The sequence below is a fragment of the Mus caroli genome, unplaced genomic scaffold (assembly GCF_978045245.1).
Source record: "Mus caroli unplaced genomic scaffold, Mus_caroli_1 scaffold_12, whole genome shotgun sequence".
NCBI lineage: Eukaryota > Metazoa > Chordata > Mammalia > Rodentia > Muridae > Mus > Mus caroli.
The window spans coordinates 101851734-101995912 of NW_028227267.1; the positions used below are offsets into that span (position 1 = coordinate 101851734).

Sequence of the window (144179 nt, forward strand, 5' to 3'; positions counted from 1 at the left end):
TGATAGTGGTCCCTCCCTCCTTCCACTGCACAGAGCTTGTTGTTACCAGTCAGCAGCCAATCAACAGTCAGTTGCACCCCGCCCCCCCAAGCTTTTCTTCCTTAGTCTTTGTTAATCAGTCTGTACCACCTCATCACTTCGTTTTCCTTAGACCTTTTTTCAAAGATAGAAATTTGACTACTGCAGTCAACAGTACAACTTGGAGAAGGCTAACTACTGCCAGCACAACCATTTAAGTATTTGGCATGTTTTAACCTTACATTTTCCAACATATGTTGGTCTTTCTTTTTTGGTGGGTGAGGGAACTCACTCTGTAGACCAGGCTGGTCTCGAACTCAGAAATCTGCCTGCCTCTGCCTCCCAGGTACTGGGATTAAAGGCGTGGGCCACCAATGCCCGGCATATGTTGATTTTTCAAGACCCTGTTTGTCTTTAGTGTTCCTCCGTTTGCACAGAGTAACATTCCCGATTGCTCACATTCCATTTCCTTGCTGACAGCCTAGACAATGGCTTTACTAGTCTTTCGGTTTCTAAACGTAGAATAGATGTTCAATTTTTCTTTTAGTTTTCTAATCTTCCTTACCTCCAAATATGCTGGGTAAATTCATTCCCTTTTATGATTCTCGACTTAGCATAATATCTGAAACAATGAAAAAAAAATGTTAAAGGCTATTTGTTCCCCTTTCAGTAGGAAAGAAGCCTAAGGAAGAGAAACTGTTTCAGCTGGCAGTGATAATGATACATTTCTACAAACTTGTATCTTTTTGTGCCTTCTAGTCTTGCATTTCGCAGTCTTTCCATTGCGCTGTCTTTCCATTGCCCTGCCCCGGGGGAGCATTCTCCCTGGTGTGCTTTAACTATTGCTCTTTCAGCTCTCTCTCTTAGTTGATGAATCTAGTCTTGCTATTCTCAGGAGTGGTTTCAGAGCAATCAGCCTCCTTTTATCTCCAGCTGCTGAATTAGTTTTCCTCCAGCCTGCCCCTCAGAAGCCTATCATTTCCACGGTGTGAGATATTATTACCATACGTTATATTCCCATTTATACATAATCGGGTTATGACCTCCATTTCAGTGGGCCTGTTTGTCTATGACTACACCAGTACCGTGTTGATGTATGTACTGTTGTGTTAATACCTCTTCTCAATGTTGCCTTTTCAAATTAAACCTGGCTAAATGAGAACCTTTGACCCTCCAAACATTTAGCCACCAGGCTTTATGAAGCACAATAGAGTGTAGACCATTACAGCAATGCAGGCTCAAGCATGGCTTCTTTAAGGACATAATTATTTTAGATGATTAGGAAAAGTGAATAGTTACAAAAATTAGCCATGTGAAACAAAGTACACACTGGAACATTTTAGGCTTGTAGGATAGCTTGCAGAATGTTCCTGATTCAGATAAAAGGCAAGACCTTTAAAAAGGTGTGGGAAGTGGGAAAGTGTGACATTGGGTGGAGGAGGAGAATGGCTATGGTCAGTTTTGAGGTTTGAAAGGGTAACTTAAGTTTTCCTTGGACTAGGATATGGAGCGAAACTATTGAAGGATTTTTAGTACTGCAAGGTAAATTACAGTCATAAGGATAATCTGTGCCCACTGCTCAGTGCTTGCATCTGAGAATTTCAAATTAAACCAGAAGACAGGCAAACTGTTCTTTGGCATAAGAATACTAGATTTTTGTATAATATCTAGGGTACATTAATAAAGAATATATTTTTCTTTTTCCTTTCATTTTAATTTTGATACTATAATTTGACACATTTCCCTTCCCTTTCATCTCTCTATACCTCTTATAACCCAATACTGCCTTCTTCAAATCCATGGCCGATTATTTTTACTAATTGCCATTGAGTGTGTGTGTGTGTGTGAGTGTGTGTGTGTGTGTGTGTGTGTGTGTGTACTTACAGAAATATATTTTCTTAACCAGACTAAGGGCTACTTGCAAAGACAAACAGTGTTTCCTGTGGCAAGCATAAGTAACACAGAAGAAAGTACTTCACCACTTAGTGATGAGGTAAATTGGGATCAGAACACAAACTACCATTTCCCCCTCGAAGCTATGATCTGCCTGGCTTGGGTACTGAGAACCTAACTCGGGCCCTCTGAAAAGCAGAGAGCACTCTTAACCATTGAGCCATCTCTCCAGCACTCCACTGTATATCTTAAATACTTCAGTCCAGAATGGTGGGTGGTTCATGCCTACAACTCCAGCACATGGGAGGCCTTGATTGTGAAAGTAGTTCCAAGCTACACAGTGAGCCTGTTTTTAGAAAAAAAGGAAAAAGAAAAAAAAATCTCTCAAAAAAGACAAAAGGCTTTAATTCCAAAATCAAAACCAAACACAAACTTCTGCCTTGGGGATGCCATGACAAGCAGCTATTTGCAGACTGGCCCAAATCCCTGTCTAGGGAGTCTCTGTCACTTCCTTTCCTTCCTCTCTGTCAATGAGTAACTATGGTGCAGTGTTTCCATGCTCTAAGCCAAAAATAGTCTAAATAAGTGACTAAATAAGTAAATAAATAGATAAGTTCATCTTTTACCCTGCGCTCCCTTTCCCTTCCTTCCATCCTAACTCGAATAGGGGGAATAATTAAATATTCTTTTGAAGTCAGTTCACCTCCACAGGCTATTCGTGGTTTTCATTAACCTTAGGACAGAACTGTCTGCTACAGAGGTAATGATGTAGAACCTAAATTAAGGCTTTTGAAATTCAAGGCCATCATTTTGAAGACCAGAATCTGAAGAAGAGAAAACAACAGCAGCGAGACATTGGCTTAATCCAATCCCCTCATGCAACAGCATCCATTCAGTTTGAAGGATGCGCGGTCTTCTATCATAGCTATCAACAATGTATGGCCACTGAGCGCTTGTAATGTGGTGACATAGTATCAACTGTGGTAAACATTAATTTTAAAATACACTGTGCTCACTAAAGTTCTTCGGGTAAACATAGTATGGATTAACAGGAAAGCAACATTCATGTGTGTATGCACAGGCATCCCACAAAACAAACTTACAGTACAATCAGATGATTAAAGCTTACATAGCATCCTGAATTGCAAGAAAGAAATGGAGTTCTGGGGCTACTGGTGGTAGCAGCAGCAGAAGTTAATAACAGCAACCAAAAGAAAATTATAGAGAGTTAGAATAAAAGGTGTCTTGTTAGACAGGTGAAAGGTCACTCAGGTCAGAAAAAATTCCTCCTCACTGACCTTTGGAAGAATAAGTGACTACGCACATGTAGGACCAGCCTCTAATCCAGGTTCCCAACCTGTGAGTAGAGACCCCCCCCCCCGGGAGTGTTGAAGGACTCTTTCCCAGGTACCCCATCTCAGATCTCCTGCACATCTTATATTCACATTATGATTCATAACAGTAGCAAAATTACCATTAAGAAGTAGCAACAAAAACAACTCTATGATTGGGGGCGTAACCACAACATGAGGTGGGCCTTCTGTGACTCAAGTTAGTTTTCACCAGCAGGTGAGATTTCTGATAGGAGGCTCCACTCCACTTTGTGTTCCCTTTGAAAGAGCCTCTTTAAGCACATAAGGGAAGCTCACAGATGGCTTCTGCCTGCAGCTATTGTTCCCAAAGATGTCTCAATTCCAAGTGCCATCTTTAAATTTATTCTCTGGTAATTTCATGCATGGATACAATGAAACATGATCATGTTTGTCGTAGTCTTGTTCAGTTGCTGTGAAAAGACACCATGACAGAGACAGCTCTTATAAGAGGAAGTGTTTAGTTGAAATTGCTTAAGGTTTCAGAGAGTTAGTCCAGGAATTGAGGGTGACAGGCAAGCCAGCAGATATAGACAAGGAAAGCCTAGTAAGGGGCTAAGGTAGCCCGAGATCAGTCACAGTTGGGCTCTGGACGTGCATATTCCAACCTCTAGACAATCTTTGAATCTTTTTTAACTTTATTCTTCTCTCATACCTTACATTCCCATCACAGTTTCTCCTCCTCTCCTCCCCAACCCCCAGCCTCAGCCTTCCACCACTCCACTCCTTCCACACTCACTTCCCTCCCCTTAGAAAAAAAGCAGATCTCCCAGGGACATCCACCAAACATCACAGTAACACTAGGCACATACTATCACATCAAGGCTGGACCAGGCAACTCAGGAGAAGGAAAAGGGACCCACAAGTAGGCAATAGAGTCAGACTTAATCCAGCAACTGATGAGACCAGATACAGAAGGAAGACTTTTCAATGAATCTGTTTTACACATATACTGGAGAACCATGCAATGCTGCCTACATTGGATGCAATCCTGGGCCACAAGTCTGCACACCAGACCTGTGATAGCAGAACCTTTCATCTCACCTCTATTGTTTACTATGACCCCTGACTTGTCTTCAAAATAAAGAAGCAGCCCATCTGATCCTCAATATAACTTTCTTTTCTCTGTGTAGCCCTGACTGCTCTGGAACTCACTCTGTAGACCAGGTTGGCCTCAAAGGCCTGTGCCACCACCACGAGCTTGGTTTGACTTTCTTACCTGTGGCTATCACCATGTTGCCCACTCAGCATCAGGAAGTCTGCTCAGCCATGCTTTGATTCTGGGAGACCCTGGGAAATCTGGAATTTTGCTCCAGAGGATCCACCACATCTTCATTTCTACGTCTTGAGTACCTGGAGTCACAAAGGAAGTGAGTACAAGGGACTCTGGGATATGAACTGGAGGACCACCCATTCCAATCTTCGAAGTTCTCATCAGTTAATCATCCTTACAGAAGGTTCAACGTCAGGCACAAATTCTCTCCAGAAAGTTTCATTCGCAATACTCAGAGTCCCAGGAGCCATTGCTTAACTCTACAAACATTTTATATTCCCCTTTGCTCCTGTATATGAGATGTCATATTACAGAATGCCATTATTATTGATGATCTCAGTCAATGAATCATCAATATAGGGATACAGCATATAGGCTTTCTGTTTCCTGAAATTTGAAAGTCACAATAAATTTAAAAACTAAAAAAAAAAAACAAAACAAAACAAAAAAAAAACCTCTCATATATATTGTATACATGTGGAGAAATTTTCTATTAAAAATATGTAAGGGATACTACTTTGGGGGGATATCAAATCACTCAATCATAATTAAAACTTCAACATTTAGAGTGAAATGTTAATGTTTGTATAGTTGTAGAACAGTGTAACATGAGGCATAAAATCGTTCTTTTACATTAGCAGAGTGAATTCATGGCATGAACCATGTTCCTGTCTGTACACACACACACACACACACACACACACACACACACAAATGTACATTTCGTTATGCTACTATAGATCCAGTAGAGGGAGCCCACATATTTTTGTTAAGTTAGTAAAGAAAATTTCCTGCTTTAAAAGCTACTGAACTTAGAATGACATTATTATTGATACAATAAAAATACAGTAGTAAGGGGCTGGTGAGATGGCTCAGTGGGTAAGAGCACCCGACTGCTCTTCCAAAGGTCCAGAGTTCAAATCCCAGCAACCACATGGTGGCTCACAACCATCCGTAACGAGATCTGACTCTCTCTTCTGGTGTGTCTGAAGACAGCTACAGTGTACTTACATATAATCAATAAATAAATCTTTAAAAAGAAAAAAAAATACAGTAGTAAACAAAAAATTGTACTGTTGGTCATAGTGAAAATTGTTGAAGTGCAAAAAATATGTTAATATTCTTTATTTTTATTTAGAAGTTATTTTAAAATTACATGCTTTCAATTTATTTTCCATATATACATACACACATATTTACATACATAATATATATGTATATCTATATACATATATATTTTTTACATATGCTGAGACTACTAGATTTACAGAGTGGTTAAAAAGAAATTTCCAGCTATAAGCATAAAACATGCTAGATAATATGTGTTAAATAAGTCAACTTAAATTTGAATCTTATACATAAAATTAATCACATTCATTTAAATATTTCTTGCTGACTTCACAACTTTGCCCTTTCCAAGATGAATATAGTGCTTATAGCGCTAAGTATAATATTGGTCTCTTTATACTAGTTTCTCTCACTGAGCAGTATGCATTTAAGGGTCAAGAGTATAAATGAAGTTCTTTGTAAACGTAGCTTTTATTCTGCTGTGGTAATTGTCTGGGAGGCGCTTACAGCCTCCATCTTCTATCCTAGGCCTACTCCTGGAAGTTCTAGCTTCCACACAATCTTATTTAGGTCTAGTGAGTTTTCAGCCTCTGAGACTTACTGCTGAATAAACTCACGCTTTCTAGCTCTTTCTGAACTCTGGCTGGCTGGTTCAACTCAGCTGCTCTGTCCCAAAGTCCTCTCCAAGCTGAATGACTCAATCTGGCTTCTCTCAGCTTCCCTGAATTGTTCTGCTTGGCCTCAAACCAACTTTAGCAATCTTATCTAATCTTCTGGCTCTTTCTTATTCTCTTGTTCATTCTGTCTTTGCCTCTGTCTCCTCTCTTCAATATGTTTCAGTAAAACTCTCCCAGTAAAACTGCCTCCCTCTCGTTCTGTGCTGCTCCACTCTACCTCTCTTTGTTTAGTTCTTTTTGTTTCTACTTAGTTGATTTCAGCCCTGCATTTGATTATTTCCTCCCGCCTAATCCTCTTGGGTGTATTTGCTTCTTTTTATTCTAGAGCTTTCAGGTGTGCTGTTAAGCTGGTAGTGTGTGCTCTCTCCAGTTTCTTTTTGGAGGCACTCGGAACTATGAGTTTTCCTCTTAGCACTGCTTTCATTGTGTCCCATAAATTTGGGTATAATGTGCATTCATTTTCATTAAATTCTACAGTCTTTAATTTCTTTCTTTATTTCTTCCTTAACCAAGCTATCATTGAGTAGGGTGTTGTTCAGCTTTCATGTGTATGTTTCTGTTGCCTTTGTTGCTATTGAAGACCAGCCTTAGTTCGTGATGATCTGATAGGATGCATTGGATTATTTCAATCTTCTTGTATCTGTTGAAGCCTCTTCTGTGACTAATTATATGGTCAATTTTGGAGAAGGTACCATGAGGTGCTAAGAAGAAGGTATATTCTTTTGTTTTAGGATGAAATGTCCTATAGATATCGTTAAATCCATTTGGTTCATAACTTCTGTTAGTTTCACTGTGTCTCTGTGTAGTTTGTGTTTCCATGATCTGTCCATTGATGAGAGTAGAGTGTTGAAGTCTCCTAGTATTATTGTGTTGGGTACAATGTGTGCTTTGAGCTTTAGTAAAGTTTCTTTTATGAATGTGGGTGCCCTTGCATTTGGAGCATAGATGTTCAGAATTGAGAATTCTTGGTAAATTTTTCCTTCGATGAGTATGCAGTGTCCTTCCTTACCTTTTTTGATAACTTTTGGTTGAAAGCCGATTTTATTCAATATTAGAATAGCTACTCCAGCTTGTTTCTTGAACCACTTGCTTTGAAAATTGTTTTCCAACCTTTTACTCTGAGGTAGTGTCTGTCTTTGTCACTGAGGTGCGGTATTTGGGTTTGGAGCACTGTGGAACAGGATCAGCTCTGGGTGCAGACAGAAACTTCACTCTTTCTCTCAACTCTACTGTCCTGCTCTCCATGAACTCTGCTGATCTCTGTCTCTCCCTTAAATAGCTTCTCTTCCTTCCCTTCTTGTAAGTGTTGGGCATATCCTATTCTGTACAATCTTTCTCTGATTCATCACTTTTCTGCCACCAATTAGACATCACTTTCAAACATGGGTGCTTACTTCCACAAACTAACTTTACCTTCATTGTTTGGGATTAAAGGAGAGTACTAGGGGCATGTCTGTATTCCAGCCAGGAAAATTAAAGATGTATGCTAAGGGCTAAGCCACACCTGAACTGGAAACAGGTTCAAATAACCTGTAACAGTTGTTGCCTGTCATTCAGCTGTGTCTTATGCCCACCACCAACAAAAACAAAACAAAACAAAACAAAATGTGGCATCAAAGCCCCTCTGTATCTTTTCAATACTCCATAGATCATTTCTTTATAACTTACTCCTCATCTCTTACTATTATTTTCCTTCAAGAGTTGAGTGCGGTATTACTTACTTGTCTCTAGCAATGATAAAACACCAGGACTAAGACCACTCATAGAAGAATAGGTTCATTTCAGTTCACTGGTCCAGAGCGTTAGAGTCCATAATGGCAGAACAGAGGTAGCAGGTAAGCATGGAGCCTGGAGCAGAATGCTGAAACACACATCTTATATGGCAAACACCATGAGGAGTGAGAGACAGACAGAGAGAAACAAAGAGACAGACCTAGAGAAGAGGTGGGGAGATGGAAGAGGAAGTGAGGAGGAAGAGAGAAAGAGAAAGAGAGAGAGAGAGAGAGAGAGAGAGAGAGAGAGAGAGAGAGAAGGCTGAGAATGGCACCAGGTTTTTGAAACCTCAGCATCCACCCCCAGAGTCAAATTTCCTCAGATAAAAATCACACCTCCTAGCTTTCCCCAAACACTACCTCCAAGTGGGGACCAAGTGTTCAAATACAGAAGACTACAGGGGCCTTTCTCATTCCCATCATTGCAACTTCTATGCAGGTTTCGATTGCTCTCTAGTTAATTCAGGTAGCTATTGTTGTTCTTTTAATCCTGAGTGTATCAATGGTGCAGAGATCTGTATTGAGTGAACCAGAATTGGAGGCATAAAGTTCCAAGCAGTAGATTGATAATGGCCTAAAATGGAGCATCATAGTAACAATAAAATGAAGGCACAAAGCTGACAGTTCCTGTACACTCACATTAGTCAAGCCTTGTGAGTCTGAAGTACTGCAGTTGACCCATCCAACATGTGTGGGGAAGGAGAGAGAGGATTTGAGGTAGTTGAAGCCCACAGTGTTGGTTGCTCTTCACACAAAGTTCAAAAACGAGACACAAATGAAGAGGACTTGCGCGATTTTGTTTGTTTGTCATGCATGTTACCATCTAAGCAAACCTATCCTTACCCGCTTTGCTCTCTGTAATACATCCATACAAACATAAATCCAGATATCTTCAGTGCCTGTTGCTGTGATAAATGATCCAAGCAAAAGCATCGTGCAGGACAAAGGGTTTATTTGGCTCACAACTCCAGATCACAGTTCATCATGGCAATGATGTCACAGCTGCAGGAGCTGGAGAGAACTGGCAACATTACTGCAATTGTTGAGAAAAGAGTTCACCTCTTAATGCACGTTTGCTAGTGCTTGGCTTGCTTCCTCTACTTTTTCAAAAATATTATTTATTTTTCCATCATTTCCTATACATATATAACGTATTTCAATTATATGTGTGCACCACTACCTTCATCCAAGTTTCCCTAGTGACTCATGCTCCATCTTTCACCCAATTCACTGTTCTTTTTTGTTGCTATTAACAACCCTGATTCCGGTTAGTGTTGCCCATTTGCACAAGGGTTGGTGCCATCTACTGGAGCATGTGAATCTGATTCCCTCCTTCATCTATCACCTGACTGTAGCTCCTCCTGTAAGCATGAGGCCTTAGGGTGCATTCCAGGCTGAGATTTGGGCTGGCTTGATACTGTACAGCTAACTATAGATGCCATAAGTCTCTGTGTGCAACAGCCACGACAAGTCCAGGAGTCACTTAAGCACGTATAGTTACTTAGGCTTGACATTTTGACGAATGAGGATATCTGAACAGACCACTACTTACTGGAAAAAGGAGCTACTCTGACCAAAGTTGACAGCAACACAAATCAATTGATATAAGCACAAATATTTAGAAGTCATTGTTAGTCATCAGTCCTTACCTATGGCAGGCAAGCAAACACAATGTCAATAACCCTGTTGTGCTGGCTAGGTTTACATCAGGTTGACCCAGGCTAGAGGGATTTGAAAAGAGGGAACTTCACCTGAGCCAAAATGCCTGGACTAGATTAGCCTATGGGCAAACCTGGGGTGCATTTTCTTCATTACGTGATTGAAGTGGAAGAATAGGTGAGTAAGTGGTCCTGGGTTCTATAAGAATCAGGATGACCAAGCCATGCAGAACAAGCCAGTAAGCAACACTCCTCCATTGCCTTTTCGCTTCCCAAGGATCCTGCTGCCAGGTTCTTGCCTTGACGTCCTGCGGTGAGTTCCTTCATTGAGATAGCAGATAGTGGGACCTGAGCGTGTCAAGCTGAAACAAGCCCTTTCATCTCCAAGGTGCTGGTTTTGTTTGTTGTATTCTGATTGTGTTTTATCAAAGCAATAGACAGCTAACTAAGACAACTGTGGGGTTTTGTTTTTGTTTTGTTTTGTGCTTCTGACATCTCCTAACCAATAATAACTTGTAAGGAAGTATCTGATACTTGGCAGTAAGATTTTCAGTTATTAATCTTTGGAAACAGTGTTGTCTGCCTACTCAAGTATACTTTTGGTCAAATATCTTAGAGGTGTGTGTGTATGCGTATGTGTTTTGACACAGGGTCTCACTATGTACATAGTTCTGCCTGGAATTCACTATGGACACCAGGCTTCCTTAAAGTCATAGACGTCTGCCTGCCTCTGCTTCCAGAATGCTAGGATTAAAAGTGAGCACTGCCATGTCCAGCCAATAGCACATTTCTTTTTTATTTTTATTTATTTATTTTTAAATTAAATTATTTTATTTATTTACATTTCAAATGTTTCACCCTTCCTGGTCCCTGCTTCCTGAGTTCTTCACCCCCTTGTGGTCCCCTGCCATGGAGAGGGTACTCCCCGACCTGCCCACCCACCCCCACCAGCATCCCTCTTCCCTGGGGCACCAAGTTTCCACAGGATTAAGTGCATCCTCTTCCACTGAAGCCAGACAAGAGAGTCTTCTGCTACATAGGTGCCTGGGGCCATGGACCAGCCCGTGTATGCTCCTTGGTTGCTGATTTAGTCTCTGGGGGCTCTGAGGAGTCCGGGTCAGTTGACACTAATCTCATTTTTTTTTAAGGAGATGCCTTCTTTTTTTTTTTTTTAAGATTTATTTGTTTGTTTGTTTATTATATGTGTGTACACTGTAGCTGTCTTCAGACACTCCAGAAGAGGGCATCAGATTTTTGTTACGGATGGTTGTGAGCCACCATGTGGTTGCTGGGATTTGAACTCAGGACCTTTGGAAGAACAATCGGTGCTCTTACCCGCCAAGCCATCTCACCAGCCCCTTCCTTTTTATTATTATCTCAAATTTTTTTTTTTTTTTTTTTTTTTTTTTTTTGGTTTTTCGAGACAGGGTTTCTCTGTATAGCCCTGGCTGATCCTGGAACTCACTCTGTAGACCAGGCTGGCCTCGAACTCAGAAATCCACCTGCCTCTGCCTCCCGAGTGCTGGGATTAAAGGCGTGCGCCACCACGCCCGGCTCAAATTTTTATGTTACAATATGATTACAAAATTTTCCTGTTCTCTTTCTTCTCTCTGACCGTTCTAATGAACTCATTTGCTTTCATTCAAATTCATAGTTATTTTTCTCTTTTAAAAATCATTGTTGGACCAGGCAGTGGTGGCGCATGCCTTTAATCCCAGCACTCGGGAGGCAGAGGCAAGTGGATTTCTGAGTTCGAGGCCGGCCTGGTCTACAAAGTGAGTTCCAGGACAGCCAGGGCTACACAGAAACCCTGTCTCGAAAAAACAAAAAAGTATTTAAAAATCATTGTTACGTGTACACACACATTTTGCAGATGTGTGTGTTTGTGTTCCTAAATATAGAGATAAAACCTGCTCAGTTTGCATGCTACCTGTCTCTTGATTTATATTTCAGGGCTGAGCATTTGGTACATTGGTTTCGGTTTCTATCTCTAGGATTATAGCCATCATGTGTGCATTCAAGCAAAAGCAAACAGGAAGTCAGGAAACAGATGAACTCACATAAACTCTCCATTAATACAAACACCTAGCTGGTTGTGATGGCATACACTTTTAATTCCAGCACTTGGAGGGCAGAGGATCCCTGTGAGTTTGAGATCAGTTTGGTCTACATAGTGAGTTCCTAGACAGTAAAGGCTACATAGAGAGAATCTATTTCAAAAGGTAAATAAATAAAAAAACCCAAACATCTGAGGAAACCCATCTTACCACCTGTACTGGCTAGTTTTGGGTCAACTTGACACAGCTGGAGTTATCACAGAGAAAGGAGCTTCAGGTGAGGAAATGTCTCCATGAGATCCAACTGTAAGGCATTTTCTCAATTAGAGATAAAGTGGGAAAGGCCCCTTCTGGGTGAGGCCATCTCTGGGCTGGTAGTCTTGGTTCTATAAGAGAGCAGGCTGAGCAAGCCAGGGGAAGCAAGCCAGTAAGGAACTTCCTTCCATGGCCTCTGCATCAGCTCCTGCTTCCTGACCTGCTTGAGTTCCAGTCCTGCATCTTTTGGTGATGAACAGCAACGTGGAAGAGTAAGCTGAATAAACCCTTTCCTCCCCAACTGCTTCTTGATCATGACGTTTGTGCAGGAATAGAAACCCTGACTAAGACACCACCTTTGCTTATCCCCCCTTGGTCAGTTGTGTGGACATGCCCATGCATACAGAAAGATGAGAAGTGCATAGTTTCAGCTGGGAACATTGGCCCCTGAATAAATTGAATAAATAGAAATACGTTAAATAAAATAGACCTAAAATAAGCAGCCAGCTGTCTACCAGACACACCAAATGACTTATAGCCTTCTCAGCCAATTTAAGAAGAAAAGTGATGTGTGTGGGGGAGGAGAAAAGATGAAAGAGGAAGAAAGGTAAATCTATGACCCACATACCTAAGTGTCAGTATGTGTTTGCAGGCACACTCAGTTGTGGTGATTAAACGGTTATTTGGAAACTGCCTTTTCTCTCTGTCCTTCCCTGGGGCTAGAGAGATGGCTCAGTGGTTAAGAGCACTGAGTGCTCTTCCAGAGGTTATGAGTTCAATTCTCAGCAACAACATGGTGGCTCACAATCATCTGCAATGGGATCTGATGCCTCTTCTGATGTGTCTGATGACAGCTACAGTGTACTCATATAATATACATAAAATAAATCTTTAAAAAAATAAAAAAATAAAATGTTCTTTCCTCTGAGTAGAAAGATAATTGTAGGAAACCAACCTTCCTTTCTCCTGTGTTAGCAATCCCAGTGGAAAAAGCCCCTATTTTTTTTTAAAGATTTATTTATTTATTACATGTAAGTACACTGTACCTGTCTTCAGACACTCCAGAAGAGGGCACCAGATCTCATTACAGATGGTTGTGAGCTACCATGTGGTTGCTGGGATTTGAACTCAGGACCTTTGGGAAGAACAGTCAGTGCTCTTAACCCCTGAGTCATCTCACCAGCCCCCCTATTTCTTAGTAGTGTTGCTGTGAGACATGAGAGGCTCTGGTGGTCATTGGTATTAGACGCCCATTCCTGAGCTGATCACTGTAGACTCAGCCATGTCTTATTTACATCATAGACTCCATCCTCTGAAGGCAGCTGCATCCAAGTCCTGTGAGTTAAGCCGAGGGTGGCAGTTCCCAGAAGGAAGGTTGTTCTATGGTGCCAGAGAATAACAGATGCCAGGCAGACCAAGATAGTGTTTGATAGAGAGGGTAAAACCTTAAATGGGGAAAAAAAGGTATTTCCAGCCTAGAAATGTAAAGGGAAAATACTGAAGACTTATTGAACCACTTTCATAATATCTCATTTCCTTTAGTAATATTTGTTGGCAGTGTCCACAGAGAGGAAGCACTCAGCAGCCCAATTCTGGACCTGTTTGAGCTTCACGAAAAGCACGTGCAGTTCTAAATCTGCAGGCAAAATACCAAGAGGGGGCTTTGGCAGGCGAGGGCTATTTATAAGGATGCTTATTGGAGGTAACTTCTTTAAAACCTAAATCACAGAGAGTCAAAGAGACACACACTCACATTTACCCTTTGAACGCTGCAACATAAGCCCTGTGGGATCAATCATGAGGAGACTAGGACACAGCTAATGAGTCCCCTGCCCTGCCCAAGGTCGTGCATTGAATGTGTGACCAACCAAAGCTGCTGGCTCCTAAAACCCATGACTCATCCTTGTTTTCATAGCTTATTTTAGCTTATTGCAAGGACTGGTCTATTTTGCTGTATTTTTGTAAGTGATTGGCAGAAAGTGAATATCGCCTTATGTTTAAAAATGAGCATCATCTGCCCTAGGGAAATAGCACACACTAAGAAGAGGAACACAAATTCTGAGATGAAAAAAGTGGTACAGGGACGAAAAATAAATCTATATAGAAAATTTACCAGTAGCTAAAAACTAATGGTGACGTAGAAGTTTGCGTGTGAGAGTTTGAGTGTTTGGTATGGCAGTGAGGACATTCAAGACTAGGCACTGCTCCTCACATTTAACACAATTCTGCATTTATGAAACTTTTCAAGACCAGGAGAAAGAATTTAAAATAGCTTCTCCTAGATTCCCAATGGTAACTTTTGTTGCATTTGTAGTCTTCTTTCTTTTTCTTGCATTCATTCATTTTCTTGTTTCTCTCCCCTCTCTCTCCCTCTGTGTGTGTGTGTGTGTGTGTGTACATATCTAAGAACCATTTAAGAGTAAATTGTAGATATGATGCTTTTTCACTGCTACCTGGCTCAGTGGACATTTGCTAAAACCAAGGATAGCTTCTTATGTAACTGCATCACTCTTATAAAAAACGTTGTGGTCAACACTGACACAGAACTACCATATATGAACAACCTTACTGCAGATTTCACTGATGGTTCTGACCGTGGCAAATACAGCCAAAGAAAGTCAAGATCATGTATGTTCATCTTTCAAGTCAATCTGTTATATTAAGGAGAGCCAAGAACTTTATTATAGTCTGTAAAGCTGACATTGAAGAGTATGGGACAATTATTTTAAAGGTGTGACCCTCAAATGTAGGTTTTCCTACTTGTTTCTGATCAGATTCCAGTTACAAGCTGTGGGCACAGCTTTGGGTATACCACAGGAGTAAGGTGGTGTTCTCTGTGCACTTTATATCCCTAACAGTTAAAAACAGCGATACCCATGAGGAGGAAAAGGTGACTTATGGTGATAGCTGGTTGCATTTGATGCAATATTAAGAATTACTGAAGTTTATGTAAGAAATGGCAAATTTTATGTCATATGAAGTAGGGGACCTTGTTAAAGGTAATTGATTGGTTTCAGAACCTTGGACAAGAGACTGGGGTGCATATTTTATATATCAAAGCAGAACTGGTGTCTTAGTCAGGGTTTCTATTCCTGCACAAACATCATGACCAAGAAGCAGGTTGGAGAGGAAAGGGTTTATTCAGCTTAATATCACCAAAGGATGCAGGACTGGAACTCAAGCAGGTCAGGAAGCAGGAGTTGATGCAGAGGCCACGGAGGGTTGTTCCTTACTGGCTTGCTTCCTCTGGCTTGCTCAGCCTGCTCTCTTATAGAACCAAGACTACCAGCCCAGGGATGGTCCCATCCACAAGGGGCCTTTTCCCCTTGATCACTAATTGAGAAAATGCCTTACAGTTGGATCTCATGGAGGCATTTCCTCAAATGAAGCTCCTTTCTCTGTGATAACTCCAGCTGTGTCAAGTTGACACAAAACTAGTCAGTACACCTGGGCTCCAGGTTCTCCCAGATTCCTCAGTCCCTGCCAGATATACCCTTCCCTCCACCCTGAACTTTTCAGCCCAGAGTCTAGACTTCCCTTTCCCCAGAGACTCTTCCTTATATAATCCAGACATTTTGGTCTCTGTTCTCTCCTTCTCCATCTCTTCTCTCTTTGAGCAACCTTTCTCTATTTCTCTCCCTGTTCCCCCCTCCCCATGATGACTGCCCTGGCCTCTGTCCCTCCTCCCAGAGTCCATCCCTCCCCATCCCTTTCTCCTCTGAGAGGGTGAGGAACTCCCTGGGTGTCCACCCCCACCCTGGCACATCAAGTCTCTGCAGGGTTAGGCACATCCTCTTCCACTTGGGCCAGACAAACCAGCCCTGTGTGCTGGAGGGCAGAACAGGGGGTAGGGGAGGGGGAGGTGTGCGGCTCAGTCCAGCCCATGTATGCTCTTTTGGTTGGTGGATCAGTCTCTGAGGGCTCCTAAGACTTTGTTGACCTTCAATACTTCCCCCGACTCTTCCATAAGAGTCTCCAACCTCTACCAGTGTTTGGCTGAGGGTCCCTGCATCTGTCTCAGTCAGCTGCTGGGTGGAGCCTCTCAGGGCACACTTATGAGATGCTTCTGTGTACAAGCATAACAAAGCATTATTAATAGTGTCAGGGACCGGTGCTTGTCCATGGGATGGGTCTTAAGTTCAGCCAGTTATTGGTTGGCCAGTATCCAGTCTCAGCTCCATCTTTGTCCCTGTATTACTTTTAGACAGGACACATTTAGGGTGGAAAGTTTTGTGGGTGGGTAGTATCTTTGTCTCTCCACTGGAGGTCCTGTCTGGCTACAGGAGGTGGCTTCTTCTGGTTTCATGTCTCCACTGTTAGATATCTCAGCTCAGGTCACCCACATTGACTCCTGGGAGCCTCCCCCAACCCAGGTCTCTGGGGCTTCCTAGAGACTTCCACCATCCTGCCACCCAGATTTTCATTCATTCTCCTGGCCCTCTGGCCCTCTCTCCTGTCTCTCTCTACATCTGAATCTGACCTCTCCATGCCCCTCCCCCATTCCCACCCACACCCAGTTCCCTCCCTCCATCTGCCTCCTATGACTATTTTATTCTCCCTTCTAAGTGTGATTCAAGCATCCTTGCTTAGGCCTTTCTTCTTGATTAACTTCTTTGGGTCTGTGGGGTCTATCATTGGTATCTTGTACTTTTATGGCTAATATCCACTTATCAGTGAGTACATACCATGGATGTCTTTTTGGGTCTGGGTTACCTAACTCAGGATGATATTTTCTTTTTTTAACAACCAGAATTGGGGATATTTTATTCAGAAAAAATTTTTAACATGATTTATTTTCATGTTCCATTTTTTAAAACATGATTTATTTTCATTTTCCATTAAGGCAATAATATCCCTGCTTCATGGAGGCAAATGGACAAACATCATCCAAGGCTACAGAAAGTTCAGACTAAAGTCACAGCCAAACACCTTGCTTCTGATGCAGTGGGAACACTGCTTGGGAGCTAGACACAGTCATCTATTGGTTTCCTGAGCCCACTGTCAGGGGAGGGAGCTGAGAGGCCCTGCATTTGCATTGCTTTGGAAGACAACACTGTTCCATTACATCTTTCTACCCCTAAGGAAGATGCTATGGCGGTAAGTCTTTCACTAATGCAGAGGGAGTCTCGCTTTGGTTCACGAAGCTTTGTGGCTTTTTAGCTTTTGGTAGGTTTTCGTGGAAATTGCTTATCTAGTGGGAGCTATTCAAATTCATACTGTCCTCTTTGTTCTGAATTCCAGTCAGTTCCTAGTCAACATTCTACTCTCAACATCCAGCTACATGTGTGTATGGGCCTGTGTAAGCATTTGGGTGAGGCAGGGACATAGATTATTGGCACATATCAATGCCCCCCTTCCAGATATTTTAGGTGGCAAAAAGCTTCCGTAGTACCAGCAAAGTGAGGCTTGGTAATATGGCTGGGCAGCAATCAGATATGCCGATGTCTAAAAGCAAATGAAGTTGAGCAGGATTGCTTCCAACTATCATCAGGCATTTTATCAACACCATAAGCAGCTCTCTAACAAGTGGGGTTAAAGGCCTTCAGAAAGGTAGATGCTTCGTGGTCCCACCATGCTGCCCCCTAGTGGTTCTACTCTCTATTACACTTTCCTTGAGTCCCCAGTGTTGCAGTCTCCCAGAGACTCTTGAGACCTTGACTGATTGTCAAGATACTCCAGTAGCCTAGAGACAAGGCTGGCAAAAATAAAACAAAACAAAAACAAAACAAAACCGGGGACCACAGAGCAGGTATGGTTCTGAGGGGAATGGAGCAAACTGACAGGGACACAGACTGGTAGAAGGAGATGCAAGGACGGGCTGTGCCCACCCAGTGTTGACCTCTAGTTGAGAGGGTTTATTTAAGGCAAGTTTGATGATCTTTTCTAGGTCCTCAGTCTGAACAAGGCCAAGAGCAGCTAGATCAAGCTGGCTCAAGAGATCAGGCGACCCTTAAGAACACTGTAGTTTATATACTTGACTACCAGTGAAAGCAAGGGGGGAGGGGAGGGGGAAGCATCTGGAAATAACTTCTTTTTAACTTTTTTTTTCCTGGTAGAGTTTCAAAGAATAGAAAAAAAAACAATCTGTAGGCGAGTACATCTTCTGAAAAAAAAAAAAAAAAACAACAACAAAAGAGAAGCACGTATTGCTAATTATAGCAGAAGCTACTTGGTTGAAGAAATATGTGAATTTCAAATAATGTCTCCAAGGTTCAGGACTTTGCAATGGCTGAATGGTCCTCTGCATCCTGGGAGCACCATGTGCTGACCCCTCAGGCTTGTCTATGTCGATTTCTGGCTTACTTCTCTGGGACTTACACCCTCTTCATCCCTTTCCCCACCAGGCAGGCAAACACTGTCATGACCATTTTGGGGTTCACTTCAACCAGGTCTTCTGGGAGGGCGTACACCCTTGCTCCGATTTTTTCTGGCCATAGAGATGGCATACTTTGCATTGTTGAGTTTCTCTTCGTCATCCAGGTTTTCTGTCTTTAGAAGGTCATAGTTTATGGTACCTGGCTGAATGGCATCAATGAGATCCAGAACCGGGAGGCTGGTACTGATCTTTGGGTCCTTGAAGCTAGCAATGGACGAGCTTTTCTGCGCCTCCTTCAAGGTCGTATTCACCCAGTTGACAATGTCATCATTGACCTTCGGTCCACTTCCGATATCGTCCAGGATATCCAGTGTGTACCTTCTCACGTGCTGCCAAACCAGTGCCAGCGTGAGAGTGTGGTTTCCTTCATTGAGGTCTTGTCCTGCGATGCCAACCAGGGAGAATTTTGCTTGATTCTTCCCCAGATCCACTGCATAATTACAGTTCTCCAGCTTTTTCACATTGCCCCCCAGCTTGGGGTATGGAGGTTTGTTTACTCTGTCCCAGTCAACAGGGACTTTGATCTTTTCATAGAGCTGGAAAATGACTGAGGCATCCAATAAGTCGCTGTATAAATGATTGACTCGAGGGTTAACTCCCAGTTCCTCAACGGCCCTGCTTCCCTCGTCTCACCTTCGAGAGCCCCCCAGTCAATGTCCTGGTTCTCTGGTTTGTGTAAGACAGGGTATTTGGTAAAGAGGTTGGCAATGAAGGCCAGGTTCAACTTGGGGTTCCCTCGGACAACATCCGTAGCTGTGACAAACTGCCGGCAGCCCAGCCTCTCTGCCTGTTGCTCTGCACTCTGGATGTCATCCTTCTCCTTCAGTCCTGATGTGTCAATCACAACAGCTGGGATCCCTTCATCTTCTTTTGGAGCCACTTGCTCGAGCAGGTGGCAATAAGCTTTGGAGTCCTTGATGTCGGTGCTGAAGTTGGTGATTTGGGTGCAGCCTGCGTCTTCTAGGTGGTAGTTAGCCCACCGCAGCAGGACTTAGTTCTTCGGGAGACAACTTCATCAAATCCTCTAGGCTCTCTCCTCGCAAAAGAGCAATCAGAGCTTCATTTCTGCCGAGTTCAATGTCAGCAAACAACCCAATCTTGATGACTTGCCACAGAAGTCCCAGGATCAGGTAAGGCTTGCCCTCCTTCAAGTCCTCGGCCCCTATATTAACTACGTGGCACCCGATGGCCAAGGCAGAGTTGAGAGCCAAGTTCAAGTTTTCCCGAATGGTGAACGGTGTGAGCTTTTTCTTGTTGATCGTTCTCTCAATTGTGTCTGGCATGGGCAGGTTGATCATTTTACAAAGAACTATGCCATCGCCTACAGCATTGAAGAGATTGTCGGTGTTGGGGTTCATGGGGATGATGTGCCGGTAGTCGGGGTCATTCTCCAGGGCTATGTTTATCCAGTTGACGGAGGCATACTTTTCTTCCTCTGACTAAGAGTGCTGGGTACCAACGCTGGACTACTCGGAGGTGCCGCCAATCGCACAGAGCCCTTTCTTCTTGTTGATAGCTTTCCGGAAGGTTTTGGCAACCTCGGTGCTTTTTAAGCCATGGAAGACCTTGATAAACTCATCAAAGCTTATCTTTCTATCTTGGTCCAGATTACCTGTGGCCATCAGGTTTTCTGCAATTTCTCTCACTCCGTACCCAGGCAGAGGCCAGCAGGCGTCCTTGAAGTGATGCAGCTCATTGCAGCTGATGTATCCGTTGCCATCGGTATCTGTCTCTGCTGCCCCGTGTGCGCCACCAGGCCCAGCATTTACATGGGTGCTGGGGATCAAACTCCAGGATATTTTCTAGTTCCATCATTTCCCTGCAAAATTCATGATGTTCTTGTTTTTAATAGCTGAATAGCATTCCATTGTGAACCACAATTTCTGTATTAATTCTTCAGTTGAGGGACATGTGATTTTCTTTTAGTTTGTTTATATAGTTGATTACATTGATAGATTTTCCTATATTAAACCATCCCTGCATTCCTGAAGCCCACTTTATCATGGTGAATGATATTTTTGATGTGTTCTTAAATTCAGTTTGTGAGAATTTTATTGAGTATTTTTGCATCTATGTTCATAAATGTAGTTCGTTTAAAGTTCTCTTTCTTTGTTGGGTCTTTGTGTGGTTTAGGTATCCAGGTGACTGTGGCCTCAGAATGATTAGGTGCTCTTTCTATTTCTATTTTGTTGATTTAGCTTGTGGAGTGCTGGTATTAGCCTTCTTTGAAAATTTGATAGAATTATACACTAAAACCATCCAACCCATGGACCATCCAGACACTGCCCCACCCAGGGATCCATCCCATAATCAGCCACCAAATGCAGACACTATTGCATACGCCAGCAAGATTTTGCTGAAGGGACCCTGATATAGCTGTCTCTTGTGAGGCAAACACAAACAGTGCCTGGCAAACACAGAAGTGGATGCTCACAGTCAGCTATCGGATGGATCACAGGGCCCCCAATGGAGGAGCTAGAGAAAGTACCCAAGGAGCTGAAGGGATCTGCAACCCTATAGGTGGAACAACAATATGAACTAACCTGTACTCCCAGAGCTCGTGTCTCTAGCTGCATTTTTAGCAGAAGACGGCCTAGTCGGCCATCATTGGGAAGAGAGGGCCCTTGGTCTTGCAAACTTTATATGCTCCAGTACAGGGGAACACCAGGGCCAAGAAGTGGGATTGGTTGGTTTAGGGGGGTTGGGGGGGAGGGTATAGGGGACTTTCAGGATAGTATTTGAAATGTAAATGAAGTAAATACCTAATAAAAAAATTGGAGGAAAAAAACACTGATTCTATGTATGAAGCATATAGTCAGACCTTTGATACGTTATGTATCAATAGGCCATGGCAGGGGGCCATCCAATCCAGGGTTTGTTTTTTTTTTTTTTTTGGTTGGGAGACTTTAAGGACTGCTTCTATTTCCTTAGGGGGTTACAGGACTGTTTAGATAGTTTGCCTGATTTTGATTTAACTTTGGTAAGTGGTCTCTGTTTAGAAAATCATCCATTTTGTTTAGATTTTCTAGTTTTGTGGAAAATAGCCTTTTTAGTAGGATCTGATGATTTTTTTTTTCCTCAGTGTGTTGTTATTTCTCCCTTTTCATTTCTGGTTTTGCAAATCTTTGGATCCTGTCTGTTCTTTTTAGTTAGTTTGGCTAAGGATTTCTCTATCTTGTTGATTTTCCATAAAGGACTGAAAGATCCTGACAGAATGTAAAAGGACACAGAAGCCCTGAAATTGGCAAGATAGATGTTAGCAGAACTAGCTTCACTGATTTTGAAAAATAGAGGTGCACAACGCTCTGGCCACTCCTTGAACCTGTGTGTCTGCCAATGTTTTGACCATTCCTTGACCCATGTGTGTGCCCACTGATGAAGCCCATTGCCAGGTGTTTGTGATATTGGTTGCTGAGAAAGAGTCAGAAAATCTCCCCAGCAACCACAGCCCGGCCAATCCTGAGTTGCTACACCTGCACCAGACTCTTTCCTTGTACCCCTCCCATACCCATTTCTTGAGAATACACATTGTTTAGATCTGGAAATCCCCTACTCCCCCCCCTTCTTTCTCCACTGAGGGCCTATAAAAACTGGGACCTCTTTCCTCTCGAGGTCGACTCCTCTACCCCTTCGTGGGATATGAGTCGTCCCCAGAGCTCTGGCTTTCCCCAAATAAAGCCTCATGTGGTTTGCAACAAGCTCGGTCTATCGTGAGTTCTTGGTGTCTGCTATTGTCCTGAGGCCTGAGCGAGGGGCTCCTCTGGGAGTCTTTCAGGACCAGCTCTTGCTTTTGTTGATTCTTTGTGTTCTTCTCTTTGTTTCTAATTGATTGATTTCAGCCCCAAGTTTGATTATTTCCTGCCATCTACTCTTCTTGGTTGTGTTTGCTTCTTTTTGTTCTAGAGCTTTCAGCTGTGTTGTTATGTTGCTAGTATGAGTGTAGTGGCTGTTCCTGGTTGTCAACTTGACTATATTTGGAATGAACTACTATCCAGAATTGGAAGGCTCACCAGTCATCCTTATCTGGAGGCTGGGAGATAGAAGTTTCTGATCTGGATCTTGGTATGGAGATCTTGAGGCATAGTGGCTATGGATTCCAGAAGATTAAATCTCCAAATTCAAGGTCATCCGGGATTAAAGGTGTGGTGGAACACACCTTTAATCTGGGCTACACCTTCTGCTGGAGACAATATAAGGACATTGGAAGAAGGGAGTCTTGCTCTTGTTCCTTCGCCTGCTTGCTGTGTGAGACTGAGTAACTGCTAGATCCTTGGACTTCCATTCACAGTTACTACTGAACCATTGTTGGGAATTGGGCTGCAGACTGTAAGTCATCAATAAATTCCTTTACTATATAGAGACTATCCATAAGTTCTATGACTCTAGAGAACCCCGACTAATACAATGAGATCTTTCCAATTTCTTCATGAAGGCACTTAATGCCTTACTTAATAAACTTTCCTCTTAGCACTGCTTTCATTGTGTCCTATAAGTTTGGGTAGGTTGTACCTTCATTTTCATTGAAGTCTAGAAAGTCTTTGACTTCCTTTTCTTTTTTAAAAGATTTATTTATTTTATGTATATGAGTACACAGTAGTTGTCTTTGGACACACCAGAAAAGGGAATTGGATCCCATTACAGATGGTTGAGAACCACCATGTGGTTGCTGAGAATTGAACTCGGGCTCTTTGGAAGAGCAGTCAGTGCTTCTTAACTATTGAGCCATCTCTCCAGCCCCAATCTCTTTCTTTATTTCTTCCCTGACCAAATGATCAGTTTCCATGAGTGTGCCGGCTTTTGGTTGGTTCTGTTTTGGAAGTCCAGCCTGACTCCATGAGGATCTGATAATACCCACAGGGTTATTTCAATCTATTTGTGTCTGTTGAGGCTTGCTTTGTGCCTGATTATATGCTCAATTTTGGGGGTTTCATGTGGTGCTGAGAGAAAGTATATGTAAAAGGTGAAAGGTTCTGTAGATATCTGTTAGATCGATTTAGTTAATAACGTGTTAGTTTCATTGTTTTTCTATTTAGGTTCTGTTTTGATGACCTGTCTACTGGTAAAAGTGGCAAGGCCACTTTTACCCACTATTGTGTTGGGCTCAGTGTGTGACTTGAGCTTTAGAAATGTTTCATGAATGTAGGTGCCCTTGCACTTGAGGCATAGATGTTCAGAATTAAGACTTCCTTTTGGTGGGTTTTTCCTTTGAGTTTGAGGTGTCCTTCCTCATCTCTTATGGTTACTTTTGGTTTAAAGTCTATTTTACTAGATATTAGAATGGCTACTCCAGCTTGTTTCTTGGGTCTGTTTACTTGGAAAACCTTTTTCTAGCTCTTTACTCTGAGCATTGTTGCTGACGTGTGTTTCTTTTATGTAGCAGAATGATGGATCCTGTTTATGTATCCAGTCTGTTAGCCTATGTCATTTTATTGGGGAATTGAGTCCATTGACGTTGAGAGATATTAATAACCAATGATTGTTAGTTTCTGTTTGTCTTAGTCAGGGTTTCTATTCCTGCACAAACATCATGACCAAGAAGCAAGTTGGGGAGGAAAGGGTTTATTTGGCTTACACTTCCATACTGTTGTTCATCACCAAAGGAAGTCGGGACTGGAACTCAAGCAGGTCAGGAAGCAGGAGCTGATGCAAAGGCCATAGAAGGATGTTCCTTACTGGCTTGCTTCCCCTGGCTTGCTCAACCTGCTTTCTTATAGAATCAAGAGTACCAGCCCAGAGATGGTCCCACCCACAAGGGTCCTTTTCCCCTTGATCACTAATTGAGAAAATGCCTTACAGTTGGATCTCATGGAGGCACTTCCTCAACTGAAGCTCCTTTCTCTGTGATAACTCCAGCTGTGTCAAGTTGACACACAAAACCAGCTAGTACACTGTTATTTTGGTGTTGATGGTGATAGTATGTGTATATGATTCTCTTCTTTTGGTTTGCTGTGAGATGATTAATTTCTTGTGTTTTCTTGGATGTAATTATTCTCTTGTGTTGTAGTTTTCCTTCTAGCATCCTCTGCAGGGATGAATTAGTACAAAAATATTGTTTAAATTTGGCTTTGTCATGGAGAATATCTTGGTTTCTCCATCTATGGTGATTGAAAATTTTGCTGGGTATAGCATCCTGGGCTGGCATCTGTGGTCTCTTAGGGTCTGCAAGACCTGTTTAGGATCTTCTGGCTTTTAAAGTCTCTGTTGAGACATCAGGGTTAATTCTGAAAGGTCTGCCTTTATGTGATTCTTAGTCACTTCCCCTTGGGTTTTAATATTCTTTCTTTCTTCTGTACATTTAGTGTTTTGATTATTATGTGAGAGGAGTATTTTCTTTTCTGGCCCAATCTATCTGGTGTTCTGTAAGCTTCCTGTATGTTTACAGCCACCTCTTTCTTTATAATAGAGAAGTTTTCTTCTATGACTTTGTCAAAGATGTTTTCTGGCTCTTTGAACTAGGAATCTTCACCCTCTTCCATTCCTATTATTTTTAGGTTTTGTCTTTTTCTAGTGTCCTGAATTTCCTGGGTGTTTTGAGTTAGAAATGTTTTACATTTGGTGTTTTCTTTGTATTAGTATCTTTTGTGGTATCTTCTATGTCTGAGATTCTCTTTTCCATCTCTTGTGTTCTGTTGGTGATGCTTGCATGTGTAGTTCCTGTTCTTGTTCCTAGATTTTCCATCTCCAGGATTGCCTCTGTTTTCTTTTTTAAATTGTTTCTATTTCTATTTTTTTAGGTCTTGGACTGTTTTATTCATTTTCTTCACCTGCTTAGTTGTATTTTCCTGTGTTTCTTTAAAGGATTTATTTGTATCTTCTTTAAGAGTTTCTACCTGTTTGATTGTATTTGCCTGTGTTTCTTTAAAGGATTTATTTGTATCCTCTTTAAAGGTCTCTATCTTCATGAGATGAGATTTAAAGCTATAATATGCTCTTCAGATGTGTTGGGATATCCAGGGCTTTCTGTAGTAGGAAAGCTAGATTCTGATGGTGCTTCACACTGGCTTCTGTTGACTAAGTTCTTGCACTTGCCTTTTGCCAAAAGGTTGTTTCTGGTGTTGGCATGGTAGTCCTGGGAGTAGTAAGCCTCTCGGAGTGGTTGTCCTAGATAGCCCCAGGTCTCTCACAAGGCAAGCAGAGCTGTGGGATAGGATATGGGATGCAGATCCTTGACTGCAGGTGGAGGTGTGGGCTGGAAAGAAGATGAAAGGCCAATAGGGAGAGGCAGAGATCATGGTTGCTGGGCTTGCTGGGGTCCTAGCATGTGGGGAAGGAAGGTGTTGGGGTAGGATGTTTCAGGAATGTCTCCCAGATTAGAGTGAGTATCCTCTTAAACATATATTTTCACAGATGTAATTAAAGTTTGCATAAGAAATGGATAAATTCTCTCAAAGAATACTGTTTAGTTAGTTTGGGAAGCCATAAGAAATTAATCTATGCTGAGTGTTTAAAACAACTGCATTCCCCACAGTTCTCGAGGCTGGAACTTTAAGATCAGGTTGCCAAATGGCCAAGTTGTCCCAGTAAGAATCCCCTATCATATATATTTCCTATATGTCGCTGTATGTGGGGATTGTGGGGATTGAATGAAGAGGAAAAGTCATTTTAAAATGTGTGTGTGTGCGCATGCGCGCGTGTGCAGGTACAGATGTGCTGAGTTCAGAGGCCAACTTGAGGGCGTCAGTCCTCTTCAACTGTGGATTCTGGGGGTGAAACCCAGGCCGTTAGTCATGCATGGTGTCTTACTCACTGCTGTACTGCTGTGGAGAGACACCAAGACCGAGGCAACTCCTAGGAAATGAAGCATTTAATGAACGGCTCGCATAGAGTTTCAGAGACTTAGTTCATTATCATCACGGTAGGGAGCATGGCAGTAAGCAAGGTGCTGAATTCATAGCTGAGAAAAAGGATGTAGGGGGAGAGAAGAGAGATGCCGGGGTACTGGCTGGAGCTTTTGGAGCCCCAAAGCCCACCCATACTGAGTCACCTCTTCCAACACATAGTGCCACTCCCTGGTAACTTAAGCATTCAGACATATGCGCCCGTGGGGGCCATTCATGCTGAGCCATCTTACTGGCCCTCTATCCTCACTTCCAGGAAGTAGAATTTCAGCATACGAATTGGGTGGCAAGAGATGTAAATATCCAAATCCCCTAAATCTGTTTGTGTTAAAATTGTATGATGAAGTTTTACAGAATGACCATCTGGTGGCCCCGTGTCCCTCTTTGCTTAGCCATCCACCGTGTTTGCGTGAATCTATAAACAGGAGGGGGAGATTAACTACAGAGTGTTTCCGACTGGGTGACATGATTAAATAATGCTTTGAGATATCTCCAATGCATTCACCATAATATGAAAACATCTGCGATTTCTATGGTGGCAAAGTCAAAGAGACTAAGATATTTGCCAATATTCATACCGAAAGGAGTATCTGAATTTCAGCCAACTGTTACTGAAAACAATTTTGTCATGTTTTTCACCCAATCAAGTTCCAAGATCCTCTGAATTTGTCTAAGGACCCCAGGGTAAGAGCTTCTTAAAGTAAATAGATTTTCTGACCTCACATTCTGTGCCTGGTATTAATTACTATAGAAGTATTATGACTGAATAAACATACATGGAAGACAATCGAAGGGAAATTCCTCGTTTGTTATGTCAACTCAAATGACGTGACAATAGAATCACAGTTCAGTGTCCTTCAGGATTCTTCCTTGTAAATGTGGTGTTTACATTTAATGCTGCTCTAACAAATGGCAATAAGACAGCTCTTCCAGCTCTCTTGTTTCTGGGCATCTTTCCAGTCTGGGGTTTTCCTGCCTCATTGTTTATAATAGGAAGAAATTGATCTCTCACTTCTCATTTGCTGTTTCTAGTTTAAAACCTTTTTTCTTCTTTTTTTGCATTCTCATCTACATTTTGGTATTGATCTCTTCTGATATTCACTGCAAGATGAATTCATCTAGTTACCTGGTTTTGTTTTGTTTTATTTTTGAATAGCTGATTCTTTTCTAATATAATTCTTGGACCCAAAACATGTTAGCAGGTTTTTCTTTTTTAAAGTGAGGGAGAGTATGGAGACTGGAGAGAAGGTTTCTGCTACTTATATACTAGCCAAAAGCTAAGTGTCTGGTAGTGAATAGGAATCGGACCATAATGAAGTTGTATTTGCCGGATGTCACAACTGTGATTTCGTTCAGATTATGCCAAATTAGGTTCTGCTACCACTGTATCCAAGCCCTGTGTGGAAAGTGAATGGTGACTTCTTATGTTCTCTGTAATCTGCTTCATACTTCTCAATGTCCAGTTGGTCATGACTGTCTAACACAGGCATCCAGGGAAGCTGTGGGCATTGTTGGTACCCTGCCGTGCTGGCTTGGCACATTTGGCCATCCCATAGCTGGTTGGGAATTTTGTTGTAGGAAAGGTATTTGCCACCAACCCAGATGGCCAAAATTCAATCCCTGGGACCCACAGGGTAGAAGAAAAAGTGACCTCCATATGTTGGGGCAAGCTCGCACTACTACCATCCCTCTCCACCGTTACACACACACACACACACACACACACACACACACACACACACACACTTTTTAGAAAGGTGTTCTTATTCTAGACACATTGCTCACTTGCTCAAAATACCACAGAAAACCAAAGCAGCCACATCTTTGAGTGGTACAACTGCTATTCAGTAACTGGTTTCACCCTTTCTCCTAAGGAAAGCAGTTGTCTGTTACGCACTACTAAACACAGTGACCCCGTGAGACTGTATTCTCTCTAAGCATTCCCCTTTCTTCTTCCTCTTCCTTCTCAGCTAATCAGTACACAACAATGCTGCCTCAGTCCTTCACCCAACTCCAGCATGTCGGCCAATAAGCACTATCCCTCTTCCTTTCTGAAAAACAAAGTATTGATTTAATTGATTGATTATATGTGTATGGGTGTTTTGCCTGCACATATGTAAATGCGCCATATCCATGACAGGTACCTGTGGAGGTCAGAAGAGGGCATCAGATCCTCTGGAACTAGATTTGTGAATCTTACATATTGGGTGATTGAAGCCCTGCTTGCCTGCAGAAGCATTGTAATATAACAAACAACAACAAACCCAAAGTTCATGTCAGATGTGGTAGTACACATCTTTAATCCTAGCTCTAGAGAGGCAGAGGCAGGCATCTCTACAAGTTCAAGGCCAGCCTGATCTACAAAATTAGGAGGGCTGAAGATTGTATTTATAATAAGCAGAAGTGGATGTAGAAATATATTTTCATATAGTCTTTATTAAACAGAAAATAAATTTGAGTTGCCACTTTATATGTCTAAAATAGATTCACAATGTCTGCTTGAAGTATATTCCAGAGATAAATGTTTACTGCCAGAGAAGGTATTAATGGAAAGTAATTTTCCTAGCTCAACTGCACTGGAACCATGAGAAACGCAGAGGTAGAAGTTATGAAACTGATCCTACATTGACCTGGAATGCCCCAAAATTCCCCAATGGGTGATCTTTAACCACTGTAAATTCATAACTTGAAGTCAGAGAGCCGTTGTCTCAAGGTCAGTGGAGAAGAGCCTGGTAAACGGAAGGAGCTAACATCCTACCTGTGAAACATCAGCCTGTCGCTGTCTCACAGACCAAGACTCTTTTTCAAACTTTTAATTGTTCTGGGGAGTAATTAATTTCTCCCCATTAAAAAGGTTTAGAATTTGCAGAGTTGTTTTCCCACTTTAAAAATATCCAGGCGATTATTTAACTGAAGAAATGTTAATTAGCCCGCATTCTACCTGATCTTTGTAGATCTCGTACAAGCTGTATAATGTGTTCCTACCCACTTATCTGCATTACTCATTTCTGTTACTGAATAATTGAAAGTTAGCCTCACATTTGAGCACTTACTACATCGTCTTCTCATACATTCTTAATAATGGTATCACTATGAAGTTGATAATGCGCCACTGTAAGTTAGAAATAAATAATTAACCTGAGGTGCTGAACACTGGTAATGTGAGACGTCACTTTTTCCTCCCTCACCACCGAGTTCCTGGTTCTGATCACGTCAGCCCATTGGTGGAGTTAGTTTATCCTCTGATGAACGAACACTCAAAAAGCATTTTCATAAAGCACCTTCTGGAAATCAATTGATTTTTATCACAAAGGAACAAGGGCAGATTTACAGACATATTCATAGTATTAAACATTCCCAAGATGTGTGAACTGTGTGATACCTTTTCAAGAAGTATATACATCATAGGTTCATATCACATTCACTAATTACATGTGTCAATTTTTGAGTCATTCTACAAGATTGACTGAACACACACTGTAAGATTGTACTTATTGGGCCCAGAGAGGTGGCTCAGTGGTTAAGAACACTTGTTCTTGCAGAGGAGACGGGCGCTGGGTTCCTAGCATTCACATACTAACTCACATCCAGTCACAAATCTCTACCTCCTGATTCACCCACCTCTGTCTCTCATGTGTATCATCATACCAGGCTTAATGTTGAGTATTCTAACAAATGAAACAAATATTTAAGTGTCCGTCTTCTCCTTAGTGTCGAGCACACTTTAAGTGGTTTTTAATCCTCATTAAAGATAAAGCTAAAAACTCCCTGTATTCTATTGTGATGGTCACCATAACAAAACAAAGGTCATTTTCCCATGACTACGCCTTGTCTTCTGTGTACCCACATGTCTGTTTTCAAATTTCCTTATTATGAGAATCCAGGTCATATTTAATTAGGATTCCCCCATATAACCTTATTTTATCTTAATTACTTTTAAAAGGCCTTATCTCAGGAATATGAAAGATGGTACAATATGAGATATACCTGTAATATCAGCAGGTGGATTCTGAATAGGCTGAGCTATATATTTAAATTCTATCTAAAAGAAAACACCACCTCCACACTTTGACTCTAAGATAGTATCAGGACTTCAACATCAACATTTTCAGAATAGTCAAGGTAGAATCAATATCAATCCTTTATTTTGTTAGTATAATTTTGACTCTTAGGAAGTTTATATTCTAAAAGAAAGAGAAAATAAATAAGTCATTTTTAAAAAGAGATAAGAAATAAAAGCATTCTTTTTCTTGTATTTGTTTGGAAAATTTTGTGTGGTGCTGGTAATTTAGTCATTGCTGTGTGTGTTGTATTGAGAGGCTGGTGAGATAAACTGAGCCTCCATCTCCCAAATGTCCCACATAAATAAGTGTAGGATTCTTTGAGTGAAATAAATGTTTTTCACTGGCACTGCATTTAATAAAGAAAACACATGTCTAAAATTCACGTGTTATTTCATTCAAAAGTAACACAGTTACACGATCTTTCCATATACTCATAAGTTACAAAGTGACTTGGGATGTGGCATATGTAAGGAAAACTCAAAACTCCGGGACGTTGCTTTTCTTTGTAATTAACTGCACTGAGAGCCATGCTGTTAAATGAGCTGTTATTTTGTAACTAGAAAGGAGTTTAAAGGGCAGTGGTGGTGCATGCCTTTAATCCCAGCACTTGGGAGGCAGAGGCAGGTGGGTTTCTGAGTTTGAGGCCAGCCTAGTCTACAGAGTGAGTTCCAGGACAGCCAGGGCTACAGAGAAACCCTGTCTCAAAACAACAAAAAAAGTGGAACAAACTGTACTTTGAAACTTGACATTCTTTTTAAACCAAAAACCATGGTTGTTAGAAGATAATATAGTATTTTGGGAAGAAGGAAGCGAGTATTGTGTTAATTTGAAAATGCCTGATCCACACAATTCATTGGGTCCAAAAAGCTTTATTTCAGTTTTATAAAATATGAGCATCTGTTACTTTTATCAGCTTTATGAAATATGACTATCCTACCTGTGGTACATACATACACATATACATATATACATACATACATACATATACACATGCACTTACACAATTGGTAGGCTTTTTGTAGAAGCCCTTCACAGGTAGAAGAAGTTCTTGTATGCACATGCATTGAGTTTTCATCATGAATAGATGTTAAATGTTGTCAGATTTTTTTTCTATGTCAACTGATAATAAACATTTGTTTCTTCCTTAACCTTATAAATGCAGTAAATTCCCATGACTGAACTTTAAAATTTGAGCATGTCTCAATTGGTTACATGTCTTTTACTTTGCTTGGATCTTATTTGCTAATAGCCTCCAGAGGGACTTACAGGTTTGTAGGTGCAAACTTAATAGGGAGGGAGGTTGGGAAGGAGGGAGAGAGGGAGGAAGGGAGAAAGCAAGAGAGAAAAGCAGTGAAGGAGCTAGAGAGGGAAGGACCAGGGCACTGAGCAGAACACTTGCACAGCAGGAGGGGCCCAGGAAACACTACTGTATGAGGTGAGCATGGGGAGGGGAATGAGCTGTCAGTCCAGTTGGCACAACTAGGGGTCTCCATGTGCTGAGGAATTCTGTGTTTCCAAGAGATGGCAGTTGTTCCTTTAAACACTGGGAATCATTCTGTTGTGAAATGTTTGATACCTAGGTTTTTCTCCTGGAGAATGTTATGCTGTCAATCCAGATTCTTTGGTTGTAGGAATATTCAGGCTGCCTACTTCAATTGAAATGGATTTTAGTAGCATGGGGTTTTCAAATGTTTCCGAAAGGGTTACTAGATGTGTGTACCTGGGGTTGTTTCTAACACTCACTTAGGAGCTTCAGTTGTCTGTGGGGTCATAGCGCTGTATTCCCCTTCATGCTTTTCTTTCCCTTTGCTTTGGTTTGTTGTTTTTGCTTCTGAGACAAGGTTTCCAACAGCAGAAACTGGCCCTGAACTTGTGATCCTCCTGCTTCTGCCTCTCAGGTGTTAGGATTATGTGCGCTGCCCTTCAGTTTCCCTCTTGTGTTTCTGAGGTTGATACTTTGTGTCCTTCTCCACTCTTACTGGGGGTGGGTGATCCAGTTTACGTCTTGTTTAGCATTTTAAAAATTTTATTGGTTATTTTGGTTATTTACATTTCAAATGTTATCCTTCCCAGTTAAACCCCCTATCCTGCCCGCCCCCTCCAACCATCCCCAGTGTCCCCTGCTTCTATGAGGGTGCTCCTTCACTCACCCATCTCCTCTCCCTTCAGCACCCAAGCATTTTCCTACACTGAGGCATCAAGCCTTCACAGGACCAAGGGACTCCCCTCCCATTCATGCCAGATAAGGCCATCTTCTGCTACATATGCAGGTGGAGCCATGGGTCCCTCCATATGTACTGTTTAGTTGGTGGTTTAGTTCCTGGGAGCTTCGGGGCTCTGGTTGGTCAAGTTTGCTTCTTTTTCCCCTCCAAAGGATTGCCTTTTTGTTTCACTAACTCTCACTGTTACTTGGTTTCAAAACTTTTTCTGCTCTAATCTTCACTATTTCCTTCCTTCTTCTTGCTCTGGGTTTATTTTCTTCTTTCCTAGCTTGTTCCTAAATAGGACACTAACATTATTGATTTGAGACATTTCTTCCAAACATAAATATTTGATGCTGTAAATATCCCAGTAAGTACTGTTTTAACTTTTTTTTTATTTTATTTTATTTATTTAATGTATAAGTGCTCTGCTGCATATACAACTGCCTGCCTGAAGAGGGCATCAGATTCCCCCTATAGACGGTTGTGATCCACCATGTGGTTGCTGGGAATTGAACTCGGGACCTCTGGAAGAGCAGCCAGTGCTCTTAGCTTATTGGACTTTCAGACGGTGCTTCACACATCATTAGTACACACCTTCCTGGTTTGGAAGTATACTTTCGCTTTACTGGTGGTGAGGAGCTTCTTCATGGTGAAAAATAGCTTAACATCAGCTTCATTATTACTGCCCCTAGATTTTTGAGGCATAATTATAACTCCTTCCCAATATCAAGGTTAAAGAAGAATTTACCCATATTTTCTTCTAAGATCCATAGGCAACTTGGAAGTTATTTTTGTGAATGATGTAAGATGGAAATGCAAGTCTATCTTTTTCCAAATAGCTACTTAGTTGTCTCAGCACATTTATTAAAAATCATCTGTATTTTACTACACTTATTTATGTGTGTGTGTGTGTGTGTGTGAGCAGACAACTTTTAGGATTGTGTTTTTGTAGTCTCCCCTCCCCCAGCCTGAAACCTGCTTGCTCAGAGGTGGAGCTTCCCGCTCAATCTTTCTGCCATGCCCACTGCTGGAACCTGCCGCTTTGCTGTTTGGAGCCATATACGTGGTCACCCTGCTACTGGTCCCCGGGACTATTTGGCAGGAATCGGGCCCCCTTCCCCTGCTTCATAACTGCGTGCGGAACAGTAAAATTGAGCTTTGATCAGAATGCCTGTCATAGCTGCATTTCTTTCTCTTGCTGCCTAGCCCCTCTTCTCTTCCAGGTTTCCAAAATGCCTTTCCAGGCTAGAACCCAGGCTGTGATCTGCTGGCCGGACACAACATGTTTTCTTTCCATCATATGAGTTTCAGGTTCAAACTCAGGCCCTGGAGCTTGAAAGGAAGTGCTTTAACCCGCTGAGCCACATTACTGTTGGCCCTAAAAACTCATCTTATATATATAAATGTATGTACTGTATGTGCAAGTGCCTGCACAGACTTAGGAAATCCACTTGTCTCGTACCTGCAGAAGCCACAGGAGAGTGCTGGGATCTATGAAACTGGTTACAGGCAGGTGCCAGTCATCTTATGGCTGCTAGAAAGGAACGAAACCTGGGTCCTCTGCCTAAGTAGCAAGTGCTCTTAACTGCTCTCCAGACTCGAAAATTTGTCTTTAATTCAGTATTTTGAAGTGTTTCTTTCATCACATCATAAATGTAAGTAGTTATTTGGATGTATTGTGGACGTTATCTCCTATATCACCAATTCTCTGTTCTTCTGTCTGTTCCATGCAGTTTTAATCACAGAGGATCTCTGTGTACTGGTTTGACATCTGGTAGACCGAACTTCTGTCAATTTTTTCTTTTTCAGTGTCTTCCTTGCTATTCTTACTTTTTAAATTTTTCCTTCATGTGCCAATACCAGCCTGTCTAATTATAATAGCTTATTGGTATATGTATCCATTCCATATTAAACTCTATCTTGCTAAGTTGAGTTCCAAACAAGTTTAATGGATAAATTAACACCTTGCTTTTCAATTTATTTGTGTCTATATGAATTATAGATTTGAATAATGCCCTCAATATATCATGGGGGCTGTTGATTTAGGTTAGTGAAAAATAGCTTGGCTACTGTGCATGAGGCCTTCGATTCAATTCCTAGTACTCTATCCTCACAAAGCAAAAACAAAGCAGAACAAGACAATTAGCCATATAACTTATCAGCATGTAATACATTAGAAGGCTGAAGAGACAATAAAGTGGGCATGTTTCTCCAGGCATAGTCATCTGATCTATGAACATGCTGGAAGTGGGTGTTTAACTATTCTCTAATGTAAACCAGCATTCAAATTATGGTTCCCTACCTGTTTCGTAATCATGTCATGATCTACTTGTTTAATGTGAATAATGGAATCTAAGCCATTTTCATTATCTACTGTAAATGCAAACATTAAAATCCTCTCTTTATAAAGACCTGAAATCAAGGGTGTGGGAGCTGACCTAGTTAAATCGAGTACACCATGTCAGTTATAGTGTGTGTCCACATGTACACGTGTGCGCATGTGCAGATTGAAGATACAAGGTTCTGTCTTACAGAACATAGTACACGCTCAGTGGACGTGGGCGTATCCTTTCCCCATTGTATCTATTTCATCTCTTAGTGGGAATCAAGGAATACATTTGGGAGTGTATTGTTTTAATACTTTGCCTAATAATTCTCTAATAATTCTAGGCTTTGCTGATGTTAAGATCTGACTCTCGGAGGAAATGCTCCCAGAACATCACGCATCAGTGGACACTCGGTTGGTTGGTTTTGCCTCGAGTTAGGCATCAGCCCTCTACAGATAACCAGTTCCTTTCATCTTAGCCAGTCTGTATTTTCATAGAATGGAACAGGAGGAGGTGGTGGTGAGGGTGTTGATGCTTTACATTGGATGCATTTTTGTTGTTTTTTTAAATAAGGTCTCTGTATTATATAGTCCTGGATGTCCTGGAACTCCCGATGTCGATTAGCTAGCCCTGAACAGCCTTCACTTCCTGAGTACTGGGTGTGTGCTACCATGCCTGACTTACGAGTGACACGTTTGGATTCCTCTAGAGCTCCAGCTCTTCCATGTTGATTGAGGGCCACTTTCTGCTGTCTAACAATTTCTCATATTGAACGTCTCCTGTTCAAAGGATTGGCAAGGTTCTGTTCTACCATTGAATCCTGATGCATAAATTCTGTCTCAGTTCCTCTGCATTGCTGTCATAAGACCAAGAACGAGTAATTTACAAACAATAGATGTTTGTGTTTCACAGATCAGAAAGTTAGAACACCCAAGACCAAGGCAGTAGTAGTATTAGTGTCTGGCGAGGGCCCTTTCCTTATAGACTGGACTGTCTAGCTGTCCACACATGGTGGCTGGGCAAGGTGACACAGAGGCAAAGGGCTCCCTTATATCTTCTATGGGGCTATGCTCCTATTAACCAGCCCCCAAAGACTCGCCCTTCAATACACTGCACACTGGACTTTACATACACGTTAGAGAACACAATCGGATTAGAGCAACCCGTAAAAAGGAAGCCATATTCTTATCAAGCAGGCTGCCTCCTGTTCACTGAGCGTGTCAGGACAGGATCAGGTCACAGTCCAGTTTGTGATGTGCTTCTCATTCTCTTAGCTCCTGTGCTCAAGGAGAAGATGACACGCTGGGGAGGGAGCCCAGTCTCTTCTGTCACGGAGTACAGGACAGAAACCGTCACAGCTGAAGTTATGAGGCGGTTTTGAGAAGCACTGCTCTGTCTCCTAATGGCTGGGGTGAGCGTTAATGATGGGGGTACAAATGAATCAGCTCACAAGATTTCTCTCTGGGGTCTCTTATTTTCAAAACTATAAAAGAAGCTCACTGTAGTTCTTGGTGGTTAGGAAAATAGCATTCTTTTCTATAACTGGTGTTTTTGTTTTTAACAAAAATGTTTGTGTTTCAATATGTACTCACTGATAAGTGGATATTAGCCCAAAACTTAGGATACCCAAGGTATAAGATACAATTTGCTAAACGCATGAAACTTAAGAAGAATGAAGACCAAAGTGTGGACACTGTGCCCCTTCTTAGAATTGGGAACAAAACACCCATGGAAGGAGTTACAGAGACAAAGTTTGGAGCTGTGACGAAAGGATGGACCATCTAGAGACTGCCATACCTGGGGATCCATCCCATAATCAGCTTCCAAACGCTGACACCATTGCATACACTAGCAAGATTTTGCTGAAAGGACCCTGATATAGCTGTCTCTTGTGAGACACACACTTGCTGGGGCCTAGCAAGCACAGAAGTGGATGCTCACAGTCAGCTAGTGGATGGATCACAGGGCCCCCAATGGAGGAGCTAGAGAAAGTACCCAAGGAGCTAAAGGGATCTGCAACCCTATAGGTGGAACAACATTATGAACTAACCAGTACCCTGGAGCTCTTGACTCTAGCTCCATATGTATCAAAAGATGGCCTAGTCGGCCATCACTGGAAAGAGAGGCCCATTGGACACACAAACTTTATATGCCCCAGTACAGGGGAACGCCAGGGCCAAAAAAATGGGAATGGGTGGGTAGGGAAGTCGGGGGGAGGGTATGGGGGACTTTTGGGGTAGCATTGGAAATGTAATTGAGGAAAATACGTAATAAAAAATATTAAAAATTAAAAAAATGTGTTTGATCTCTAAGGTCTAAATACAGCATAAAGACTTTAGTTTCTCTCTCTCTCTCTCTCTAAATATATATAATCTTTTGGCCTAGAATAATGGAGGCAGAGATCAGCCCTCAGTTACTCTGAAGCTGTAGCTGATATGTGAAAAAGACACTCTCCTACTGCAGCATGTATCAGAATCGGAATCTCCCAGTGGGCCTGGGAAAGCTGGATATGAAGCTCTAAGTCTGCAGCTCACAGCTCGCTCTGTAAGCAAGGCAAGAGAGTTTGCCCTGCCACACATTGTTATGTGGCGCTTGTCTGGGGAACCACAGTTCGTTTTCTACTGTTTTGGAAACTCGACACACACTTTTCTTTTTGCTGTAACATGCTTTTAGTATCTGCTTCAATTCCTGGAGTCATGATAGGCTTCATTCCAGCCCTTTAACCCGTTAATGGCTATTTCCTCCTTTACCATTCATTTGAGGTACTCAGACACACCAACTACTTCCAGTTATATAAGATTTGGACCTGTGAGTTCAGGGGATTTCAGTTCTAAAAGCTGACATATATGATGCACACACACGCACAGGCACACGCACACACATTGGTGTTTTGTCTGCATGTATGACTGTGGAGGTGCCAGATTCCCTGGAGCTGGAGTTCCAGACAGTTGTGAGCTCCCAGTGGGTGCTGGGAATTGAACCCAGGTCCTTTGAGAGAGCAGCTAGTACTCTTAACTGCTGAGTCAGCGCTCCATCCTACTGTATTATATTTAATTATAACAGTTTAGAACTCTAACAATAAAATGAAAAGAGAAACAAACATCCTATAATTGAGGTTATTTAATTTTCAATTACTTACCACTGCAGAATCGTGCAGATTGCGTGTTTCAGTTTCACATGCCTTGGTGTCCTTCTCATTCCAGAGAGAGAACCGTATGCAGAGCGATGAATAAACAGATCGACATGCACAGGACCCTTAGGGTTGCAGTATTTCACATTACTCTAGACAATTGCTGATAGCATTATTGGGGAAATAATATATTCACTGTCTCATAGGGCATAAGATACTCTTCCTCTGTTTTTTTTTTTTTTCCCTCAAATGGAAAAACAATTCTGGTTGGGAAATAGACCAAAGAGATGCATAACAAATTTATTGATCTTTAAAAACCCAATTATAGCGTGTGTTCAAGTAAACAAAAAAGTCTACAAGAGAAGTTACAAAATAAATAAAGTAGACATGGTGGCTGTTCCTAAGAGGTCAATAAAGAGGAGAAAGCATGAGTCAGACCTGCCCCGGCAGAACTGGAAATTGAGGCGATTCTCTAGAACTCAGTGTACAGTAGAGATGGGAGTGGAGAGATGTTACTAGTAACCAAACATACATCCAGCCACAACTCCGTCTGCAAGTGACTCTTCCACTAGAGGGCGTGGCCTGGCCATTTCAGAGACAGGCATGACTGTGAGCTAGATGTATGATGTCAGCTCTATAAGGCCTCTGTCTTCCATGAGATGGTCTGACTGCTTATCCTTATCTTACCCTTCAGTTGCCCCAGGACTGTCACTTCAGGACAACCTTACCTGTATAAAAATGTCTGAGCATCTTTAGGGAAGGTGAAGATGCAATGTTTATCCAAATCCAGATCACCCTACAACTTCATAAAGGGAGATAAATACAGTTAGATCATCTGGGAAGTGGAGAAAAAAATACTGAGGCTAGCATAATGGATGATTGCAGCTCAAAGACTTCTGGTGATAGGGCTGATCATTCAGGACAGAATTCCTTTCAAAAACTACAAAAGAGCAAGCACTAAATAAGGAGGAAACAGGGAGGCCAGGACACCTGATTTCTGTGCCTTCTCAAAATATAAAACTAAGCAAAAGCCTATTGTGCAAATGTAGCAATCTAATTTCTGAAGCCAAGCAATACTGGAGCCAGAAAATTAGATGGCAAATTAAATCTGTCTGAATCTTTTGTTATTGGGAGGAGAGTCATCTGCTAGAAATGATTCTCTGGCGGATTAGAGTATATGATTTTATTGTAAACCTATTCATATACTAAATTATTTGACTTTTTAAAATGTTGTTCTTTAGGCAAGGGAAATGTTGAAGGCATATTAAGTAATAAGTACAGTCTGTCTTCCTCCTGAAGATCTTAGAAAGTGCGTTAGCTGTTGTGTTTTATAAGAAGTTAGAGAGAGAGAGAGAGAGATATGTTTGGTGGATGTGCAATAAGGTGTGGGGGGAGGGGTGCCTTTGGGGGCCCAGGCTGAGGCATCCCTTCCTCCTGAGGGACCAGCCATGGTATAGTATAGAATAGAGTTTATTCAGGGCATGGCAAGAGGAGTTGATAGAGAAGTAAAGACAGAGAAAGGGGGCGGGGGGGGGGAGGGAGACAGAGGCAGACAGAGACAGAGAGGTAGAGGGCAGCCATGAGCAAGAGGAAAGAGAGGGGAAAAGGGAATGGGAAGAGATGGGGAGCAGGACAAGAGGACAGAGCAAGAGCAAAGACAGAGAGAGAGAGAGAGAGAGAGAGAGAGAGAGAGAGAGAGAGAGAGGAGAAGAAGGAGAAGAAGAAGGAGGAGGAAGGAGGAAGAAGGAGGAGGAGGGAGGAGGAAGGAGGAGGAGGGAGAGAAGGAGAAAGGAAGAGAGGGAGAGGGAAAAAGGGGGGGATGGGCCAAGCCGCCCCTTTTATAGTGAGTCAGGCATATCTGGCTGTTGCCAGGTAACTGTGGGGTGGAGCCTAGACAATATGCTAACATTAACTTTCTAGAGGTATCACCATTCCTGATTTCAAGCTACATTGCAAAGCAATAGTGATAAAAAAAAAAAAAACTATGTGATATTGGCATAAAAACAGATAGGTTGATCCATAGAGTCAAATTGAACACCCAGAAACAAATCCACACACCTACAGACACTTGATTTTTGAAAAAGAAGCCAAAACTGCACAATGAAAGAAAGAAAGGAAGGAAGGAAGGAAGGAAGAAAGAAAAAGGAAGAAAGAAAGAAGGTATCTTCAACAAATAGTGCTGGTCTAACTGGATGTCTGCATGTTGAAGAATACAAATAAATCCATATCTATCACCCTGCACAAAACTCAAGTCCAAGTGGATTAAAGACCTCAACATAAAACTGGATGATAGAAGAGAAGGTGAGGAATAGCCTTGAATGTATTGGCATAGGATACAGCTTCCTGACCAGGACATCACCTCAGGCTCTAAGCTCAACAATTAATAAATGGGACTACATGAAACTGAAAGGCTTTGTAGGATAGAATGGCAGCCTACAGAAAGATCTTCAGCTACCCATCTGACAGGATTGATATCCAAAATATATAAAGAACTCAAAAAGACATCAACAAACTAAGTAACCCAATTAAAAATGGTCTCCAGAGCTAAACAGAATTCTCAACAGAGGACTCTCTAATGGCTAGGAAGTACTTAAAGAAATGTTATCAGGGAAGTCCAAATTAAAACAACTGAGATTCCATCTTACACCCTTCAGAATGGCTAAGATAAATAACTCAGCATATGCAGGTGAGGATGTGGAGAAAGAGAAACATTCCTTTATTGCTGGTGGGAGCGCAAACTCATGCAACCACTTTGCAAATCAATTTAGGAGTTTCTCAGAAAATTGGGAATATTTCTACCTCAAGACCCAGTTATACTGCCCCTGGGAATATATCTAAAAGACCTTCCCACAAGGACAGTTGCTCAACTATATTTATTTGTAACAGCCATGAACTGCACACAACCCAGATGTCCCTCAACCAAAGAATGGATAAAGAAAATATGGTACATCTAGACAGTGGAATATTATTTGGCTATTAAAAACAAGGAGAGCACAGAGACAAAGTTCGTAGCTGTGATGAAAGGATGGACCATTTAGAGACTGCTGTATCCAGGGATCCGTCCCATAATCAGCTTCTAAACGCTGACACCATTGCATACACTAGTAAGATCTTGCTGAAAGGACCCAAATATAGCTGTCTCTTGTGAGACGATGCCGGGGCCTAGCAAACACAGGAGTGGATGTTCACAGTCAGCTATTGGATGTATCACAGGGCTCCCAATGGAGAAGCTAGAGAAAGTACCCAAGGAGCTAAAGGGATCTGCAACCCTATTGTTGGAACAACATGATGTACTAACCAGAACCCTGGAGCTCTTGTCTCTAGCTGCATATGTATCGAAAGATGGCCTAGTCGGCCATCAATGGAAAGAGAGGCCCATTGGACTTGCAAACTTTATATGCCCCAATATAGGGGAATGCCAGGGCCAAAAGAATGGGAATGGGTGGGTAGGGAAGTGGGGGGCGCTATGGGGGACTTTTGGGATAGTATTGGAAATGTAATTGAGGAAAATATGTAATAAAAATAATAATAATAAAAAAAAAAAAAAAAAACAAGGAGAGCATGAAATTTGCAGGCAAATGGATGGAACTAGAAAAGATCATCCTGAGTGAGCTAACCCTGACCCAGAAAGACAAACATGGTATATACACTCATTTATAAGTAGATATTAGCCATAAAGTACAGGATACCCATGCTACAATACACAGACTCAAAGAAGCCAAGTAACAAGTGCTTGAGTCTCACTGAGGAAGGCAAATAAAATAGACATTGGGGTATGGATAGAGGGAAGGAACTGGATGGGAGAGGTGGGGAGGGAAACGAGGAATGGAGTGTGGGGAAGATGGACAGAACTGGAATCAGTGTGGGGGACATCTTTGGGAAAAACTAGAAACCTAAGACAATGGAAACTTCCAGGGATCTATGACGGTGACCCTAGCTAAGACTCATAGCAATGGGGGATATGGAACTTGAAATGGGCACCCCCTGTAACCAGGCAAGACTTCCAATGGCAGAATGGGAATACCAACCCAGCCACAAAACTTTTGACTGGCAAATTTTCCTGCCTAGAAGATGTGCAGGGATATAGATGGAGCAGAAATTGAGGGAATGGCCAACCAATGATTGGCCCAACTTGAGACCTATGCCATGAGAGAGAGCCCAGTCCTGATACTATTAATGATATTCTGCTAGACTTACAAGAGCCTAGCATAACTGTCATGTGAGAGGCTTCACCCAGCAGCTGATGGAAGCAGATGCAGAGACCCACAGCCAAACATCAGGTAGTACGCTGGGAATCTTGTGGAAGAGGGGGAGGAAAGGTTTAAGAAGCTAGAGAGGTCAAGGACATCACAAAAAAACCCTACAGAATCAACTAACCTGGGTCCATAGGGGCTCACTGAGACTGAACCACCAACCAGAGAGTATGCATGAGATAGACCTAGGCCTCCTATACATATGTAACAGATGTGCAGGTCTTCATGTGGGATCCCTAACAGCAGGGGCGGGGACTCTGACTCTGCTGGCTGCCTTTGGGACCTGACTCCTAACTGCTGCCTTGTCTAGCCTCAGCAGAAGAAGATGCACCTAGTCCTACTGCAGTTTGATATGCCAAGGCTGGTTGACATCCACAGGAGGCCTCCCCTTCTCTGAGGAGAAAGGAAAGTGGGGGGGGGGGGAAGGGACAGGGAGGAGGGGAGGGAGAGGAAGCTGCCTGAAGTCAGGAGTAAATAAATTAATACCAAAAAAAAAAAAAAGAAATGCTAATTATAATACCTACTTCATAGAGTAGTAGAGAAGTATAAGGATTAAGGAAGATAATATTTAGGAAGTATTTCAGAGATTAGAATATAGTAAGCACTGAAAAAATTGCAGTTGTTACTAATCCAAGAAATATTCATGATTACCAATATTCCCAACTAAACAACTGTTTGCTAAGATTGTCATTTAGTAGCTATTAATAATAAAAATAACAATCTTTTTTTTTTCTTTCAAATAAAAACAATTCCAGGATAAGTGGCCAAGGTCTCAGAGTCACCATAGTCGTCTTAGGCTCAGCTTCTGGGATCTTTACCGTGCCGTTGTTGGCTGTTACTTTCAAGGTTTCTCATGGTCCTGCAGAGTGCTGCCGGTGTCCAGACACCTTGCTAGAGCTCCAGACAAGAAGCCAAGGAAAGGGAAAGAAAGACTCACGCAAGCTGGCTGTTCTCTTGACTAGCCTTTTAAATGGCTGCTTTATAATTGCTTTTTTAGCTGTCATGTGTACCTTCAATAAAAGCCAAAGCTCTGTTTCCTAAGAAGAATTGGGACATGAGCATTGTCCTTATCATGAAGGCATAAGTTGATCCAAGCTTGACTCCTGAATCATGTTGTCTTCATTTTCGCCCTGTGGTAATGGTACACCTGAGCCGATGGGATATAGGTTTCCTTCAAGATTGTTTATATGGTTGTAATTTACTTGGAGCTACATAACTAAGATACTTGAGTTCAGAGAAGAAGATAGGTTGCTAGCCATTTGTGTTTGGCACTAAGGACACAAACATACAGACACAGGCATATACTTTGTCATCTTATATATTTTATTCATGGATATCTCCAAATCAGTATTTTTAGGAAGTCATTATATATATATGCCAACTCTTTCCTTGGCCCAGTGATTTTAAAACTGTAGCCCTAATAATTAACCTAAAATATAATTTTATATTTATGTAATTTGACCCGCTTTTCTTATTCTCATAAGAATAATGTTCTAAGAGCTAAGGTGTGACGTGACACGACAAATGTACCTTGGTAAGGTCTACCTATTAATGTAAGAGAGAAATTTTAAATGTTGGGGCAGGGTTTTTTTTCAATGGAAATGTAATCCGGCTGCCAGGAGAATTCAAGCCCCACACTGAACACAAGGACAGTGCAGGCTTGAAGGACTCCATCCTGGTCAAGTGGAGAGTCACATTGCAAAAGCTGATTCCACAGTCAGGTGGATGCCTTGGGGGATGGGAGAGGAGCAGGTAGCCCTAATCAGTGTTGTTTGTGGTGGTTGTTATGAGTGTGTGTTTGTGGCAGTTTGGGGCTAACAGTGAGTCATGCTTGCAAGAAGAATAACTATTAACAAATGACGATGACCTGTCTAGTAAGTTCCCAACCTCACTATAAGCATTACATCATAGTCCTTCTGATTTGCTCGAGTTCTCATGGAGTAGCGCTTGCCAGATCATATATAAGGTCAGATAAACTTGCATTTCAAATGATTAAGAAACTGAGCTTATGTTTCCCACACTGAATAAAGCATATTTACTTTTTTAAAAAAATGTATCTATTACCTTTTCAAGTTTTATGTGAGCAGGCTTTTGTAAAGGAAAGGATACCATTGTGACCAGCGCCCCTAACCACTCCTGCCATTGATCCTTAGCACTGTGACTTTGCTGGGGACTTGGCTTCTCACTTCCAGATTCGCTGAGAAAATGGGAATAGCCCGGCAAGGAAACCTAGAATTCCCTCCCCATATCTCATCCCTTTGGCTTGGTTTTTTCTTTGTTTGTTTGGTTTTTAAGCTCTTGCTTTGTTCCTGTTGGAGACTTTTCTCTGAGTGAGCAGCGTTATTCCAAAGTTAACTCACAAGCCATCTAGTCCCTGTCTCCACTTCACACTGGCTAGTGATTTTTTTTTTCCTTTGGTGTCTTGATTGCCTTGGAACAATTAAGACACTTTGATGTTTAATCAAAGGCTTTTCCTTGGCTTTCTAAATGTCATCCCCTCTTCTGTTTTTTGAAGGTCAAGCTCTTTGATACAGAGCACAGAACAATGGGCCCCAAACTTGACTAATGATTAACATTTTTTCTTTTTAAAGACAGGGTGTCACTATGTATCCCTGGCTGGTCTGAACTCCTGACTGGCTGGGTCTCCACACCTTGTTTGATATGAGAATTTTTATTTATACATTTGCTTTTGAGGCCCTTCTCCAGACGTCCTGCATCCTCAGGCTGGCCACTGATAAGCCCGGCCACAGCCTTGCTCTCTCTGTTTCTGAGTATCCATAGGGATGAGGTGGCTCTCTCTAGCTGTTCTTTGTATCTCTGCTCTCTTGCAGTACCTTACCAGCCCCGGACAGACTGCCAGATATTCATATTTTAGAGGTATTCAACGAATCTCCTTGTTTTCAGACAAAATCCAAAACTTCAGCATGCCAAACGGAGCTCTTAATTATGAGCCCTCTACTAACCAGGCAGACAAATCGTTCATCACTCTTTCCCAGAAGAATGCTTGCCACCTGTAATTCCTCCGGGCATGGTTCATTCTTGTTTTCCAGATTTTATTGTGCGGCTCCGAAGCTCTGCTCCTTGGAACACCTGTAGCAGGCTCTTTACCTCACTCCTTCCCCCTTATAAGGAAGGGATTACAGGGATACCTTTCCATTTTAGCAACTGATACTGAGTTCTTTAAAGGGCAGGGATCGGATTCATTTCTGTAGCCCTCACAGTATACCACAGGTCCATAATAGGTTGTTTAGGGTGCTTTCCTTTTTAATTGAATATATTTTTCATACAATATACTCTCTTTTTTTTGATACAATATATTCTGATCATGGTTCCCCTACCCCAACTCCTCCCAGACACTCCCCATCTCCCCACCCACCCAACTCCACATATTCATTCTCGTTCTCCTTAAAAAAAAAAAAAATACCAGACTAAAAAGGCAAAAACATAAAAAAAGAAAGAAAAAACACAAATACAAACACAAACTGACACACACTGGCACACACACACATGCACCATAAAAAAATCACAAAATTGGAAACCATAATATACAATTAAAAAAAATGCTCTCCAAAGTCTACAGAGATACCTCTGGGGTTCATTCTGTCTATAAATCACTGAAATAATATTAAGTCAACATGGTTTATCCTGGAAAGAAGTGTTAGAACACAACATTTCAAATGGTCACTTTTAGGTTTAATATTCTAAGTTTCAACTGTCACCTTCCCCCCACCCCCTTACCCCTTGCTGAGACAGGGTTTCTCTGTAGCCCTGCCTGTCCTGGAACCCGCTCTGTAGATCAACCTAGCCTCTAACTCAAGATCCACCTCCTGTTTCCCAGCGCTGTGAAAGGAATGCGCCCAAGTCACCATGCCTGGCTCAACTGAATTGTGAAAAGTGAATAAAATTTCAGAGTTCATATAGTCCGTTTTACAAATGTCTGGTGACTAAAAAAAATTAAAGTATAGAATGTGACTCAGATTTGGGTCTACACTCTACCAAGTAACTGCTCTATATTCAGTTGCTGCTTGTATTGTTTTCTTTTGCTTTGTTTGGTTTCTGCATTGGCTTCCTGGACTTTCCACCCCTCCTCCTCACCACAGAGAGAGCCTTTTAACAGAGTGAATCAGCTTACTCCTTCCCACCTCTGCTGACATTTATCATTGACCTTTTATGTTTTTATAATCATTTTAACTGTTAGCATCCCCACATGAACTAGAAATGATAAAAGTCTTTGTGCAGCCATGAAGTGAGACCTTGTTCTTCCAGGTATGCTGGGCTCAGTTGTATGTTCATGTTGGAGTTACAGACCAATGAACTAGCTGCTACTTCATCTCGCACTTTAAGTATGTTTGCTTTTTGTTGCAGATAGGATAAAGGTATTTTTTCTTGATTTTTTTTGTACTATTGTAGCAAAATATATATAACAAAATATACCATGTTAACCATTTTAAGTGCACAACCATCATCTGTCCTTCTCCAGACTGCTTCATCTTGCAAAGCAAACCCAGGCAGCCTTCATCCTATGCTGTCTCTATGATTTGATTATTCCACCTCCTGCAAATGGAATGTATAGTATTTTTTTGTGATTACCTGTTTTCCCTCAGGTTTTGCACACATTGTAATAGAATTTTGCTGTGACGGAACGTCTCACTTTTGTTGTTGTTGTTGTTGTTTTGTTTTTTTTGAGACAGGGTTTCTCTGTATAGCCCTGGCTGTCCTGGAACTCCCTCTGTAGACCAGACCAGCCTCGAACTCAGAAATCTGCCTGCCTCTGCCTCCCGAGTGCTGGGATTAAAGGCGTGCGCCACCACGCCCGGCTGGAACATTTTAAGGCTACATATTATCTCACCATACACACACACACACACACATATACACATACACACACACACATATATACACACACACATATATACACACACATATATATACACACACACATACACAAACACACATATATACACGCACACATATACACATACACACATATATATATACACACACATATATACACATACATATGCACACGCATATACACACATATATATATACACACACACATATACACACACACGTATATATCACACACATATACACACATACACACACACACACACACACACACATATACATATGTAGTCCAGTCTCAGCAGCAGTGCACACAAAGTCCAATTTTCTTACGTCCTTGCTGACATTGTTAGAGTTGCCTTCTTTTTTGTCTTATTGTTATGGTAGCCATACTAACAAGTAACTTTATTTATTTTTCCATTATAATTATTCAACTTATTACTTAGAGCTATATAAATACTATTGCTTCCAGCTTCTTTTGAGCTTGTTTGTAAAGAAGTTTGGGGGAGCAGGTGTTAGCAAAGAAATCATTGATCCATGGTAGTGGTTATCAACCTGTGGGTCGGGACCCCTTTCATTTTTTTTTAATGTCATGACTCATACATTACAGTAGCAAAATTACATTTATGACGTAGCAACAGAAATAATTTTCTGAGTACGAGTCACCTGAACATGAGCAAGTCTACTAAAGAGCCACAGCATAAGGAAGGCTGAGAACCACCGACTCTCACAGCAGTGGAACGGTGACTTTAAATTGATAACCTTTTTACATTTTCTGGTGTTAAAGTCAGAAGAACTTAATTGGGTTTGTGAGTTTTGAAAAGGCAAGCTTAATTACGATATACATGACAGTAAGAACTTACGTTGGGCTTTATTTTCTAAGCTGTGATAACAAGTATGTTCTGATATGTGAAAAAGAGTTCTTAAGGTGATAGATATGTCTTTGTTCAGGGTCCTATAGAGTAGGTAGTGCAGACAACAAAAGTATTTTTCTCACAGTGCCAAAGGCTGGAAGCTCTGGCATGGCTTGCATACTGCTTAGGGCATTCTTCATGCACACTGTTTTACAGGAAAACAAGCAAATAAAATTACAAGATATCACATAAATGAAAATTTGAGGATCATATTCTATTGTGTTGCTTGACATCAAATTATTGAACTTTAAACTGGAAATGCATTATAGTATCTCTAAACAATTAAATCAGAGGCTAGGAAGACTATTCAGTAGGTAAAGTATTTGCCACATAACCAAGGAGTTTGGGTGCCCCAAACCAATGTAAATACTGGGAGAAAGGGCAGGCCCACTTGTAATTTCAGCCTTGGAGGTGGAGGAGAGGAGTGGGTCTCTGAGCAAGTTAGAGGGGGAGACTAGTCATCATTAAATTCTGATTCGCAAAGAATCAGATGGAAGAGCAATCAAGGAAGACACTCAGATCTCACAGGCATGTTCACACATGTGTACCAATACACACACACACACACACACTCACGCATGCACGCACACACACACAAATACACATACTCTGTCTTCATATACACACAATCTATCTCCACACACACAGACAGACAGACTCTCCCTCTCTCCCTCTCTCTCCTTCCACACAAACATACATACACATTCTCTCTCTCTCTCTCTCTCTCTCTCTCTCTCTCTCTCTCTCCACCCACACACACTTTCTTTCCTCTCTCTCCCCACATACACAAACACACACACATACACCCCCCCACACACAACACATACAAATTTGTCCACAAATGTAATTATGCACTCACCAGACTCACATATACTATATGTATATTCATATTGAATATCTATATCTATAGAATTCAATATCTCTATATCTATATGGATTCAAAATGACTGTATATAGATATATCCCTATCTCAATAGATATCATAGATACGATATCAATATGATATATAGATATATCTCAATCTGCCACGGATGCCCTGGCAAAATGTCCCAGACTGGGTAGCTTAAGCAACAAGAATCCACTTTCTCATGGCTCTGAGGCTAGAAGTCCAGGCAGAAGGGGTGAGTGATGGTGCTTGTGGAAGCCTCTTTTCTGGCTTGTGATGCTCTTGTATCAGTATCCCAATGGGACTTCTCTTCTGTGTGGAGAGAAGAGTCTCTGCTTTCTCTTCCTCTTATAAAAGAGTCTAAGTTTATGAGATTAGGATGCCTCGTGAGCTCACTGAACTTCAATGCTCTCTATTAAAGATACTCTCTTCAAATAAAGTCACATGGCAGTTAGGACTTCAGCATATGGCGGGCCGCGGTTCAGGCCTAAACAATAATGTTATCGATTTTAAGTGTAATTACTTCACATACATATATATATTTAACATGAGTATTTTAAGTATATTGTCATATTAAACTCTGATACCGTCTTCATCGGGTAGTTAGGAATTCTGTACTTTCAGTTAAACTATGAATACAGAAAGCAGCTTCTCAGTGTTCTGCTACCATCTGATGTTGGTAGGTCTGGGATTTGAACCAATAAATTTGTGCAAGTTTATTCTTAATTACACAGCTATCATTACCTCTCTTGAAACAACTTGCTTACAGATTTAAAAGAAAATTATAAAGCTCTAAAGCATGCCCACAAAATTTATCACTTTAAAAAAAAATATGTGTATGGTATTGCTTTCCAACATTAAGTGAAAAAAAAGACAGGAAGATTGAGACTAGGGACAGGCATGGGGCCTCAGGTCTTTAATCCCAGCTCTCGGGAGGAGGCCAAGGCAATATGATGATTGACAGCTAAAGGAAAGCCGGGGCTACACCAAACCAAACCAAACAAGACAAAATAGGACAAGACAAATATAGAAAAGTTAGTAAGCTTAGTCTTCTTCAAAAGCTGTGTTAGGGGAAAAAGGGCCAAAATTTAATCTTTTGTCTTCCTTTTTGGAAATTTAATTTCTTTAATCAGAAAATGTCTGTTCTACAACTTTAGCTATTAAAATCATAACGCATACTTAAAGTTCCCTATGGTTTATATTAGTCTATTACATGAGGCAACTTTTAAAAACTTTATAAAATCCACTTAAACTATTTCCTAGGTGGCTCAGTGGATTAAATGCTCTCTACACAAGCATGGGAATCCGAGTGAGAGTGTGAAATAAAATCAACATAAAATATAGGTGTGCTGGTATGAATCTGTGACCCCAGTGCTACAAGGGTGTGTGCTTGATGTAGGGTTGGGGGCAGGCAGAGACAGACAGATCTCATAGCTCCTTGGCCAGCCAGTAGAACTGAAAGAGAGGACTCCAGGTGTTGGGAGAATTTTTACAGAATAAGGTGGAGAGCCAGGAAGATGTCTCAGCAAGATGGCCACCAAGCCTGATGACTCGAGTTCCATCCCAAGAAGCTCTGAGGCTAAGGGGGAGAACTGGCTTCCACAGCTGCCCTCTGACCTCCACACACATACTGTGACACATAGGCAGAACCTACGCCCCTAATAAATAATCTAAAAAAAAAAAAAATCTGAGGAGCAATAAAGGAAAGTTACCTTTGGCTACCACACCCACAGAAGTGTGGATACACACACAGCTTTAAAAAAAATTTAAGAATTTTTTTTTTCTGAAAAGTCTCCTCAGTGCTCACCCTGGGAATTAGTTTACAGCTGATTTTGAAGATGTTTTTTATATAAGTCACTGTGTCCATTTTCCTTAAAGGTATGATTTTATTTTTCTGAGAAACAAAACTGATACTGCTTACACCAGACATTTGGATTGACATTTTTAACCTCTCTGAGGTTGGCAAATAGATTATGGGCAGAAGTTCACAAATTATCTTCATCTCGCTTCATTGATTTTAGTATACAGTAGAAGCTAAAAGTATCTTGGAGATGAGCCATATGTATTTGACCTAAGATTACTTTTCATAAAACAAGATGTGTATCATATACATCATTCAGGATGTCTTCTCAGATGTGTGGCGCAAACTCTTCAGTTGTCTACCAATGTGAACCACGTCTAGCTGCCAGTCAAGAGATACCTAACTATTTGACGGGCTCTAGATACTAGATAGTTTGTTTTCTTATTAAATCTTCACTTCACTACAGTGAGGTGGTGTATTAGTCAGGGTTCTCTAGAGTCACAGAACTTATGGATAGTCTCTATATAGTAAAAGAATTTATTGATGACTTACAGTCGGCAGCCCAATTCCCAACAATGGTTCAGTCGCAGCTGTGAATGGAAGTTCAAGGATCTAGCAGTTACTCAGTCTCACACGGCAAGCAGGCGAAGGAGCAAGAGCTAGACTCCCTTCTTCCAATGTCCTTATATTGTCTCCAGCAGAAGGTGTAGCCCAGATTAAAGGTGTGTTCCACCACACCTTTAATCCCAGATAAAAGGTGTAGCCCAGATTAAATCTCCTTAAACTCGGAGATTTAATCTTCTTGAATCCATAGCCACTATGGCTCAAGATCTCCATACCAAGATCCAGATAAGGATCTCCAAGCCTCCAGATAAGGGTCACTGGTGAGCCTTCCAATTCTGGATTGTAGTTCATTCCAAATAAGTCAAGTTGACAACCAGGAATAGCCACTACAGGTGGCTATGTTCATTTTTTTTTAATTTTTAATGAGAATTAAAATTGTCAGCTTATCTAGGATCAGCTGATATCTAGTGTCATAGCTAGCTTTAAGCATCAGTTTACTTTGGACTGTAGTAACAGAGATTAAATTAAAATATCTCAAGTGGAAACAGCCTAATGTCCATTAAAAATAATTATATAAATATATCGTAGTTTATTATACAATAGAATATTGTTTAGCCAAATAAACAGCCCTAACATGCTTCCAACATGAATGGAATTCTGACATTAATTGTAATATGGATTGAGACATTGTTTGCATTAGTGGGTGTGTGTGCCACACACAGAGTCAGTTCTCTCCCTCTATCATGTTGAACTTAGGTCATTGGGCTTGATAGCAGGTTCCATCCTCCAATGAGTCATCTCACCAGTCCAGCATGGGTGAATTTTGAAGACTTTATGATAATTGAAATAAGTCAAAGAGAAAAGCAAATATTATATAATTTCACAAAGATGAAGTACTTTCATCAGACAGAATGGCAGGGGCAGAAAGCAGAAAGGTGACCAAGTCCTAGAGACAAGGAGGAGAAAGAATACAGTTAGTGTTCATTAGGCACAGTTACAGGATGCAATGGTGAACATTCTGGATGTGGATTTTGGAGGTGGTGGAGACAAGAAAACGCAACTGTGCTTATCGCCAGTGAGTATGTAAAATGATTAATATGGTAAATTCCTACTATGTTTTTTTTCTTTTACCATAGTAATGTGACATTTAAAAACCTTAGTTACATTTTAACTAATTATAGGAACAATACTTAGTTGAGGATCCTAAGAGATTCTATCTGCAATAATAGATAAAAATAGAAAGGAGAGGCAGATAAGTGGTCAGACCCCATTTACATTTAGGGGGAGTTCAAGAACTTCCTTCAAACTTTGCTTGTACAGCATGACACTTCTGTTACTTCTTGAAATATTTCTTTGTTGAGAATGAAAATGCATATTAAATGAAATAGCATTTTATCATCATCTCAACATTGCGATTGAATAGGAGTCATCAATCAATTAGAGTAGATAAAGTAATAAGGGTGGCCTACTCTGTGCAGGACCCATAATATGTTCTGAGAAGAGGACACGCCTGGTCTTTGCTAGACTCAAAAGTTGGCTAAAATTAAATCTGAAAAATGTGCCTTGTATGTATGGGTGTTTTGCCTGCATGTATATCTGTGCCCCTCTTACCAGAAGAGGGTGTTGGAGCCTCTGGACCTAGAGTCACAGATGGCTGGGAGCTGCCGTGTGGGTGCTGGGAATTGAACTGAGGTCTTCTGGAAGAGCGGCTGGTACTCTTAACCACTGCCCATCTCTGCAGTCCCATTTCTATCTCTTATGCCACACAGTATGGCACTTTCCAGTGGCAGTCCAGGGAAGGAATATGAACCACGCTTACTCAGTAAAACATGCAAGTAATAAATGAATGCTATACTCACCAATAGATATACAGTGAGAAAATAGGTATATAACCACACTGAACAATAGGAATAAATCTGAAAAATATAAAGTTAAACAAACGAAGCAATAAATTGAATGTAAATTTTCAAATAGTTAAAACCAATTTTTAGTGCTACAAGTATAAATAATTGTTACTAAGGACTGGACCACCAACCAAAGCATATACATAGAGGGGCCCATGGCTCCTGCCACATGTGTAGCAGAGGATGGTCTTGTTGGCATCAGTGGGAGGAGCGGCCCTTGGGCCTGAGGGGGTTCGATACCCCACTGTAGGGGAATGCCAGTGTGGGAATCCAGGAGTGGGTAAGTGGGTGGGTGGGGGGGCACCCTCATAGAGGCAGGGGGAGGGGTCTGGGATAGGGGATTTCTGAAGGGAAGACCAGGAAGGGGGAAAACATTTGAAATGTAAATAAAGAAAATATCTAATTTTTAAAAAAAGGAAGAAACAAAGGAAAAAAATAAATTTTGCTAGCAGTAATTTTTTTAAAGCTTTAGGTTCTTAGATTATTGGTTTTGATATTTCTATTTGTGTTAAGTACAAACACACATACATTTAAAACATAGGCACAGATTTACTTCTTTTGGGCATTTTAATGTCATTTTAATATATAAAGCTATTAAACAATAGTAAGAAATCTGTTTTGCCTCTTGAGAAGTGTAATTTAGAGAAGTTGACTGAAATTTTTGTGTCAAAAGTTTCAAAATGAGCCAAGAATATTTTAAATAGTTTCATACTATCAGGAAGTGCAAGGAAATTTTCTGTGATATTAATATACTTATTTTATTTAAAACGTAATTATTTTTTCTATGGTAGACATGACTGAAAACATACCTTTTAAGAAGAATGTATTCACACTATAATAAATTTTGTTTCCTCATATAGTAAAAAAAATAGTGCTCGCTTCAGTAGCACATATACTAAAATTGGAACAATACAGAGAAGATTAGCATGGCCCCTGCCAAGGATGACATGCAAATTCGTGAAGTGTTCCATATTTTTACCAGTACCCCTGGAACTCATGTCTCTAGCTGCATATGTATCAGAAGATGGCCTAGTCAGCCATCATTGGGAAGAGAGACCCCTTGGTCTTGCAAACTTTATATGCCCCAGTACAGGGGAACGCCAGGGCCAAGAAGTGGGAGTGGGTGGAGGGAAGGTACTGGGGACTTTTGGGATAGCATTTGAAATGTAAATGAAGAAAATACCTAATTAAAAAAATAGTTATTTCTTGTGCAAGGGAAAAGATAGAAAACAAGTCTCTTTAGAATTTTGGGAGTTCTGGAAATAATTGTATAGAGATAGAATTATTAAATAACTGTATCTGATAGATTCTGACTATACAGTATTATGTAGTTTACAAAAACCAAGATATAGACTTATGAGTTGTATACTTCCTTACATGTGATTATATTGAAATAAAATATTGTTAAAGTAAAAGTATAGTACATCACATCCCCCTTCCCGGGCTTGCTTGTATCTTTTGGTAAATTTCTTCAGACTGTAAGTTTTCTTTTATGTGAAAAGCAAGGAACAATAGTGCTCACTCCATGTGTTTCCTTGAGAATACAGTGAGCCAGGATGCATGAAACATTCAGCAAAACTGTGGCAACATCATTCAGGAACCATTACACATTATTACTGTAATTATGATGAATAACATGCCACGTCATCATTTTACTACTGAATAAACCACTTCAGACATATTTTCTATGGTTACGCACAGTGAAGTCTATTATTTTATGACTTGGTATGTTCAGTGTAAGCCCAGTCATTCTAGAAAAAACATGTGATGTGGCGAAGCTGGAAGACCTAACTCGCTTCAGTGTTACACAGAGATAATTTAAGTGCAAACATTTTATAGCTTTTTTTCTTTTTTACCCTGACAGCCGCTGGGTATAATAGGAACAGGGTCTCCTGGAACAACAGTCCTTTGTATTTGTAGCTTACATTTTTACCTTAAGCTTCACAACAATCTGAGAGACAGAGAAGGAATTATGATGATTTAAAGATGTGCAAACCAGCTCAGCAGGTTGAGTTACCCAAGAGCCCCATTGCAAAGACATGGCAAAGCTGAGAACAAGGTCACTGCAAACTTAGTTGGCTCATTCAGGAAGTGAAGGAAGGTGGGGGTAGCATAAGGTGCATAAGACAATGTCTATTGAGCAATAATGCACAGTGGACTTTTCTGTGATGTAAGTGTTCTATATCTATAGTGATCAGTATGGCAGCCACTAGACCTACCTGTGGTGACTGAATATTTAAAATGTGTCTTGGGTGAGCAAAAAAAAAATTGTAGTATCATTGAGTTTATACGTAAATGACCATGTGTGGCTAGGGCCTATCATACTGGACAGTGTAGTTATATTATTTTAGGGAACTTCAAAATGGCCATGGCCATAGAGTAGAGACTAGTCAAGAGAGAGACGATCTATTTACTTTATTGCTGCATTTAGGTTTTCTTACATCCTCAACTCTATGCAAATGAAAAGAATTGTTTGTGTTCAAACCTGAATATGTGCAATTGATGCTACCTAATGTATTTGTGGGGAAAATATTTTATTGCATTTGCCTTATATTTCCCAAAGCGAAAACCTGAAGAGAATTCATGCCAGCTTAGACTTCCTTTTTTATTTTTTGGCAATGCATTTAGTGGTCTTGTTTCTTCTAAAAGAATTTGACACACTGAGATCCTGACTGCTGGAGTTCTACCTTACTGGTTCACGATGGTGGTTGTGTTTTGAAGGACTATTTCTAGTTGGGTGAGGTGGGAAAAGGAGTTTGCATTTTTTAAGTTTCAACAGTTAAGGGAAGCAGGGTGGGAAGTGGTAGTTGACTGCAGGTAGAGCCTAAATGTCTAGCTTTCTGCTCTCAGCTTCAGTGTGTGAGTGTGTGTGTGTGTGTGTGTGTGTGTGCGGGTGTGCATGCGTGTGCATGTTTGACATGTGAACATGTGGCATGAGGCCGAGAGCGCCATGGGTGTTATTCCTCAGACACTGTCTACTTTGTTAGGCAGGGTCCCTCCCTGACCTGGAGCCCCCTGAACAGACCTGGCTGACTGGTCCCTGAGCTCCAGGAACCCACCCATGTCTGTCTCGACTCGGCTGCAACTACAAGCATATGGTACCATGTCTGACTTTTAAGTTTGGACTCTGGGGGTCAAACCTTACGGACTGAACTATCTCCCCGGCACCTAGAACCTCAGGTTTGTTTTTGTTTTTGTTTTGTTTTAAATGAAGACGTTGTGAGCCACCATATGGTTGCTGGGAATTGAACTCAGGATCTCTGGAAGAGCAGCCAGTGCTCTTAACCTCTACACCATCCCTCCAGACTCATAGAGGCAGGGACAGTGGGGATGAGATAGGGGGGTTCCGAAGAGACCTGGAAAGGGGAAAACATTTTAAATGTAAATAAAGAAAATATTAAAAAAAAAAGCTGAAAAAAAAAAAAAAACGAAGGCGTTGGCTTGGGGGCTCTTGTAGTTTTGGGTGGTAAGAACATAGAGTTTTATGATTCTGTCTTCTAGATCATTGGGTTCTAGTCAAGTGTTGTTAATCATATTATCTGCCCTATTAGAAGTAACAAAAACTTTGGCTTTCTACTAGATATGCTGAATGTGTATGCGCACGCATATGTCTGGATCATTTGTTTTTAAGGGTATCTGGAGAAAGACAGGTAAACTTATTGTTTTCGATTCAGAGGAACTCATGGCTAAAATTTGCTTGTTTATATGTTTATTTTGAGAAAAGAGTCTTGTTATGTAGCTCTGGCTAGCCTGGAATTTGCTATGTGGACCAGGCAGGCCTCGAAGTCACAGATAACTGCCTCTTTCCAAGAGTTGGGATTATAGGTGTGTGCCACCTTGCCTGGCTTAGAATATCTTAGCTACTGAAATTTATACGTAAAGGAAACATTACATACTAGTGACAGTGAGGTGAGATGTCAAAGGAACATCCTTTTGTTTCTTTGGCTCTGTGAGCCGGCCAGCCTTGTCCCTACTTGAAAGTTAAGGACAGGGAACAGGTTTCAGTTGCTTTGGAAAAGCAGCACTTGGGAAGACATTTTGCCTGATTATTATCTCTATTTACCCTTTTGGATGTTAGATGTCCTTTATTCTCAGGATTGCAAATAAGGCAGCTTCATATGGTGACATTATTGCTGACGTGCGACACTGTAGTGGTGAGACAGTGACTTAACATCAGATCACGTTTCATAAGGACACACAGATTCACTGTGGGGGAAAGAACATGTGCTCGCTAACATGTTAATGATGGTGTTCACTGAGGGCTGATACTCAGTAGACAGCCCTTGTCCTAGTGTTTTCCACCAACATATTCATTTTTCTTACACAGAGATGACATGTTAGTCAGTTAAAGGAAACCTGTCACAACAGGCAGTAAAGCTCAGGGTCACACCTGCTTTCTTACGACGACAGGGATCCCTTGCGGGGGTGGGTGGGGGAAGAAGACAAAATAATCACATAAAGCCCCGCTTTCGAATGCCCCAAGAGCTAAAAGTGTTCCTGGCACAGCAGAGATTATTTTAATAACTTATGTGTTGCTCAAATTCAAGTTTGAGCTCCCGCATGCAAAGTGTCTATTGATTTGTCTGCATTTGCTGTCCACAACCAAACATTAGGGAAAGATGAAAATGCTAATTATATCATCAGGACTGAAAGACAGCTAATCCGACTGCTGGTCTTCTTGGATTGTTGCCCAGTAGGACCTCCGTACATAACTACACCTAAGTACCTTATATGAGATTAGCCTGACAGGAACCAAATATAAAAAAAAAAATTTTAATCTATAAATCGACCTCTTTTGTGCCTTTCCTTTATTTCTCTTCTTTCTAGCCATGCCTTATCTGGATTTTACAGAACCACTTTAGCTTATGTTTAACCAGTTCAGCACATCGATATGGCTATTAATCGTTCAAAAATAGCGTTGCTGGGATGGCATTTTAAAGTACGACCGAAGTTCACAATCAGTTGACTTTAAGGGAAGGTTACCCTCTAGAGTCTGAATGGTCCTGATTTGGTCACGGAAGTGTACTTGAGAGCAGAACTTGGTTCCCTCTAAGATTTTTCTGCCTAAGACAGAAAGAACCTTTAGCTCCTGCCAGAGTGGATCTTCAGTTGCCTAGCCAGCACTTACAGCTACATGCGCTCATCTCTGCAAAACAAAACCGCTTATACTAAAAAAATAAGCAAACAAAGGAAAAAACAACAAAAACTCAAAGCCAAAAATACCTTCTTTTCGGTTGTAAACTTAACCTTTAACGGTGAGCCATCTCTCTAGCCCTCCCAAACACAGTCTTAATATATATATTTCCTCCTAGTTCTGTTTCTGTAGTGGAAGTCTGATACATGGAAGACCAGCTTCACTTTAGAGTTTCCCTTTCTACTGGAAGAGAATAAGGAGAGAGCAAAAATTATGTGCCTCGTCGTCAAATCGCTTGCTTCACATTTTCTCTCTGAAACTGTAGGGCTGAACAGATGACAGAAATCCCAGCTAAATATGGAACATGGTATGATGCTAAATTGAGGTTCAAGCCTATAACTGCTTTAAGGACAAATAGATACAGCAATACTGAGAAATTTTGGGTTGATAAATGTGTTCATTTTCATTTACTAAAGTGAAAAGCAGACCTTTTTTTTTTTTTTTTTTTTTTTTTTTTTTGTATGCTCGGAAATACATTTTAAAATGTTCAAGTTCAGCAAACGACAGTGGATTTTAGTTAGCTATAGATAGACATCTCCAGGAGCTGGTAATTTACTTCTTTCCAGTCACTCGGTAGATAAATGTACAAAGCATCTTATAGTCAGTCCATCAGTTAATTGTCAGGATTTGGGTCCCACTACCCACCAAATACTAGAATGTACTTTGAGGATAATATATATTTACAAATGATACAGTGTGAAAAGAGCAACACAAACAAATTCCCCAGGAGACCTTGGATCCTATGCCAACCTGTGACTTAGACTGTGGCTCTCTGTGGGCAACAGCATCTATCTCTACCACTTGTAAACTTATGAGACTCTTACTGAAGAATCTGCTATCTGTATGTGCAGCTCAAGAGACCTGGTTGGGAGAGAAGATGGCCAACGTAGTTACTTTACTCCCCGAGGGAATGGCTCTGCCTCTGGGAAGGTGGGAATAGTTCCCACTGAAAAGTAAGTCCCGATACAAAGAGTTAGCTATGACCTCATGTTTTGTTCTCTAGAACATCAGTGATCTTTAATGTGAAGGTTGAAGACACATTGTGTCGATTTGAGAAAATGCTAATGTAAAGTACTGAAAGTTACCATGGGGCATGAAAAACTAACAACACAAAGTGGCTGTGGTCATTTTAACACAACTTGTATAGCATCATTAATATCCTATCATTTTGCATCTTGGTACTTGCCTTGGCTGGGTTTTCCAGAAAGTAGATGCTGACATAATATTAAGAGTGTGAGATATTCACTGAGGACTAACAATGTCTGAATGGAAAGGGGGGCTGGCCAGGGAGAGCAGCTGTAATACAACGCAGATTCGACAAAGAACTCGCTCAAAGGTTTGATGAGTCCGGTTGAAAGAGGTTTGGTCTGAAAGTGGTTGGCTGTAAGAGATTAAGCTGTCACTGTCCAGCTGCCTAGCTCAGCGAATGGCTGGACGATGTTCAGAAAAGTGAATCACTGCAGGTCTAATGCTTCAAAGCCCACAGCTGGCTGGTGCTGGTGGCCCACATTCCTTACAGGTGAGCAACTGCACATTCCTGAAAGAGAATCTGGGGCAGATGTACTGCCCAGTTTGGCAGTGTGGCACCTGTAAACATCTGGGTGGCTGAGTTTGGAGATGGAATTTGATTGGGTTAGCGAGAAGTGTTAGTCAACTGCAGTGAAATTCTACAGTTTGACTTGAGGTGGCTTAGGACATCAAGTTTTATTTTTTTAGGTAAGTAGAGTGGACACTAAAAGCTCAAGTGTTGAAGATATTACCAGACACTGTTTAAGACCTCGAGAGAGTATTGTCATTTCCTGACTCCGTTCTCTCAAGAGGATTTCTTTTTCATCCACAAGGGATGGCTTCCAGTGCTCATGCTTTGTTAAGGTCATAGGTGAGTGGACAGGATGCCTCTTCAGCAATGGGAGCGCATGGTGATTCCATATGGACGAAGAAGGGTGGGACTGGCTGCTTATGAATCATTCCTTTATCTCTTCTTCACAGTGCCACAGTACAGATGACCAGGAAGGGGAAAGGAGACAGGGACTTGCCCTTTTTTAGGGTGCACTATTTATCACGGTGCTCAACATTGGGGACCCTTGTATCTATCAGCACTTACCAGTGACTTTAGCATTGGTAAAGTTGCTGCTCTCTCTGTCCCTTAGCTTCTCTCTCTGTTAAGACTAGTCATGCCTATCTACACCACAGAGTGGTGAGGAGGCTGAACTAACACTAGATTCAGATCTCACTGTCTCACTGTTCTTTCAAACTTCCTCACTGAAAATCTATTGTGTCATCGAATCATGTCGTCTGCTCTGTGAGAGTAGAAACATTCAGAGAACCTGGGTGTGGGTAAAATGGAAGAGTTGATATAACACAGGGTTCAGGGTGTCTATTTTGAGTCAGGTCTCTGATTTTTAATGGCCTCTTTTTCTTAGAAGTAATAAAATTTAGAGACAAGTGAACCTACACAGCTAATGAAAATAAAAGGGCACAGGAATTCAATTCTAAATTACCTTTATAATAACAAGTTATATTGGAATCTAATTTTTCTTTACTAACACTGGGTGTTGTTTAGCTCATGAAAGGCAATTCTATTCGGATGATACTGTAAGGAGTATCTTTATACTTGTGCTAATAATATCAATTAAATTAGGATCTAAAATATACTACATTGGAACATATGAAGAAAATTAGGTATGACAACACCAATTGCTTTTTATTATTGTTGGTCTGGCAATGCTAATATTAGATATTTTAAGATGATCCTAATAGAGATCTGATAAATCATCTGAAAAGTAAAAATATCAGAAAGACTTAACTTTTCTAGCTACAACTATACATAGGTTATTGAACTTTGTTGTATCTGGCCAGTTGTACCAGTCTCATCTGGCTTCCTTTCTTTCAGAAATCTCCTCTGCACATGTATGAAGCAAAGTGAGAGATGGTCTCCAGGTTTCCCTCCCCGGATCCCCAGGAGATCTCCACAGTAAGAACAGTTATGGAGAAAGGGCTTGATTATCTTAAAAAGGAAAGTTGGGCCAGATCAAATAGGGCTACAGATCTCAGGGTACAAGAAGCAGATGTTTGGGTTAAAAGATACCTTTTACTGGTCTGCCATAGTCTTCTAATTGTTAGAGAAACATGCTCTGTGCAGAGAGAGAGAGAGAGAGAGAGAGAGAGAGAGAGAGAGAGAGAGAGAGAGAGAGAAGAAGAAGAAGAAGAAGAAGAAGAAGAAGAAGAAGAAGAAGAAGAAGAAAGAAGAAGAGGAGAAGAGGAGAAGAGAAGAGGAGAAGAGAAGAGAAGAAGAGAAGAGAAGAAGAGAAGAAGAGAAGAAGAGAAGAAGAGAAGAGAAGAGAGAAGAGAAGGAGAGAAGAGAAGGAGAGAAGAGAAGGAGAGAAGAGAAGGAGAGAAGAGAAGGAGAGAAGAGAAGGAGAGAAGAGAAGGAGAGAAGAGAAGGAGAGAAGAGAAGGAGAGAAGAGAAGAAGAGAGGGAGAGAAGAGAGGGAGAGAAGAGAGGGAGAGAAGAGAGGGAGAGAAGAGAGGGAGAGAAGAGAGGGAGAGAAGAGAGGGAGAGAAGAGAGGGGGAGAGAAGAGAGGGAGAGAGAAGAGAGGGAGAGAAGAGAGGGAGAGAAGAGAGGGAGAGAAGAGAGGGAGAGAAGAGAGGGAGAGAAGAGAAAGAGAAGAGAAGGAGAAGAGAAGGAGAAGAGAAGGAGAAGAGAAGGAGAAAGAAGAAAGAAGAAAGAAGAAAGAAGAAAGAAAGAAGAAAAGAAGAAAAGAAGAAAGAAGAAAGAAAGAAGAAAGAAGAAGAAAAGAAGAAAGAAGAAGAAAAGAAGAAGAAGTAGAAAAGAAAGAAGAAAGAAGAAAAGAAGAAGGAAGAAGAAAGAAGAAGGAGGAAGAAGAAAGAAGAAGGAGGAAGAAGAAAGAAGAAGAAAGAAGGAGGAGGGAGGGGAGGAGAGGAGAGAGAGGTGTGGCTAGTCACAGGGTATTATGATGCGCCACAAAAACTGATTCTTTACCATTATCTTAGGAATATCTGAGTATTAGCACACACAAAAAAATCCTACCTCACTTCATTATTTTCTTCTGTCCTTCCCATTTCCCATTTCTAAAGGCCTCTTTCTCTGTATGTTATCAGAATATGTTTGAAGAATTTGTAAATCTCTTAGAAACAAGGGGGCAAAGGAAAGAGGAGGGTAAAGCCCTATTCAGGATTTTCAGAGTAATAAAACTGTTAAGTATGATATATAATAGGGTACATTTGTCAGAACTCCTACAACGTACAATGTTCAAAATGAACTCCAATGCAATCTATGGACTCTAGGTGATTGGCAATGGTACGTTGTCAAATGGGTTTAACATTTGTCACAAATGAGCTGTTCTACTGAGGAAGGCTACGCGTGCTCAGAAGCAAGACTTTTTTTTTTTCCTTCCTCGAAATTTTACTGTGACTTTAAAGCTGATTTTATATATGTATATGTGGTTTTTGTATATGTCTCTGATATTTGGTAATTCATTACTTCATTAATGATTTCGAATGAGCGCTTTTTTAGGCCTGCCCTGAGATGGATCTCTTTGAGATGCTCTAGGCTGGGGACTAGTAAAAGGGCGACCTGTCCTCAGGTGCTCTAGGAATGCAGCGCCTCCACTCTCCGCAGTGACGATGCATCCTCTCGCCCCACAGTGAAACCTGCCCTCACAGGAAAATCCAATCAAGTGGGACGATTTCTTTTTTTTTTTTCTTTTCCGCTTCGGTTGCCACCGCCCACTCTCGACTAGATGACAACCTAGAGGGCTCCCGGGGACTTGCCTGACTCTTCCATCTCCTCCCACCTAGGGACACCTCCGGAGCCGGGCGGCGGATGGGACGCCGGCGGAGCCAGAGAGCATGCGCGTCCGCGCCGAGCATGCTCAGTAGCGCGCGCAGCTCCCCGGAGCTCCGGCGCCGATCGGCGAGCGACGCGGAGCTCTCCGCTGGAGCCGAGGGAGCGACAGGAAGTGAAGCGGCCCCGCCAGGCGACCTCGGCGGCAGAACCCGAAGCGGCGGAAGAGGCTCTGCGGCGGCGGCGGCGACGACGTCGACCCGGGAGGCCGAGGGAGCTGAGCGCCGAGGGGACACGCCCGCTCGGAAGCCGGACCCCGAGGCGGGCAGGATGGATCACCACCAGCTGGGGACTGGCCGCTACCAGGTGGTGAGTGCGCGGGCCCCGGGGAGGACGGTGGCCTCGGGGCGTCCCGACGGGCCCCTTCCCGCCCAGCCCACCTCTCCGCCAGCCCCCGGCCGCAGCCCACGGCCTGCGTCCCGCCGAGCCCCCTCCCCGGCGGCGCTCCCCGACTCGCCCCGGCTGGCTTTCTTTCCCCTCCTTCTTCCCTGACTCAGACACCCGTGAGCAGTGAGTGGTGTCCCCCTGCGGCGGGGCTGGGTGCACGTACCTGTTAGGGAGGCGACCCGACCGGTGACCTGAATTGTGTGAGGTTATAGAGTGGGGTGCAGCAGGGCTAAAACCGGCGTGAGGGGTAGAGAAGAGCTGTGATGGGGAAGGTGCCTCTCTTCTAGTTAACCTTGTCATTTTGCCCTTTTCCATTGTGTTAGTATTACAGTGATCGGTTTTTTTTTTTTTTTTATCTGTTTCTGCTTTGCCTGTGTACGTGTGTGCAGCGCTTTATTAGAAAAAAAAAATCAAACCTTGTTTGAAATGAAATAGTTTTCATTTAATTCAGAGTTTTAAAACCACTCAAGTATGTAAACCACCAGCTATACTTAATGAGTGAAATGCGCCCTGTATTTTCTTTGTCAGAATCTCTGTATTTTACACCCTGTGTGTTCTAGTGATGTCATTGGAGATAAATAGTGTGAATAGCATTGTCAGCAATATTTACTTTATTGCGTTTTCACTTATAAACTTTTAGATAATTTAGTGGAACATAGTTACTGGGGGAGAGGAGAAAAGCATTTGTGCATATTGTTACTATTGCGTGTCGGGTTTATAAGATGGCACAGTTAGTCCTATATGTCATATTTTTTGTCTGTCTGCACGTGTGTTGTGCCTTTTGACAAATCTGAAGGATTGTGGTAGAGACTTAATTTTTCATTTTTTCTTTGGTAGGAATTCTGTGTCATTTGCGTTTATTTGCTATAACATGGCCAGGTGATTCAGATTATGAATTTTCTGAAAATTATCAACATTTTCAGAATGGCTGAGGAAATAGAAATCTTGCCAGTTTATTGAAGGTGCCTTTCAAGTTGTCAGTTTTGGGTAACTATATTTTTTAAAAGACATTGTTCCCTTTCTAAGTGTTTGAAAAAAAAAAGCCACAGTTACATCTTGGATAATTTTATCATTGATACTTGTTTTATTTCTTAAATCTTACCCATTTCTGTTTATGTCTCTAAGTGATATAATTTGATTTGAAGTCTTTCTTTGGGTTGCTTTTCCCTATTGGGCTCAACCATGGATGATACTTAAAATAGTGTTAATAGTTTTCATTTATTATATTGTCTCTTTTGCTTTTGATAGAGGTAACTAGTTGAGACCCTACTTTTGTCTAAACTTTGAAAGAAGGTATAAAATACTACATTTTTTTTTCTCCCTTCAAAACTGAAGCTGTGTCCTATGGAGACTTTGAGTGGGTGGAGCCACTCTGCAAGGGCAGAGGGCAGAAATCAGTCATTCTAAATAAATTATTTCTTTTAGAATATTAATTTTTTTTATAGGGAGAAGCATTGGAGAATTTTATTATAGTCTAAATTTGTATTTTCATTCTTTTACTTTTGTGGTTACATAGTAAGTTCGTGTGTTTAGGATGATACCCTCCCCCCTTTTTTTTTTTGAGAGTAGCTTTGTCTGGGAAAACGGCATAGATACAACTGGGTTTGAGTTTTGCGTGGACTCGGTAGCTGGGGTTCAGTCTGGAAGCCTAGCTTATGTAATGGGCATGCCTGTTTTATGGCTACCTTTAGGTCAGGCCTTATTTTGAAACTCTAGAATGATTAATAAACTGGAGCAGTAAACAACTTTGTTAGCGATGATGAGGTCAGGAGATAGGGAACTGTACATAGGGGCGAGAAACACTGTGCTGTGTGGATTTACTCTTATTTAAAGAGCTAAAACTCAGCTCTGCATACTGGTGATGCCCGGTGATCAGAATGGCTTACTGTCTTTAATCCATGTATACAGTGTATCCAGGGCATTTTCTTTTCTTTAGGCCATCCAAAGGGTTTATTCTCTTATTATTGCTTTAGCCAACATATTAAGTATTGGATTTTATAAGTCCTTTTTGTACTTTTGTGTCCTACATATGCATACATATGTATATATAAATTTGAATCTACATTTCCTCTTAGGATAGAAAACTTGCCTTTTTCTCTCCGAATCTGGCTTATTTCACTTAACATATTGTGTCCCCCACCCAAGTTCCATCTGTTTTCCTGTTTCCTAAGAATGTTGTAGTTCATTCTTTTCAGCTGAATAATATCCTCATGTATATATACATTTTCTTTGCCCATTTATCTGTGGCTGGGCCTCCAGGCTGTGTCCACATCTGGATGAATGTTATTTTTAGCCAAGCCAGACTGGCCTGTGCACATTCTGGATAAGCATTCAACCACTGAGAAGCCAAGGAGCTCACGATCCTCCTGCCTCAGCTTCCTACTCGGCTAACAGCCACACATCACCATCCCTGGCTATAATAATGTCCCCCCACCCTATTCCCTATTCATTGTTAGAGACCCATAACAATAGACAAAATGTACAGCTACAATGTCTTGCTAATTTTCTAATTTCAGGAAAAAAAAAAGATAAGGCATGGTGTTTACTTTCAGTGTGTTTTGGGAGACTGAGTTGTGCTTGATAGGAAAAGAGCGATGCGCCACACTGCTTAGCTAACTTGCTCTGCGTCTGCCACTGCAGCTTGCACTCTGCTTTGCTGGTGTCTACTTTGAAGGCTCAGGGACCCAAAAAGGTGACTATTAAGATTTAAAAGGTATTTTTTGAATAACTAAATTGGCAGTGTTACACAATTAGCAGTAGTTTCCTGAACTATATACTAGGAGGCCAATAATAGGACTTCTTGGACTACATCTAACATCATCACATAGTGAAAAATTCTTTAGTAGAGAGTAGCTTAGATTAGTTTACTGCGGTTATTCTTGATATTTGACTGCATAGTGTTTTTGCTTCTTTTACATTTTAAGATAATAGTAACAGTTCTACAATGTAAGCTTTCTATGAAACAAAATTTGAAGTATGTGTGCTATAGAGAGTTCTGAGTACTTCTGTATTGGGAGAATTTCAGCTGCACCTGATAAATCGGCTAAGGAAGGAGGTTTGAACTGCTAAAATCAAGTTAGTGAGCTGAGATGTAGCCCAGGTGCTTGGCCTAACCTGTTTGCACTTAAGGCTCTGGTTCCCTCTCCAGCACCACAGACAACAAAACAAAAGAGGCATTAATGTCATCTAGACTTACATTTAGGTTTTGTTTGCAATGAAAACGAAAACCTAATTCTTTTTTTCGAGACAGGATTTCTCTGTATAGCTCTGGCTGTCCTGGGCTGTCCTGGAACTCACTTTGTAGACGAAAACCTAATTCTTTTCTTTTCTTTTCTTTTCTTTTCTTTTCTTTTCTTTTCTTTCTTTTTTCTTTCTTTCTTTCTTTCTTTCTTTCTTTCTTTCTTTCTTTCTTTCTTTCTTTCTTTCTTTCTTTTAATATGTGTGTGTGTCACACATGTGCTGCTGCCTAGGGAAGTGAGAAAAACTCCTGGAGCTTTAGTTTCGGATGGTTGTAAGTCATCTGATGGTGTGAGTGCTGGGAACTGAACTCTGGTCATGTGAAGAGCATCAAATACTCTTAGCCACTGAGCCATCCTGTTCGCCTTTTGTTTGCCAGTTTTCAAACATTAGATGAGTCACTTCATATCTTAAAGCATCATTTCCTCATATTAGTACAACCTCATAGTTATCATGAGAATTAAAATACCATACTATAGGTAAAACAAGAGCAGTGGTTCTCAACCTGTGGGTTTCGACCCCTTTGGGGGTGAAGTGACCATTTCACTGAGGGTCACGTGATCAGATATCGTTCATATTTATATTATGATTGATAACAGTAGCAAGAGTGCAGCTTTGAAGTAGCCACAAGAACAATTTTATGTTTGGGGGGGGGTCACCAAAACCTAAAGATCCGTACTAAAAGTTTGTAGCTCTAGGAAGGTTGAGAACCACTGATTTAGAGCCTGTCACATGGAAATAACTACTATTTCCACAAGCTAATGAATTAGTCTGTTAACGTTTCATGGTGGTTGGCAGAAAACAGAAGACTCGTAAGTCAGAACAAATGGCATTACTCATGGTACAGCAAGCAACAGGAACACAGCGTATTTGCGTCCTTTTCCTTATTCCAAAGTCCTCTGAGGTTAATGAGTGTTTGGAGAGACACAGCAATGAGTCAGCCAGAGTGGAGAACCTAGCTCTTTATATTTATCTATCTACTTTGTAGGAAGCAGCTAACACTAGCAAACAATGATGGTTGGTTTGGTTCTCTCTGTTGTCTGTGTAACTCATTACAAGGAAGGTAACTGACATCAGGAAACTGACAGCTGTGCCTAGGACAGCCCCCTACGAAGAACGAAGATGCTGAGATGCTTTCAGGCCCAGGACCACTGCCTCACCCAATAAATAGACCATTCTAAGTGTCTAGTAGAAGGTGAATTTTAGGTGTAGTTGTTTGTTTTCATTTTCCATTTTAAAGAAACACCATAGTCTTAAACTGTATGATGTTTTCTAGTTATCTTTTTTGTCTCTCCTGATTTCCGTGACCTTCATTTGTTTCTTTTGAATTTATCAATATACATTATCTGTCTTGTATTACTGCTTTTTATGTTCTCAAGCTTGCCCAGTTGCTTAATCTGCTACATCTAGGCTCTTGTCTACATTAGGTCTCTTGTTATATTGAGGTTGAATTTTGTCCTCAGAACTTTTTAAAATTCCTGATATTTAGCAGCTTTCTTTTGACATCTTTGTTTTTTATTCTCGCTGTGAATTCTTCCCGGCTCCTTGAATGCACATTTTTTCATGCTATGAAATAATTGCTACTTTCTTCTGTTGCTTGGCTGCTCTTTAGTGTATTGTTTGTATGGCATGTTCTTTTTCAGTATAAATTAGGCTGGCTTGCTTGTTTGCTGGCTTTCTTTCTTTCTCTTTCTTTTTGTTTCTTTTTTCCCCCTCAAAAACCTTCAGTGGTTTCCTTTTAAAACCCCATTCCATCATTCAGTGGTGTTTACTATTAAAACTTTCAAATAGGTAGCAATATATAGAAAACTGGAAGAATAGTTTTTAAACAGTTGTTACATTCATGCTGTTGTATGTCTTCAGTGTCATTTTACAATTGAAATATTTTTTTATATTCTGTGAGCATTTCATATGTGCATACAGTGTATTTTGATCATATTCATTCCTATTCCCCCTCTTAATCCTTTCCCCGATCTACTCTCACTAGATTCCCTCCTTACTTAGTGTCCTTGCTTTAATATATCTATCTTTCTTTCTGTCTGTCTGTCTTTCTTTCTTTTTCTTTTTCTTTTTTCAAGACAGGGGCTCACTTTGTAGACCAGGCTGGCCTGGACAGAGCGTACAAATTAAAGGTGTGGGTCACCATGTCTAGCTCCTCTTTTTAATTTTTAAACTTTGAGACAAAGTTTCACTCTGCAGCACTGAGAAGCACAAGTACCCAGTCTGATTCTTTGTTGTTTTCAAATAAAACTCAGTGTCATCATACAGAATGTTCCTTAAGTCAGGAAGGTTTTCCAGAACCTCTGCCAGTCAGTCCCTATCCCCAAGATGATTTGTCACTTTCAGTAGTGTAGCATATAGAACCCACAGCTTCTTTCATGTAGAGAGAAGCTTTGAGATAAACCCAGGTTGTTATAAATGTCAGTGTATCATCTCTTTGCAATTGTATAATTTTACCTGATGACAAATTGTGTGAATATACATTTCTTATCTATTGCTTTGTTGGTGGACAGTTGGTATGTTTTAGCTTTTGGGTATTATAAATGAAGCCTATGAATATTCTTGTATCAGTCTGCTTGTGAGCATGCACTTCTTTTGGTAAGAATTACTGGGCAGTAACATGGTTACACAAGAAATCACCACATCTAGACTTTTTTTTCCTCCTGAAATAGGTGTCTTTTTTTTTTTTTTTAAACTTCCCTCATCAACAACTTTTTGATCTTTAAAGTTTGGACCATTTGGGTCTTTAAGTCTTTTTTCTCCTCTGATGAATTCTTTTCATGTTTGAAGTCTTAGTTAGCATCCAGGTTCCTAGCACGGGCCTTTCACTCCTGTATGGACTCTTATCTCAGCATCCTTCCCTCATTCATTTATGTACTGATTGCTAATGTCTAGCAGACTTACTTCTTGTTAATTCTTCAACCATAATCTATTCTATTTCACTTCCCTTACTTTATATCAAGCCATAATTTGGTTGATTTGCCTCATAAAATCTTATTTTTTAAAATTTATTTTTGTTTTATGTGCATTGGTGTTTTTTTGCCTATGTCTAGGGTGTCGGATCCTGGAGTTACAGACAGTTGTGGGCTACCATGTGGTTGCTGGGAATTGATTCAGAGTCCTTTGGAAGAGCTGTCGGTTCTCTTAACCATTGAGCCACCCATCTCTCCAGCCACTAAAATCTTATTCTTAAATCTAAGAATCCCTTTAAATCTATAATTAAAAGAGTTGTTGGAGCTACCATTTATACAGGGAGAAGTCGAGACTGTCCATATTAGAAAAGTTGTTGTCTTGAATTGCATGCTTGGTCATCTGTCTACCATGGAGTTAGTACTTTCCTCAAAGACACTTAGTGCTTCTGTGAAGGACTGATTTTTTTTTTTAAATCTTTAAAATAGACTTTTAGCAGATTCAGAAAATCTGTACCTGAGAAAGTTTCCATGCAAGTGTTTTGTACCAAGTCATTCATTTGCTGAGGTGTGCAGCAGCACTCTGATGTCTTGTCTTCAGTTCTTTTGTATTGTTTTCCAGTGCATCGTAAAGCTCTCTTGCCGTTTTGTGCATATCATAAGAATTGTACCTGTGTGTTTGACTTGAATGTATTCATTAAAACATCTATATGCATGAGTCAATCACTGAGTTACTGCAGCGTTCGTGAGCAATGCTGACTCAAGTGCAGACCCTCATTAGGTCTATTTGAGCTGTATGTATTCTAGTACTAGTGTCATATATATGTAGTAATAGTTATATGATTTATATTGTGAAAATACTGTGACACAGACAATCCATAAGCTGACTCCATGGATGCTGAAGAGGTGACTCGGGGGTTAAGGGTCTATACTGTTGCAGTGCACTTGAGTTCAGTTCTCAGCATCTTGTGTGGTGTTTATTTACCTTCAAGGTCACCTGCTCACGTGCACATACTTCCCCCTCCGACATATACATAACTAAAAACAATAAAAATCATTTTAAAGAAAATGTTAAGTATGTTGATAGGAACACCCCAGTTCTCTGTGTGCTTTTTTATATCTTTTTTAACATGCCTTCTAATATGGCCTTGGCTTCTGACACCATAGGAGGAGGAAGCTGCTGCTATTATTTTTTGTGAGATCTAGGATTCAAAATTTAGAGTTCAATTTCTCTTGCTATTTATTTATTTATTTATTTATTTATTGTCAAGGCAGTGGTAAGACCAGCCCTTGTTGGAAAGGCAAGGGAATAAAAGTTCCCTGCCTCAGTGTCACATTTGTTTTGAAACATAGTCACACACTAGCTCAGGCTGGACTTTGAACTCTTAGGCATTATCCTGCCTCTACCTCTGAAGTTCTGCAGTTATAGGCATGAGATAACACACTGGCTCCACCCCCATCTCTTAGTGGCATAGAGGATACACCTATATTGAGGGAAGAAATTGATGTTTATTTTCGAATTTTACATTTTGACCCTTCAGTAGTCAGGCTTCAATTCCACGGAAATCGGAAGATCAAATGGGTGAGGGTACGGCATGGTAATGTTAGGTCTACATGAATTTGTTGGCTGAAGACAGAAAGCCATGAGGCTTCTGTGAGGTGGGGTGGGCAGGGGCCAAAGCTAAGCATGACTTGTAGGAAGTGGAGCTCTATCGGTGACTCTAGGTTCTAAGTTCTGTTTCATGAAAGTAGCCCGGTTTGGGTACGTAAGAGGACAGAGTCAAATAACAAGTGAGATTGGCCTGAAGTGAAAACAAATCAGCTCATCCTTCCGTAGTTTGTTGCTTCAGTTCACGGCAGACAGACCTCAGGTCCAAAGGTTTGCCATTCCCATGCTAGGACCAGTCATTATCTGAATTGGCAGTGGTATAGAGAGAGGCTCTGCTGATTTGCTGGCTGCTTAAAGCTCTAAGGTGATGCCAGCCTAAAATCCATGGCTACTACCTTTATGAAGCTGGAGACAAGCCGAGTGAGAAGGTGATGTGGACTCAGCTCTTGCAGGAAAGGTCATCTTGAGCTGGGATTGCAGGTCCCCAGCAATGCTTCATGCCAGTCTCCTAGACAACACATACAGAATTTAGATTCAAAGATAAGAGTGTTAAGAATTTTCAGACTGTGACCACAAATTACATTAAACAGTTTTAAATTACGTGTATATGTGCATGTCTTTGTGTGGATTTACACACAAAAGTGCAGTGTTAGTGGAGGCTAGAGCTTAGGGCATTGTGAGCTACAGAATATGAATGTTGATAGCTGATTTTATATCTTCTGCAAGAGAGTTAAATGCTCTTAGACACTGAGCCCTCTCTAGCTTGTCATCACGTGTTTTATAGTGATTATTTAGCAGTTATAGTCTCTTTATTCTTTTCTTGGTATCCAATTTACATTCTAAAATATTGTCTAGTTGTGTATGAATTGGTAACATATTATCTTGGAATTCTGTTTGAATTCTATATAGATAGTCTTGACATGAATTAAAATAACCAATGAATATAGTCTGCTGACATTTATTAATGATAGTGTACTGATGTGATCATTATAATTAAGGCTAGCCTTATCTACCATGTGATTTTTTTTAATGTTCTTTTTTTTATTGGGTATTTATTTCACTTACATTTCCAATGCTATCCCAAAAGACCCTCACATGCTCCCCCACCCACCCACCCACTCCCACTTCTTGGCCCTGTCGTTCCCCTGTACTGAGGCATATAAAGTTTGCATGACCAATGGGCCTCTCTTTCCACTGATGGCTGACTAGGCCATTTTCTGACTCATATGTAGCTAGAGACACGAGCTGGGTGGGGGAGGGGGGGAGTGGTACTGGTTAGTTCATATTGTTGTTCCACCTATAGGATTGCAGATCCCTTTAGCTCCTTGGGTACGTTCTGTAGCTCCTCCTTTAGGGGCCCTGTGATCCATCCAATAGCTGACTGTGAGCATCCACTTCTGTGTTTGCTAGGCCCTGGCATAGTCTCACAAGAGACAGCTCTATCTGGGTCCTTTCAGCAAAATCTTGTTAGTGTATGCAATGGTGTCAGCATTTGGAGGCTAATTATGGGATGGATCCCTGGATATGGCAGTCTAAAGATGGTCCATCCTTTCGTCACAGCTCCAAACTTTATCTCTGTAACTCCTTCCATGGGTGTTTTGTTCCCAATTCTAAGAAGGGGCAAAGTGTCCACACTTTGGTCTTCGTTCTTCTTGAGTTTCATGCTTTTAGCAAATTGTATCTTCTATCTTGGGTATCCTAAGTTTCTGGGCTAATATCCACTTATCAGTGAGTTCCTTTGTGATTGGGTTACCTCACTCAGGATGATGCCCTCTAGGTCCATCCATTTGCCTAGGAATTTCATAAATTCATTCTTTTTAATAGCTGAGTAGTACTCCATTGTGTAAATGTACCATAATTTCTGTATCCATTCCTCTGTTGAGGGGCATCTGGGTTCTTTCCAGCTTCTGGCTATTATAAATAAGGCTGCTATGAACATAGTGGAGCATGTGTCCTTATTACCAGTTGGAACATCTTCTGGGTATATGCCCAGGAGAGGTATTGCTGGATCTTCCAGTAGTACTATGTCCAATTTTCTGAGGAACCGCCAGACTGATTTCCAGAGTGGTTGTACAAGCTTGCAATCCCACCAACAATGGAGGAGTGTTCCTCTTTCTCCACATCCTCGCCAGCATCTGCTGTCACCTGAATTTTTGATCTTAGCCATTCTGACTGGTGTGAGGTGGAATCTCAGGGTTGTTTTGATTTGCATTTCCCTGATGATTAAGGATGTTGAACATTTTTTCAGGTGCTTCTCAGCCATTCGGTATTCCTCAGCTGAGAATTCTTTGTTCAGCTCTGAGCCCCATTTTTTAACAGGGTTGATTTTCTGGAGTCCACCTTCTTGAGTTCTCTCTCTCTCTCTCTATATATATATATATATATATTCTACCATGTGATTTTCAGTCGTCATTATTGTTATGGTTTCATTTAGAAGTTTGATTACTAAGCTGGAATTAAGGTGTGGGTAAAATTCTTGTTAAAGACATGCCAAGTGCAAGTTGGGAGATGCTGCAGTAGTTTAAGATTTACTATCAGACTATTTCACTGTTTTGACTTGCTTACTTTTGGGATGTGTTTGAACATGAACACATTAATAATTTTAAGTTCAGGAATGTGCTGTGTTTCATCTGTGATATATCTCCAGAATAATTCCTAAAATTATGTAGAGAATCATGCCACTTGGACAGCAGATGTGAGAATAAGAGATTAAACTAGGATTTATTTTATAAACGTGTCTTTTAGTGTGACACTGTTAACCTCTTTACTAATAGACATGTAGACTCTCTATTGGAATGAAGTCTTAATGGCAGTTTTTAAAGGTCATTTGTTTTTTACCTCAGGAGAGCTTTTATTGAAGTCAGATGACATTTTGTGTAATTTCCTCCAAGAGACAAGGGTATTGAGGTAAAACTTGAGACTTTAGTGGATTTGCTTATAACCCTAGACAAGCTTAGCTCATCTCTGTGTAGTTACGGCATCAGTACACTCTCAGCCATATCTACATTCTTAATTCTCTTGTTCTCTCTCCTTTGTAATTACCAAGCTGCGATTGGCCTTCTAATATTTAAATATACCTCCCCTCTTTTCTGTCTTCCTATCTTCTCAGGACTAATTTCTAGTCTTGGTTTGTGTGTGCATTTCAATGTTCTTTTCTCTGGAGAGTGCTCTCTGTCTGCCTCCCCATTGCCCTTTCCTACGTTTTACTTCCAAGTTATACGTGTGCCCTTTTAGCACTGTGAACTTATGCATGCTTAAGTTATACATGCCCTGTTAGCACCATGGACTTATGTGTGCTCAAGTTATACGTGCCTTTTTAGTGGACTTAGGCTTGCTTTGCTCTTATTTTGTTGTATATTTGCTTACTGGAATAAATCTATAGCAAGGAAGAACTAAATTTGTCTTGATTATAATAGTATATTATAGGCTGTTACCTTTTGTTGTGGGCCTCTTTATCATTGGGATAAAATGAATAACTTCTGGAAGAAATATGAGCTAGATGTGGTGATGCACACCTGCAGTCGCAGTGCCTGGGACGCTGAGGCAGAAGGGTTATGTGTTGAGGCTTGTCTGGGTTACATCATGATACTATCTCTGAAAACCAGAGCAGGCAAAAATACCCGAGAGAAAATGAAAATAAATAGCTGATTTTTTTCTGAGTAGTTGGAAATGTAAATAAAGATATATGAGTGTATTATAAAGTTCTGTACTAGAACAATAAAGTATACTGTACAACCTATATAATCACATCATTCATGTTCAACATTAGGATAGGTGCTGTGTTTATATTCTGTTGCTACTTAATTCTGATATTTTTAAATAATGTCTCTTCTATTTAGCAGCTTGCATTTGTAAGATAGTAACCATGGGTAGATTGTTGTAGCCATGAAAAGAGAATAGTTGTTCCTAGGTGTTTTGTAAGTAGGGAGTACTGATTTGTTTCTTCAACCATCCGGAACAGCCATGCTTCAGCAAGGAGAATAGAGGAGCCTGACTGTATGTCAGTGCTCATAACCTCTGAGCCATCTCTCTAGCCCCAGACAGTGACATTTATTTAGACCTAAAATGAGTGATTTTAATATCAAACAACAGGGAGTAAATGTCTGTGCATATTATCAACTGAAAGAAGCCAGAGTGACAAATCTAGGTACTGCATGATTTCAACTATATGATATCCTGAAGACATTATTTTTGGCGACAGTTAAAAACATTATTAATGCTTGCTATGTCGTGGTGAGGAAAGAGTTTAGGTTGCGTGTACAGAGGAGTGTTAGTGTAGTGAAGCCTCTGTTGGTACTGTTAGGAAGGATGGGGTCCTTTGACATTTGCCATCAACCACACAATTAACAGCCAGACTGAACTTTGAGTGATGATGATGTGTGTCGAGTGTCGGAGTGGGCCCATCGGTTTTCACAATCGTACCAGTTTGCTGGAGATAAAGAAACTAGGGAGAGGGTCTTGCATCTCTGGGATAGGGTTAGATGGGAAGTTGGTACACTTGAGACTGACATTTGCTGTGAGTTTAAATCTAAAAACTCACTAAGACCTATTATATGGTAAATAAGTTTAGGGATGTATTATTGCTAACTTGGATAGAGAGGGGAAGGGAATTCATTGTATATGTTTACACGGGTGTTTGTCTTCTAATAATCCAGAGTTACTCAGTTTATGTGTTAATACCTTGACAACTTTTGAGAGTTTTTGCTTTTGTATGTAAGTAACACTGTGATGGACCAGCCTTTGAATAGCGTCTGCAGTGGTATCTTGGCACTTGCTACTTCCCGAATGCATCAGCAGCAACAGCACGCCCTAGTAACTTAGGTCACTGTGTTTCGTTTTGCTTGAGGATTCTATTCTTAGCCTCTTTCCGTTTGTAAAGGGGAGAATAAAGCTTTCTATGAAGAAGTTGGCATTTTGGTCTGGTCCTTGGTAGCCTCTGTCCACTGTTACCGAGGATTTCATACAGTCAGTCTCCTCTATTCTCCTTGCTGAAGCATGGCTGTTCCCTAGAGCGCCTTAGTCATTAGAACCTACAGGTTCTGTGTATCAATGGGACTGAGTCTATTTACCGTGTCCAGTATTATACTAGGAGCTTATTAGGTTTAGTAAGTGGTGGTTGTAAAACTAATTAATGACTGGTTGGCTGAGTAAATAAGGCTGCATGAATCACAGAAATAAAGTGAAGCTTAATAAGATCAATAACGCGCTCAAGCTTATTTGGCAAGTAGGATATCTATATCTTAAATTTAGATATCCTGACACCAAATCATGTTCTTTTTTTAGTTTATTTAGTTAGTAATTACGCTCTCTTTTAGAACAGCCCTTCTTAGCCTGTTGGTTTCCATCCCTTTGGGGTCAAATGACCTTTTCACAAGGGCCACCCAAGACCATCAGAAAACACAAATATTTACATTATGGTCCATAACAGTAGCAAAATTACAGTTATGAAATAGCAGTGAAAATAATGCTATGGTTGGATCACCATAGCCTGAGGAGCTGTGTTAAATGGTGTCAGCATTAGGAAGGCTGAGCACCATGGTGGATAGGAGAGTGTATCATGCTGAGTTCTAAAATGTCAGATGAATGAATGCTTGTGACAGTACATTCACAGTAACAGCACACTAGGTTAGGGACTTAAATGCCTTTAAAAGTAAACTTAGCCCCACCCCTTATGTGTAATCTAGCCTCTGTCCAGCTCTTAGCTAGGAGAGTATCCACTGCTCAGGATTCAGCTTTAGCCGAGAGTCTTTGTTTCTGCTACTTTTGTATTGCTGTGATGAAACACTATGGCCAGGGCACAACTTCCAGAAGGGAGGGTTTGTGTGGGGTTTGTGGATCCCGAGGACAGGAGGATAGCATCATCGTGGTGTCTTGCTGAGGATAATGGCATCAGGCTGGCACTGAAGCAGCAGCTGAGTCCTGCCATCCAAATCCACAAACAGGAAGGAGAAAGCCCACTGAGAATGGTAGAGCATCAGCCTGCTATCAGACACATCTCCACCAATACCACCACACCTCCTCGTCCTTTCTAAGCAATTCTTCCATCTGAGGACCAGTTATTCAAATATATGAGCCTAGCGGGCTGTTCTCATTCAAACCACCACACTCTGTAAAGGAAAGCATGGATCTCTCAAAAAGCAGAACAAATGGTCGGTGAGGAAAAGAAGGGAATGATTTGAGTCAGTGCTGTTCAGTGTGTTGAAAAGTGTTGAGGACCTTAGCGAGGCCAAGGGCTGGAAATGAACCTCACAGTTAACCATTAGAAGTCATCATTCTTAGCACGAGATGTCTGAGTAAAAGACCATGGTAATGGTCTGGGGGTGGGGGAGTGAAAATTGGAATCACAGAGAATGAAATTCAACATCTTGTAGTTTATTTTTTTCTTTTGCAGGTTGTTTGTGTGTGAAGGAATGAAGGATGAGGCAGTTCAAAAAGCAGGAAAAGTAATTTTAAGCCGAGCAGGTCCCTATGTGCTGTTGTTTGTTAGTATGATATAAATAAAATACATGTGGGTGATGTAGGTAGACAGCAGTAAGTCAGGAATAATTTAAATGAAGAGACACTGCTGGGAGACAGGATCTTGTTGGTATATTTGTTCTTTGGAAGTGAAGAATATGAGCTAGGGTAGGTGTGTAAGACGAAGTTTAGAGATGCAGGCATGTAGGGGAGAGAAGTGGAAAGATTTTATTTAAGAAAAAAATTAAGAGCTTTTTAAAAATTCCCTATGTGAAGTAAGTTTTGACCATAAGTTTTCTGGTTGGAAGCGGGGGGGTGGGGGGTGGGGGGGGTGAAAGAGGGAGCTGAACCCCTCCCCCATCTGGAAAGGAGATGACTAATGCTGTCAGCTCTGCTGGGGTTAGGGACTAATCTGACTTTCTGATTTGTTTCCCTTCCTCTGTCAGAAGGCGATAGTCTCATCCTCATGGGTTTGGGCAGAGTAGCTGTGGCCCAAGACGGGGGACTAGGGAATTGGTGGAACCCTTGCATATGTTTTTCGTATTATCTTCCAGAGGATACAGGACAGAAGGTAGTGAATGGAGCTCTAGACTCAGTGTAGATAAAGGATAGGGACTGTGAAGGCTCTGAAGTTTAAGTTCCATGCCTCTTCTCAGAAGCTGGGTGTGGATCAGACTGGGTCTGCCTTGGGAGCGAAGACCATAGTCATTGGGTGCTGCTGCACACTGTATGCTCTATATACATACTGTTCTTCATATTCATAAAGGGCTAAAGATGATTTGGCTGTTTAGGTCAAAGTAGTATTTAAAGTCAGGCCGATGATATTGGGGAAGGGGGCTGACAGCTGAGAGTGATTTGGACTTATGTGAATACTAACAAGAAGCCCATGAAAACGTTTCCAACCGTGGGAAGGAAAGCTCGATCCTAACATCCAGACAGGCCTTCCTCCTCATCTATACCGGAGATCTGCACTCACAGCAAGCAAGAAAGGCAGAGCAGTCATTGTGAAACAGAGTGAAGCTTATTAATCGGGACACTACACACAGTGTGGGGGATGTAAAGAGAGGGCACTAGGGCCTGCAGAGAGAGCTCAGTGGTTGAGAGTGAGTCTCTCTCTCTCTCTCTCTTTCTCTCAGAGCACCTGGGTTTGTTTTATCTAAAGATTTCCTTTATGAGATTGAGGCATGGTTTATATAGGGTGTTACCTAGTTTATAGATTATAAAGGATTAAGATAAGATTAAAAAATCAAAAGTCACAAGGGTTTAAGACTGTGCTTTGACCTTACCATTGGTCATTAGCTGTTTTAATGCTCTTGTTTCAAATATTTCTTAACACCCCCGCCCCCCAAAAATCCAAAACAAAACCAAGAGTTTAATCACTTTGTCTTGTAACTTTTGTCCTTTGTGTTGGGGGTGGGGGGATGGAGGTGTTGACTCTGTGAGACTTAAACCAAAAGCAGGAGAGTGAGGGGCTCTTTATCTCTCATGGCCCCTTGTTTTCCTTATCTTCCTACTTTGCCTCAAAAGGGTTTGGCAGGCATGTGGACTGTGGGGACTTGACGAAAGGCTTATGATCGCCATCTGTAGTATCCCAGATACTTTTATTGTTGTACTTCAGCAAGTGGGGATAGGACTAACGTTGTTATTGGAGCGGGTATGAAGAAAAAAGCCCTGTCCAGGCAAAGGTGGATCCCATGCCTTGTGGAGAGGAGGTTGTGCCATGCTGCGTGTAGAGGAGTCAGTGGGTGGGCACATAGTGGGTGGGCACATAGTGGGTGGGCACATAAGGTTTCTAGAGGCAGCGTGGGAAGGAGACCAAAGCTCTGACCTTGTAGTCGCTCCTGACAGTGTTTCGGAAAAAGTCAGGTCAGTTTCTGACTACAAATGTCCTGGTTTTAAAAAAGCGCTCCTTTACTTACTGGCTAAAAGGTTCATTGACTGTTGTTGACTGAAGTAATAACTATAGTCGTAGTCAAATGGTAGTTAGTTTCCCAGTTCAGTATTTAAGAACTTACTAATTTTCCTTCTACAATGAGGAATTTTCCCACAGTCTAATTTGTTTATTCACTTATATCGGATTGGATTCACAGATTCATATCTTATTCTCTGAGTTATAATTGCAGGCTTACTACTTTTACTTAGTGAAATATTCAGATCATTCCAACTTACTCAGCAGGAATAAAAGATAAAAGAATCTTTCCCTGTGTCTTTGTGACATGTTCATGATTTGGCACTTTGTTACCATATGACATTTAAATAAGGCAGGGGTTTGAGTTCTTTTTTTTTTTTTTAATTGGATATTTTATTTATTTACATTTCAAATATTATCCCCTTTCCCCAAAGTAAAGAACACTTGGTGGATTTGTATGTCATCCTTGCGCAGGGGCCATGCTAATCTTCACCATTATTGTCCCAACTTTAGTGTATGTGCTGCCGAAGCGAGCACGGGTTGGAGTTGTTGACTGTAGTATGATTGAAAGGCAGCCTGCACTCGTAGGCAGGACGTCGGAGAGAACCTGCTTTCTTCCTTGTTAATGAGCATCTCTCGAGCATCATTCTTCTGAGGAAGGGCTAGTGTGAGTTCAAAACTGCAGACAGAATGCCTTCCTTATTTTTATCTTCTTTGTCTTTTGTTTTAAGGCAGGATGTCTAAGTGAGGAGCCTGGCTTCAGCATGCCTCCTAGATTCTATAGGTGACTATATATGGTTTATATACTGTGTGGGAAAAAGAACCGAGAAGGAAGAGTGCTATTCCAGGTGGCAGAGCACCATGAAGCCCCTAAGACATTCATCTTTTGACCTTTAAGCCGAAGTTCATTAGCAAATCATCCCTGGGAAATGGATGCATGCTGTTAGTACCAGCTCTAAGTGCTGTCAGATGGTGAATGGGAGTCAGCAGCATCATATACGACTTAGGCACCCGACTTTTCTCCCAATGAGGGTTACTAAAGCTTTTGAATATTATGTGGATGGAGTCTGTGATAATCTCGTTCAGTGCCATGGAGAGACTTTACAGATGTAAGATTTCTCTTTCTTCTTTCTTTTTCTTTTTTTATTAATCATTTTATTTGTTTACATTTCAAATGTTATGCCCCTTTCCCTGAGCCTTGTTTTCCAACTTACAAGAATCTCCTTATTACATCATTTTATCCTGTGTGAGAAACAAGCAAAGAGTGGTTCCTACTTTTATCTCTCTTGTAGAGATATTGGGAAAATATAGCCAAGTGGAAGAGAAAATGAAAAAAAATTACAATTTGCAAGAATTCTACCCACTTTGTTTATTAGCAGTCATTTTGAAACAACCTTTTGTCTTATTTAAAATTGAAATAATGGAGATGGAATAGTTATTTAGAAATAACCCTTTGTTTTATTTAAAACTGGAATAATGGGGCCTGGTGAGGACTCAACAGTAATGGCATCGTTTACTGTAAAATCCTGGAGACCTGAATTCAATCCCCAGCACCCACATAGAGGTAAAGGGAGAAAACCAGCGACATGTTATCCTCTGCTGTCCGTATATGCACCATGACTGTTGCATGTCCATGCCTCCTCACCACACACACACAGACACACGAAATAAAATGAAATTGGGTAACATGATTCACTTCTCAAGTCTTTCAATTTCTTTAGGTTAAATTTTCTTACAGAGCACTATTTACGATGCTTATATTCTATTATAATGATACACTATGTTCATTCTACTTTTGGATTAATAGGCTTTTTCTTCTTTTTCTGTTAATAGGACATTGTGACAAATAGCTTTGTAAGAATTGCTTTTTTTTGGTTTACTTTCTGTATAATTTTGTACGGCATAATATTAAAATGGGAAATATTAGGTTGAAACATATGTTTTAGTAGTCCTCTCTTTTACTTATAATTTTTAGTGTTTTTGCTTTTCTTTTGGAGATCAGGTTTTATACGTAGCCCAGTTCACTCTGGTGCTAGCCAGCCCATGCTAGCCTTGAACCGCTGATTGCTCTGCCTTAGCTTTCCGGGGGCTCGTCCTAGAGTGTGCTCCTCTTCTGATTCCTTTGTTTTTGCAAAAGTGATATGTGCTTACCGTAAAAAGTATACACAGTAGAAGTACAAAGACACAAGCAATCTAGGCACCAAGCTCTTAGCAGCCCTCGAAACCAGTGCGAACACTGGATGGGCCTTGTCTCATTGTGTTCATATAGACACAGATTGGAGGGATTCTGTGAGTGTGCTTAAGCTATTTTAAAAATAAAAATATGATATATATGATGTCGTTTTAACTTTACCGAACAGGGAGAAACGTGAATAATCCAACTCGCAGTCAATGTTCCTTTAGCATAGGACTCTTTCTTGTTATTGTTTATTTTCTTTTGCGATTGGGTCTTAATATGTGGGTCAGACTGACCTGGAACTCATAGCTACCCCTGCCTCTGCTTCCGAAGTTCTGGGGTTAAAAGTGTGTTGCACTATGCCTGGCCACCACAGGAGTCTTAAATTGTATAAGATTTCACCAACATTAAGAAAAGAGGTTAAAAAAAATCATAAGAAATTACAATAAATTTTGAAATTTTATTCTGAAGATTTAACTATTAGAGAGTTTGTGTGTGTGTGTGTGTGTGTGTGTGTGTGTGTGTGTGTGTGTGTGTGTGGTGAACAGTAGAAGTATTTCATCTATATCTGCAGTTCTGGTATTTGTATTGCTTTTAGTTTTTGGGGGGCATATCTAAGGTTTGCTTTATGTTTACTAGAAGTTATTTAATCTTTAGTTCTGTATTTAGTCTTGGTTCTACATATAAGAAAATGATGTAGCTTTTATTTTAATTTTAGTTCAGTAGCCCAGTTTCACTGTGCTGCTAGCTAGCCTATGCTATCCTTGCCTCAGCTTCCCAAGGGCTGGTCCTGTGCTTGGTTCTGATTTATTCTGAAGCAGCTTTACTGCAAGGACCCAGGGATGCTGCTGTGTGATCCTTGCCTGCTCATGAGCTTGCAAATGTTCTTGGCTTGTTTGAAAGACAGTTGACTGCTCAGTTTATGAAGCAAATGCTTTATGTACATTGTAAGAAGTACATAATAGTATACAAGACTTCCGTATTGCCATAGAAACAACTGATGCTAATGTTTGTTGTGCTTTGTGTCCCAAACATCTCTCCCCCACCTACCCATATTCCAAGCCATATGTGCCCCCCTTTCTCTTCCCTTCCTCAAATGATCCTAAAGTCCCACCTGTCTATGTATGTTTTCTTGACTTCTGTTGATTACAGTGTTTCCTTTGTAAAGTGTAGACTTTAGGATTTGATGATATGAATTGTGTTTGTTACATTATTTTGCTACTTATTTTTTAAACCTTTATTTTTATTTGTATGTGTGTTTTGCCTTTCTGTATGTCTGTGTACAATGTGTGTACAATACTTGTGGAGTCCAGAAGAAGGCATCCCCTGGAACTAGAATTGCACACTGTTCTGAGCTGCCATATGTCTTTGAATCAACCTTGGTACTTTTAGAAGAGCAGACAGTGCTCTTGACCTCTGAACTATCTTTCCAGCTCCGGAGTTTATGTTTCATAGTGTATAGTGATCTGTGGCTTTAGAAAACAGTATAATTTAATAAATTGAGGAGGCAGATACTTGCTTACGAAATTGCTTTGACTGTCTCATGATAGTTGAGTGATGAAATTTCCACGTTTTACTCTGTATTTTGTTGTGAGAATCATAGCTCTCCATACGATGTGTATACTACTTGATCTTGAGTTGTTCAGCATATATAACACTGCTTGAGTAAGCTTCCTCCTCAGTGAGAGAAAACTGGAAACTTAGGGGATTGAACATACCCTAGGCCCTGCTGCTTGGTTTAGTGGCTACTAACATGAACAAATCATACTGCCTACACATCTAGGCTTATGATCTGATTAGTGAGACAGATGCTATCAAGCCAAAGTCTCTAAGCCCTTTTCTTAACCTGTGTATTGTGACCCTTTGGGGTCGCATATCAGATATCCTGCATACCAGAAATTTACATGACAGTTCATAGCAATAACAAAATTATAGTTATGAAGGAACAACAAAATAATGTTATGGTTGGGGGTCAGCACAACATGAGGAACTGTATTAAAGTGTCGCAGCAATGCGAAGGTTTAGAACCACTGCCCGAGAGCCTCCTGAAGCAGCACCAACTTGGTGCTTCCTGGAAGAGAATGGCTGCCGTTAGAGTTTGCCAGCTTCTGTTTTCTGTTTGTGCCTCTGTAGCCCCTACACCAATAGTGTGGTTTTAAAATCTTCTAGAATCTTCAGATTCTAATAGCTAAAAGGGACAGCTTCTAAGTGCAGTGACATCTGTTTTGATAGCTATCTATCTATCCTTGAAGGGTTGCTATCTCAGCCCTTCATTAGCAAATGTGCTCTTAGACAATTTTAGTCTTTAAACTTTACCAACTACCAGTTTGCTGACTTAATTTTAGTTCATGCAAATTAGAAATTTTCTGGAGCATATGTCAAAATGTTCTTATTTAACTTGATTACGGGAGCAGGAAAGGAGTAAAAGCTTTTATTACTAGTTGCTGTGAGTGTTGTACTGTGAGGCCACGTATGGGACAAATGGCGCAGTGAAGTCTTAAGTGGAATCTTTTTAAGGCTCAGGGTTTAAATGGCTTACGAAGCCAAACCTTTATCTTTGAAACTCTTTTTTTTTTTTTTTTTTTTTTTTTGCTTAAGAAAATGTTTCATAGCATTTTTTCCACCTGGGTGTCTAGTTTTTGGTTCCCAAGCCTTGTAAGGAACGGAAGCTTAAAAGCTAGGATTTTGCTGTGTTGTTATTTCTAATAATATGCAGTTTCATGGGAAGCATGTTTGCCTGGAAAATGAATGAGCTCTGTTAGTTTGCCAAGGCAGATATATACCTTGATGCTTGCTTCGTTGTGTAGGAATTTTCCTGTTTTCCTGTCCTTAGTTAGGTGATGCAGTTATTTTGGCTTCTGTCTTTGTCCTAGGTGTCCTTCCTAGAAGGAAGGCTTTGCTGAGTGTTGCAGTCCTTTGCTTTGCTAAAGGAGTATGAGGAGCGATATAATTAATGTCTAGGTCTGGGGTGAATCTGTAATGCAGAAGGAAGGAAAGCCTTTGAGGGAAACAGCCATATACTTTTTCTTAATTCCTTAAAACTATAGTGCATCCACGAAGAAATCCGTCAGAAGCAGCTCACTGAAGTGATGAACTACAATAGTGTGTCAGGGACAGATACTACACCAAACCTAGAGACCAGTTTTCAAAAACATCCTTCTTTTAAGAGCAAACCCAAACCTGACCTGGTGGAGCAGGCCTGGATCCCAGCGCTGACGAGCTGGAAGCTGTACCTGGAGTAGTTAGATCAGAGTGTGGGCCTTGGCAGCCCTAGCGAGCCGGGCTCAGTCACATATCCTCCAGAAACGAGTAAGAGAGACAAGTAACGAGCAGACAGAGGACATTTATTCAATTTAGCCACATTTGCCGGGCGGTGGTGGCGCACACCTTTAATCCCAGCACTTGGGAGGCAGAGGCAGGCGGATTTCTGAGTTTGAGGCCAACCTGGTCTATAGAGTGAATTCCAGGATAGCCAGGGATACACAGAGAAACCCTGTCTCGAAAGAAACGTTAAAATGCCCAGTTACCCCAATTTCCCCCTTTTCTTCTTTGAGGACTAGACTAGGTAAGCAATCTGCTAATCATTTCCTAAGATTATAATGCCCAGTTGATAAAGAGGACTACATGTAAGGCACATTTGTAAATATTCCATAGCTGGGGTCTAAGTGAGCTACTATGTAATTACTACTAATATACATTAGTTGTGCATGTCAATGAGTGTCACTGAGCACATGTGTCCCTCCTTGATCGTATCTACCTTCCCCACTGCTACAGTTTTTAACCCTCCCTCCTAAATGGAGTTTGGTTGATACAACATTTTTTTTTTTTAAAGATTTATTTATTTATTATTATATGTAAGTACACTGTAGCTGTCTTCAGATGCACCAGAAGAAGGCGTCAGATCTCATTACGGACGGTTGTGAGCCACCATGTGGTTGCTGGGATTTGAACTCTGGACCTTTGGAAGAGCAGTCGGGTGCTCTTACCCACTGAGCCATCTCACCAGCCCTTGATACAACATTTTAAGTAGCATAAGTTATTCAACTGAGAGACTGGACATGAGTGTGCCATACAGAGGCAGGGAACCCTGATCTCGCCGATGCTTACACTGCGACTTCAGCATGTGACAGGGAGTCAAGCAGAGGTGTAAGGTTTTTGAAAGTAGACGTTTATATAAGATTTTTACCCCACCTACAGGATTTCTTTGTTCTTTGGAAGTCTTTGAGATTAAAAACCTCTAAGTTAAGGAAGCAATGACTAGCTGTGAGGGACTTCAAAGTGCCAGGGGCAGTAGGAAGACTGTCCTCTTTCATTTTGCTCCTTCCTATTCTCTTTGTGAGTACTAACCTGTAATGCATATTCTTTTCATTTAAAGCAGGGTTGAATAAGTGCTTTTATTTTTCACAGCGCTTAAGACAGACATAACCTCCACTTTTATAGATATCTTTGGCCAGTAAAACACATTGTGGATTATACCTTTTTAAAACAATTTTTAATTGGATATTTTATTTACATTTCAAAAGTTATTTCCTTTCCCTGTTTCCCCTCTGCAAAACCCCTATCCCATCCCTCCTTACCCTGCTTCTATGAGGGTGCTCCCACCCTCCCACCCACTCCCGCCTCACTGCCCGAGCATTCCTCTACACTGGAGCATCAAGCCTTCACAGGACCAAGGGCCTCCCCTCCCAATAATACCAGATGAGGCCCCTTTAGCTCCTTCAGTCCTTCCCTTAACTCCTGCATTGGGGTCCCTGTGCTCAGTCTGATGGTTGGCTGCAAGCATCCGCTTCTGTATTGGTCAGGATCTGGCAGAGCCTCTTAGGAGACTCCTGTCAGCAAGCACTTCTTGGCATCAGCAATAGTGTCTGGGTTGGTGGCTGCATGTGAGATGGGTTCCCAGGTGGGGCAGTCTCTGGATGACCTTTCCTTCAGTCTCTGTTACACTCTTTGCCCTGTATTTCCTTTAGATAGGAGCAATTCTGGGATAAAATTTTGGAGATGGGTAGGTGGCCACATCCCTCAACTGGGGGGGCCATGCCTAACCTCGGGATATGGTCTAGTATTTAGTTTTTTAAATTGTGGCAGTCAGTAGTGGGGCACAAAAATTTGGCAACAATATTGGTTTCCAGTTATTGTCTTAGATAGGGTTTCTGTTGCTGAGATTTTTGGTCATAACACTATGTCCAAAAGCAAGGCGGGGAGGAAAGGGTTTATTTGGCTTACATTTCCACAACATAGTCCATCTTTAAAGGAAGTCAGGACCGAAATTCCCAACAGGCTGGAATCTGGAGGCAGGAACTGATACAGAAGCCATGCAAGGGTGCTGCTTACTGGCTTGCTCCCTAATGGCTTCCTTGGCCCACTTTCTTACAGAAACGGGCCAGCAACCCAAGGATGACACCACCCATAATGGGCTGGGCCCTACCCTATCAATCACTGATTAAGAAAATACCCTACAGATTTGTCTACAGCTAGATTAGAATTTTCTCAATTGAGGTTCCCTCCTTTTTGAGGGATACACTAGTTTGTGTCAAGTTGGCAAAACTTGTCAGTAAAGATGTGCAACACCCAGAAATGAAATACAAATGAAACATGTACTGAATTCAAGATGATTCTGGCGGTGCTTTGTGGTGGCCGAGCTTGCTGATGCTGCACTATGTAGCCCCTACAGTTCTGGTTCTGAATACACATATGTACTTGGCACATATTGTTGCACTGTGCAGTGCAATGCCAAAACATCTCAGCCTAGATTTCAGGCTAGTTGTATGTTATGAACTGCAGTATTTTTGCTGTACACACAAAGTGTTTTGCTTTTAGAGAAACTGGTTTAATTACAGAAACCAGATGTACTTTTCCTCTTGCTATTTGTCATTGTGTAAGTATAAAATTAATATATCCTTGGGTTGTATTGAGTTACAAAGTGTAACTTTAACTTGGCTGTTTGAGGGGTCCCATGACAGCGGTGACACCACTTGCACAGACATGAGGATCTGAGTTGTGATTTTAGTTGCTACATAAAAAGCTGGGCATGGCCACATGTGCTATAACTTCATCACTGTTGGGGACAGAGACAGAAGAATCCCTGAGGCTTGCTGGCTACTAGCCATTGTCCAGGTTCAGTGAGAGGCCCTGTCTTCAAAGAATAAGGTAGAGGGATAGATGTTGAAGATGTTCTGTATCTTGCCGTTTCAAATATTAAGTCAGCATTTGTTTCTTTATGTAATGAATAAATATGTTTATCTAATTCGTATGGAGATTTGTTTTCATCTTTAATGGTAAATTATATGTATATCAAAGATCTGCTTCAAAATAAATTTATTTTCTAATGTTTTTGTTAGTATCTATTAATTGTACCTAATAAAGGCTTCTATTTTGTTTTATTTCATTTTATTTTTATTAGATATTTTCTTCATTTACATTTCAAATGCTATCCCAAAAGTCCCCTATACCCTCCCCCTGCCCTGCTCCCCTACCCACCTACTCCCACTTCTTGGCCCTGGCGTTCCCCTGTACTGGGGCATAGAAAGTTTGCAAGACCAAGGGGCCTCTCTTCCCAATGATGGCCAATAAAGGGTTCTATTGAGACTACACTTCCATACAGTATATACACGTCCATAATGCAGTTGGATTATGTTAACACTCGTGTCCTCTGATTCCTTTTCTTCCTATGGATCCACAGCTTTTCCCAAGTCTACTGTCATTTTTTTTTTTCATGGCTTGGTGAGTTGATTGTGGCTGCTTATAACAGCATGGGTAAGGATTTGTATGGGTACCTAGTGGCTACACTACTGAAGAAAATGTCTCTCTTTTCTCCATCAGTTGGTCACGCTGTATAAATACCCAAGGAGGGGCGGAGTCTCATGAGCCTCTCCTTCTTCCATGACTGCTGTTGGGGTCCAGTCTTGTGCAGATCTTGGGTGGGTAGTTAATCACAGCTCTTGTGAGTTCAGGCGTGCAACAGACCTGTGCTGCCTAGACAGCATTCCTTCCATGCCCTCCCTCCCTCCCTCCTCTCACAGCTTTTACATTCCTTATGCCTCTCCTATGATATTCCTGAAGGTTGGCAGGGTGATAGAAATGGGCCGTTTATGGCTGAGTGTTCAACAATCATGTCTCATTTTGACACTTAATGGATCTTTGCAGTTCCCACTGACCACTGCATAAAGAAGTTTCTCTGATTAGGGTTGACAACAGCTCTAATCTATTGAGCATAAACATAGTTATTTTGAAAGCAGTTTGATGACTACATCGCTCCATACAATAAATTTCCTTTTGATATCTTGTCACTAAGTGTTTGATTTGTATACTTGTTTTATAGCCTCTTATATCCATGGTTACCTAAAATGTGTTCCTGTGAAAAGGAGTTGTGATCCCTGTTGGAAATTATCGATGACATAAATAAAGTGCTCTAAGCCCTTTGAAGAACACTTAGTTAGGAATGTTTAAAAAGCTGTTAGTAGAGATCAGTTTGTGGGAGGCCCTGGGTTTGGTTTCTTATCCCTACAAGAAAACACAAGCTTGTAAGCTGACAAGTAAAGTATGTGAGACCAGAAGATCTGGGTGCTAGGACAAGTGTGGGCTACACAGAGACGTCTCCAAGTCAGAGAACCCTGCTTATAAGCGACTGCAAGTTCCTGAGACTTAGGTTTTCAGCTGAGATCTCAACACCATATAGGTTAGCTGGACACTGAGGGGGATGATGAAAATAATCGAATATAAATCAAGAGTCCTCCTTTTGGTCATTATTTGGTGTTTTTGTTTTTGTTTTGTTTTAAAGTGGATTAGTAAAGGGATACACAGGCCTGAAGCCTAGAAGAGTCTAGTCTGGTAATATAAATGTGATTGTCTATTGTACAGTTATTTTGTAGACTTTAATATCTTTCCATTCCTTTTTTTTTTTTTTTTTTTTTTTTTTTGAAAAGATAGGGACCTTTTCTGATTTGTATTATTTAGGTACATTTTTGTCCGGTTAGAGATCTGTGCTGTAGCATCTTCAACAAAAAACAATGGAGCTGCAGTAACAATGTCTGCCATATTTTATGTTGGAGAAAACCTTTTCTCATAGGGAGTAGTGTTTCTGAAACATGTAAAACTAAAAGTTCTCGGTTCTATTTTACTTTATTAAAAATATTAAAGTGCCCGGGCGCATGCCTTTAATCCCAGTACTCCAGAGGTGATCTCTTTGAGTTCCAGACCAGCCAAGGCTACATAGGGATACGCTGTCTCAAAGAACAAACAAAATGTTGAAACTTATTAATTGACATATGGAGTAAAAATTTCAAATAACAAGAATGAAATATCTTCTCCCCATTTAAATACCCATTCTTTGGGTACCTTTCTAGAAATATGGAGTTGTTCTTTTGTATTTGTATTTCACAATGGTATTATGTCCTCATTATCTTAAAATCCAATAATACTTTATACTGTTCTGTAGCTTTTCATTTATAACAATAGACAGCAGCAATGGGCTGGTTAGGGCTGTGTGTATGCATGTGTGTGTGTGACTGTAAGCAATTCTGTAGGGCATTTTCTTGATTGAGTGATATGAGAGAGCCCACTGTGGATGATGCCACTCCTGGAAAGGTGGTCTTGGGTGCTTTAAGAAAGCAGGTTGGCAAGCCATGGAGAACATGCTAGTACAGCATCCCTCCATGATCTCTGCCTCTATGTTCTTGCTCCAGTTCCTGCACCAACTTCCTTGATGATGGACTAAAACCTGTGAGAAGAAATATCACCCCCCCTCCACACACACACACACACACACACACACACACACACACACAGAGCTCTGGTGGTCATGGTGTTTATTACAGTAATAGAGCGCAAACCAAGGCAGGTGATTTTAGATGACAATGAAACATCTATTTTTGTTAAGTCATCTCAGTTGTGTTTGATAAAAGTCCCTTCTGACCCTTGATTTTAAGCAGGTATGCAAATTTGCTAGGATGTTGGGACACTTAGAACTCCATATGTGTAGAATATCCATGTGTTCTGTATATCAACAAGAAAGACTTTTACTTGCAGCAAACATGTATTAACATTGTTAACATGAAACCAGATTTCAGTGCACAGTCAAAGCAAGGTGCAGAGAACCAGGTACATTTGCTTGAAGGGTAATACTAATAGATTATTTCCTGGTTTTGCTTTGCCCTATACTGATTCATTTTTTTGTTCATATTTTAAAATGTTAATGTTTCTTTTCCTGAATACCTTTAAATTTTAAATAATCTTTAGGAATTATCTGAAGTGAGAAGACAGTAACAAATTGACTGCATTGATTTTCTTCTTTGTTCTGTAGCTTCACAATGAAGAAGATAACTCAGAATCGTCTGCTGTGGAGCAGCCGTCAACTTCCAGCTTAGCAGCACCGACTCTGGAGGCTGCCGCTTCAGCACCAGCGCTGGACACTGACTCCTCTCCTCCTCCGTACAGCAGCATCACTGTGGAAGTTCCTGCCACGTCAGGTGACTCTCTACTTCCCTGCCTTCCTGTCAGTATGATTGTGTGTAACTATAAGCCTTTCAATGGCCTGATTGCTTGTTTAGTTTTGCTTTATAACCCAGTCTGGCCTGGAACTTACTGTGTAGCCCAGGATGGCCTAGAACTCATAATCTTCCTGTGTCAGCTTTCTAACTGGGTGCAGGCATGTAGCATTGCACTTGTTAAATGAACTTTGAAACAAGTACATACATGTATGTATATATGTGTTTATGCACATGTCTATGTACTTACATACACATATGTTTATGCTTATATATTCATGAGGTTTCTAAGAACGTGGTGGGTGGGTATGAGCAGACATGGGCAGTGTGCACAGTGTTATGCCATACATGTGGTAAGGATGCTTGTGGTACAACAAGTCAGTGCCTCCTGCTTGCTGCTGGCTGCTGTCCTCTCTGTCAGCTTATCCTACTTAGAGTTATTTCTCTAGCCACAATGTATAATCTCTCAGCAGCGTTCAGTTGGTCATAGGATAATTCATATACTATGTTTTATATACTCTTGTTTATATAATTGTATGGTTCTGTTTTCTACTATCATCTGAGTAGTTTAATAAGTTCTAAAAAAAAGTATCTATGAGTTCTCTATTTCACTTGTATTATGAAGAATTCTTAGAAATGAGTTCCTTACTCTTAGAATTCATCCTTAGAAATTTGTTACTGAGAAGCATATTAACAGAAGGAACCATGCTTTGTAAGTTGGAGCTGTAGCTCATGGGGAGAGTGCTTTATGGCAGACTGCAGGAGGCTCTGGACTAATCACCACACACACGCACACACGCACACACACACATACACACACACACGCACACACACGCACACACTCACACACACTCGCACACACACACGCGCGCACACACACACACACACACACACACACACACAGTTCACTACATTATCTTCCTTGTTTCTTTGTCTAATGACTCCATGTCAGTGGCTCATGCTAACTTTGTCTAGTTCTCACCTTTGTATGTGTGACCTGTGAAGCGATCGATCAAACACTGGCTCTTCACTTCCTCTCAAGGCAGGCTCTGAGAGTCGTGTCCTGAGGTCCTCGTTGCAGTTGGTGTGTGCTGACTTTGTTAGAGTGTTGTGTGGTCAGTGTGCTTGTGTAGTGCTTCTTGATGACAACTTGAAAGAAAGCTCTATCAGTTGAACCCGTGTTTTGCCTCCTTCCACTGAGCCCTCTTCTGCAGCCTTTGCTGCAATGAAAGGCTCTAATTGGCCAGAAACACTCAAAAGCATTAGTTCTCAACCTGTGCATCCAGACGCCTTGGATGTTGAATAACCTTTTACAGGGCTCTCCTAAAGCCCTCGGAAAAATATTTATATTACAATGAATAACAGTAGCAAACTATAATTATGAAATAGAAATGAAAATAACTTTGTGGTTGTGGTCACCATGTCCTGAGGAACTGTGTTAAAGGCTGCAGCATCAGGAGGTTGGGAATCCACTGCTCCCGGGCTGTTCTTTTGGACTTAATCATAAAATTATGTGGCTTTTACATCATTTTTATTGAAATAAAATCATATTATTAGATTTCCAAAAATTCACCCGTCTTTGCTCTTTGGAATGAATGACCAAGCCTCCATGGCTTAGCGTGTCCAGATTTAAGGTTGCAAATACTTTAGTAGGGCGCACGGCTTAATGGGATCTAAAGCTTTAAGATGTCGTCTTGTGGTTTGACATTCAGCGTCATAAAGTAAACTGAGTTCTTTTGTGATTGGGTTACTATAATACTAAAATAAAAACCTTTCATATTGGAGATGCAGAAAGTTTTCATACAGAGAAAAGCATATGTTAGTGCAGAAAATATCAAAATACTATAGTTATAGGCAGAGGAAATTCTGGTTCCCAAATGTTTGACATTGCTTTTAAAATCTACATTTTCCATGGTTATGATTCTACTATAAATGTCATGCTGAACTTGACTTAAACACTAATTATATTGAAAAGATAGTCTGCACTTTTATTTTTAAAATGAACTTACTATTTTACTGTAATTTTGGAGTCAATTTCTCACAAATGCTTTAAAAATCAGAGACAGATACTGTGAATTAAAAGAAAACTCTAAAGACTGTGGATATTGGAAAACTGAAGGAAAACCGGGTGAAAGTGAAATGGGAGAAGGGTCTTCACAAGAGAACACAGAGTGTCCTTAAAACGTTAGGGACTCTGGGGCTGCCCTTTCCTCTGGGGAAGTGCCTGGGACCTGTAAGTCACTTCATTTCCCAGATCTCAGGGCTGACAGCATTGATGTGAGAGAAGAAAGACAACATGGTCAGCACTGCGTAGCTGCAGTCATTTCTAAACTTTACCATTGTTGCTTTGATTGGCTCTGCTTACTGTGAGACAGTGAGTAAAGAGGTGAGCATTGTGTAGACCAGTGAGCACACACACACACACACACACACACACACACACACACACACACACACATACACACACACACACAGACTGTGGCAGTCTCACCTCCTGTCTAAAACCCCTCTCAAATTCTCAGTTTCAGGTCAGAAAGATGACTGAGCCGGTCAGGTCCTTCATTACCAAGTCTGGGAGTTTGGTCCCAAAGATAGGCAGAGCTGAAGGAGAGAATGCACTCCTGAATTTATCCTCATGTGCACACACGCAACATACAAATAAATAATGTTCAAAAACGCTCAACCTTGAGGTGGTTTTTTTGAGTTTAGATAATACTTATCATCCCTTCTTTTTATAATAAATATGGGACAAATAAAATATTATACAAGTGTTTGTTAACAGTGTTTTGGGATATATAGTTTATACTATAGACCTGCAGGAGCATTTGTAATCTTTAGTGTCTTATTATAAGTTATTAAAGTACTATCATGACTATAATAAAATCACATTAAGATATTTTAATGATTGTTCTTTAATCCTTCTCTTCAGATACTGACGTGTATAGTGAGTTTTACCCTGTGCCACCTCCGTACAGTGTTGCTACCTCTCTGCCTACATATGATGAGGCTGAAAAGGCTAAAGCTGCTGCCCTGGCAGCTGCTGCAGCAGATGCACCTCAGAGAGTAAGTCTGCACACTGCCTCAGCTTATGGCAGCCGATAACTTAGTTTTACAATATAGTTATCTTTTTTTTTTTTTTTTTTTACTTTATCTGCTGAATTTATTCCCGTGCCATGAGGTTTTTTTCTTCAGCTTCTTCTGGCTTTGAAATGATCTGTTTCTTCTCAGTGTGGCAGGGGGAGCTCATATATGGGTTAATCCGGCCATGAGCTCTGTAGGTTCTGCCTTGTTCACCTGGATGTGTTCAGTGACTAGAGAATCTACATCTAAATGCTTAAGTTCAGCGTTACTCTCTGCATTTTTAAGCATGTGCAGCAGCAAAAATTCCACACTCTTTTTTGGGCATCGTCCATGTCCAGCCCCACTGTTTGGCCTGGGCGAACCTACAGACTCCACCATTATACCTCCAGAATGGCACACACTGCTTCTTTAAAGTGACATCCTTCAGATACTTGGTGGCTTTGCGGATATGCATACCCTTGATGGCCTGGGCAGTTTCCCTAGGTGTCTTAAAGTGAATTCGAAAGTTTGAACCTCTTGATTTGCATGATTTTGTGGGGTTTTCTGGGTCAAGAGAGTAGCGAACCATCTTCACAGGTCCCCTCTAGCCGCTTTTTACAGGAAGAGGCCTCTTCCCAAGTTTTGATTTCAGACTTATCCCACACTGACTTTGTCATCCAAGTCAGCCCTTTCTGAGCAGCTCTACCCAGATAGCTCTTCTCTTTCCTGTGGACCCCACGTCCTTGGCTCTCTTACTGCCCATGGCCCTGTTCTCCATGGTCTGTCATCAAAGCTGCTGTCTTATTGTCTATCATGCTTGCTTTTCCTTTCCCTGTCCTCCCATCCCTGATACACCATTTATGTTTGGTTTCTACCTTTTGTACATGCATTTACACCTTTTACTGTTTGTGTAATCAACTTGGTTGTCTTTATTGTCTTATTCCATCTGACTGAGCTTTGGACTCTAGAAGGGCATGCAGGGTTGTTTTGTGTGAACTGAAAGGGCCCTAGGCTAAGGAAGCAGAATCTTGTGTAGTACTATTTCTTAAATCTTAGAAGCCATGAGTGGTAACAGATTTTGCAAGTAATTTTAGAGTTCTTTAAATTTGTAAGCATCTATATGTTTGTATATTATTTTTAAGCCTAAGGTATAATATACAAACAGTATTTTTCTTAGTTTATTTTAGAGATTATTAGAATAGTAAAAACATCAAGGTAATTAAAAACTTGTTTAAATTTACTTGAACATTTTAATGATGAATAGGATATATATCCTATAAATTATCAGCCTATCAAGAACTGACTTTTTAATTTTAATGTATGCAGCTTGTAGACATATTATTAGTTTGTCAGTTTCCAGTATTTTGGAAAGAAGGAGGAAGTCACTTGGGTAAAGGCTTCATTGTTCGCAGCAGTAGCAGTGGTCTTGCTCTTGTGTTCATCAAGTGCCAGGCCCACAGGGCAACAGTAGGGACTAAGTGAAAATCCCACCTGCTGTGGTTATGTTACTAGGATCCCAACTCTTCAGTGGTTGTTAGGATGCCACCCCCTTGCTCTGCTGGGAGATCCCGCTCCACCTCAGATCCCGCTTCCCACTCTGTAGGAATCCAGGAAAAGGCAGTCACTGTTTCTGTGCGGGAGACATGGAAACATGCAGGGAGAGTTCTTCCTTAACACTGCCTGCTGCTAAGGGGCATTTAAATTGCATCCAGTCTGCTCTTTCTGATATCATCACTACAAGAAATTTTTAATGCTTTATTTCTTATAAGTGGTAATATATCCATGTATGCAGTTTACTTCAAGAATCAAAATTGATGGATCAGAGAGCTTGTATGTTTTTATTTTTAATAAGAGCTGTCGACTTGCTGTCTGGAGCCTGCACACGTTCACATCCGTCACTGATGATGAGTGTTCCTACTTCCCACCTGGCATTTATGCTTTCCTCATATCATTTCCTGAAGCTGATGTGTCCCTCCCTCCCTCCCTCCCTCCCTCCCTCCCTCCCTCCCTCCCTCCCTCCCTCCCTCCCTCCCTTCCTCCCTTCCTCCCTTCCTCCCTTCCTCCCTCCTCCCTCCATGGAGGACTGAGATAACCATTGGGTGGTGTATTATTGGGGTTGGGTGTCTTTCCTCTATCTCCACCTTTCTTTTTTGAGACAGCCTCTCACTAAACCAAACATTGGCCAATGTAACGAGATAGGCCAGCCAGTGAGTTTTAGGATCTGCCGTCTCTATCCACCAGTGCTGGCATTGGTGGCACTGTACATGCTACCGTGCCATGCTTCTTCATGCGGGTTTGGCCTCCCGACTCGGATGTCTGCACTTGTACTGACTGAGCTGTCTCCCAGCCCTCAGCTTACCTTTCTTAACAGCACGTACGATAAAGTAATGCTGCTAATGTCTTATCTGTAGGACCACTTGAGAGCGTTACTGAAGGTCAGAACATTGTAATTATTTTAGTGAACTGTTTGGTTGTTTACAGAACCAAGAGGAAGACTGTACGCCACGGGATGACTTCAGTGATGTAGAGCAGCTCAGAGTGGGCAACGACGGCATTTTCATGCTGGCCTTTTTCAGTAAGTGACCTTGTCCTAGTACTCTACTTTCTGAAGAAAAAATACTACTAACATGAGTATACCTCACTTAAAGTGTAAATTGCTTAAGCATTTGTTAGGTAATTTTGATTGTAACCATTCTGGTTGATTGCAGGGGAAAAGGCAGAATGAGAATTTAAAAGAACTGTTGCTGACCATCTAAGGCTGTGGGCATATATACAGTGCACTCTGCTGTAGGCACACACACAGTGAACTCTGCCTGTCTGCTTTGGACGCAAAAGACTTCTTTTTCAGTGGCCTTGAGCCAGAAGGGTTGCGGAAGGGAAAACTCTGTAAGCCCAAAGCAGTGTCACAGAGGTGTGGATACACAAACCTAACAGGGAAAAGTTAGAAGACTAAACACCACACAAAGTTATTTGACTTACGTAGCAGATGTAAACTGTGAGGGAAGACTGGGTCATAGTATTTGTTATTTCCTAACACAGTGATTAGCATGAATTAAATTCTTTGATAGATATTAAGGCATGCAGCAAATTGTTTAAATAGCTTAAGCCAATATTACACCTAATGCTCAGTGAAAATTGATTAGGTTATGTGTGGTTTATTCTAGGGATAAAATGAGAAATAGTTTACTTATGTAAAACGACACCCCCAACTTCAAAAATAGAGAATCAGTCTTCATGTGTGGAGCTGCTTTCAGTCTGGAGGTCGGCTTACCCCTTTTCCCAGTTGGACAGGCTTCTTGCTTCTCTTCCTGTCATCTGTGCAACAACAGAAATGCATGCGTGAGGAGGAGTGGCAGGCAGTGCGCTTTTCTTTTCAGACTCAGTTGCTATCCAGTATGTGCAGTATATAAGTATTAAGCTTGTCTTGTAGTTTTAATTGGGTAAGGTAGAGCCAAGGAAAAGGCAGCAAATTCATTGATTTTAGATGGCTGCTTACTGGTGCTTTTGTACTGTTAGTCTAGTGAACCTTAGTTTTAATCTTTGATTTTTATTCAACTAGTAAACTTCCATATTGATATCAGATTCCTCACATATTTTGTTTACATAAGGGATATCCTTTCTTTGTTAACATCTGTCAAGAAACCTTGGGACCCGTGCTGTGCAGGTGTGGCGGCTGCCTGTGGCTCCAGCACTCAGGAGGAAGAGCTAAGGGATCCCTGGAGCCAGCTACGGCTCCTCGAGCTGACTGAGGAGCTTAGGTCATTCCCTTTACCCCATGGCTTTATTTAATATGTGTCTTTTAGAGTTTGGTCAGGGACAGTATATTGGTGTATATATATATATATATTCATGGATTTTGTACAAGTTATTTCTGTTTTACAAATACTTCATATAATAGTAAAAAAAAATTCTTTTTTTTTGTTTTTGGTATGCAAGAGCCTGGTTTGATAAACATAGATTTGTTTGTAATTACTACCATCTAGTGGTTATTCTCCAGACTGCAATTCATGCTTATACTGGCTTTAATAGAGAGCTTATGTCTTTTTTTTCTTTTTTCTTTTTTTCTTTTTTTTTTTTTTTCTTTTCGAGACAGGGTTTCTCTGTGTAGCCCTGTCTGTCCTGGAACTCACTCTGTAAACCAGGCTGGCCTCAAACTCAGAAATCCACCTGCTTCTACCTCCCAAGTGTTGGGATTAAAGGCATGCACAACCGCTGGAGAGATGGCTCAGCTGTTAAGAGCACTAACTGCTCTTCCAAAGGGTCTGAGTTCAAAACCCAGCAACCACATGGTGGTTCAAAACCATCTGTAATGAGATCTGACTCCCTCTTCTGGAGTGTCTGATGACAGCTACAGTGTACTTACATATAATAAATAAATCTTAAAAAAATTTCATTTTTTAAAAAAAAATAGAGAGCTTATTATAAGCTAAGCATTTCAGGCTCTATTTCTGCAAACAACATCACAGAAAACATAAGATTTTTAATAAAAATCTTTAATAGGTTCAATTCTTGACTTCTCTACTTACATTTATCTTTTTGCTTAACTCATGTAATGTTCAAAAAGATTTACAATTAAATTAAGTGACATAATTACATTTTCATGTACAGAAAATAAAAGGAAAGAAGTGTGTGCACCTCTGAATACTGTTTAGTAAGAGCGTTAGAAGTAATCTCACTCAAGCAGTATCATAAAGTCCCTCTTAAACAAGAAATGCTAAGAGACTAGAATAGGAGTTGCTTGTCAGTTAATTTAATTCTAGATGGATCCAGTGGATAATTGACCTGCTTGGAAATGACTTTGAATGCTAGCGCTTTCAAATGTGGTAGATCGTCTTGTGAAACTTTTCCTTCAAGGTTCAGCCATTTGTATTATGTGTGTCAGGATCTTCACATCCGAATGAGACATTGCAGTTTATTGCCCAGATCACTAATATTTTCGACTACATGAAAACTGAAAGGAAAATCAGTGTTCTTGTAATTTAAACCACAGTAGCAAAAAAGAGAACCAGAAGACGGTTTCGAAATGTGAATTGTGACTGGCAGGGTATGTCTCCTTGACACAAGCTGAAGTTATTTGAGAAGAAGGAACCTAAATTAATAAAATCCCTGCATGAGATCAGCCTGTAGGTTATTTTCTTAGTGATCAATATGGGAGAGCCTAGCCCACTGTGGGTGGGGCCACCCTAGTATGGTGGTCTTGGGTTCTATAAGAAAGCTGGATGAGAGAACCATGCGGAACAAGCCAGTAAGCAGCACCCTTCCATGGCCTGTGCATCAGTTTCTGCCCTGTATGAGTTCCTGTCCTGACTTCCTTCCCTGATGACCAGTGGTGTAACTGATAGACCTGCAAACAGCATGCTGTGGTGGTCTCTAAGGGCAGCCCATGTGTAGAGTTAAAATAAACCACTGTTTGATTCAAGCAGTGAAGCATTGCTTATTACCATGTTTCTGTTTATTTGTATAGAAATTATGACCTTAAAACCGTATTTCTGCTCTCTTTAGTGGCATTCATATTCAACTGGCTTGGGTTCTGCCTATCCTTCTGTATCACCAACACCATCGCTGGAAGATACGGTGCTATCTGCGGGTTTGGCCTTTCACTGATCAAATGGATCCTTATTGTCAGGGTGAGCATCTTGATCATTTTTATGTAAAATGTCTGTTTTTCACCTTGTTGCTTTATGCACACGCATTCCACTGAGTAAAGATTTATTTACACTTCTGATTCTGTAACCCTGACAGCTTAGTAAGACTATTTGTACCATGACTGTGAAAGATTCCTAGGTAGAAGCTTTGAAGTAGGAAGATGCTTCCAGATTTTGGTATCTGTGTCCTCGCTTAAAGTTATTTAAATGTTCTCAACATTTTCTTCATTTCTTCTTGCGTTGATTAAAATCTGCCTAAGGGGCCGGGCGTGGTGGCACATGCCTTTAATCCCAGCAGAGGCAGGTGGATTTCTGAGTTCAAGGCCAGCCTGGTCTACAAAGTGAGTTCCAGGACAGCCAGGGCTATACAGAGAAACCCTGTCTCGAAAAAAGAAAAAAAAAAAAATCTGCCTAAGGGGATTATTTCTGAGGATGGAAGGAGGAGAGAAGAGAAGAGAGTACCTTACTCACTTTCCTATAGTATTCAGAAGTAATAGACAGCATTTATGCTTTGAACAAATCATGCTTTCTATTGTTGTGATGCAGTACAAGGGAGCCTTACATAAAACAGAAGGTTTCTGTTTAGTAAGTTACTGTGAATTTAAGTTCTCCAAGGTGGTTTAAATGTCCATTTGACCTTAAGGTTGGCCAAAGACATCATCAAGGTCACGAGAATAATGTAGATCATCAAGGTCACCGACAATAATGTAGAGGTTGCCCAGGATGTTAAAAAATTACATCCAAATCTGACTGAGAACTCTGGCATTTAGAAATACAAGAAGAGATGAGTCTTGGAAAAATGTTGTTTCAAATAATAACTAATAGTTTCTCCCTCTTTAAAGCTTTGAAGGCTCAAAAGTAAAGGCCTGTGAGACAGTTATCAGTCCTCACTCCTGCCCAGCCTGTGAGGTCAAGCCAGTATAATTCTGATGCCAGATGGGTACATTGTAAGACCCTATATTAGAGGGGGGAGAGGAGGGGTATTGGAAAACCCTCATCCCTTGTCCCACGTGTTCTTTCAAAGCCTTTCCTAATTTCCTGTTCCTGAGAATAACTTCTGTACTCTGTATCATTTACAAGCTGGTGTTTAGGGGACAGCAGAGTAACCTTTTCTTGCTCCTGTCTCAGCAGTTTCTCTTGTCAGGCAAATTCATCTAGCTTGTTTCTTTCTTTTGCCTCTTGAAGGTTTACTTTGGGCTTTTTTTTTTTTTTTTTTTTTTTTTCAAAAATGTTTCTACCTGGCTTTTTTACCTTTCATTTTTTGTGAGCGTGTGTACGTGTGCTTGCACTCTTCTGTCTTTCTGTCTGTGATTTGGAAGACATTTAGATAGAGTCTGTTCTTCCCTTCCACCATATGGATTTTCAGGTTCAAACTCAGGTCATTAGACTTGGTGACAAGTTGTGTCAAGTTTTCTGAGAAGCTATCTGTCTACCACTCTAAAGTCAGCAGACCCTGGGAGAATGGAGCCTGAAAATGAGGGTGACTAAAGTCTTAATGCAGTACCCAGCATTATTCAGTGCTTCTCACAGTTGATACTTTGAGGCTTAGGAAATCCAATCACAAAGACAAGCTACTTGTTTATCAGTAGAGGCACAGGAATACCAACAGCTGAAGCAAACTCACTCCTGTTCACTACGCCTGGGAGGAGCATATGAAAGCATATTCTAAGAACAGCTCTGTGTGTTTGAAGAAACGGAGCTCACAAGTCTATTCACAGAATTTTACTTGGTGTTATACAATTTCTAAATTAGAATATGTAAATTATACAAACAGTATTTACTTCAACCTTGCTTTCTGATGGAAAGCTAAATCTTGCTAAAGTCTTCAGTAGAATCACAAGTCTGAAATGTCTACTTCTGCTAAACGCTCCAGAAGTTTTGTTAGTACGCTTGTTTTATTAATTTATTAAAAGTAGCCTTTGTACAAATATTAATACTCTGAATGATATTTTTATTAGTTTTGAATTTGTTTTGTAGCTTTGCAGGATTTTGGTTCTTCTAACAGCTCCTATACTGGTACATATCCTATTATAGGTTTGACTCTTAATCTATTGGACTCTATTATAAAATGATTGAAGGTTGAATCATTGTGAGAACTCTTGATAGTTTTTGTTTTAAATTTACTTCAAATTCAAATGTCCTGTCAGTTTCTACCATGAGCTTAAATCAGCTAGATGTTGTATACACACAAAGACAATGCTACAACCCTGCTCTTGCAGAGTTTCTTGCTAGAGAAACTGAAATAAGTTGGAGTTAGGACTTAGCTGTATTGCCAACAGAACTGTTGCTATTACTCAAATGGAATTTCTCATTGAAATCCTAGAACACGGTAAACGATTCACCAGCTAATGTTTACATGTTCCTCAGTTGCTGCTTTACTAGAGTCATTGCTCACACGCACACACACACACAAGGAAGTCAAGTCAGGTTCCTGTGTAGCCTGTACTTTGAAGATATCAGAACCTCACTGTCTGGAGTTTCTGGTTGCTGCTCATTGGGTAGCATTTTGTAGAGCATTGAAAATATATTGTTTTGGTTCTTTCCCTTTTTATTTCCTACAGCTTCTAAAGCTTATTAAACTGCTTTTGAATAAAAGGTAATTTTTCAGTTATCAATTTTTTTCTCATTGTATATCTTTTATTTGTGGGAGTCTGCAACAATGACAGTCTTACTACATTCCAAAGGGCTGGGATAATCTAAATCTTGTGAATTTTTAAAACTCTTAGCTTAGAAAATAGATCCTAGCTCTTCATTAATTTAAAATTATTCCAAAGGAAGCACTTCACAGGCTTTAAAGACATGTTTTGATCATCTTCATTTATATGCTTCCCAAGTTGCAACACGTGCATAATTTGTATTTTCACTGTTACCAAAGCTATAGATTTTTAAGCTCTAATGGAAATTACTAACAAATAGTTGAAATACTTTTAACTAATTTTAGATTTAAGTGTCACTCTACATTTCCCACAAATTTTTTTAGGTAAAATAGATTCAATTTGAAAATCAGTAGAAAGAAATCAATTAAAACAATCTTTTTTTTTTTTTTTTTTTTTTTTAACTGAATATGTTATCTGAAACACTTGAGAATAATTATTTTGAGGCAGTTTAAGATGCTATGTAAATTGGGAAGAATTATCCAATAGGTTAAGAACACTGGATTGATAAACTTTCAAGTTCTGTGAGTACAATGTCTTGTCCTAGAGAGGTACTGTGTTCTCTGCTGTGGGGCCCTGCCTCCGGATGCCTGCTGAACTCCTCCACCTCACACAGAATAAAAGATCGACTAACATGGCCAGCAATAACAACTGTTGAAATGTCACTTCAAGGTTCATTTAGCTATTCTCAGCTCACTGTTGGGAGCTGAATGCCAGGCATCTAGTTTGAAAATAAAAAGTCTCTAATGAGTTGGGGGGTCTTTATGTGCCTAGTATTTTTGGCAGTGGGTAACAGTAGGGGGTGTAACAGAAGGTCAAAAACTTCATTTTAGAGGTCACTAGAACATCTCCATCTGATAAGATTAAACTAATGTGGCTTTTGTGTTAATATCCAAAGCAGCAGGTTGCTCAGCCCATTTGGGTTTGTAGCTGTGGCTTTGGGAGAATGTAAGAAACTGATGTAAACTTTCAGTCAGAAACAATGTTTGATTCCAGTCTATAACAGGCATTTATCTTCTTGCAGGCAGTTTGGTTTATGAAGTATTTTACAGAAGTTTGCAGTCGCATGAGAGTTTCTTCTCAAATATATATGTTTACCACTAAGCCTTGTTCCTGGGCTTTCCTGTGGGCTGCTGTTATATGCTAGTTTTAAGCATTAAAGATTATCTAAAGAGATAATTTATTCTGAAACCTATGATAATCTGAATGTTCAAATTTAATTAAACAAATATGATTAATGTATTTATGTTTACTCCATAGTTTTCTGACTATTTTACTGGCTATTTCAATGGACAATATTGGCTTTGGTGGATATTTCTTGTACTTGGTAAGTTTATTCCTACTACAGTTCAGTTTAAATAATTGTAGTTTGTTACTCAGTTTAACTGGTACTTCTAAAATCACGAAGTGCGAGTAAGTTGAGTTACTGCGGTGCAGAAGTAAGGTTGGCTTCCACTTTGCTTCTCATCAACATAGGGAAAGTAAGTGCTACCGAAGGGAAGATTCCTACCTAATTAAAACGTTCTCTTTATTACCTTAGGAAACACACACACGTGCATACTTTTAAGGATAATGTAGCGTCTAGGGGGTTTCAGCACTCAATGCTATCTCTTGTCTTTGGATCACAGAAACATTCTTTGTGCGTGTGAAGTGTGCCTTTTATCAATCATGAACCTGCCCTGCAGGCAGGGAAAGGCTTGTCCAGTGACCACAGTGCTGCTGTTTAGTTGTCTCTTTTGTAAGGCACATTTTTTTATTATGCTGGTGAAACTTTCAATAGTATGTGATAATTAAGTTAGTTTTAGCTTTATACCCTTGGCCCGTATTTCAAATGTCCTGTCTGTTGACTCATTTTAATTCTTTTAGATTTCAGTAGGTGGCAGTCTTCTCTGTAGGTTTTTAGTCATGCAGTTAGACTTTGAGGATTTTTGTGGAATATATATTATTGGTGGCCAGTTAAGGTCACTAAATTTTTAATAGTATGGTAAAGTTATCTTATAGTGTAGTAACTAGGTTGGGGAGTCATAATTACATAAGGCTTAAGATGGATTTATATGTTGTTAATTGTATCCTTTTTATTGAGTCTCTTACCTAAAAATTGAAGAAAAAACCCTATGGATTCTGTGATGCATTTAAACACACTGTGCGTGCATTTGCTTTTATGCCCATTGTAAGGGCTGAATGCAGGTAGAGGAAGGTGGCCGTGGGGCAGAGTGCCAGCGATGGTCCTGGTTTATTCACAGGGGTATACAGACTTCATCAGCACCAAAAATGTTGCTGCCGCATACTTAAAACAATGCTGAATACCAGGAGGATGCTAAGATTAAGAGCCACCGAGTGGACTTTAGAAATGATTGGTGTAATTTAGAAAATGCTGAAGTAGAACAACCTGGCTCTAAGAACCAGCCTCCATAGGGAAAAGAAGGGATGTCACAGAATGTCGGCTGTTTTCAGTAGTGCTTCTGTATTTGAAAAACAGAAACAGTGTGTATGTTTTTGCCTTGCATTTGGTAGGGAATGAGGGTAGAGTTCGGAGGGACAGGATCATACATGGAGTGGGACGAGACTTAACTGACATCTAGTCCTTCATTTGTTAGTGTGTGTATGTGTGTGTGTTCATCTTGTCTGGACTGTTACCCGCTCTTCTGTATGCTCAGGTTACTTTCTGATGGTGGGCTAAAGACTAGTTCCTCTCCACAAGCTCTTCGTTTCTAGTGAAAGAAGTCACACATGCATGCTTCTGCTTTTGTTTGCTCCCCACTGTTTCTGGTTATGAATTTCCTGGAGTTAATACGTGCTTCCCAGAAGACTGCATGCTTAAATATTCCAAAGGCTTGTGCTAAGAGTGTGAACTTACCTAGGATTTTCCATCTGAAACTAGTATTTCATAGGCATTGCTTTTTAAATTATTAAAGATGTAGGTGATGTAAATGGGTATTATTTAAAAATAGTGTTTTGCTTAGAGAGCTCCATCAGCCATGTAATCACAAAGAGATCACTAGAGTGACTGCTTCCCAAAGATCATCCTGACATCTTAGTTTTTGATAGTAGTCTTTGATTACTTAAAAATAAAAACTTGGCTGGGCGTGGTGACACATACCTTTAATCCCAGCACTCGGGAGGCAGAGGCAGGTGGATTTCTGAGTTCGAGGCCAGCCTGGTCTACAAAGTGGCAGGCACTTTAGATTGCCAGACAGTCTTATTTTTTTTTAATCTGTACTGTTAACATCTGTGTGCACTCATTTTGTCTGATTACTGTAAAAACCAACACCTTCGTTTGCTCACTATTAGAGGCATTGAAAAGTGTCATAAAAGGTGAGAGCTGTAGGAGTGGGCCGAGTAAAGTGTGCTAACCTCGCTGTGTACAGCTTTCACTGCCTCTGATCTTCTCTGTGGTTTGGATTTTAATACAAATCCACATTTACATTTGCTTTAATTTTGTTATAGTTAGGATTAAGAAATTGAAAGAATGTCAGAAAGTCCTATTGTATCATGATAGGGCCATCACGTAGTTGAAGATCACTGTAGAGGGAATGGAATCTGCGGATTCTCCCCTTGAGCGGAAGGATGGTGTTTATCCTGCCTATTCTGTCACGCTCCCTACAGTAAGAACGTGTCTGCCATTTCACTCTTCTCAGGCCTGCTCCTTTTCTTCAGAGGATTTGTTAATTACCTAAAAGTCAGAAACATGTCTGAAAGTATGGCAGCTGCGCATAGAACAAGACACTTCTTCCTGCTATAAAGGTAAGAAATGGTAATGTGCTTTTGTTTATTCATATTACATATCAGTATATTTATTATGGTTATACTGTTAGTAGCTTATTGAAATTTAATAAGCTGCTGACCTTTTCAGACAATTTAGAGAAAACATTTTAAGTGGAATTTCATTAAGTTAAATTTTAAAATACAAAATTATAAACAAAAGCTATATGTATTTTTTGTGTTTTTTTTAAAATTTTTTTTATCTTTAATTTTAAATTACTAATCATTCCATTCACTTACATCCCACTTGCATTTTTTGTGGTGTTGGGATTGAGCTCAGAACTTTGCATGTGTAACAAGTAAGAGCTTTAACCTCCACCCTTGGTCTTTGAGACAGACTTGTGCTGTGTAGCCCTCGATGGCTTCAAACTGGGCCCTTCCTAAGTACCCTAAGTACTGAGATTACAGGTGTGCACCGGTATCCTCAGACAGAGAAACTTGAATTCTACTTTTCAACTTTTTAATGATCTGCCACAGGCACATTTGAAATAATTGGTAGCACAAAATTTAAAGACTTTGTTTTTCCCCCTACTCCCCTCTGGTTAAGTCTCATGAAGGCATTTTTTTTTTTTAATTAGATATTTACTTTATTTACATTTCAAATGTTATCCCCTTTCCTGATTTCCCCTTTGAAAACCTCCATTCCCTACCCCTTCCCCCTGCTCACCAACCTACCCACTCCTGTTTCCTGGCCCTGGCATTTCCCTACACTGGGGCATAGAACCTTCAAAGGACCAAGGGCCTCTCCTCCCATTGATGACGGACTAGGCCATCCTCCGCTACATATGCATCTGGAGCCAAGAGTCCCACCATGTGTTTCTTTGGTTGGTGATTTAGTCCCTGGGAGTTCATATTGCTGTTCCTTCTATGGGGCTGCAAACCCCTTCAGCTCCTTGGGTTCTTTCTCTAGTTCCTTCATTGGGGACCCTGTGCTCAGTCCGATGGATGGCTGTGAGCATCCACTTCTGTATTTGTCAGGCCCTGGTGGAGCCTGTCCAGAGACAGCTATAACAGGCTTCTGTCAGTAAGTACTTGTTGGCATCCACAAAAGTGTCTGGGTTTGGTGATTGTATATGGGATGGATCCCCAGGTGAATGGCTGAGAAGCACCTAAAGAAATGTTCAACATCCTTAGTCATCAGGGAAATGCAAATCAAAACAACCCTGAGATTCTACCTCATACCAGTCAGAATGGCTAAGATCAAACTTAGGTGACAGCAGATGCTGGAGAGGATGTGGAGATAGAGGAACACTCCTCCATTGCTGGTGGGATTGCAGGCTGGTACAACCACTCTGGAAATCAGTTTGGCGGTTTCTCAGAAAATTGGACATAATACAACCTGAGGATCTACTAATACCACTACTGGGTATATTCCCAGAAGATGCTCCAACATGTAACATGGACACATGCTCCACTATGTTCATTGCAGCCTTATTTATAATAGCCAAGAGCTGGAAGGAACCCAGATGTCCCTCAACAGAGGAATGGATACAGAAAATGTGGTACATTTACACAATGAGGTATTACTCAGCTATTAAAAACAATGAATTTATGAAATTCTTAGGCAAATGGATGAAAATTGAAGACTTTATAAAGCATAATTTTTATAACAAAATACTTACATAGGAAGGTTGGATATTCTGAAAAAGTAATGCAGAGCTCGTGCAGACATCCACAGATTTGTGATTGAGAAACACTTTGTCCCATAGTAAGAAAAGGAGGAAATGAGTGCAGATAACTCTAGTTACCCGTTGAGTTTGTGGAGGTTTTGTGTATCGCATTTATTATACAGCCAAGGAGTCTCTTCAAATAAATGCACTGTTTCTTTACTGAGCTCTTTGTATTTATGGGTTCTGTATCTGTGTGCTTAATCAGCCATGGATTTTTAAATATTTGACAAAGAGTTTCGTCCATGTTGAATATGTACATTTTTCTCTCGCCACTATTCAAAAACAGTCTGTGTAGCAATCATTAGTGTGGCTTTTAAGTTGTATTAAGTACTGTATGTAACTAGAGGTGATGCACTCCAGCAGAAGATATATGACTGCCATGTGCACATAACATACTAATGTTATCATGTGCATCTGAGGAGTTTGCTATTGGAGAGAGGTCCTGAAACCAACCCACTGTAGCTATTGAGAGATTATTCTCCTTCCTGTAAGTAACGTGTGGTTATGATTTGACTGCTTACACTTTTAGCTTATGTGACTGACTATAAGAGTCTCACCCATAGGCAAAGGGCTATAGGCAAGCAAAGAATGCTGAGAGTGGGAGAAATCGTTTTCCCAGGGATGAGCCACCTAATTGATTATCCAATACCAGGTGATCAGCCTTGAAATTGTATATAGGTAAATTACACTAAGTGGACTGTGCACTAAGTGGACTGTGTTGTTTTTATATATTTACACACACACACACACACACATGTATATATACATATATATGTATAAAATGGGAGCAGTTAAAGAAAAAGGCTTGATTCCAAGAGGGACTTAGGTGAAAAAGGAAAAAAGAAGGGGAAATTATGTAATTATATTTTAATTAAAAATTTAAAAATAAAAAGGATATACCATTATTTCTGCTGAAGAACACGTATGTAAATATAATGTCTATATAAAATGTATTTCTGGATTATATGAAAGTATTAGTTTAAGTGTTTCTTAACATTTCCTACTCTCAAAAGATACTAAATTTTCTTTTTAATTGTTAGAATGTTTTTGTGAACAGTGGCACCAAGGATTTGGTTACTAACAGTAAAATAAAAGGCAAAAAATATTGGTAAGTGTACACTGTTCCCTGAGAAGTGTGATTATTTTGTAATTTTTTATGAGTCAGATATAATAATGTAAATATCATAGACTACATAGAGGTCTTAGAAAAGTGTAAAAAGTGCATTATTATCTTCATCCAAAGACTGTTCTATAGTTAGTAAAATGGGACTTTATTGTATTATAATTACAAGTATAACTTAGTACTTTAGGCAACTTCTTTTTTTGTCTCTAGGTGGCATCAACCCATCATTCCTTTCTTACACCAATGTGAACCGTCCACATCATCTGTAAACCTACAACTTTGCTAAGATAGAAGAAGACTACTGAGAGCAGAAGGAAATGTAGTGAAGGGTGGAGCTTCGGAATTAAATGACAGGGTGGTTTATGCTAAAAGCCATTTCTGTTCATTCCTTAATTCTCTGTATTTCATTTATTTTGCACATTTGCATATGTGCTTGTCTTAAAGATATGCATATACTTGAAAGACTCTAAAGTTGTAGCAGCAAAGTCCAGTCCTGCGCGGTTAATCAGTGTTGATACAATTGGAAGAATTGGGTAAGAAACAGTCTTCCAGCATGTGAATGCTTCTGACATGACCATTAGCGTAATAAAAATTACATTATTAATCTTGTCAAATGCTTTAGTTTCTGGCTCTTAGATTCATCTAGTAATTCTACACATGAAATATCCTTTGTTATATACGATGTTTATTAAAACTTGTGGTGTGGTTATTAGAAAGAATTTTTCAGATTTTTGAAAATGATATGATTTAGGAAATCTGTAAATAACCATGCATATGTTGCTTTTTACATTGTTTTCTTAAATTGTGTCTAGATATCTTTTCATTAACTTTAAATTAAGTAAACTAAATAAATAAAAATAAACTTTGTTAAAGGTGGAGTGGTTTAGGATGAGCTGTAAGAGAGTGAGTAATACCAGATGCCATTTAAAGAACAAGTTAGGGGTGCACCAGCTTTAGGGGTGTTCAGATGAGAACCTTAGATTTTAAGATTACTCACCTTACAGTTCTTATAAGAAAAGATTGCTTTAGATCTTATTTATTTACATTTAAAACAATTTAAAGAATTAATTTACCAAATATATCCTCATTTGCATTTGTCTTTTAAAAAGCCAATAAAGATATCTTTCAGTATTACTGCAATCATTTTTCTTTAAATGTTTAATTTGTTAAGCGTAGAAAATAAAATCTTGTTCTGTTAATAGTGATTCCAAGACTGATTTGTAAAAACATGCAGCCTGAATTGAGATCCTCAGAATGCCTGATTTCGTGTTGTTGACATGTATCTCTGGAATGAATTTAGGGTGTGGGGTGTGTGTGGTGAGTGTGAGTTACCATTACTCCAACTGGAATCTGCTTTTACATCAAAAGCTACAATGCTAGCCATCTTACAGATAATTTTCTGGCTTTTGTGGTTTTCATTTTATCTTAACTTATGAATGCTAACAGTAAAAGATGATGGAAATTACACTACTGCTTACATATAAAAAAAACATTTAACATAGCCGTAAAGAACATACAAAATTGATTGCAACACTATGACTAAAAACTGCATCTAACTCTTCAGGGCTGTTTGTCTCATATTAAGGAAAAATAAAATTTATTACTTTATAACCTCTTGTATTTCTTGTATTTTATGCTTTTCTCATTGTTTTGAGAGCCTCCTAAGTGTTTTCCCCACTTCCCTTTCCTCTTCTCCTTCCTAGAGCCTTTCCTGTTGATTTTCCCGAGTGGTGCGCCTCATCACCTCACAAGGAGCGTGCAGTGGTAACAGAGAGCTCAGGGCTGGGGCTCCGTGTTCTCTTCATTCCTGTGGGAAATCCTTTTATAAACTGTTCATTGATATTGCGGATTATGTGAAGTAACTTAAAATACGAGGAAGCTCAGCTACCGAACATCAATTTGTTAACATTTCATCTTAGCTTTTGAAACATTCCTATTTTATTTTTCCATATGTATGGACCACTTTGATCCAACATAGAACTTCATTTTTATTTCTCTCTTAAATCTGTCGAGTGCAGATGTACATTAACCGAATCCTCAGTAACTGTAATAGTTGAAAGGTAGCCATATATCTCATCATCCAAGCAGGATCAATAGAAGTGTTACTTAAAAAGCTTAGCATGCCTTTTCAGATGTGTGGAGCCCCACACGAGTCCTGTCGTCTCCTGTGCTTGAACAGCTGTGATATTTTGGAGAACCCCCGACAACCTTTATGATGCCGTAAAGACAGAATGCACAGTGTCCAGGCCATCTGAGTGAGTAAGATGAAGGCTTGGATAGTCATGTCAAAATACCTTAGGGATGTTTATGTTTGCATAAGCTTGTTATGGGTTGAATAATCCATTTTGATGTAGTTATGCAGTAGACTATTTTACAGCAAAATATGTATTTTCATGTAGTGCATTAGGATGGAATCTAAAATTTGAAAGTTAAAATATGAGTCCTATTATACTAAGTTTTTAAGTAAAAACTTCATAAAAAAGTTTTTTACTTCATAAAAAAGAAAACCACTAATCTTTAACCAATTACGTTAAGCCGTCAGATGAATCTCAGTTATGATTTATCTTTGAAGTAGCTCATAAACTTCAGTGGTTAAAAAAAATCACAAGTGCCGGGCGTGGTGGCGCACGCCTTTAATCCCAGCACTCGGGAGGCAGAGGCAGGCGGATTTCTGAGTTCGAGGCCAGCCTGGTCTACAAAGTGAGTTCCAGGACAGCCAGGGCTATACAGAGAAACCCTGTCTCGAAAAAAACCAAAAAAAAAAAAAAAAAAAACACAAGTATTTTTTTCTATTTTTCTTCCCCGTTCCCATTTATTTATTTTTTTCATCTAAGGCCTCATGAAAGCTAGGTAAGCATTCTACCACTGGGTTACACCTCCAGCCCTCTTCTTTTTATTTGGAGACAGAGTATCCCTGGTTTGTCCCAGAGCTCACCCTGAAGCTCAGAGCAGCGCTTAAATGGTCAGCCTCCTGCCTTGGCTGCCCAGACAGCTGAAATCACACAGCTATCCCATGTTTTTTTCAGTTAAACCTTTCACAATTAGAAAGTAGAGTTCACAATATCTGGAGAGAGTGTCAGATAGTCTTAATACTTTCCCCCAAAATGGTACTTGCTGTTTTAAAGATGCAAGCATGGTGCCAGTGACGGATGGATGCTCTGACACACTGACCTGTGTCTGAGTCTTCTCAGAACAGCTGTTACCAGAGATTCGATCAGCCTTAATCGTGCTTCCTCTCACTCTCCAAAGTCCTGGGACTGTAACTCGCTACCTGAGAAAAAGAACTGGGGTAGGGGCAGGAACCAAAAGAGGAGGTTAAGTTCTTTTTTCAATTTCATTTCTTTTTTTAATGTTTACTTTTATATGCACTGGTGTTTTACCTGCAAGTATGTCTGTATGAGGGTGTCAGATCTCGGAGTTACAGTTAGGAGCTGCCATGTGGGTGCTGGGAATGAAATGCAGGTAAGTGCGGTCAATGTTCTTAACCACTGAGCCTTCTCTCCAGCCCTCAGGCTGTTAAATTCTTAAGCAACCATTTATTTGAAATGGTTGAAAAAGAGGCATAGTTATATTTAAAAGAAGTTATATTTGATTATAGTTTATAATATTTAATAAACAGAATTTAGTTTTTAATTATATCATTTGAATTGCTCATTAAGTAGCCATGAAATATTAACATTTTTAAGATATCTTTTTTGATAAAGTTCAACTGTTAGATGACATTCTGCCATCCGTTATTTCAACAGTGCACTTGCCTATATAAGGAAACAGAATGTTGTGTAGTTTGTTAATAAAATGTGTGGACGGAAATGTCATCCTTTTGAAAACAAGAGTCTTAAGTATATTGTCACCATCTTGGTCTCTTTGCCATGTTTGTGTACCATATTCAAGATCTGAGGCAGAAGCAACTCCAATGTGGACCTAGGTTGGCATGTGCCGCATTGTTCAAACTTGCAGGATTTATTTTTCTAGGACATAGGTGTTTAGTACATGCAAGCATACCACCTCGCCTTGAAGATAATGTCTTTTGTTTTTATGTTGCAACAGTAAAAGTGCAAACTGTTGATTTTTCAACTCATGTATCAATACCCTCCCCTCCTTTCACATCTTCCCCTCTCCCCCTCTCTTCCCCTCTTCCCCTCTTCCCCTCTCCCCTTCGTTTTGTTGGTGTAGGAACAACACTCTGGCTTCTTGTGTAAGCAGGACAAGCCCTCTCCTTGAGCTCCATCCGGTCCCATGCTTTACTGTCTTGATGCTTTCTGCTGATACATTTTTGTTTGCTTTTATTTTGAAGGGTCGTGCTGTCTGCTTCTTAAAAGCAAATCCCCATGATTTCAATGAAAACCACTTTTAAAACTCCAGTCCGGGCGCTGGCAAGATGTCTCTGAGGGTAGTGGTGCCTGACGGCTTGACTTTGAGCTCCTGGACCCCCCCATGGAGGAGAGAGAGCATCACACTTTATAAGTTGTCTCCTGACTTTCACACACACATGCAGAGGCATAGGCCGTCATCTGTGTGTGCTCTGCCCACCCAGAAAACAAACCTAAAACCGGAGGAAACCATTCGAGAAACCATAAAGGAGATAGGCAGGAAATAGAGGCTGTTCTCTGTTTGCAGAGAGCTACTGGGTCTGGTACTCTCCATTGCTCTGTCTGTCAGTCACACCACACACACACACACACACACACACACACCCTTCTCTCTCATCTCCCCATTTTCCTCTCCACCTCTGTCAGGTGTGTTCACCTTAATTAAATTATCACTGCCGGGACATGAAGAGGCAGTTTCTTCTCTTGGCTTTACCGAAGAGTAGTAAGTTCTACAAATTAGCTTAAGCTCAGATGAATTCTGGAGAGCAGCCACTTCATGTAGAATGTGGCGAGTAGCAAGTAGCCGTACGGGAAAATGTGGGTTCTGCAGAGTTGCCTGCACATTGTGCAAATGTATTTCTCACAAAATAGGTTGTCAGCCTTCTGAGTTCTGAGTGGTTTGGTTGGGCCATGTGATTTGGGCTGTGAAATTCTAATTGCTGTGCATTCATTGAGATCCAGAGAGTCTCCATTGCTGCCAAGCATTACTAGTCAGTCATCCTGGCAGAATGGGTTGTGATGGAGTATGAAGTATTTTTAGTTGAAAATAATTTCTTTTTCATGCGGTGGACTCTGACCTGTTTCCTTCTCCTCTCCTTTATCCAGCTCCTTTTTTTCTTCCACTCACTCCATGCCTTTCACTCTCTTTAGAAAACAGGCTTTTGACTTGATACAAACAAGATAAAATAAATGGGTGTGAGGGGGAAGTAGGAAATACGTGTGTGTGCGTGTGTGTGTGTGTGTGTGTGTGTGTGTGTGTGAGTGAGTGAGTGTATGTGCACACACACATGCACGCACATACACACACACATGCACGCACATACACACCATAAAGAGAAAATCCAAAGCCATAATATATAAGCAAAAAGCATGTAAGGTGAATAAAAATGCCCAAAGCAATCCAAGACAAAAAGTCTACGAAAATACCACTGAGTTCATTTTGTGTTGGACTTCTCCTAGGCATGAGGCTGCCCTTGGGTGTGGTTTGTCTACCCTGGTTGAGACTCCATTGGTGAAATGGTTGACATTTGGAGACAGCTTCTGGGGTGTGGGTGAGGGCTGTGCTCACTTCCCGGCTCAGCACTGAGACCTCGTGTGGCTTGGACCTGTGCAGACACTGTGTGTGCTGTCATGGGCTCTCTTGAGTTTGCATGTGCATCAGCCCTGCTGTGTACATAATCAATCAAGGCCGTGCTTCCTTGGTGTCTTCCATCACTATTGGCTTTTACATTCTTTTTGCCTCTCCTGAGCCCTGAAAGAAGGGGTTTGATGAAGACTTTAAGTAATAAATAACATCAACTCACTGACAGCTATGAGCATAAAACATAAGATTTACTTCATCTTGAGTTATGTGTCATCTGTGGAGGCCAGAGGTGCTGGGTCCTCAGGGTCTGTGGTTGTGAGTTACCTTTTAAACCCGTGTTCTCTGGAAGAGCAGCAATGACTGAGCCATCTCTCCATCACCAAAAGCTATGAACGTTAAAAAGAAAATAGTGTTTAAAATACTTAAAGATATTTTACATGTACATTTTACACTTAAAAAGTTTTATTGTTTGACATATGAAGAGTCTTTGAAAAGACATTAATCTTTAGAAGCTCCAGGGATGAAACCTTGTTTGAATGATTCTTGTAGGACCTTTCTCCAGGGCAGAGGTAACTAGTCAATGCCATGTGCCCTACATAATCAATTGGAGGGTTTTGCAAAGTTAACATCCCAGACCCAGTATCCAGAAGCCCCAGCCCAGTAAGTCTGCCCCAGTGACAGTGCATTTTCTGAGTTGAAGTTGTGGACTGACATGTTGCTGGGAGTCCTCGCTCTTTGCACACATGTGATAGAAAATTGAAGACATTAGCACACGTATGTAAGATTTCAAGGCATATAAAATTAGGTTATAGAAATTAGGCATTTTTTATTTTTGAGACCTTGCCTTATGACTTAGGTGTTGCGCACCTTTCTGGTTTTGATACCTTACTACCTGTGAGGTGACTGCAGAGCCAAATGACCAGTGTGGCAGTGTTGGGACAGAATGTCACTTACTTTCTCCATTGTGATTAAAAAGAACATGAGTGTTTATCTCCCTCACACCAGTGATTTTTCTGACTGCACACATAGGATTTCTTTCTACTGGCATCTTCCCTTCCCCATCCTTGTAGTTTACAGTGAAGGCAGCTTTGTGTTACGGAAAGGAGTGACTTGGTGCTCCAAAACAAGTTCAGACACAATGCTTAACCGAAGCCTCCATTTTCTTGCCTGTTTATTGGGAAGCACAGACAGGGACCTGAGGATCCAGGAGATCCAAGATAAGCATCCGTCCATCAAATGGCTGTTCTTCCTGAGCTGCTGGTTAGCTTAACATTTAGCTTCAAAAGCTGAAATAAGCTATTGTGTGACACCATCATATCTTTAAGTCCCTTTGAAAGTCAAGGTGCCTGGGATCATATTAAACTAGTGTTTTTTTTTTTTTTTTAATATTTTTATTACATATTTTCCTCAATTACATTTCCAATACTATCCCAAAAGTCCCCCATAGCGCCCCCCACTTCCCTACCCACCCATTCCCATTCTTTTGGCCCTGGCATTCCCCTATATTGGGGCATATAAAGTTTGCAAGTCCAATGGGCCTCTCTTTCCATTGATGGCCGACTAGGCCATCTTTCGATACATATGCAGCTAGAGACAAGAGCTCCAGGGTTCTGTTTAGTACATCATGTTGTTCCAACAATAGGGTTGCAGATCCCTTTAGCTCCTTGGGTACTTTCTCTAGCTTCTCCATTGGGAGCCCTGTGATACATCCAATAGCTGACTGTGAACATCCACTCCTGTGTTTGCTAGGCCCCGGCATCGTCTCACAAGAGACAGCTATATTTGGGTCCTTTCAGCAAGATCTTGCTAGTGTATGCAATGGTGTCAGCGTTAAACTAGTGTTTATTCTTCTTTGTTACAATCAGAATTAAAGCAAAAGTTGCTTATGTGACATTTTCGTTTTGCTACAGTTACACATGGAGGCAACAAAGCATTCCAGCTTCAGCTGTTAGGAGGCTCACAGATCCTTCTGAAAGGGGGGCCCTCTGGCCAGCCTGTGGATTTCCTGTGGATTCTGATGCAACTCTTTTATGTACAAATGAGACAGAGCCCTGAAGTCCTGGTTAGGGGAGTGAGTAGGACATCAACAGGTTGTTTCTGATTCCAAGCTGGATTTCCTGTGCAGCTTCTGTTACTGAGGGTTAACTTTGGATTTAAACGAACTGTCTTTACTTCAAAAAGGAAACATTTAAGTGAAAGGGTATGCTTGTTAAAGTCTCCACTAGGGTGATAATTCAGGTCCAGTAAACATGGTCAAGTGTGCCTGCTTATGGTATTTGAAGGAATGATGTTTTTACTTGTGTATAAATATATGTTATACTTTATCCCCTGTTTTACCTTTAAAAGTAGTTCAACATGTTCATATGCATCTGCACACACATGCGTATACACACACCCACACATTAGAAAAGAAGTATTTCTACCGTGGCTCTGGGGGGAAGTCTTTCTCTTTCTTCCTATCTTAATACTTTCACTCCAAATATCATTTCTGTCAATCTGATTAAGATAGTTCTTTGATTATCAACTTTTATATCTTTAATTTAGTATTTTTCTCAATGCTTACCACAGAGCTCAGAAAACTCAACAATGGGTGGAATCAATTCTGCTACCCGGGTCTCTGTGGGTAGAAAGATGTTTTCTGACCTTTAGCTCTTAAGTTTAAAAGAAGTTTCATTTATAAACTGGAAAATGTGTTTGTTAAGGGAGAAGTTGTGTGTATATATATACACATATATAAATACATATACACATATATATACATACACACATATATACATACATACATATACACACATACACATTCATAGATCCATATATATGTATATATACATATAACCCATATATATATGGGTTAGAACAATTGAACTTGAAGTTTTCAGGTACCTTTTGCTTGAAACAGGACTAAAATTAGGTCTTAAAGAGTAAATAGAAATATGTGGGAGGCTTATTATTACATGTTTTTATTTTTGTAAGGTGTCATTTTTAGATTTGATAATTACTTGCATGTGAGGGGGCATATATATGTGTGTGTGAGAGTGCCTGCAGAGGCCAGAAGAGAGTCCTAGAGTCTGACAGCAGTCCTCTGGAAGAACAGCAGGCCTCCTAACAGCTGAGGCGTCTCTCCAGCCCCTGGTGTATTCTTTACCTTTGCTTACAGGGTAACAGGTTTCATTCTGGCATTCTCACATGCAGCTTGTGTCCACTGCTCTTCCCTCTTCTTCCCATCCAGCACCCTTCTCACCCCAAGGAGTCGTCTGACTCTTGCATTGTGTTTGCCTCTTTTGATATTCTTCAGAAGGAGGTAGTTGCCTTTTCGATTCTCATCCCACTTCATTTGAGCCTCACTGTGGGTCTCAGTCGTTCTATTCATGCCTCATCTCTCTGCCTGAGGTCAGGTCTCTGGTATAATCATAGTCTCTATGTATCTTGAATGTAATGTCTTCTCTTTTTAAAAATGTTACTAATTTATTTTTGAAATTATATATCATCCCCCTCCTTTTTCCTTACTCTAGTGCCCCCATGAACCTCTCTTCTCTCAAATCCATAATCTTTTTCTTTAGTTGTTGTTATACAACCTGCTGAATGTGTATAATTTACTTGTATGTATGTGATCTCAGTGCTGAACACTTGGTATTGGAGAACCAGCTGTGGGGCTCTTCCCTGGGGAGGCCATTTTCCACTCTCAGCATTGCCCAGTTGCCCACAGTCCTTGTCTAGGGTTGAGGTCCTTTCTTCCGTGTCAGAATGTCCCTTAGTGTTGTCCTCATTCAGGTCTTATTTGGGAGACCATGTTGGTTGGATTGGGTGATTGTAGCCTGTTTGACATTTCTAGTAGGCAGTATCTTTCAAGATCAAATCAAGGGGCCAGCGACATGCAGTTTAGAGCACTCTGCTCTTGCTGAGGATCTAGTTCTGATTCTGAGCACCTACACGGTGTTTCTCAACCATCTGTAACTCCAGGTCCAGGGGCTCAAATGCCTTCTGATGAGGCTGCACAGGGTGCATATCCATGCATGCAGGCAACACATTCATACATATAAATAAATATTTTTTAAAGTAAAAATCAAGATGGTCCTCATGTTCTTGGTAGTGACTTCTCTTTACCACTGCAGTATCCCTGACTGCAGATGTCATCACTGATATAAGCATCCCTCTATCCTAAATACACTAATGCAAGAAACGGTAATTGCAAGCAACTCCTTCACCCATCACCTAATGCCACCTCTTGCCTAGACACCTCTTGCCACTCCTGGGGACAATTACAGGCCTTTACAGACTTTTTTCCTCCATAAACTTCTTACTAGGATGATTGAGTCTATGTTCTAGGCTGTCAGCAGAACTTGTGGTTTCACATCCACGTGAGAGCATCCCAGTTAACGATGTCTTCCTTTTTTCTTTGTATTCTATTTCTCAAGCACTTCTCGCTGTTTCTTTCTACACAGTGAACTTCTGTCGAAAACTAGGGGCATCCTTCTCACCTTTTGTCTCTAGACAGAGGCATATTTATAGTTTCAAAGTCTTTGAGTACAGCACCGTCCCAAGATCTTATGTTTGCTGCATTTGAGTATTCTATTTTATGATGTTAAAATTCTAGTTGGTCAGACGCTGGAACTAGCTTGTTAGAAAGAGGGAGCTCAGGACGGATGGGGAAAAGGCCAAATGATTCTGGATTCAAATGAGTTACTTCTGCCTAAGGATCAAAATGGGTTCCAAGGTGCATCATTCATTCTTTGTCTAAATCCAAAAATGTTTAGATCCATTCTGCAATAGAGTTCTTGAGAGAAGCAGAATCAAGGTGTGTGTGTGTGTGTATGTGTGTGTGTGTGCGCATTTACCTACCTAGAGATTTGCTATGGGAATCGGCTCATGTGAGTATGGAGGCCCAGAAGGGCTTGTCTTCTGGATGCACCATCACAGATGCATCATGAACTCAGTTATCTAGGCATCTGTGGTACTCAGCTTTAACTGTCAGATTGACACAGCCTAGAGACATCTCAGAGGAAAGCCTCAGTTGAGGAATTGCCTAGATCAGATGGGACTGTGGGCTTTTCTGTTGGGGAAACTATGTTGACTATTAATTGTCTAGCCCATTGGGTGGCACCATCCCTCAGTACATGGTCCTGGCCTGTATAGGAAAGCTGTCTAAACCAAAGCCAGAGAATGGTTTCTGTGCTGAGTTCCTGCTTATGTTCTTGCCCTGATTTCCCTCCGTACTGGGCTATGACCTGGAAATAAAAGCTGTATTTGTTACTTTTCTATGTCTGTGATATGGAAATAAAAGCTGTATTTGTTACTTTTCTATGTCTGTGATAAAATACCGCAACCAAGGCAATGTATAAAAGAGAGAATCTATTTGAGATAATGGTTCTGAAGGTTAAATACCATGATGGTGAAGCAGAGGCAGCCAGAAGCAGGTGTGGTGGCTCGTGCAGCTCCTGGGAGCTCGTATCTTGTGCTTCACGTGGGAAACTGACAGAAAAAACTGGGGATGGCATGAGTGTTTGGGACCTCAAATCTGACCCTAAGGGACACTTTCTCCAGCAAGGATATAAGTGATAATTCTACCCAAACAGTACCATTAACTAGAACAATATATTCAAATATCAGATCCCGTTGGGGACATTCTCATCAAAGCACCATATAAGCTAAATCCCTTTATCCTCTTAGCAACAGAATGGAAACTGGAACAGCAAGCCTCAGCTCAAGTAATCCACCCTGCTGCTCAATTCCTGAGCTCTTCCACCCTGAACTCCAGTTCAGTGACGTCTGTAGCCCAAGTTTGGGTGCTATGGACTATGTACTGACTCTTAGAATCCTTTCAGTATGCTGGAAGGTAAACTCCAGGGCCAAGTAGTGCCTAGCAATAATGTGGGGACTCTTGGTAAGGATTTTAAAGATGCTACTACAATGGTGCTCTTCCCCTAGCCATCACTGTATGTACGTCACAGTAGAGTTGCTCACACTTGCTGGCCGTTCAGATTCCTGGTACCAGGTTTATGACAGCTGATTTATTACATTAGCAGTGTGTAAGTTGTGGCTTTGCCTATTTGATACTCTTTAGTCCCCATCTGTAAGTCTACAGATGACAAAGTTCCTAACTGCTACCAACCCTGACCACCAGTAAAACACTTCCAAATAAATAGGTGGCATTTTCAGGTCCCTGCTAAGTGAAATGGATACTCCCTTTTGTAGTAATCCAGCTCTCGAATACAAGATTTGGTTTTTATTTTCAGAGATAACGCCAAGATTGTTTCCTTTAAGCCAAGGACAGTCCTGAGTGAAGGTCCTGCTATTGGTAGGGAGTACTTTCCCTTCCATTCCTTACTCCACCTCCAGCCTCCACTTAAACCCGCCTCCAAAGCCTTGTCCTCTTGCTCCATTGCAGGATTAATGACCTTGAGACTCCCTGGATGTCCTACCAGGGAGTTCTGGCATCAATGCTTCTCTGAAGGGTGGACACCACCACCACAGCACATGCTGCTTTACTTTTTCTTTAATATAAGTTTGACATAACATGTCTTCCCACTGAAAAGCTCATCTCACAATGATAATTTACGTTCAGAGAGGTGTGAGGGTAGAAGACATGGTGAAGTCCTTCAGACATAGACTCCTCCTGTCTGTCAAGGTTACAGATTTTGAAATTATAGTTCACTCTAGCCAGAGTTGATCAAGGGAGATTTATAGGAAAAAGTCTTAGGATTATTTTTACCTACTTGTAAACAGCAGTTACCTCCCACACACAAACACACACACACACACACACACAGACACACACACACAGACACACTCCAACCCCCAGTCTTCCTTTTTGATCTTTGAGACAGGGTCTCTCTACATAGGCCTGTCAGTCCTGAAACCCACTATGTAGACCTGGCTGGCCTTGAACTCAAGATCTGCACCACTGTGCCTGGCCACTGAAATTTCCATATGTGAGCCGGGTGTGGTGGTGCATGCCTTTAATCCCAGCACTTGGGAGGCAGAGCCAGGAGGATTTCTGAGTTAGAGGCCAGCCTGGTCTACAAAGTGAGTTCCAGGACAGCCAGGGCTATAGAGAGAAACCCTGTCTCGAAAAAACCAAAAACCAAACCAAACCAAAACAACAAAATTCCATATGTAGGTGAAAGTTTATTCATATGCAGGGAGATTGAAGGACAACTCTATGTGGTTGGTTCTTTCTTTGTGTCTCTGGGAGGGACCTAGCGACTGAACTCTGCTCTGCAGGCTTGAGTAGCAAGCAAGTGCTTGCCCACTGAGCCATCTCATGGAGACCTCCTTTGACTTTTTTTCCATTTACCCTACTTCCCTTTCTTCCAGTCTTAGCCTTTCCTACTACCTCGTTGCTAAAATATATCTAATTTAACTGAAAACATAGTTACAGCCTATGTTTAAAAAAAAAAAAAGGAAGAAAGTTGCAAGTGAAATTACTCAGCCCTTCATGGATATTTTTAATTCCCTGCATTCTCATACTCTTTTGCACATAGGAACTCATTTTTGATTTGTTTTTCATGGTTCACCTTGCTGCTGTTAAGGCATGAGGAACGCCTCCCCCGTTGTCTTTCTTCCTGCATGGGCAGGGGTGGTTGTCATTGGTGAAACTCCTAATCTCCCTCCACCTTTGCTTAGCTCCTGCCCAGGGGAGTCATTCAGTTATTGGATGGTGAATCTGAAATGTCAATGTGAAAGCTGTCTCATCTGCTCTTCTTTTCTCAAGGAGCTAAACCCTCAGGAGTTCCTTTTCTCTGCAGTGTGCTCTGTCTCTGGAAGTTGGTCCCATGCTAGGGTTGCTTGGGTCAGGGACCAGGGTGCACCATTCTAGGGTTTATTTCTCCGGTCATTTCCTCTGGTCTAGTTTGATGAGGAATAGAGCTACTATTGGGATTTCCACATGGCGCTGCTTTGTATTTACTTATTAATGGGTATCTCAGATGGGAAAAAAGGTGCCTAAGTTCGATGTTTAGAGACTCAGTGACAGCTCATGAGAGCTGCTGTTCACTAGCTGTTCCACGTCCCACCTTCCATATAGATGACTCAAGTGGAGGAACGGTAGGTGATGATATGATGTGTCTAATACGAGGGTCTTGTTTTGTTTGCTTGTTTGTTTTTTGTTTCATCTTCCTCCTCCTTCTTCTCCTCCTTCTTTTCTTTCTTTGGAACAGTTAAAAGAAATTGTTATCCTCCCCAAATTACCAGTGTGTCCTCTGTGGCTTTAGCCAACTGAACCAGTCCAATTAGTGTTGGTTGTGGAATTTCGGTCACTTGGACTTAGGGTGCCTGATCTTTGGTCTGCTTCACAGCACCATTTATAGTGTATGGCTGTTTGTGACAGGACTGTGTTGCTGGCAGTGACTGACTTCCGGACTCATGAGCAGGGAGGCAGTTGCATTCGTCTCTCTCCCTACCCTCCATCCCTGTGCAGTGCACAGCCTTTCACCTGTCTTGCTTCCTAACATGTGTAATGATAGTTTTAATTTCTGGCTTCTCTTTAGAGGCCCTTAAGCAACTCTGGTCTAGTTATGGTCTCTCTTGGTCTTTGAATTCTTCCAAACTATATAATCTTTCTAAAAAGTCAGCCATGGTATTGAAGATGAGTAGAGAAAGCAAGGGAATGAAGGAGAAGAACTAGGGGGGAGAGTAGAGGCAACCAAGCAACCACAGACCCTGTTGCCTGGAGCACAATGCTAAAAGAGATTTATAGAAAGCCCTGAGAGGTCTGTGCCCCAGGCTTGATGCTATGCTCATCATAAATGATCAGAGCTTACAAGGAAGGAACAGAGACCTTCAGAGCATCGAGTGACCCTGAGTTATGAGCCTAAAGCGGTCACACAGAAACAAGACTTGTATATTTGGCTTTCTTTTCTGGAAATACTAGAAAGGACAAGTTAGGAAGATTCCTAGTGTGCAGGAGCCCACTGTAGCAAAAACTAGAGCAAATTTTCTTGTCAGCAGTTGGATGTTCATGTTAACAGAAACTGAAAAGCCTTCGCAAGAACTTCAGCATCTCCATCCCAAGTGCACAGGGCCAAGTATACCGGGCCAGTTATGGTCCACATGTGTCTTAGTGGATTTTGAAAATTAAAAACTAAAAGATGACATCATTAGGTCAAGGAAAAATAGCCTGCTGACTGTATATTTGACATCTCTCTTTACCCAGGTCTGACACTCCTTAACATTTACACACCTACAAACCCGTGTGAAGAATGAATTGTTTGGCTATGCAACCAAGTTTTCTTCTCTTCTAAGAAGAAGGAGGTTTTTAAAAAGATTTGCTGTATTTATTTAAGGGTGATGACTGAATACCCATTGTGTGGTTGGATGGAGACTTGTTAGATGGGTCTATGAAAGAGACTTGGTTCTGCACCTTGCTCATGCCCACCCAGGACGGCCTGTAAACCCTTCATTGCTATTCTCAGGTTCAGCCTTCCTCCATTCACCATATAAACTTTTAATGAGTGACCTATTTGCAGGACTCTCGTCCAGATTAGCAAACACAAGTCTATAGAACTTCAAACACCAATTCCCTTGTAATTTCTCTTTCCTTGTGTGTTTTAACCAAGGTCGTAGTGAAGTCCCACAACACCAGCAAAGGCTGGAAGAAATACTTTGGACACATTGAATGTTTACTTTTGGATTGGTTTGGGGGCATTGTATGCTTAAAAATATTTTACTAATGTTAATTTGTGTGTGTGCGTGTGTCTATGTGTGTGTGTGTGTATGTGTGTATTCCCTATATTCAATTACTCAACCCCATACAGGATTGTGATCCACAGCCTAAGAAAATATGCTACAGTCTATGTAGGGTTTTTAAAAATGTAAACCAAAAACTTCTTACTGACTTGTAGAGGCTCTGTAGTTGTTGAAGCGCGCAGATGGCCCGACACTCACGCACAGGCAGGCCTCACTGCAGACTCAGTGGGTTTTTAAAGAGCACACTCAAGTAGGGAAAAGATGCGGAAATTGGGAAGAGGTTGGAAGGAAGGCAATGGACCATGGTTTGATCAAAACATATGCATGTATGAAATTTTCTTTCTTTTTTTTTTTTTAACTTTTAAAAGCAATTTAATGTAATTGTTTTCACAGAATCATTTCAAACATATTCACATTTTAGTACATTTTAGCAATCTCCTCATTTAGATTTCAAGGGAAAAAAATCCAATCAAGAATATGCAAGAATGAGGTAGGGATAGAAGATCACTAAGAGACAGGGCTAATTTAGGAGTTAATAATTATTTTTTAGAAAGTTTCTCAAACCACCAATTATGTTTCATTAATTAGTTATGAAATAAATCTGGTGGGCTATGACCCAGTGGGTTTTTTTTTTTTGTATGAAATTTTCAAACAAACAAAAAAGATTATTAAGAGAGAAAGAGTAACATGACTATAATGACACTTGGAAACAAGAAGAGAGAATTGTGGCCTATTATGCTTAATTTAAATTAATAAGCAATTAGAATACACTAATGGCTCTGAGACATAGTTTTAAAGATAATTTTACAAATAGAAGCAAATGTCTTACTTGTTTACCCAAAGCGAAGCCACTTAAACTGTGATGGTATTTCCTTTTCATTTTTTTTGCCTTTCCTCTGGAATTTGCATGTAAGATGTAAATTAGATTAAGCTCTGAATGAGGACTGAAATATGAAAACATAAGTCCACTGTCCATGGACTTAGTTCCTAGCCAGCTATGATTACAGTTCCCAAGTGTACGTATTTAGAGGGAAGGACAGTGTAGCAGCAATGCTTTCTCTCATTGTCCCCGTAAATACTTCTCAATTACCGAGGCCTCCACCGCACAATGGAAGTATAGTCTGTGTAATTAAAGCTGCAAGGCTCTGAAGGGAAGCCATTCTTTTTCATAGACTCTTTAAAGAATATGAATAATAATCTTCAATGAGAAACTGACATATGCCTAAGCTTAGAGAATGTCAGTGGTCTCCTTAAAAAAAAATTCCATAAAAATGTAACTATTTTATAAACATGGAAAGAGAAAAGAAACCAACCCAGCCCCATTATGTCGGTGCAATTCTCATCCCGGCGTGTTGCTCCACCTCGTGACCACATGCACAGTTATTGTTAGTTTTCAGGCAAACTTGCTTCTCTTTTAACAGTGTTTTATCCTAAATCTGATTTTTTTTTATACAATTCTCATAATTATCATTTGGAAGAGTTTTAATAATCTCATTTATGGGAATTTATCACATGGAAAAAATTCAACAGAAGGAAAAAAAATACTCTATAAAGATGTCCATGGCAGCATTACGCATGGAAATAAAACAGCGAGTGCAGTCGTTGTCCAGCAGTGGTAAATCAGGGCCTATAAACAGGATGGAACATGACATTGGTGCTTTCAGCAGTAGCCAAAAGAGTGGAGATTCTAATCATGGCTCTTGGTCCGCTCGAGGGGCTCTAATGGTCCAGCTGAGGTTCACAGGAGGGTGATTCATGGTCCAGCTCGGCCTCTTTTGTTATGCTTCTTATAAAGTTCCTCACTTGGCAGAAGGAGAAGACTAATGAGTGCAGGAGGTGCAGGGTACAAGGATTCCTTGCTGGTCAGCACCAAATGAAAGGGAGGCCCCGCCCCCTCCGGCCCCTCCACAGCTCCCGCCGGAGACCTGGCTCAGAGAGGTGACATTCTTTCCAGGTACTTCCTTGTTTTGTTTTCGGACAGGTATGTTGCTCTGTCTTGGGTCACCTGGTTCTGAAAACCAGACTCGGAAAAAACAATTGGATTAGTAAAGAAGCTACTGCTGGTATGGCGGGACTGGAATAACCCAGTGATTTGCATCAGAAGGTTCCGTTGCCTTCTGCCGCACCAAGCCTGGGATGGGTGTCCTGCTTTTTTGCAGTTCTGACATTTGTCCACACACAGGAGGGTTAGGTGGCTGCGTTGGCTTGCCGCGGGGCTGCAGTTAGTCCATCGGGAATATGTTTAAAGCTGGACCTTTTCACGTGATTATGGCAGTCAAAGGAAAATTCTTCCGTTTTTACTGCCATACTTATTTTGAAATAAAGTATCAAAATAATTTCATTTTTTTAGAGCACTGAGATAATAGCCTAAAATATTAATATGTGTGTCCTTTCTTGGTCTTTCCTGTGACTTCTGATCACTTACTCCCCAGTTAGGCAGTAGGAGACCCCAGCAGGTCTAGTATATAGCTATTTAATCACAACCCAAAGCCTAGCATTGAAGGATTTAACTAAGCAAAAAGTTAATGTTCACTTTCAAATTCTCAAACAGGTGTCTGAGACTTGGACCAAGGATGATGAAGGAGAAGGTGTTTTGCATTCTTAAAAAGAATGGTTTAAAAATATCAGTATCTTAGAAAACTGAAATATCACACTATAAGATAAACAAGAGACACAGAAGAAGATTGGACCTCTGGAGAGAGGGCTTCCGCTCACCCAGACTAGAGTCATCTCAATATGGGGGAAGAAGGGGTAGAAAAGGACAGCCATGGTTGAAGGATGGGGTAAGGGAAGGAAGGACTCCTTGCACATAGGGTGTCCGTCATACCCCCAGTGCTGTTTTTTGGGTGGGCTCTGGGAGGACATGAGGTTCTATATTTCTCCTTTGCCATAGTGCAGACGTGGTTCTAGACATGCCAAGGGGAGGGAGTCTAAAACTTCACTGTGTCCTTAAGATAACAGAAACAGAGCATTCGGAAGTGGGGGAGGGATGGGAGGAGTGGGAGGGGCTGTCAGGGGAGAGTTATCAGACTTACAGTGCCCCAAGGTTTATACAAGGCTGACCCAGAGGAACTGGGCCAGTTTATATGGAAACAAGACAGGACAGTGGGCAGTGAGACCAATGAGAATGAGGACAAACAGAAAATGCCAGCATGTGCAGATGGATGGCAATGGGCTCTGGTGCCCTTTAATACTAGTCCCTGCGTGTTGCTTAGATCCTTGTTCATCATAGATGCTACCTTGTGGAAAAGAGAAAGAGGGTAAGGAAAGTTTTCCAAACTGTCTGGAGAAGTTTTGCTCGACAAGCGTTAATTTAGATGTCATTTATAAAGGAAAGAATTTCATTGAATAGAAACTACGTTTTGTAATCTGAATTTGTAGATTATGAGATTCAAAGTATGTTATTTATTAGTCTAAGAACCTTCTCAAAAATTATATCTTGCTTTACATGTTCAGATCAAATACCATAAAATATTCACATATGAAAGCTTAACTATCAACCTTTGGTGAGGAAAGTTTCCAATGTGTAGATTAATCTCATCACGGTTTACTAACTAACTACCTTAGGGAAGTGTCTTAGTTAATTTTCTATTTCTATGGTAATATACTATAACCAAGGCAGTTTTTAAAAGGAAGCATTTCATTGTGGGCTCCTGGTTGCAGAGTCTGTGACCGTCATGGCGGGAAGCATGGCAGCAGGCAGACATGCATGCCACTGGAGCAGGAGATGAGATCTTCCATCTTCACCCACAATCAGGAAGTAGAGAGAGAGAGACACTGGACATGAGGATGGCTTTTTAAATCTCAAAGCCCACCCCAGTGGCACACCTCCTCTAACAAGGCCACACCTCCTCTAACAAGGCCACACCTCCTCTAACAAGGCCACACCTCCTAATCTCAAAGCCCACCCCAATGACACACCTTCTCTAACAAGGCCACACCTCCTAATCTCAAAGCCCACCCCAGTGGCACACCTCCTCTAACAAGGCCACACCTCCTCTAACAAGGCCACACCTCCTCTAACAAGGCCACACCTCCTAATCCCTCCCAAACAGTTCCACCAACTGTGGACCAAGCATGAACATATATGAACATGTTTTCATTCAGGCCACCACTGGGAGAATCCTCATTTGTATTACAGAAACAGTCTTATGAAGCACACGTCAACAGCATTGTTATAATATTGTCAGAAAAATATTGTAACATAAAACCAAATTTTTAATTAACTGGTTAATTAGTTAATTTTAAACATTAAGACTAGTTAATTATTTTTTAAAACACAGGACCTTGCTATGTAGCCCCCAGTATGGCTGTGAGCTCCTGGCAATTTTTTTTGTTTGTTTGTTTCCTGAATGCAATTACAGGCTTAAAGCTCAATTTAAAGGAGACTATTGATTCAGAAAAGCTATTAGATAGAACTGTTTTTTTTTATCCCTTTTCCAACAAAGTATATATATGTGTGTGTGTGTGTGTGTGTGTGTATACATACTACACTGGGTCCCAGTTTGGCTGTTGCCTTGACCTTATTTAAGAAGAAGTCACCAGGGAAGCCCAAAGACAAACAACAGAGGAAACAAAAACAGAGATGCTAAAGGAAGTCTCGCCTCTGACACACAGGCTACTGAAGATGGTAAGTACAGCTTAACTGCTAGATAAACAGCTGACATAAAGCCTCACAAGCCTGCTTGCCCAGTTAAAACCAGGCTGTGCACAAAACCGTGGAGACTTCCCTTGCTCCAGAACCTGCTCACGCAACCTCACATCGAAACGGGAGGCCTTTTCCTCAGCCAGAGCAGCTCAGCTCCATGTTCTAAAAGTATCCCAGCCTCTCAAAGTAGTCGACAGGCCTAATTAATCTCCTCAGACTGTTTTCTTTGCCTTTTTTTTTTTTAAATCAAGTACCAAGCACTTGGTTTAAAAGTTATCACTTCAATATGTGAAAGGGGCACCACCTCGGGCAGATGTGTAGCTGTATCTATCATTCAGCGTGCGCGCGCGCGCGCGCGCGCACACACACACACACACACACACACACACAAAGAGCCGGGCGTGGCGCACGCCTTTAGTCCCAGCACTTGGGAAGCAGAGGCAGGTTGATCTCTGAGTTCGAGGCCAGCTTGGTCTACAGAGTGAGTTCCAGGACAGCCAAGGCTACACAGAGAAACCCTGTCTTGAAAAAAAAAAAAAAAACCAAACAAAAAACAAACAAAACAAACAAACAAAATAGCTAAAGGCCCAGTGGACTCCAACTTCGTTCTATTCTTGATTTGATTGTAAACAGTATATCTTAGTGTGTGTTTCCATTGGTGCTGCTGTGACAGCCTATTGCTGATCAGGAAGTTCAAGAGCAGGGTATTGGCATTTGATCTGCTTGGTGCCCTCCTTTCCTACTGTGCCCTAACATGGAAGAAGGCTGAAGGGTAAGGAACGGCCGGCTTTCTTTGCCATGCTCATCATGAGGACACCTGATCCCATTCTCCAGGAAGGGACCTCCATGACCTAACACCTTCTCGAGGTCCCACCTTTTACTATGGTCAGCATTAGAGGCTGGAATGACACATATAAACATTAGTATTCCATCCATGCTCCTCCACATTAATGTCTCACATACAAAATGCATTTATTCCATCCTAACATCTCCCCAAGGCCTTAACCCAACTCATTTCTTAATCGCTAGAGAGCAACTCATAGTGGCTATCTTGGGTGACTCCTTCCTAGGTAGGGTGCAGCGGATGCTCAGGAGGAGATAGGTATAGGAGATAGCCTAAGTGGGCTGGGTGGTTTTGGCTGTGGTGATGGACTTTCCAAGTAAAGTAGGGAGTTCTTTATTGTTTTAAATTTCTTCCCTACTTGCTGGCAGAGCAGCTCTTCAAGATGGAGCGAGCGCTGCAGTTAAGATTACCCAATACACGAAGTTTGAAGGCTGCTAAGCAGGGCAAAGGTCTGAGGGAAAGAGGGCTTTTTCTACGCGGGTAATGTGAACAGAGCATGCTTGTGAAGAGCCTCTCAGCTGAAGGATTTCAGTAGCCACCTCCTTCCCTGACCGGGCTGGCTTGGGTTTGCATGGGTTGGAAACTCTGTTGAGTGTTTTTGGTTTCAGTTTTGTCAGAGCTCTCTCGCTGACACCAGCAGGCTGGGCCGGGAGTCTGACTGGGAAAAGCTACTTGAAAGTCAGGTTGGAACAAAGCACATGCATGCTTCTTGCAGAGGATGTGGGGCTTGTTGACTGGAAGCCTGCCTGCCAGAACAAGATCCTTCTGCGCACACCAGAAACAATCTGCCATTGTCTCCAGGGATAAAACAGTGCCAATAAAACATGAACGCTCCAGCCAAGAGGAGGAGAGCCGCGCGTTAACTGCTTCATCTCTGAAAGGAATTGTGGGAAGGGGGAGGCTGAGCAAAACTCGCCTCCTTGTTTTTCATCTTTCACATTTGACATCATACAGATGTGGTACCCAAAGCCCACCACAGGCCCACTTACAGGGAGTGAATGGACACCCCCCCACACCCCTCCACACACACCTTGCTATTCTGGGGGTTTTAATGCTGCCGGGGAATGGCCCCTGTGGCCTCTCTTATGTTGGCCTTGGCTCCAGATGCTATTACCTCAGAGAAACTGCCAGAGGGGTAAGGCGGTAGAGTGTGCATAACTCTCAGGACAGCTTAAGGGTTGGGAATGCATGTCCTCAGAGGAAATGGGGGGAAGTGGAGGAGGAGAAAAATCCTAAGAGAGGCGACTGATTGAGGTTATAGAAGCTTTTGTCTTAATTTTGCCTGTGTTCTCCCCTTGTCTCTGATGAGAACCAATAAAGGAGTATTAGTGGAATTGATGTTGTGACTAAACTCCTTCAGTTTGCTTGGCATTCTGACTTGCAGACTGTACTCTGATTCTCTTCACTTTATTACCAATTCCTTCTCTAAACTTCTTGCTTGTGTGCACAACTCCAACTTGAAGCACTGTGCAATAGTTCAAGACTTCACGAGTGTGGGAAAAGCTGGGCTTCAGAAACATGGTTATGAAGGTATAAGGAAATGCACCTATGGACTGGGTGCGGTGCTATATGCTATGCCTGTGGTCTCAGCGGTTGGGAGGTAGGGCCTGGATGATCAGGAACTCAAGTTTATCCTCGAACTTATACAGCTACATAGTGAGTTTGAGTCCAGCCTGGGCTACAAAGACCCTATTTTAATAAACCAAGCCAAACCAAACCAAACCAATCGAAGAAGCACAGTTGTGGTCAATTCCACAGAAGGGCCTGGGGAGACGAATTGATGGGTCAATTGCTTGCTTCATACCACCAGGATATGATTTTGGATCCCTACTGCCCCTGTATAATGCCAAGTGTGGTGGTGGTGGTTTGGTCAGAGCTTGGTAAAAGCTTTGCTTGGCTTCTCTGCATGGTTTTCTGCCCACCCTTCTGAACCTCTGCACCTCGGCTTGGTTAACTGTTCTCTCTCAGATCTTAACTCTCTTAGGCTTGTGATTACTTTTATGGTTCTTTTGGGCCGTTGGTAGTTCTTATGTGTTGTTGGCTCTGATCGCCTACAACTAGAAGTTTTACAACCAGTAGTACAATGGGTGTGTTATAAGCTCAAAAGTGAAATCCTGCACTTTTTAGTACCACGCATGGAAATGGTCTACAGTTTTGTAATGGGCCGACTGCATTGCATCCACGTGATGAATTTTCACCTGCCAAGTGATAGCATTAAGAGGTGAGGCCTTTGGAAGGCAATTTGGTCATGAGAGCAGGGTGCTCCTAATTAATGTGATCTCATAACTCATCCGTTAATGGGATTAGTGGCCATGTAAGAGAGACTCGTAGAGATTCTTTGCCCTTCCCAGTATGTGAGGGCATAGAGAGAAGATAGGAATCTGTAAACCAGGCAGTAGACCCTCACTATGCCAATCTGACAGGGCCTGCAAACCTACGAGAGGAAACATCTTTTACATTACCTGATCTTAGAGATTCTGTTACAAGAGCTAGAAAAGATCACCTTGTTTGCTTTCTCTTCTGCCTTGTTTGGATCCTTTAGTTTTAACCTTAAGAACCGTGTCTATAGTTAATGGAATGGGACTCTTCTTGGATCAGGTATGTGACTCTGACGGACAGCTCATTCTACTCCTTTCTCCCATGGTGATGTTCAACATCAGGGCTGTAGAATAACTGTGGAATTAATGAACCTTTTACCATACCACTGGTAAGCTATTTCTCTCCCTGGGACTCCAGCTGCATTATTCAGGGTGTCTGTCGGATGGAGATTTCCTGCCTGAGACAGGGCAGACCATTTATACCTCTCTTGAGGCAAATGGGAAAGAAAGCCAAAAGTCAGATCACCTCCCTTTCTTTAGCTGTAAAATGACAAGACAGCTCTACATGTAGTCAAAGTCCTTCCCAGACCTGATGGGCTGAACATTTGTTGAGGAGCCCATCCTGGTTTTTCAGTCCCTTTATTATGGACTTTCCAAAGACAGTGCCACCACCACTGCATGGCTGAGACATCAGCCTCCCCCAGGCCCTCTGTGAAATGGAGGCTTTAGTTTGCACGTTCACTTTTGTACACATTTGTTAATTCCCACCAACGGAAAGACCATTACTTAAATTCTTTTAGTTGAATTAGGCAAGCTTCACTTTCTGTCAGTCAGGCTCCCTGAAGCAGGGTTTGAGAAAATGGCATTGAACATAGGAGAAGATGAGGTTGATATTAGCCTTCAGCTTGCAAGGCTAGGAGGTTTCAAGGGTTTTTGGTTATGAAGGAACTTGGCAGAACGTGCCACAATTCTTTGGCAGAATGTCTTACCTGGGTGGAGGTCAGCATATACAGGGTTTGGAATGTGTCAAATTCTAGAAAATGGGTCAGGACCGTGTTAAATCCAAATTTTACAGAAAATGAAAATGAACATAGTTTTGACTTTGTAACAAGATGGCTTTTTATCTCAAACTGGAGTCAGGCTGGTCCATCCGTTTTCCGCAGCAATGTGTCAGTATCTCTCAAGACAGAGATAACACACCTTACCACAAACTTAGTGGGTTAAGACAAGGAGATTTGTTGGGGCTGGCCTGCGGCTCTCATGTCTGGGTTCAAGCCTGGGAGGCAGCCTGGAGCTGAAAGAAAAGAGGGAACCTAAGCAGGTAGAGAAATAATGGAACCAAGACATGCTAGTCTGCTCAAGGTTCTCCTCATTAATGGTGGCAGACATGCTTTATAAAGGAGAGGGGAGGCCCATTCCCGCCAATTCATTCAGCTGCAGGTGACCACATGTAGTCTTCTGAATAGCTAGGTGGACTCCCAGCAGGTAGCAGTAGTGACAGTGGCTGAACAATAGAGTGATCTAGGGAGGCAGGCTTGTTGGAGGTTACAGAGATTCAAACTGGAGAGACAAGTCAACTCTCAGCACTGGTGTGGTGGCTCACAGCTATCCATACCTTCAGTTTCAGGAGGTCTGATACCCTAGTCTGACCTCTAACGGCACCAAGCACTCATATGGTACACGTGTAAAACACTCATACATAAATTGAATAAATCTAAAAAAAAAAAAAAAGGCAAAAGGAAATTCATTATCGACTAGTTCTTGCGGATAGGGAGTCTGAAATGAAAGTTGGCACATTGGGTTTTCTCTTAAGGCTCTGAGAGAACTGGCCCTTTCTCTCCTCCATTGCTCCCCGCAGGGCGTCCCACCCTGGCCTCACACCAGTCCGTGCTCCATGTCCTTCCCAGTCACTGCTTCCTCTGTGTCTGCCCGTGAGGACACCAATCAATCATTGAGTTAGGACTCAATCTAAATGACTTCCTCTCAAGATCTTTGCATGGTTACATCTACAAGGACTGTTATTCCCAATTAAGATAGTTTTCTCAGGTTCTTCGTGGATGTAAGTTTTTGAAGGACTTTATTTAATAGCCATCTACATTATCATCACTGTCCTTTCCTCCTCCTTCCCCCTCCTCCTTTTCCTCCTCCTCTCCCTCCTCCTCTTTTTTTCTACCCTCCCCCCCCCCCCCCCAAGTACTGATGATTGACCTAGAGCCTTGTTAGGCAAGCATTCCAACACTGAATTATATTACACTCCCAGCATCCAATCTTTTTTTTTTTCCAATTTTTATTAGATATTTTCTTCATTTACATTTCAAATGCTATCCACTAAGTCCCCTATTACCCCCCCACCCCCGCGCTGCTCCCCTACCCACCCACTCCCACTTCTTGGCCCTGGCTTTCCCCTGTACTGGGGCATATAAAGTTTGCAATACCAAGGGGCCTCTCTTCCCAATGATGGCCGACTAGGCTATCTTCTGCTACATATGCAGCTAGAGACACGAGCTCTGGGGGTACTGGTTAGTTCATATTGTTGTTCCACCTATAGGGTTGCAGACCCCTTCAGCTCCTTGAGCACCCAATCTTAAAACAAAGACTTAAGGAGGCAGGAGTTGTGTCCACTAGACTCTTCGATGCTTCAAGTGCTGTTAGGCACTGAGTATTTATTGAATGGGAATGAGTGAATGAGGTTGAAACAGGACCCAAGCAATTCGGTGAATGTAGGCACTGGGTCAGATTTAAGATGTTATTCACAAGCCTTCTGTAGCTCACTTGTTATGATTTTTCAATGTATTTATATAAAGTTCTATACCTTAGTAGAATGACAAAAATGTAATCCATTAGTGTGAAAGATTAATGCTATTAATATGCCGATTTTTGGATTATTTTTATACTTTTATTTTCTCTGCTCTTAGCTTTCTTTGGTTACTATTACAAGTCTTTTTATTTTAATCTAAATTTTCTTTTCTTTTCTTTTTTTGTCTTCTGTTGTTTCAATTCTTCACTACTGTGGTTTTTTTTTTTATAAATATGAATCTAGAATGTCTTATAGACACACATGTATGTATATCTGACTAATTAGTAGCGTGCATTTTATATCAGCTGTAGACCCAAAGGATTCAGGCAGATTTGAATTTGAGAACAGCAAACCATCCTTATTTAGTGATTTTAGAGTTTCCCTGAAGAAAGGAGAAGCAGTTCGTTTTGCATTTTAAATGAATCACAGAAGAAAAGAACTCTGCGTTTCCAGTATCCCGTCTTTTAAGGTAGTAGTGTCTGCATCTTTTCTGACTATCAAACGAGGTCCTAACAAGTGAGGCGACAACGGTAGACATAATAAGCTGCTCCTCCCAAGCCAACCCAGAAATCCTTTCTCATGCCGCGTCCTGCAGAGTGAGATTGTATGGATGCCTGCAAGGACAAAACTCACTGCGCTGTTGGAACATCCCTAGTACCTTTCTCAGCCTCAGATCTAGGCTTTGATTTGTTCTCTCGAGCTCCTTAAAGCATCTTCTTCGCCGGTTTGGATGGTATTTAGGAATCTTGATGAATATGCTCATTATCTAATACAAAGTGAGAAAAACCGCTCCCGCCTTGAACTCTGCCTCAAACCGTACCCCGCTGAACTCCCGTGATTCATTCAATACTAGATTAATAGCCTTTATGTTATTCATATATCTCAGTTGACCTTGATCTGAGCAATTCCCTCCTTTTTAATCTCTGTCCCACACTGGGGAGGTTTTGTCCCACAACAATGGCTCTTTCATACATCAAAGCACAGCCCCCCCCCCAACATCCCGAGTTTTAATTTTCCTTGCATGCATAATGTATCTCTCCTCTGATCACTCTGTTACTTTTTACCTGGGTCTAATTGATAGATAATGGAATTTTCTACTTATTCAGCAAAAGCCACACATTTAAAAATTAACTTTTTAGCACCTGAATAAAATATATTTATAAACAAAATTTATTTGCACAAATAATTTTTTCATCTCTTTCAAATGTAAGAAATATAGATCATATACTTCAACAAGATCTAGTCTTATATACTGCTATTTGTTCAGTCTTTCAAATACAGTCCTTGTCTTGACAAAGAGTTTTAGCCATTTTGTATTTGTATTATGAATAATTGGCTATATTGTAAAGAATGACTTTACATATAATATCATGTGTATTTCTACATTTTTTATATATATTTTTTTCTCTGCTCCAGTATAGACATTGGAATACAGAGTAAAGGTCTGTGGACAGCTGAGAGTTTAACTCAGTGAATCAGTCCTGTCAGACCTTTAAGGAAACATTATTCAAAAGCTCTTACGCAAAGAGAAACAATTAAACAAGATCAGCAGCAAATTCTAAAACAAGAGCAGCAGAAGTTAGGAATTATTTTCCTCATTCTTAGTAATGGCAAATCACTTCCTTTTAGTTGTATTTGCCTTCAATCGCTTTTTGTGATCAATGAGTAACACCTGAGCGTTATGTGTAAGACAGCAATAAGTTGAGTCTTTAGCAAGTATCTAGTAGTAGGCAGGTAAAATGTTTGTCTCTGCCCCCTCCCCCCCCCCAATGGTATTTTTTTTTTCTTGCTTAAAGTTTCAAACATTTTCTCCTGTGTTGCTTGTTTTGGCCTGTTGCTTCTCCTTAAGGAGGCAGTGCATACTGTTTCCACTGGCGGGCTATATGATATGATTTCCTACCTTATAAAAGTTATCCAGAGTATTAAACAATGATGTACACAAGTATCACAGACAGCTGCTCAAAGTGCACATTTGTTTAGCCCCGTCTTGAGAAACACAGAGAGCCTGGGTGTGGATGCAAGAGTGCATTTTAAGAAGTAGCCCTCTTGGTCCTTATGTGCCTGGCCACTATTGTTATGTTAACGTCTTAGACAAAAGCCACACCTATGTTGAAGAACTTTACTGGTTAATCTGGACTTAGTGATATGGACAGTGGAATGTTCCAGATCCACAGGCTGTCCCTTTAATTCTCATGCAGTGGCCACCTTTTGGATGTAACCTAATATCTTTTCTCCACTAACAGATAAAGCAATTGTAATGTGTTGACTCATAAAACTGCCAGATTGAGGCTATTCTTCTCCAAAGCTGAGACTAACATTAGATTGCCTCTGAAATCTTCCGTAGAGTTTCCCTGCTTAGCTATAACCCGCCTACCTGTGGTCCCTACCAGTGTAGATGGTAAATGTACACTTATGTAAACTATGACTGCTTTTTTGTTCTGTGACTATAAAAGTTTATGTAACTACTTTCATGGTGGAACATGTCACTTGGGCAGTCAGAATCCATGTTCCAGGGCCAACGGTGATTACTCATATTTGGCTTAAAGCAAACCATCACTTATTCCCTTGGAGGAAGGAGCTGTGTTTTGCATCAACAGGACCATCTATGAATAATAAACTCTGTTCTAAAATATCATAGAGCAAGGTGCCTGGTCCTGTTGATCAGTGGCTAGTAGTCTGTCGGCTTGGAAGACAGAGTGGAAATGTGTTTTGAATGCAGAATGTTGCTCCTGGACATGTAGCAAAAATGAACAGAATATACCACTATGAAGAATAAATATGTAACAGATTTGACTCTTCAAGTCTTTTTGCCCAGAGCAGGAAATGAGGAGATCCTTATGGAAAGAGATTTAGAATGGAATCGGGGTAACAAGTGCTGCTGGAGGTGGCAGGGGAGGCTGGTTCCCTCTTTGGCCTCTTGGGATTGTGTAAAGCGAACTGGACCCCATAATTACTCATGAGAAACATGGGAAAACGAAATGTCCTATGGGGATAAAACCATTCACCAAGCCATCAAATTATGCTTTGCTTTGTGCTATAGGGAAACTCAGGAAATGAAATTATTCTGGTCATCTTGCAAACCCCTTCAGAGATAAGTTGCTCATCTGTCCAGATGAATGAACTGATCTGCATGGCCATAACTTATGAAGGTTAGATAGCTAATTATTCATAGCTACAGCTGACTTTAGTTGTGTGAGATCAACCCACAGTGTAAGTGATCCGATTGGAGGGAGTCCATGCACCCATCCTGTTGGCTCTGTAGCCTCTCTGCCTGATTTGCAGCCACCTCAGGAGCCACCCTAGCCCACTTCTCTGCTTCTCCAAACTGTTTTCCAAAGCCACCCTGTGACTCAGACCACAAACCTTTGCTCCATCTTCGACATCCCCTGGTCCTTTCTCCCTCCAGATTCCATAGATCTGGCTTTCTAAATGTCTCTTCAGTTACCCACTTCTGTGGGGTGTGAATGAAATTCTTAGTGAATATGCACGTAAGCACATAAGCACAATCACATCAAGATCCCCAATGCCCCAGAGCCATGGGAACCTCAAAGCCTTCCCCTGATCCAAGGACAAATATTGACATATGGTTCACCTTTATCTAAAACCATATACAGAAACTCTCAATGCTAGTTTCCTCCTCTGAGATGACTACAGTCTGAGACTGCCTCCCCACAGAGACATCCTACCACTGTTAGCTGACCTACCTTTTTCTCCTTAGCACTGTATGTAACAACCATGCTGAGTTTCTGGGTTGGTATTGATACGTCTCCATCAGAATGCACAGACCACCTGATCCCAGCTTTCCAATGTGTTTGTTATTTCTTCATTTCTCCATCACCCTGTTCCTGTCAGTTCCACAGCTGTGCAGGTCTTGGGATACATTACTGGTTGTTCTTGGAGGACAGCTGTGAACTGTTGGATCCTTACCTCAAATTGACAGTACTCCCCTCAAATGTTTGCTCCAAAACTGCAATCTAACAACAGGAACAGAACAAACACATGGAAATATAGACGTGTGACTGTGTATTCTTCATCCGGTTCTTCCAACAGTTGAATGACTTCCGAGTCCCAAGCACCAACACTGTAAAGCTAAGTTTGGACTGGAGAGTTGTGTGAGTTCCACCATGTTCATGGTGGTTTCCTAACGCTGGACACTGAGAGGTTCTTGCTAATCCCATCATCCGCCTCACGTTTCTCAGTGGGTGTCTTAAGTCACTTTCCAACAAGGTGTAGTACTTTCCATCTGGCAAATTCTTAATTCACATCTGAAGGAAGAATGAATGTGAAGTCCCTTATACGTTTCTTCTAGTGAGTCTACTAGACAAAAGGAAGATGGCCATTATGATACACTTGTTTCCAGAGAACAAATTTTAGTCCTATCAATAATGAGTAAAGGCAACTGAATAAAGTTTTACATAGGTATGCAGGATCTAATAGGTTGGATAAATCAGAAAAGACAGACACAGGAAATGCTATTCTAAGTAGGCAATGGTCAGGAAATGTTAGATAGGATCAATTTAGTAAGTTGTATAATGTTTCTGATTATTTCTTTTGTGAACATAATGATTAATATTTGAAAACTTTTTATATTTTAGAAATTGATCTTCTCTCAAACACATATAATTGTTTCAATACCTGTATTGCTATCTACCTGCTAATTAGAAAATTGGGTTCTATTAGAACATCACCTGTGGTCAAGTGGCAGGTTAGCATTCGAACCCATGCTCTGACCTCAAGTCTCCCCTCTTCTGCTATAGTCCATTCTTCTCCTGGGTATCTGAAAAGAAAATAAACATTCAGTAACTGTTTACTTCTGGATAGAGTTTTGTGCCTATCATTATTCAATCTGTTCAAAGTTGGAGGAAACACAGAGGAGGAGAGCAAGTGCGAAGAGACTACTGTGCCCAGGGATCAGATCAGGATCTATAATATTTGCCACGTAATGAGGCAGGTCGGTAGGCCCTATATGGCTGGGATGTTCAGGCAGTAGGTTAGTCAACCTACCTCATGAAGAGGACCCTGGTCCAGCTGCCATCAGGGTTATTAGTAAAGTAATAAGCAGTCAAGCAACAGTGATGATGAGATTCTACAAGGCACTCAGGAAGACTACAAAGAAGACAAAAAGATCTTTTCCCAAATATAGAGAATAAAACTCAAGTGAAACTTCTAATCTGTAGGTAAAATGGACAAACAAGACCTCAAAACCTCTACCAACAATAACCCAGATGATCTGATGGATTGTTGCTGGTGGACCTTAACCTTAGCTTCTCAATTAAACGACCTAGAAACCTTCAGACATTCAGATGCCTAAATGTTAGACCAAACCACCAAATCAGTGGGTCCAAGCACTGGTTGTACATTTTTCCAGGTAATTTCAATGTTCAGGCCAAGTTAAACGTGCTGCCTGTAGTACTCTTGACAAAACTGGGAGTTATCCCAGACTTGGTCTGATGGCTCCCCGTACCATGTTTCTGGTTATTAAAAAAAAAAAAAAGTTGACCAGTTCCCCAAACATTGACTCCCAAATTTATTTAAAACTGTTTTAACTAAATAAGCACAACAAAAGTAACAATATCCAATGGAGTGTCCATTAAAGTCCGGTGTGGCTCCTGGTCTAAATTATTATTTGAACCATTAGAAATGCTGGAACCTTGAGGTCTCATGATTGTTCTGTTTGACTACGAATGAGCTGAGCGTGGATACTTAGAATACCTGCCCAAATTCATATAACTACACACAATGACAGGTACCATTTCTGACCAATGCTGTCCCCTCCCACATTAATGTTGAAATCTTACTAGATGAGACTCTGGCAGGTGATGGATGGATTGAGAGGCATCCTATTCTGTGACTAGGTTACTGCTTGTGAAAAGGCCTTGTGGAAGGGGTTCATCTTCTTTTTCTTCTGCTTTGTGAGAACATTGGTTCTCCATGGAGGGCACAGCATCAAGCACCATCTTGGAAGCAGAGAGCAGCCAGACCAGACACTTGAACCTGCTGGTACCTTGATCTTAGACTTCCAGACTCCAGAACAATGAGAATTAAATTTTCCTTGTAAATTATTCAGTCTTTGATATTTTGCTATATTCACATGAACAGACAGAGACAGAATGGGAACTTATTGCCGCCATCAGTCACTCATCCTGTACATTCACTGGGCAAAACACACACACACACACACACACACACACAAACACACACACACACACACAGCAAAACAGATAACAGCAAACTACATGTCCTGAAAGGTTGGGACTTATGGAGACTCACAAAAAGACTTAGAATATTGTCAGCTACCACTGAATGACATCTGTAGCTCTACTACATTTTTTTTTTTTTTTTGGTTTTTCGAGACAGTTTCTCTGTATAGCCCTGGCTATCCTGGAACTCACTTTGTAGACCAGGCTGGCCTCGAACTCAGAAATCCACCTGCCTCTGCCTCCCGTGTGCTGGGATTAAAGGCGTGTGCCACCATGCCTGGCTTTCTACTATTGTTCTTAAAACGTGTGAAAAATCAAAGCTGTATGCTTCAGCTGTATGATGTTATTAAAAAAAAATACACCAGTGTGTATAGTTCTCATATACACATCCAAAGAACTAAACTCGGGTTCAAAAGGGTTTTCAATATAAGGCGAATTTCCTTTCTGCTCCCATTTCCCAGCCTCTTAGCCCCCCTCCCCCCACGACAGTGGCTAGATGCTTATGCAGTTCCAAAAGGAAAAAGGAACGGCCGTCGCTAACATAGACCCTTCATGGTCATCTTCACAGCTGGGGGGGACAGTTAGCAAACTAGAAGAAAGCAAGAGTGCCTGCCAAGGTTCACATGTCGGGGGACTTGTTTAGTAAAATGCACAATTCCTGGACATTCTCTAATCCCTGCTAATACAAACAGAGCTTCAGTGAGAATAATTGCATATATATTGTTTTGTACATTCATAAATATCTACACAGGATTAATTCCTAGAGGCGGAAGATAAGGGGTCAAAAATATATACATTGAAGTTTTGGTAAATGTTACCCATTGCTTTCCGTAGCGGTGGGGCCCTTCACACTCCCATTACAGCAACATGTGCTTGTGTCTCTCCACTTCGCATTGCTATCTATTATCATCCAATTCTCTGGGTTTCGCTCGTCACAGGAGAGGGAGAGAGGCTCAGATTTATTTGAGCTTTTAAATTTATTCTTTGATTGAAGATCTTTGTGTGTGTGTGTGTGTGTGTGTGTGTTACACACATTCCTGTGCATACAGATGTGCTGGCTAGTCTTATGTCAACTTGAAACAAGCTAAAGATGGCTTAGGGGAGGGAACTTCAATCAGTCATCATTGAGAGGAGAGGCCCTTGGTCCTGTGAAAGTTCTATGCCCCAGTGTAAGGGGAACGCCAGGGCCAGGAAGCAGGAATGGGTGAGATGGTGAGCAGGGGGTGGGGGAGAGAGGATAGGAGGAGGGGGCTTTTGGAGGGGAAACCAGGAAAGGGGATAACATTTGAAATGTAAATAAAGAAAATATCTAAGAAAAAAAAAAAAAAAGAAAAAGCCTCCATACGATCAGACTTCAGGAAAGCCTGTATAGCATTTTCTTAATTACTGATTGATGAAGGAGGGCCCAGCCCATTGTGGGTGGTGCCGCCCCTGGGCTGGTGGTCCTGGGTTCTAGAAGAAAGCAGGCTGAGCAAGCCATGAGGGGCAAGGTAAGCAGCACCCATCTCGCTCCTTTGTCTCCTTCCTCTTCCCTACCTTATTTTTCCTCCTTCTAGGTTTTGTCAAAATACTCCTCTTAACACACTAGTTTTATGAGTGGGCATGTAATGGGGGAAAGGTGGCTTGTTCCTTGAGAGTCCCACAGGTAGCTGACCCTGCAGGCCTGAGTGTGTAGAGACAGCAGCAGTACCGAGTCAGCCTTTTGTCTTTAGATCCAACAGTAAGTGCCGACTAAAGCAGCCTTCACTATTTATTTCACAGTGTTTTGAGAGTTGGCTAGAGTGTCCTGTAGCTGTTTTGTAAGGACCGATACATGCCGTGGTGGCCTCAGTTCTCAAAGAGCGACGGTGAGGTCACCTTGTTCAGCTCTCACCAAAGCAGACTCTCTCTCTCTCTCTCTCTCTCTCTCTCTCTCTCTCTCTCTCTCTCTCTCTCTCTCTCTCTCTCTCTCTCGCCAGCGTTACAGGGGGGCAGCCTAAATGCATGCTTATTTGCCTCATCTTGTCTTAAATCCAACCAGTGAAAGCTGGACCTTTGAGAAATCAACAGCTTGGGCAGAAAAAAAAAATCCTTATCAATGTTGGTCTGTAATCATAACTTTGTCTAAGAAGGACATAGATTAGAGGCAACTATCCTTTGAGTTTGGAAGAAACCACCATGCAAGTTTTCCAAACCGGTTCTGAAGGCTCTGCGTGCCCAGGCTTGCTGAAAACGAAGTGCTTCCTCTCACGGCCGTCCAGACTGCTTGATCCCTCAGAGCTTACGGTTCCGGAATGCCTGTTTCTCAGAGGTGCAATTTGAAATTATTATACACCATACACACGAGATTTAATTGAAACGACTCTGACATGAAGCATATAGGCTAACAGCTATATTCTAGGGATAAGCATTTCCCTGTTACTTACATAAACATGTATGAACTCTACTTACTCTTTGGAGATGAGAGAAAAAAATTAAAGTTAGTGATAGGTTAATCTTTCTTTCCTAAAGATATGATATGGTTGTATTAACTCTTTGAGAATTTCAGGCGGGAACGCAATGCATTCTGGTTAGAACCTGCTTCACTCTTCCTGTAATTCCTGCCACATCCATCCCAACTTTATGTCTCCTTTTTATCTAAACTAGCTAGCTTTTTATTATACACTTTAAGTAAAGCACAATGACACGATTTCCCTTTCTCTCCCACCCCACCAGACCGTCGCATGTCCCTTGCTCTAACTCTTTT

General features: G+C 41.0%; 1 protein-coding gene, 2 non-coding genes and 1 pseudogene across 3 annotated transcripts; 2 read left to right on the forward strand and 2 right to left on the reverse strand.

The window, feature by feature from the left end:
• Positions 1-18162: 18162 nt before the first annotated feature.
• On the reverse strand, positions 18163-20166 carry LOC110309661 (plastin-2 pseudogene; annotated as a pseudogene).
• A 33855-nt stretch (positions 20167-54021) lies between these two features.
• LOC115029368 (U6 spliceosomal RNA) lies at positions 54022-54127 on the forward strand. The gene has a single exon (XR_003834920.1). It is a non-coding gene; the product is annotated as a U6 spliceosomal RNA (small nuclear RNA).
• Positions 54128-63174: 9047 nt separating this feature from the next.
• Ndfip2 (Nedd4 family interacting protein 2) lies at positions 63175-110901 on the forward strand. Its single transcript, XM_029469078.2, has 8 exons — positions 63175-63520; positions 91193-91358; positions 94306-94439; positions 96918-97011; positions 99939-100063; positions 103996-104062; positions 106374-106479; positions 109501-110901. The coding sequence occupies exons 1-7, from the start codon at positions 63191-63193 to the stop codon at positions 106475-106477; spliced, it is 1020 nt and encodes a 339-aa protein (XP_029324938.1). The 5' UTR covers positions 63175-63190; the 3' UTR covers positions 106478-106479; positions 109501-110901.
• On the reverse strand, positions 80148-80255 carry LOC115029376 (U6 spliceosomal RNA). Its single transcript, XR_003834928.1, has one exon. It is a non-coding gene; the product is annotated as a U6 spliceosomal RNA (small nuclear RNA).
• Positions 110902-144179: the final 33278 nt, after the last annotated feature.

Coding starts and splice junctions, on each gene's coding strand:
- Ndfip2 (XM_029469078.2), top strand. CDS start 63,191: ATGGGACGCCGGCGGAGCCAGAGAGCATGCGCGTCCGCGCCGAGCATG. Junction 91,359..94,305: donor GGAAGTTCCTGCCACGTCAG/GTGACTCTCTAC, acceptor CCTTCTCTTCAG/ATACTGACGTGTATAGTGAG. Junction 97,012..99,938: donor TTTCATGCTGGCCTTTTTCA/GTAAGTGACCTT, acceptor TGCTCTCTTTAG/TGGCATTCATATTCAACTGG.